This window comes from Prionailurus bengalensis, chromosome X (assembly GCF_016509475.1).
Source record: "Prionailurus bengalensis isolate Pbe53 chromosome X, Fcat_Pben_1.1_paternal_pri, whole genome shotgun sequence".
Lineage (NCBI taxonomy): Eukaryota > Metazoa > Chordata > Mammalia > Carnivora > Felidae > Prionailurus > Prionailurus bengalensis.
In genome coordinates, this window is record NC_057361.1 from 94899522 (window position 1) to 95043700 (window position 144179).

Below are 144179 nucleotides of genomic sequence, written 5' to 3' on the forward strand. Positions count from 1 at the left end.
TGTGCTGATGTTGATGGGTTTGCTATCCACCCTCCCCAAGAAATTAGCTTTTATTGTTCTTTTCCTCCTTTCTAGAATTGCCTCCTTTTTAGACTTTCCCTTTGCAGGCTTTGGATATTAAGATAGTGGCAGTACCCCTGTATTTGGTCACATTTTTTCTGTATCTTTTTACACATTTGAGCTTCTTGTTGGCAACCTTCTCTACCATCAGGGAGGAAGAAGTTCCTCTGTCCTTCAAGGTTCTTATTGCTGTACTAAGAATCAAAATGACATGAGACAGATTAACAAGAGAAAATCAAATTTAATTTCATACAGATAGAAATCCACACAGACATGGAAACTCCAAAGCCAGTCAGGCAAAATGAGGTAAATATGTCATTTTGAACTAAGGAGAAGGGGGTAGGGGCCTGGAGTCAGAGAGAAGGAATGTAGTTCACAGACAGATGAAAAAGAGTAGGGGCGTCTGGGTGGCTCAGTCGGTTAAGCGTCCGACTTCAGCTCAGGTCATGATCTCACACTTTGTGAGTTCGAGCCCCACATCGGGCTCTGTGCTGACAGCTCAGAGCCTGGATCCTGCTTCGGATTCTGTGTCTCCCTCTCTCTTTGCCCTTTGCCCATTCATGCTCTGTCTCGCTGTGTCTCTCAAAAATGGATAAAAGTTAAAAAAAAATTTTTTTAAGAAGAAAATTCACCACAAGACATTATGTATTTGATCATATTTTGTATTATTATAAGGCAAATAATTAGAGAAGTTACAAGAAATGTATTGATACCTTTTTAGATAAGCATAATAAATATAAACCACATTGAGTGTTGTAAAAATGAACTAAAAAAAGAGATGTGCACAGAATTATACAGTTGTTGGGGAGGAAGAATTTCTTCTGCCCTTAAAAGTCCTTCTAGCTGGACGAAGAACCAAATTGACAGGAGACAGATTAACGGGAGAAACTCAAATTTAGTTTTGTACATACTGGGAATCCACACACATGTGAACTTCCAAAGACAGGCAACATGAGGCTTATGAAAAACCTCCTGAGCTAAGGCGAGGGGTAGGGATCTAGGGAGCCAAAGGGGAGGGAGACCATCAGGAGGAAGATGAGGAGAGATGTTTGGAAAACCAAGGTTGCCCTGTTAACCAGATAAGTTTCTTAGCTTAGGAGGAATCCTGTTAATAGCTCTCTTCCTTGTACAGGCAGGCAGCTGGGGCGGGGGGGGGGGGGGGGGGGGGGGGATAAAGAGTTTTTCCTGAATCTGCTGGGTTTTGATTGGTTTTAACTCAAAACAACATTTATGCCAAAGTGGTCCATCTTGGGGTGGCCTGCCCTTGGCCCCTACACAGTCATAAATTTGTTGGCCGTCATGAATTAATCTTTTCTTAATCTCTTAGAGAAAGCTGGCAATTCAAAATAGGATCGCTGAAACACATGTGACGTGATTAACCGCGTACCTTTGCTATTCCTTTTATTGATTAAACAAACCATTGGAATTCCTGGAAGCGTTTGTCTGAATTCTCTTCAAACCACTTCGAGGCTTTCACTGGTAGGTAAGAGTCAACTACAATAACCTCTGGCATTGTTCAAACATCTTCCACGTGAGTTGTAGGAAAAATTAATAGTGTGAAAATTCATAAAGGGAAACCTCACTGAAATGCAGCACGGAGGGTTCTCATGCCCCGTCGCTCATCATCAAGTGTAAATCCAATAGGAGACAGCCCTTTGCATGTGGATACTATTTGACCACCCAAGCAGGTGGAAGAAAGTTTTTCTTCTTGCCCAGCAACAGCCCAGCCAATGAGAGACCATCACAACTCAGCCAACTAGAAGCTACCATGCTTCAAAATCTCAGTTTACTCCAATGGACTTTGTGTCTATAACAGCCCCTTCCTTGTCTACTTGTCTTTGGGTTTGCACGACTTTGCTCGTCCCAGATCACAATTCTTTGCTATTCTCAACTAAACTCATTGTTTGCTGGTAAAATAACTGACAATTTTTTTTTTTTTTTTGAGGTTAACATTACTTGGTGATCAGAAGTGGGATCCACAGAAGACTCCTAACAGCTCTGAGACTGGTGGGCAAACAGGGGACGGTACCCACAAAGCCAATTAGGCTCACTGCTTTCTTGCTGACCCTGGGGTTTGAGGGTGAGTTTTTGCCTCGGTTTTGAGCCGCATACTTCGTGTTTGAGGTCTCCGGGCTTGATTTGGGACTTGTTTTAAGGCCTTGTTTATGTCTTTTGTCCTTTTTTTTGTTCTGTTTTATCGCAGAAAGTACTCATTAAGCCTTCGATTTGACTCCTTTTCAGAAGCAGATGGTTCCTATTGGAAGTGTGCCGGTTGGAAATACATAGGCCTTTGCTCTGACTCCCTTTGGGGATCGGACCGTTCCAGTTGGAACTGGGCCTTTTGGAACTAGTCTAGCCTTTAGTTAGACTCCTGTTTGGGACCAGATTCTCCTTACTGGAATTGTGCTAGCCTGAGGACTGACTCCTTTCGGAACAGGACTGTTCTATTGAAATTCTGCTGGCCTTTGGTCTGATCCCTTGGGAACCAGACTATTTTAATAATACCTAAACTGGGATGTTTAGGAATTTTCTAGTTATTCTAAAGTAAAACCTCTAACAAATGGGATCCCAGTCATCAGAATGCATTCAGGGTGCCCCTCCCTACTGGGACTCTGCCAGGTATTAGGTTTAAAAATTATGGTCTCTCCATATGCACACTTATAACTAAATAGACTGCCTTAAGCAGAAGTTATTTAGAACTTCAGTGGCCATTGTGGGGAACTTTCCATCTCTTCAAAATTGTTTCACTCAAAATTAAATTTGAAGGCCATGCCTCCTTAAAAAAAAAAAAGGAAAAAAAAAAAAAAAACCCAAACAGGATGCTTATTTTAAATGGTACCTTGAGGATTCCAGATGTTTTCAGGATTCTAAATTTACTTCCTTGCAAAATACTATTTCTAAATTAAGTGAAGCAAGCAAACAATTGAAAAAAGTCAAAATGGCTTCAGAGGCCTCTTTTTCCTCTCCCCTGTCTTCTTTATCTGCTGATACGTGGCTGCCATCTTGTGCTCAGGGCCCACCTCTGGGACATCCTTTCTGAAGAACTTACTTTTTTCTCCAAATCTCTTCTCTGTTCCTCCTCTCCTGAACCTGTTAAAAACTGCTTCTTCATTAGATGTTTTAACTGCTGCACAAGGTGGAACTTGTGCTCTCATAAAAACAAAATGCTGTGTATACATTCCAGATTGCCACAGAAACATTTCTGGATTTCTAACTGACATTAATACTCAAATTGGCCCTTTAAACAATCCCTGTCTTTCCTTTAGTGATTGGTTAAACCCTTGGAGGATTTTTGTCAACTACCAAAAAACTTCGCTTTCTTGTTATTCTAATTATGTTTTGCTATCTTCTCCCATGTCTGCCTGGTACCAAGACTCCATCACTACAATAACTTCAAGCCAACAAATGATCCTTTCTACTCAAGGAGGTTCATATATGTCGTCCATGTTGGATTCAGGTCCCTCTGCCTTTTGTAACTCCCCTGTACCTTCCCCGACTGACCAATATTGACCCATAGGTAGGAGCATCTCTATACACCTACCCAGCCGCTACTGAAGATGAGAACTTCTTCCTTCAACAACTTTAAAGATTTAAGGGTCAAAATTATTCAGGGGGGATATGATGAGGGAGCCTAAGACAAGCTGAGGGCAAAAGCGCAAGCTGCCACACTGCCCCTCCCCCCAGGTGGGATCTGTGTGACATTCCTCAGGCACTCCTGGCTGCCCGAGAACAAAGGAAAGGAAACAAATGTTTAACTGCTAGAGATCAGTTCATGCAAGACATGAGCCCCCATCAGTTGACAAATACCTTAGTAAATTATAAGAAAAAGGCAATCTTATCAATAGCCTAATCTCCAGAAACCTATAGAGTCAGTTTCCTGGATCCCATAATATCACCCGCCCCTCCCCCCTCCATAGTGGTAGTGATGTGGAGAACAAAGGCAGAAGGAAATGGCAGATAAAATTAAATTTTCTTATAATCTGCAGCCCATTGACAAATACTTGAGGCAAATACAGAGTATAACATTTCTCCAGGAAGCCCCTACTGTCTTGATGTTAATGCTTCCTAGAGGGAAAAACAACCTTAGTTTAACAATAGCTTGGCCTCCGGTAATCTGTGAGTCTTTAGCATGGGAAGATCCCTTTAAGAAACTTCCTCTTAACTCCATCTCCCCCAACTCCAGAGTGTATAACAAGTTACCCTTCACAACCCCAGTGCAGCCCTTTCTGCCCACTGGTCCTGTCACTGTGTTTTAATAAAATCACTTTTTGGCACCAAAAAAAAAAAAAAAAAAAAGCCTCTTTAAAGTTAAACCTTTTGAGGATCTAAATTAACCTCAAGTCTCTTACGTTCCCTGGACTGAGGCCAAATTGTAAGCCAAAGTTACAAGGTTTTCTAAAGTGACTGAGGACCGCCACCCCCCCACACACATAGATTTGCAGAAGAAGGATAGAGGTTTGTCCAGAAACTTCAAGCAATAAATGACACTGTTGTCCCTCAGCCCCCTGTTGTTCCCAACCTCCATACACTCCTGACATCCATTTGCACTGAAAGCAAGTTGTTCACTGAAATCGATCTATGCAGTGCGTTTTTTAGTATTTCAGTTGAGAAGGGTAGCCAGTAGCTTTTTGCTTTCACTTGGGAAGAACAGAAATACACCTGGACAGTAATTCCCCAGGGTTTCACAGAGTCCTTCCTACTTTTCACAAAACTTAGAAGCTGATTTGCACAATATAAACATTGCTACAAGCTCTGGGTTGTTATAATACATAGATGATCTGCTTCTCTGCTCCCCTTCTCAAACCTCTTTAGAGGAAGACAGCCTCCAATGGGAATGAAATTAAACATGGCTCCTATGTCCAAAATTTATTAGATACCATACTCCTGTCAGCTGCTCTGGCTATTAAGATTCCTGGGCATGCCAGACCTGGCTCCCCAGAGGCCAAAGGAATCCACCTTGCTATTTCCACCAAAAGTGCTGCTATGAAGGCAACCAACAGGTAAACCTTTGTCATGGTCCAAAGGGATGGTCTCCCAAATGATACATTTTGGAAACATTGACAAAAAAATACCCAACAATGGTCCTAGAAAGGAGAAACACTACTAGAAATCTAACACTTGTTGGCTCAGCAAGAAGACAAATCCGGTGGGGCACCTGGGTGGTTCAGCTGGTTAAGCATCTGAGTCTTGATCTTGGCTCACGTCATGATCTCACAGTTGTGAGTTCAAGCCCAACGTCAGGCTCCTCGCTGACAGCGCTGAGCCTTCTTGGGATTCTGTCTCTCCCTCTCTCTGCTCCTCCCCTTCTCTGTCTCTCAAAATAAATAAGTAAACTTAAAAAAAGAGAGAGAGAGAGAAAAATCAGGTTTGGACCAAATAACAACCACCACCCCAATCAAGATGGCGTATATTGTGAAATAACAATCAAGATAAGTGCATTTTCAGAAGAGAAAAAAATAGGTATTTGGAGGAATAAATGAGGAAAATCATTCAGGAACACAATGGGGACAAAAGAGCAATAGGAGATTGTGGCCTTCCCAAATAGTAAAATGTATAGTCTCTATAATTAAGAGAGTGGTAAGGTGGTTCAGTTGGTTAGGTGACCGACTTCGGCTCAGGTCATGATCTCACAGTTTGTGAGTTCGAACCCCGCGTCAGGTTCTGTGCTTATAGCTCAGAGCCTGGAGCCTGCTTTGGATTCTGTGGCTCTCCCTCTCTCTGTCCCCTCCCCTACTCACATTCTGTGCCTCTCTCTCAATAATAAGTGAACATTAAAAAAAAATAAAAAAAAAAAAAAGAGAGTGGTAAACTGGCATAGAAAAAACCAAACAATGGAATTTAGAAAATTCAGAAATAGACTCAACGGCGCATCGAAATTCAGTATAAGATAAAGATGCCGTTCAAATCAGAGAGGAAAGATGAATTTCTTAATAAGTGGCAGGAGGAATAGCTCAATTTCCATAATGAAAACAAAATTGTTTCCATTGATCACAACATACATGCTAGTATACAAGAAAACACGGAGGCGTTTAACTATCACCTGGAATTAGGAAAAAATGTTCAATTCTGGCTCATAATCCAAACGCTATATGAGAGACAATAAGTAATTCCGATTATTTTTTGAATTTACATGAAAAGAAACACCCTAAGCAAAATTAAAAAGACTAATGTAAACTTGAAAATAATATTTTCAATCTGTATGATGAAGAAAGACGAGCTCTCCTATCTAAAGAGCTTCCCAATATTGAGGGAAAAAACACAATTCTGTAGAAAAACGGGCAAAAGATACATGAACAGAGAGTTCACAGAAAGAGAATACAAATGGTCCTTAACCATATGAAAAGAACTTCAAATTTGTTCATATAGAAATTCAAGTTTTCAGAGTCTGTATCTCCCTCTCTCTGCCCCTTCCCTGCTCATGGTCTGTCCCTCTCTCTCTCAAAGATAAATAAGCATTAATTTTTTTTTTTTAAATTGGGGTGCCTGGGTGGTTCAGTCAGTTAAGCATCCGACTTCGGCTCAGGCCATGATCTCTCGGTCTGTGAGTTCAAGCCCCGTATCGGGCTCTGGGCTGACAGCTCAGAGCCTGGAGCCTGCTTCAGATTCTGTGTCTCCCCCTCTCTCTCTGCCCTTCCCATGCTCACGCTCTGTCTCTTTCTCTCTCAAAAATAAATAAACTTTAAAAAAATTAGAAATTCAAATTATATTTTGAGTATGGAAAATTTCAAACACACTAAAATAGAATTATACAGTGAACCCCATGTACCTATCGCTCAGCCTCCTAAGTTATAGAAATGCAGCGGTGTATTCTGTAAATAAGCCATCCAGATCAAACCACATCTCCAATTCCAGGGGACTGAAACAAACATCTCTCCAGGAATGTTGATGATTGAAAACGGTGAGCTGAGTCCCTCTCCAGGAACAGTTCTCAGCTTAAGAAAGCAGCCGTGTTCAATATTATGTCCCCTTTCTGAGGGCAGCCTGCATCCGATCGTGGTCAGTGAGAAAATACAAAGGCCTGACCCTTTGCTTCAAATCGGGACATCTCTTCTAGTTAACCTCAGCTCTGGAATTCTCTCTGGGATCTGCTGAGGGCCCTTGTTCATGCACATCAAATTTTAACTTCTCCTTTTGCCCAACACCACTTCGATCAAATCAGAGTCTGTTTCCTGGACACCTGACCTGTAACAAATTTGAATCAAAATACATTGAGAAGTCATTTCTCACCTCTTGGATTGGCCAAAAATCTAAGAATTTGACAACATGCTCTGTTGGCAAGGCTGTAGGGGTAAGGCATTTCTATGTTGCTAGTGAGGAAGGAAAACGATGCAATTCATCTGGAGAAGAATTGGCAGTATTTAGGAAAATTCCACATACATTGACTGTTTAACACAGGAACGACTAGTCCCAACGAACTATCCCAAAGATGAACTGGTAAAACCAGTAGAGAACCCAAGAATCCATCAATAAAAGACCTTTTGAATAACGTATGGTACATTCGCATAATAGTCAGCCGGGAAACCATGGACTGGAGAAGAAGAGCTCTATATATTTCAATGGGGTCATCTCAAGGACACATTTTTAAGTAAAAACAACAAAGTGCCAAACAATGTACATAATATGTCACCTTTTATCTAAGAAAGGGGAAATACAAATGTATGTATGTTTTTGCTTGTATCAAAACAGTGCTGAAAGAATTAAAGAAGGCTTAAATAAGATGGAAAGATATATTACATGTTTTGTAATGTTTATTTTTTTATTTTGAGAGAGAGAGAAAGTGTGCACACGCACTCACGAGCCAGGGAGGGGCAGAGAGAGAAGCAGAGAGAGAATCCCAAGCAGGCTCCATGCTGATCTCATGATCGTGAAATCATGACCTGAGCTAAAATCAAGAGTCGGATGCTTAACAGACCAAGCCGCCCAGATGCCCCAAGAGATACTATCTTTACGGTTGAGGAAGACACAATATGGTAAGATGTAATTTCTCTCCAAATTGATCTATAAATTCAATACAATGCCAAATGAAACCCCAAAAGCCTTTCTGTGGAATGTCACAATCTGACCCTAGAATTTATACGGAAATGAAAAAGACCTAGAATTGCCAAAACAACTTTGAAAAAGAACAGATCTGGAAGACTAACACTGCCAGTTTTTAAGGTTTTATTATAAAGCTACAGTAATCAAGACAGTGGTCTTGGGGCGCCTGGGTGGCGCAGTCGGTTAAGCGTCCGACTTCAGCCAGGTCACGATCTCGCGGTCCGTGAGTTCGAGCCCCACGTCGGGCTCTGGGCTGATGGCTCGGAGCCTGGAGCCTGTTTCCGATTCTGCGTCTCCCTCTCTCTCTGCCCCTCCCCCGTTCATGCTCTGTCTCTCTCTGTCCCAAAAATAAATAAACGTTAAAAAAAAAAAATTAAAAAAAAAAAAAAAAAAAAGACAGTGGTCCTGTCAGGAAAATAAACAAATAGATCAATGAACAAAATTAAAAGTATAGAAGTACACACGCATCCATGGGGACAACTGATTTGTGGCACAGACTCAAACACAATTTAGTGAAGAAATTACAGTCTTTCCAAGAAATTGTGCTGGAACCATTGCATATTCACATAGAAAAAAATTAACCTCAATTCATAATGTACACCACCTAGAAACGTTAAATCATTAACCAAAGTGTAAAACCTAAAAATATAGGGGCTCCTGGGTGGCTCAGTCGGTTGAGCATTCAACTCTTTTTTTTTTTTAACATTTTATTTTATTGTTGAGTGACAGAGAGAGACGGAGCGTGAGTGGGGGAGGGGCAGAGAGAGAGGGAGACACAGAATCCGAAGCAGGCTCCAGGCTCTGAGCGGTCAGCAAAGAGACGGACGTGGGTGGGGTTTGAACCCATGGGCCATGAGATCACGACCTGAACCGAAGTTGGACCTTAACCAACTGAGCAACCCAGGCGATCCAAAAAACAACCCAATTTTTAAAAAGACAAAAGGTTTGAACAGATCCTTAACCAAAGAAGATACATACTGTTCACAGATGACATGACCGTGTATGTAGAAAACCTAAGAGTTGACAAAAATCTCCTGGAACTAATACAAGTATAGGAAAGGTACAGAACACAAGGTTAATATAGAGATATCAATTGCTTTTCTATATATCAGCTATGAACAAGTGGAATTTGAAATTAAAAAAGCAATACCATTTACGTTAGCATCCCCCAAAATGAAATACTTAGGGATAAATCTAAGAAAATATGTATAACATCTATATGAGGAGGGGTGCCTGGGTGGCTCAGTCAGTTAAGCGTCTGACTCTTGATTTCAGCTCAGGCCATGAGCTCACAGTTCACGAGTTCAAGCCCCATATTGGGGTCTGCGCTGGCAGCATGGAGCCTGCTTAAGATTCTCTCTCCCTTTCTTTCTGCCTCTTCCCCACTCATGCTGTCTCTGCTCTCTCAAAACAAATAAAGATCTCTTTAAAAAAAGACCTATATGAGGAAAACTACAAAACTCTGATGAAAGAATTCAAAGAAAAACCGAAGGAAAGGAGAGATAATCCATGTTGATGGATAAGAAGACTCAATATTGTCAAGATGTCTTTTCTTCCCAACTTTTTCTATAGAGTCAATGCAACCTTAAACAAAATTCCAGCAAGTTATTTTTTTGGTATCGACAAACTAATTCTCAAGTTTATATGGAAAGGCAAAAGGCCCAGAATCGCCAACACAATATTGAAGGAGAAGGACAAAGTTAGAGGACTCATGCTACCTGACGTTCAGATTTATTATGAAGCTACTGTAATCAAGATAATGTGGTATTGGCAAAAGAATAGACAAATAGATCAACGGAACAAAATAGAGAGCCCAGAAATAGTCCCACATAAATGCAAACAACTCATCTTTGACAAAGGAGCCAAGGCAATACAATGGAGCAAAGGTGGTCATTTCAACCAACGGTGCTAGAAGACCTGGACATCCACATGCAAAGAAATTAATCTAGACACAGACAGCCTTTGCAAAAATTAATTCAAAATGGATCACAGATCTAAAGGTAAAATGCGAAACTTTAAAATTTCTGGAAGATAATATAGGAGAAAACCTAGGGGACCTTGGGTGTGGCAATGACTTTTTGAAATATAGTTGGCACACCGTGTTACATTAGTTTCAGGTGTGTAACATAGTGATTTGACAATGTTATGCTATGCCCACCTCAAGTATAGCTACCATCTATCACCATATAATGCAATATAATGCCGTCGGCTACATTCCCTATGCTGTACCTTTTATCACCATTACTTATTCTGTAGATACAACACCATAGGCATGATCCACGAAAAAAAAATAATTGGTAAGCTTGACATCATTTCAATGAAAAACTTCTGCTCTGAGAAATACAATGTCAAGAGAATAAGAAGACAAGCCATTGACCCGAGAAAATATTTGCAAAAGGTACATCTAATAAAGAATGGTTAACCCAACATATACAAAAAACACTTAAAACTCAACACTAAGAAAACTAACAAGCTAATTTAAAAATGGACCAAAGAGGGGCGCCTGGGTGGCGCAATCGGTTAAGCGTCCGACTTCAGCCAGGTCACGATCTCGCGGTCCGTGAGTTCGAGCCCCGCATCGGGCTCTGGGCTGATGGCTCAGAGCCTGGAGCCTGTTTCCGATTCTGTGTCTCCCTCTCTCTCTGCCCCTCCCCTGTTCATGCTCTGTCTCTCTCTGTCCCAAAAATAAATAAACGTTGAAAAAAAAAATTAAAAAAAAAAATGGACCAAAGATTATAAGAGATGCCTCACCCAAAAGGTATGCAGATGGAAAATAAGCATATGAAAAAATGCTCCATATCATATGCTGTCAGGTAACTGCAAATGAAGACAACAACGGGAGGTGGCTCAGTCAGTTAAGCATCTGACTCTTGATGTGGGCTCAGGTCATGACTCATGGTTCCTGAGATTGAGCCCTGTATCAGGCTCCTCGCTGACAGCACGAAACCCGCTTGGGATTCTCTCTCTCCCTGTCTCTCTCTGCCCCTCCCCCCCCCCAAATAAATAAATAAAGTTTCCACACACACACAAAAAAAAGAATCCTAAAGAAAAAAAGACAACAATGTGATATCACTACATATGACGACAATGACGACACCAAATGCTGGAGGGGAGGTGAAGCAACAGGAACGATCATTCTTCGCTGGTGGGAATGCGAAACAGTATAGCCACTTTGGAAGACGGTTTCGTGGTTTCTTACAAAACTAAATATACTCTTACCATACAATCCATCAGTCACGCTTGCTGGTATTTACCCGAAGGAGATGAAAACTTATGTCTACACAAAAACCTGCCTCTGGATTTTTATAGCAGTTTTATTCATGATTGCCAAAACGTGTAAGCAACCAGATGTCCTCCAACAGGTGAATGGATCAACTGTGATACATTCAGATAATGGAATACTATTCAACACTAAAAGGAAATAACATGGAGGAAACTTATATGCATATTACTAACCAAAAGAAGTCAGTCTGAAAAGACTACATACTGTATGATTCCAACTATGTGACATTCTGGAAAAGGCAAAACTATGGAGATAGTCAAAAGATCAGTGGAGGTCAGGGGTTTTCGGTGGAGAGGCTAAGCATAGAGGATTTTTAGGCCAGTGAAAATATACCGTACAAAACCAAATAATGTATGCATGTCATTTACATTTGTCCAAACCTATAGAATGTACAACACCAAGATTGAACCCCAATATTAACTACGGACTTTGAGCGATAAGGATGTATCAATGTAAGTTCATCATTGTAACAAACGTACCACTCTGGTGAATGTGTGAGGGAAGCAGGTACCGATGGGAAATCTCTGTATCTTTCTCCTAGTTTTGCAGTGAATCTCGAACTGGTCTTAAAAAAATAAAGTTTTGGGGCACCTGGGTGGCTCAGTCGGTTAAGTGTCTGACTCTTGATTTCGGTTCAGGTCACGATGTCACAGTTCATGACATCAAACCCTGCATTGAGCTCCACTCTATCGGCTTGGGATTCTCTCTCTTCCTCTTGCTCTCTGCCCCTCCCCCACTCATGCAGGCTGTTGCTCTCTCTCTCTCTCTCTCTCTCTCTCAAACATTTTTTAATTCTAAAAAAATAATGTTAAAAAATTATTAATTAATTTAAAAGAAGATCTACAGATAACGCATAGGCATTAGTACAATGCAAATTAAAACCACAATGCGATATACCCCAGACACTTATTAGGGTAAAACTAATCATACCAAGTTTTTGTTGTTGTTTTTTGTTTGGTTTTTTTTTTTAGAAAGAGAGCATGCACATGAGCAGTGGGAGAGGGGCAGACAGAGAGAGTGTAATGGGAGAGGGGCAGACAGAGAGAGTGTAAAGTCTTAAACAGGCTCCCCACTCAGCACAGAGCCTGATGTGGGGTTTGATCCCACAACCCTGGAATCATGACCTGAACTGAAATCAAGAGTTGGACACTTAACCGGCTGAGCCATCCAGGCACCCCAATCATACCAAGTTTTGACAAAACTGTGGAACACTTGGCACTCTCATACAACCGTGTGGGAATGTAAAATGATACAACTACTGTGGAAGACAATTTGACAGTTTCTCAAGAAGTTAAAACCATATGATCCTACTCTAAAAGAAATGAAAGCATATGTCCGTACAAAGCCTTGTACCCAAATTCTTATAGCAGCTTCATTTGTAATAGCAAAAGCCTGAAAATAACCCTAAAGTGTATCCACAGGTGGGTGGATAAAAAAATTATGGTATAACTATACAGTGGAATGAAAGCTGGCAACAACAAAAATGAACTATTTATACATGCCATGATATGAATGAGTTTCAAAATAATTATGCTGTGTGAAAGTCTGGCAGAAAAATAATCATACATTCTGTATGATTCCATTTATATAAAATTCCAGAAAACAAAACCAAGATAAAGTGACAGAAAACAGATCAGTGATTGCCTGGCATATGGAGGAGGGGGGGGGGGAAACAAAGAAAATTTGGGGGTGATGGACATGTTCACCATCTCGATTGGGGTAGAGATTTCACTGGTGTGGACGTATGTCTAAATATATCAAATTGTACACTTTAATTATGTGTAGTTTATTGTTTGTCAACTATATTGAATAAAGGTATTTACAAAACAAAGACGGGGCACCTGGGTAGGTCAGTCGGTTAAGCATCCGACTCTTGATTTTGGCTCAGGTCACAATCTCTCTCTCTCTCTCTCTCTCTGCCTTTCCCCTGTTTGCATGCTCTGTCTCTCAAAATAAATAAGCATTAAACAACAGCAACAATTAAAAAAACCCAGAAAATAAAACAAAGACAGAGAAAACAAGTAGATAGCGTATCATACGTTCATTATGGAAACATTACTCTGACAGACACACCTTTAGGCACAATAAGGGTAATATTACTAATGGGAGTTAACCAACTTCATATTTCTTTAAAAATATTTCATGTATCATAGCTAAAAATGGAATTTAGTTATTCTACTCCTCTTTATTAAAGAGGAAGGGTAGAAGCTACTAGAAAACGTAGAAAGGATGATAAATAAACTTCTGACTGAAGTGGTCTAGTCCCCTCACTCTTAATCACTAAAGCATAAAACTTATTCTCAGGGCACCTGGGCGGCTCAGTAGGTTGATTTGGGCTCAGGTCGTGATCTCATGGTCCGGTGGTCCAGAGATCGAGCCTGGAGGCAGGCTCTGTGATGACAACGTGAAGCCTGCTTGGGATTCTCTCTCTTCCTCTCTCTGTTTCCCGCTCCCTTCCTCCCCCTCTTTCTCTCTCCCTCTCAAAATGAATAAATAAACATTTAAAGAAATGAATGAATGAAGAAATAAATTAATTAATTAATTAATGAAAATGATCGTTCTTAAGCCATCCCTACCCCACCTCCACTTTCTAAGGACAAGCGGAAAACAATATGGCAGGTCTTCTTTCAGGATGTTACGCGTGTGAATACAAAGCACGTCTAGGTATCCGTTCATACTGATCCATGACTATATTAAATACATAAGATATACATGGAAAAGCAAAAGAGCCCCTGCCTGCATAGACCTTTCATCCTAGTGCGGAAGGCAGAGGAACAAAACAAATGACTGTCCTGATATGTATTTTAGATGGAAGCGTCAGGAGTGTTTTCTCTGGCACGATAGTATTTTAGCAGAGACCAAAACAAAGTGAAGGCGTGCATCCTATTCACATTTCAGCCAGTGGGGACAAGAAGTACAGAAGCCCTGAGGCGGGAGCATGTGGGGTTTATTTGGGTGACCACCAAGAGGTCAGTGTGCTTAGATCAGATTGGATAAGGAGACATGTTAGAAGAAAAGTTTAGACGAGTAGCCATTCTTTAGACCACGGAGGGACTTGAATTTGAAGTCTTTGAACATGGAAATGACCAGAACGGTTTGTTTTTAAAGGATGATTCTGGTTTCGGTGTGAAGGGGCAAAGGTTTCTGGGCAAAGGGATGCCAGTTAACTGGTTTATAATAGTCCAATGATGGTGAGAAGTGGTTGGATTCCAGATATCTTTTAAAAGGCAAATCCAGGGGGCACCTGGGTGGCTCACTTGGTTGAGTGTCCAACCTCAACTCAGGTCATGATCTCATGGTTCATGGGTTCGAGCTTTACATTGGGCTCTGTGCTGACAGCTCAGTGCTTCCAGTTGTCTCTGGCTCTATCCCCCTAGCTCTCTGCCCCTCCCCCACTTGTAAATGCTCTCTCTCTCTCTTGCTATCTCTCCCTCAAAAATAAATGTACAATAAAAAAAGAAGAGACAACTCCAGGACACATGGGTGGATCAATCAGTTGAGTGTCCAACTCTTGATTTCAGCTCAGGTCATGAGATCAAGCCCCACATAGGTCTCTGCACTGAGCATGGAGCCTGTTTGGCATTCTCTCCCTCTCCCTCTGCCTCTCCCCTGCTTGCTCTCTCTCTCTCTCAAAATAAATAAATAAACATTTAAAAAGAGGATAACTTCTGACTCTTGATTTCAGCTCAGGTCACGATCTCACAGTTTGTGTCAGCACAGCAATAGGGGCCCCTCGGTGGCTCAGTCAGTTAAGCATCTGACTCCATTTCGGCTCAGGTCATGATCTCATGGTTTGTGAGTTCAAGCCCCGCATCAGGGTCTGTGCTGACAGCACGGAGCCTGCATGGGATCCTCTCTCTGCCCCTCCCCTGTTCTCTCTGGCTCTCAAAATAAGTAAACAGTTTTAAAAGGCTTTAAATAAAGGCACTTTCGACAGGGTTTTCCCCCAGATTGAATATCAGGTGCAAGAGAGAGAAGAGACGAGAATAAATCCAAGTTTGATTTGTTGACTGAATAGTGGTGCATTTTACCGAGGTGAGGAACACTAAGGGGAAGCAGGTTAGAGGTGAGGGAATCAAGCACTTTATTTGAATGTTTTTCATATACATATGGTTACACCTATATACACACATATGCATATATGAAATATACATATGCAAATACACATATATTTATATACAAACGCATACACCCGTTTTTAAAAATAGGTAGATTTCTGCTTTTGCTTTCGTTGTGCACAAAATTCTAGAGAGCTCTACACATCAGGACCTATAAATAAATCCCATACATTTTTTAAAATTTTTTTAAAAAAATTTATTTACTGATTTTGAGAGAGACAGAGACAGCACAAGTGGGGGAGAAGCAAAGAGAGAGGGAGAGAGAAACCCAAGCAGGCTCTATGCTGTCAGCTTAGAGCCTGCTGTGGGGCTTGAAGTCACAAAATGTGAGATCACGACCTGAGCTGAAACTGAGAGTCGGATGCTCAACCACCTGACCACCCTGGTGCCCCAATCGCATTTTTTTAAATGTCTTCATGGTATTCCAGAGTATGAACAAGCCATAATTTATTTAAGCACTTCCCAATTGATAAATGGTTAGGCTGTTTCCTAAAATTTTCTCATATTATTCTTCAGTGTACGTACTTCTGCATCTATCCTAACTTTTGTGCGTATTCCTGTACGACTTCTTCAACTATTGAGTCAAACTTTTCATTATTATTAATAATTGTCTGGAGAGAAATAATTTTTTAGTGTCTTTCTAGCATCATCCAGGACACAGGCTGACTATATCACGTACAGTTCAACCAGGAAAAAAGATTCTGGATCCTTCCAAAAGAGAGAATCTAATACTGGCCTTTGTTAGAAGACGGACACACCGAGAAACCAAACAGAAAAAGGCGAGAACACTCAGGGAGTAGAGACGACAGAAAGTCATGCCTCCCCATGGAGGGGTGACAAAGAATAGGAATTATTAACAGAGCCCAGAAGCTGGGTGAGTACTGTAGTACCTAGAAACAAGACTAGAGCTGGGATCGTAGACAAGGATCGAAGCCAGGCAGGAGAATCAGCCATTGTTAGAGATGCCAGGGGAAGTACCGAGAAGAGGGAAAATAACCTGGTCTTCCTGCCTCCTCACACCCTCCAATATCCCAGTGCCTCACGTTTGCCCAACCTGCTAAGAAAGGAAAGGGCAAAGATACCTAAGAAGGGCTGTTCTGATGCAGAAGAGAGGAAGGAAATGGATTCCAGGGCAAATAAGTAATAGATCAGCACACAGACCAAGGCAAACACTCCAATTAATGGGTACTTGTACTCCCACATGGGAAGTGGAGAAGTCATCGAACTTTTCCATAACCTGGCTAGTTCTCAGATCATGTTTACGGATCAGTGGTCTACTTTAAAGAAAAAAATGTTTTAATGTTTATTTATTTTTGAGAGGGAGAGGGAGACAGAGTGCAAACGGGGAGGGGCAGAGGAGAGAGGGAGACACAGAATCCGAAGCAGGCTCCAGGCTCCCAGCTGTCAGCACGGAGCCCGATGTGGGGCTTGAACCCGTGAACAGTGAGATCATGACCTGAGCCAGAGTCGGACGCTTCACCGACTGTGGCACCCAGGCACCCCTAAAGGTATTCTACTTATTGATTTGATTTCTAGGATGCTTGATACGGGGAAGACAGTGGCCTCGGGAGCATTCTCAGATTATTCCAACATTGACAAGTTCTCTTCACAATTGTGTATTAATAAATTGCCACTAGAATGTTTAATGTGAAAACCGAATGTGAGAGGAGAGAGAGAAAGAAAGAAAAGAAAGAATTGCAATATAATGTGTCAGAGAACTTATTTTCTTGGCTAGGTCCTTTGGGGGAATTACACTGGTGCTCAAATTACTATAATCCCAAATACAAACTCCCATGACTTCCCAAAAAGAAATGATTGTGACGGACCTGAGGATGAAGTTCCCTGAGGCCTGTGGTTTAGAAAGGCTTGTCTTATGTGTTTGTACTTGCCAAAGTCTATTTGACACACATCTCATTTTGTCTGGAGAGTAATTTGGATAGACAGCTCATCAGTGTTTATCGTCTGGCATTCAGTGGGTTAGGAACTTGCCTGAACATTATTTTATTTTCTTGGCTCTATGCTACAACATCTTGCTCACTACAGAAGACGTTTTTGTTTTTTTTTCCTGTAGCCTTATCTACTATTGTTGAATGAAAAAGCCTTTCTGTCTGATAACACTGGTCAAAATTCAGGATTTGAATCCCATGTGGTTTCTTTAAATTTTTTTTAATGTGTATTTTTTCTGGGAGAGAGAGAGAGAGAGAGAGAGAGAATGCAAACATGGGAGGGACAGAGAGAGAGGGAGACACAGAATCCGAAGCAGGCTTCAGGCTCTGAGCCATCAGCACAGAGCCTGACGCGGGGCTTGAACTCACAAACCGTGAGATCATGACCTGAGCCGAAGTCAGACGCTTAATGGACTGAGCCACCCAAGCGCCCCCATGTGTCTTTTTGATCTTATTTGGAAGACTGAATTATTTCTTTGTTATGTGGACGGATACCCCCTTATGTAAGCATTGATGGAGGTTTAGTTCATAGATGCTGAATGAATTACCTAGTTTCATCTTTTATCTAACAAGAGTCTTTTTTCAAAGTGTATTTATTTTAAGAGAGAGAAAGAATGAAGGGAGATGCCCAGAGAGAGGAGAGAGAGAATCCCAAGCTCACTCCACACTGTCAGCACAGAGGCCTATGCAGGGCTCAATCTCTTGAACCGCGAGATCACGACCTGAGCCGAAATCAAGAGTCGGAAGCTTAACCAACTGAGCCCCCCAGCCGCCCACCCAGCAAGAATCTTAATGTCAATAGAGGCAAACCACATGCTCGAACAGATCTCTCTGGGCCATTCAGGTATTAACAAAGAGAGAAACAAATGAAATGGTCCAGAGGAGTGACTATCAAATGTCTGTTTACAAACTTGCGCTGGATCAATGGTCTCATAATCCCTTAGGGAATTTGTGTAAGGAAGTGAGTAGATAATAAACCTGGCCTTCTGGGCCCCACCCAAATCACTCAGCACAGGAGATACTCACTTACTAGGGCTATTTGAGGTCCAGGGATTTATGATTCAGAAGCGTCTCCTCAGGTTTCTGACTTGAGAAATAAGGCTCCAGAGTATCTCAGACAGTCTGTAAAAGTCCTCAGAATATGCTGTTTTAGTTCCAAGATGTTAGTGTCAAAAGAAAGGTATATCTGCACATATGCCGAAAATTTCTTACCACCACATTAAAATGACCACAGCCGGGGTACCTGGATGGCTCAGTTGGTTAAGCGTCCGACTTGGTCTCAGGTCATGATCTCGCGGTCCATGAGTTCAAGCCCCGCATCGGGCTTTGTGCTGACAGTTCAGAGCCTGGAGCCTGTTTCAGATTCTGTGTCTCCCTCTTTCTCTCTGCCCCTCCCCCACTCACACTCTGTCTCTGTGTCTCTGAGAAATGAATAAACCTTAAAAACAATTATTTTTAAAAGACCACAGCCAAGAGGAGCTTAAGCAGACATGATAACAAAATGTAATGCGGCATTCTAGATGGGATCCTGGAACAGAAAAAGGGCTATTAGGTAAAAACCAAGGAGATCTAAATAAATTATGGATTTTAATAATAATAATCATATGCCAATATTGGTTCATTACTAGTAACAAAGTAACAAACTGATGTGAGATGTTAATAGTAGGGAAACTGGGTGTGGGTATACTGGAGCACTGTATTCTATTTGCAATTTTTCTGTAAATCTATAGCTGTTGTAAAATGAAACGTTCACTTAAAAAAATACATCTGCATGTATCATGATGCACACACTACAAAGCGTCTACACCTGCATTATCCGTTTTCAGTTCAACATAACTTATAATATAGACGGCACTGTTAGTATTCCCATTTTACAAACGAGAAAACTAAGGATTAGAAAAACTACAGCATTTCCCAAACTCCCACCCAGTTTCCGCTACAATTAATATCTTAAGTCAGGATGGTACTTTTGTTACAATTAATGAATCAGTACTGACACATCGTTATTAACTAAAGTGCATACTTTGTTCATATTTCCTTATTTTTTACCTAATGTTCTTCTTTTCCAGGATCCCATCTAAAATAGCACATGAGCTTTAGTTAATCCTGTCTGTTAGGGACCGAATCGGGTCCCTCCAAAATTCATATGTGGAAGCTCTGATCCCCCCGTTCCTCTGAATGTGAGCAGTATTTGAAAATAGGGCCTCTAAAGAGGTGATGAAGTTAAAAATGAGACCATTAGGGTGGCCCCTATTTCAATCTGACTGGTGTCCTTTTAAGTAGCGGAGATTTGGACACACGGAGAAACATCAGACCTGCTCACACACAGAGAGACCATGTGAGACCATGTGAGAACGTGGTTTGAAGATGCCCATCTGTAAGCCAAGAAGAAAGGCCTCGGAAGATACCAAACCTATCTATACTGGACCTATCTATTATTTCCTGTAGGGAAGGTGTCCAAGGGACTCTCTCAGTTTTTATGTAAGAATGCCTTAATTTCTCTTTCATTTTTGAAGCACAGTTTTGCCATATTTATGATTCTTAATCAACAATTTCTTCTTTCAGCACTCTGATTAAGTCATCTGACTTCCAGCTAAGCCTCCATGGTTTCTGAAGAGAAATCCACTGTTAATCTTATTGAAGATCCCTTGCATGTGATAAGTCAGTTTTCTCTTACCACTTTCAAGTTTCACCGTCTTTGATTTTCAGCAGTTTAATTATGATGTGTTGAGGTATGACTTTTTGACTTTATTCTCTTTGAGTTCATTGAGCCTCTTGGATGTGAGATAAGTGCATTTCAGTCAAATCTGGGGAGTTCTCAATGCTAAGATTCCTAGGAATAAGCCTAACCAAAGAGGCAAAAGATCTGTACTCTGAAAACTATAAAATACTGATGAAAGACATTAAAGACGACACAAAGAAATGGAAAGACATTCCATGTTCATGGATTGGAAGAATAAATATTGTTAACATGTCTATACTACTCAAAGCAATCTACACATTTAATGCAATCCCTAGCAAAACACCAACAGCCCTTTTCATAGAGCTACAAAAACAATCCTAAAATTTGTGTGGAACCACAAAAGATCCCAAATAACCAAAGAACCTTGAAAAATAAAACCAAAGCAGAAGGCATCACAATTCCAGACTTCAGGTTATATTACAAAGCTATAGTGATCAAAACAGTATGGTACTGGCACAGACATAGACACAGAGATCAATGGAACAGAATAGAAAACCCAGATATGAGCCCACAACTATATGATCAAGTAATCTTTGATAAAGCAGGAAAGACTATCCAATGGAAAAAAAGACAGTCTCTTCAACAAATGCGGTTGGGAAAACTAGACAGCAACAGGCAAAAGAAAGAAACTGGACCACTTTCTTGCACCATACACAGAAATAAATTCAAAATGGATGAAATAGCTAAATGGGAGACCCGAAGCGATCTAAATCCTAGACGAGAACACAGGCAGTAATGTCTTTGACATTGGTCATAGCAACATCTCTCTGAGGCAATGGAAACAAAAGTAAAAGTAAACTATTGGGACCTTATCAAAATGAAAAGCTTGATAATGAAATGAAAAGCAAAAGAAACAATTCACAAAATGAAAAGGCAACCAAAGGAATGGGAGAAGATGCTTACAAATGACATATCTGATAAAGGGTTAGTATCCTGCAGGAAGCCAAGCGATCCAACCAGCCTGAGGGCAGGGCCCGGGCGGTGGATGGATCAGGACTGCAGGGAGGCCCATCAACAGTGAAGCTTCTCGTACTCCCTCTTTTATGTAATTTGGCCTTAATAAAAGTAACTGGGGAATTGTCCGTTGGGGAATTGCCCGCGACAGGCCCCCTGGGAAAAGAACCATTGGGGAAGGAAATAAGGTTCCGCAAGGAAACTGTGCGGCCCTGCATCTAGCCCTTGCCACCCCCTATAAAGACTCCTCTACCTGAAGGAAGGATAGCCTCACACGTTTGCCAGCAAAGGAGGAATAAATGGATTTGAAAGCCCCACTCCGGCAACAAAGGAGTGTATCTATGAGCACAAGTTACTCCAACCCCTAGACCCACTTGGCCCCCAGGAGGCATTCCAGATGATGATTGAACCTAGTTGGTTAAGGTACAGAATGGTTCATCATTTCCTAGGTGCATTGTCTCTCTGAGAATGCATCAGGCGTGGGCTCCTAAGGCCCTCTTGGCCCCCTCCTGGCACCTCGGACCGAGGCGAACACTTTTGTTCCTCAAACCACAAATGGTTCAGGGAAACAGCTAAGAAGTCATGTCCCTGTAACTGCTCCACTTGAGGTGTTGAGAGATAGATGCCTTTTCATGAAAACAACAAAGCAAATGCTTTATAGATTATAGATAAATGTAGATACATAATGAAAATAATGTAAGAAATTAATCAATAAGCAAAGGGCAGGAGGGAACGTTATGAGAAAATAACCATGTTATTCCTTAAAGGGTGATTACACACAGGAACATTTTTAGAATTAGATAATGCTAGAAAACATAGATGTCGCATGCTACAAGGAAATTGCTAACAAATATAATGCCACGTTTGCCGCAATAAAGCGGCCAGTTCCACACACTGCTGTTGTCTGTGTCCGTTTTTATTTTTGTTTCTTTTTTTTTTTTTCACTTTTTTGCCGATGCCGTTCATCCTTCGGGAACCCCCGGACCTGCTGGAGCTGGACTCCGGCAGTATCCAAAATATAAAAAGAACTTATAAAACTAAACGCCAAAAACACTTAATAATCCAATTAAGTGATGGTAACGGCAGGAGGCATGAATAGGCATTTCTCCAAAGAAGACATCCAGATGGCCAACAGACACACGAGAGGATGCTCAACATCACTGATCGGCAGGGAAATGCAAATCACAACTACAATGACATATCACCCCACACCTGTCAGAATGGCTATAATCAACACAAGAAACAGCAGGTGTTGGTGACTATGTAGAGAAAGGGGAACTCTCACTGTTGGTGGGAAAGCTAACTGGTGAAGTAGGAATGCTGGAAAACAGTAGGGAAGTTCCTCAAAAAATTCAAAATAGAATTACCCTACAACCCAGCAATTGCACTACTAGGTATTTATCCAGAGGATACAGGAATACTGATACATAGGGACACGTGCACCCCCATGTTTATAGCAGCGCTATCAACAATAGCCAAAGTATGGAAAGGGCCCAAATGTCCATCGATGGATGAATGGATAAAGAAGAGGTGGTGTATATATACAATGGAGTATTACTCGGCAGTCAAAAAGAATGAAATCTTGCCATTTGCAAAGTGGATGGAACTGGAATATATTATGCTAAGCGAAATTAGCCAGAGAAAGACAAATATCACATGACTTCACTCATATGAGGACTTTAAGATACAAAACAGATGAACATAAGGGCAGGGAAGCAAAAATAATATAAAAACTGGGAGGGGGCAAAGCATAAGAGACTTTTAAATATAGAGAACAAACTGAGAGTTGCTGGAAGGGTGGTGGGTGGGGGGGTGGGCTAAATGGGCAAGGGGAATTAAGGAGGACACTGGGGATGAGTACCGGGTGTTATATGTAGGGGATGAATCACTGGAATCTACTCCTGAAATCATTATTGCACTCTATGCTAACTCACTCGGGTGCAAATTTTAAAAATAATAATAAAAAAAAATAAATTAACACAACTTCACATGAAAACAAATATGAAGTCAAATACTAAGACAAAAAGAAACCTCAATTCTACTTTATTTAGAGATCGTCAATTGAAAGTCATACATTGCTGACACCCAGTGGTAGTCAGATATAAAACAAGCTCGGTTTATAGGATTTTCATGTCCAACTACATTGAATGACTTTACTGTCTTTATTTTACATTTACATCTTATTTTTTATGTACATGATATTTATTTGAAGAAAATTTGACAAGTAAAGCAATTCCAAAGAACATTGTCTATGAGCGTATCAAAAAGCAACAATTCTATCCTTTGAATGCAATTTTAAACAAAATTGCAGGCTTAACACTAGTGTTTTACAAGGCACACCCCGGGTCTTTTCTCTATCACATGAAAACTCATATCCATGAAATATTAAAACTATGAGGGAGGCAAATAAAAAAGCAAGGGAAGTAGTTTCCAAGAGGGTGACATCTAATAATGATTGGCATTTCTCTAAGTGCTTTAGTCTTTGCAGAGCATTTGAAATGCCCTGTATAATATCTCAGTGCAAGATAAGAAGTTACCTCTGTTTTGAAAAAGCTAACGTGAAAGCATTAAATAGCAAAATTAATAGTCCCCTCTAATAGTCTCATGTCTTAATTGCTTCACTGATAAAAGCACACTGCCACCATCATCATGCATCTTGCCTCTTTTCCAAGGTTTGAACAAAATCTATTGCTGTGTTTAACGTCAAGATGGCAGCTGTTCTTGGAAATTGTCAACTGAAAAACAAAACCACATTCACAAACATCTGAAAGAGGGGTGCCTGGGTGGCTCAGTTGGTTAAATGTCCAGCTTCGGCTCAGGTCACGATCTCACGGTTCATGGGTTCGAGCCCTTCGTCGGGCTCGGTGTTGACAGCCTGGAGCCTGCTTCCAATTCCGTGTCTCCCTCTCTCTCTGCCCCTCCCCCACTCACACTCTGTCTGTCTGTCTCTCTCTCTCTCACATACACACGCAAATAAATAAACATTAAAAAATCTTTTTTTAATAAATGAAAAACATCTGGAAGAAATGGGTATTTGCACTAGTAGATGGCCAAAGGAAGGGAGAACTTACACTTTGATGTTTTAGCTTTAAGTTGATCTCATATGATCATAGGCCTTAGTATCATGCTTTGACATAAATTTGTTATTAAAATTTTTTTGAGTATGAGAATTAAAAAGAATACCATAAGGCATGGTATGTTATTCCCTCGAACAGGGTATTTTAATTTTTTTTAATGTTTATTATTTTTGAGAGAGACAGAGAGGGAGAGAGTAAGCAGGGGAGGGGCAGAGAGAGAGGGAGACAGAGAATCGGAAACAGACTCCAGGCTCCGAGCTGTCGGCGCAGAGCCCGACACGGGGCTTTGTACCAGTGCTGCTGCAACTGTGCAAACCAGCCCATCTGGCTCATGACTGTGACCATGTGGATGAACAGAAGTGCCATTCTTGTGGAGAATTTGAACACAGTCAGAAAGACTGCACCGAAGAAAAGTAGGAATGAAATAAATCTGTAATCTAAAGGGCAATCCTTCTTAAGAAATGACATTTGGTGGTTAAGAAATGATCAAGTGCCAGTAATTAGAAACCCACCCTCAAGAACACATTAAGTCTTGCTTTTTATCACTATTTGGAAAATGCAGCTTCCACGTAAGACGTTGTTTTATCCACAAAAGCGTATACTTTAGGGAAAAGGATTCGAATTCCATGGGGATTCTGATATATGTATGTACAAAATTTTTCACTAGTTACAAGGAGATACACAAATAAAGAAATATTTAGTACCTTTTATTTGTCAAGAATTGTTTAAGTGATTTACATTGATTATCTCATTAAATTCTCACAACAATCATACGGAATAGGTACTAATACTACCCCCATATTGTAGCTGAGGAAACCAAGGCACAGAAAGTTTAAGTAACATTCCTGAGGTCACACAGCTGGCACAGACTGAAAGAAATATTTGACAACAAACAGGTGAAAGATTAGGTTACTTGCTTGAGATTTTTCTTGCTTCTTGGGGTAAGCCTGTATTGCTATATGAAAATTGATTTCTTAAATGAAAAATGGAAGCCAGAAAACACTGGCATAATTTTAAGTTACTAAAAGAAAGAAAATGACCAGACTATAGCTCTCTACATAACAAAAATACCAATTGAGAAGGAAAGACATTTTTTTAAAAAAAAGGTTGATCTATTCATCTTGAGAGAGAAGAGAGAGAGTAAGTGCAAGCAGGAGGAGGGGCAGAGAAGAGAGAGAGAATCCCAAGCAGGCTCCCCACTGTCAGTGTGGAGTCCAACCTGGGGCTCAATGTCACAAACACTGAGATCATGACCTGAGCTAAAATTAAGAGTCAGACGCTTAACCTACTGAGCCACTCAGGTGCCCCAGGAAAAACAGTTTTAGACCAAAAAAAAAAAAAAAAAAAAAAACCTGAGAAAATTTGCCAACAGCAGTCACACAGTTGAAAAATTACTAAAGGATCACATTCAAGGAGAAAGAAAATGAGAACAGATTTGAAGATAGAGGAAAAAACAAAGAGCAACAAAACGGTAAATATGTGACTTCACAAAAACTAGTACTGATTGTTATTTTCTTAAGTTTATTTTTTGAGACAGAGAGCATGAGTGGGGTAGAAGCAGAGAGAGGGAGAGAGAATCCGATGCAGGCTCCACACTGTCAGAACAGAATCCGACGTGGGGCTTGAACTCACCAACCGGGAGATCATGACCTGAGCCAAAGTCAGATGCTTAACCGACTGAGCCACCCAGGCGCCCCAGTACTGCTTACTCTTAATAATAATGTATTGAGTGGTTTAAAAATGCAGAGACAAAGGTAATATATAAAATAAAAAGAAAGCAAATGAAGTTTAAAATTTCTATGGTCTTGGGGCACCTGGGTGGCTCAGCCGGTTGGGCGTCCAACTTTGGCTCAGGTCACGACCTCGCGGTCCGTGAGTTTGAGCCCCGCCTCGGGCTCTGTGCTGACAGCCCAGAGCCTGGAGCCTGCTTCGGATTCTGTGTCTCCCTCTCTCTCTGACCCTCCCCTGCTCATGCTCTGTCTCTCTCTGTCTCAAAAATAAATAAATGTTAAAAAAAAATTTTTTTTTTAATAAATAAATAAAGTTTCTATGGTCATTAAATTTTCCAGGAAGAGGGAAAAGTACTAATTTATAGTACTTTGATGTCCGGAATACACATGAAGATATTTATGGTAGCTACCATGAACATTACAAGAATATTTAAGTATAGGCGCAGACGCGCAAGGACCCTAAAAATAAACAGCCACTACCTTGTGAACCACTTTCCCTGGGCCTGCGTCCGAGTCGCTTCCAGCGAAGGCCCACTCAGATGGGCCAAAGATCTAACTGCAGCCTTGAGAAGCAATAACTACTCAAAGTGTGGAAGATCTGGCCATTGGGCCCGGGGGGCGGTGGGGGGGGGGGGGGCTAACTATTGGAAGCCATGGTTGTGGAATGAAAACCCATGGTAGAGGTGGTTTTACCTCAGTTAGAGGTTTCCCGTTTGGTTTCTCATCTCTTCCAGACATCTGTTATCACTGTGGTGAGTCTGGTCATCTTGCCAAGGACTGGGATCCTCAGGAGGTTGCCTGCTAACTGAAGCAGAGGTGGCCCCATGGCCAAGGACGGCAGAGAGCCCAAGAGAGAGTGAGAACAGTGCTGCTACAACTGTGGCAAACCAGCCCATCTGGCTCATGACTGTGACCATGCGGATGAGCAGAAGTGCCACTCTTGTGGAGAATTTGAACACAGTCAGAAAGACTGCACCGAAGTGAAATACTACACCTTTGGTGAAACCGGTCACGGTCACGTAACGGTCAATCGCCGCAAGGCAAGTGAAGTCAATTATTACTGCTGTGGTGAGTCAAGGCATCTTGTAGAGAAATGCGCAAGTGAAGCCCTGGCTTAATTCTTTTCTTTTGTTGCCCCTCCTTGTTCTGATTAATGGCTGTATTATTTTCTCTGAGCCCTCTTCCCTGGCCAAAGATTGGCAGATAGAGGATACTCCCAGGTCAGTGACCTTTCCTTGCTGTGTAAAGTTCATGTCTAGTTTGGTAGAGATGTCACGTATCATGCTTTGTTGAAGAACAAAGTGAACACTAGTGAATAGGGGTTGGTGAATAGGAGGAGCTGAATCCGACCAGTAAGTCTGCCCTGGGTCTCTTGGATATGTTCCCATGTAGGAAGTAAAACCAATTCTGGAAGTGTCTTTAAGTTTCCATAAACAACTTAAATTTTAGCATAATAATGGCCTTGGATTGTCTGACCTCAGTAACTATTAAATAACATCAAGCACTGTCTGTATCAAGCCCTACATAGAACATACAGTCGAAGGGAAATGAACAACAACGAAAAAGACAAATGTGCGTTAATGGCTGTGCGAGAAAAATTGAGGTGAACTCCTAAACAGTAATGATTTCATCACAGTGTTGATGCTGGATATACATAAGGTGATGGCAAAGGTTTAGATTCCTTTTTTTAATGTTTATTTTTGAGAGAGAAAGAGAGACAGAGTGTGAGCTGGGGAGGGGCAGAGAGAGAGACACAGGATCCAAAGCAGGCTCCAAGCTCTGAGCTGTCAGCACGGAGCCCGATGCGGGGCTCGAACCCACGAACCCTGAGATCATGACCTGCGTCGAAGTCAGATGCTTAACCGACTGAACCACCCAGGCACCCCATGATGGCCAAGGTTTAGAACACATCTACTCTCAGAGCTAGCATAATTTGGAGTCATTCAAGAATGGCAGAAAAATGCATTTTCACAGAAACCAAGATGTTATTTTTATGTACTATATCACTTAAACAACTGTTTCCTTTGCTGTAATCAGTTTTTAAAAGTCATATGGAAAAAGCAACTGATATCCTAGAAAATAGAAACGTAATTTTAAACTATCCAATAAAGCTGGAGGAGGAAAGGGAATTTGACTAAAGTTCTTTTTGTTTGTTACAAATTTTCTTTATTGTACATAGTGCAAAATATAAAATTAAAGATATTAAAGAGGAGAATGTGGAGGACTAAAAACATATTTTTAAGTAAAGTTAATATAAAGACGTACAATAAAAATAATTAATACAGGGGCGCCTGGGTGGCGCAGTCGGTTAAGCGTCCGACTGCAGCCAGGTCACGATCTCGCGGTCCGGGAGTTCGAGCCCCACGTCGGGCTCTGGGCTGACGGCTCGGAGCCTGGAGCCCGTTTCCGATTCTGTGTCTCCCTCTCTCTCTGCCCCTTGCCCGTTCATGCTCTGTCTCTCTCTGTCCCAAAAATAAATAAACGTTGAAAGAAAAAATTTAAAAAAAAATAATTAATACAGAAGACAGCAAAAGAGAAAGGAGGACGTAAAATAGTGGCACAAAGAGAGGGCAAACAGCAAGGTATTAAACTTAAGCTAAAATATATTGGTAAATACATCTCACAAAAATGGACCAAATGCTACAATTAAAATATAATTATTTCCAACAACTACATGTTGCTTTTTGAAAACCCACTTTAAATATAAAGGTAAGGGGCTCCCGGGTGGCTCCGTCGGTTAAGCGTCTGACTTCGGCTCAGGTCATGATCTCACAGTCTGTGAGTTCAAGCCCCGCGTCGGGCTCTGCGCTGACAGCTCGGAGCCTGGAGCCTGCTTCCGATTCTGTGTCTCCCTCTCTCTCTGCCCCTCCCCCAGTCACGTTCTGTCTGTCTCCCCCTCTCAAAAATAAGCATTAAAAAAAATTTAAAAATAATAAATAAATGTAAAGGTAAAAGTAAAAAGCTGGAATAAAAAATATAGCAGGCAAACATTAATCAAAAGAAAGCTGCCATTAAATAAATTAATATCACAAAAAGTAGGTTTTAAAGTAAAAGTCATCATTAGATATGATATAAAAAGTTGTATTTCATAATGAGAAAGTTTAACTCACTCATTGACACAGTAACAAAAATTCTAAATTAGAAAAATAAATAAATAACCAAGTTAAGTTTGATCCAGGAATACAAGATTGGTTGAACATGAGAAATCAATCAATGTAATCCACTATATTAAAAGAGCAAAGGAGAAAAAAAAAAAAAACATCTCAATAGATGCAGAAAAAGTACCTAAGAAGATTCACTTAACATTTATGGTGAAAACTCTTAGAAAACTAGAAATAGAAGAAAACATTCTTATTCTGATAAATGGTGTCTACAAAACAAAACAAAGCAAAGCAAAATAGCTACCATAAATGAAAAATGTAGGAATGAAATGTAGAAACTTTCCTTCTCACTTTGGGAAAGACCAAAAAAGTCCACAATCTCTACTTATACTCAACATTGTACTGGAAGTCCTAGCCAGTTCAATAAAGCAGGAAAAAATAAATAACAAGTACAAGAACTCAAAAGGGAGAAATAAAAACCGACGTTACTTTCAAACGTATGATTTTGTTTTCGGAAAATTCAAAGAATATTCAAGTAAAGTACAAGTGAGTTTAACAGAAATGCAGGTGTTTTAATCATCTCCTATTCACCGTGTTGATGAGGAGGGATTCCTGCTCTAGGCTTATGGGGCCGGCAACACATGAAGACAGTGCACAGAAGAGATCAGTAGAGTTTATTAGTCATATATACTCACATCCCAAGGGAGGAGGGACTACATACCACGCAGGAACAGAGTGAACGACCAAGATCTGTGGGAGGCTTTGTAGTATTAAGAGGATGGGATGACCTTGGTGTCCGGGGGAGAACGTATTTGGCTTGTTTGAATAATTCTGTGAGCTGTCAGAGGACTGAAGCTCATTCCTTCAGGATAAGCAGAAACTACGCCTGGTCCCCTTGATGAGGAGGATATTTTAGCTAGAGGAACTTACCTGCAGAGGCAGAATGGGGAGGAGAACTTGGCAGTTAGTCCGTCAGAGACCTTTCCAGTTTTACCAGAAGTCAAGGCAGCACATGATATTTGGGCTGAATTTGAGGTCTTATATCACAGATGTATACCAAAAAAATCAATGTTTTAAATATTTTTTAGTGTTTATTTATTTTTGAGAGAGAAAGAGAGAGAGAGAGAGAGAGAGACAGAGTGTGAGTGGGGAAGGAGCAGAGAGGGAGACACAGAATCCAAAGCGGGCTCCAGGCTCTGAGCTGTCAGCATGGAGCCTGACACGGGGCTCGAACCCACGAAGGGCGAGATCATGACCTGAACCGAAGTCGGATGTTATACAGAAAATTTTGTGGAAGAAGCAGTACCAAGCCAGAGGACTTAGACAACCAGATATCAAAACTCAAAAAACTACAGTATTTTTTAAAATTTTTTTTAACGTTTATTTATTTCTGAGACAGAGAGAGAGAGACAGCATGAGCAGGGGAGGGGCAGAGAGAGAGGGAGACACAGAATCCAAAACAGGCTCCAAGCTCTGAGCTGTCTGCACAGAGCCCGACGCGGGGCTCGAACTCACGGACCGCAAGATCATGACCTGAGCCGAAGTCGGACGCTTAACCGACTGAGCCACCCAGGTGCCCCAAAACTGCAGTAATTAAGATAATGTGTTATTGCACAAGGGTAGCAAATTAGACCAGCAGAACAGAGAGTCCAGAATAGATTCACGATAATTCAAACACTTGATTATAACAACGATACTACTGAAAAGTGAGGAAAATACTTTGTTTTTCAACAAATGACATTAGATCAATTGAATATCCACATGAGAAAGAGAGAAAATTGGCTTCATTAGATACTCAAATCAATTCTGGGTAGACTGCAGATGTAAATATAAACATTAAAAAAATAAAGTTTATAGAGGGGCTAACATTGAAAATATCTTGGTCACGTTTGGGTAAGACAAGCTTTCTTAAAAAGGACACTTAAAGGGGCGCTTGGGTGACTCAGTCGGTTAAGCGTCAGACTTCAGCTCAGGTCATGATTTCATGGTTTGTGGGTTCGAGCCCCATGTCGGGCTCTCTGCTGACAACTCAGAGCCTAGAACCAGCTTCAGATTCTGTTTCCCTCTCTCTTTGCCCCTCCCCCGCTCTCACTCTGTCTCTCTGTCTCTCAAAAACAAATAAACACCACAGTAAAGTTTTTTTTTAAACAAGGACACTTAAAGATTACCCAAAAAGGAAGTGATTGATAAACCACATTAAAATTAAGGACATCCATTCATTGATATCACAACTGACTAAAAAAGCAAGTCACAGTGCGGTAAAAGATAATTTGCAGCACATAACTTGGAAACAATTCATATCCATAAGGTATAAAGAATTCAAAAAAATCAAGAAGAAACGACAGACAACCCATTATAATATTAGGCAGAGACTTCAAGAAGCTTTTTACAAAACAATTATAGATGAAAAAAATATTAAAAACTCCTCAACCTCATTACTAATAATGGAAGTACAGAATAAAAAAAAAATGACTTACCATTACACAAACATCAGAATACGAAAAATAGGGGCGCCTGGGTGGCGCAGTCGGTTAAGCGTCCGACTTCAGCCAGGTCACGATCTCGCGGTCGGTGAGTTCGAGCCCCGCGTCGGGCTCTGGGCTGATGGCTCGGAGCCTGGAGCCTGTTTCCGATTCTGTGTCTCCCTCTCTCTCTGCCCCTCCCCCGTTCATGCTCTGTCTCTCTCTGTCCCAAAAATAAATAAAAAGTTGGAAAAAAAATTAAAAAAAAAAAAAGAATACGAAAAATAATAAAGACTAACAATTACAAGTGTGGGTGTTTATGCAGATTCACTGGAATTCATATATTGCTGGTGGGAATGTTAAATGTTACAAACACTTTGGAAAAAAGACTGCATGTTTTCATAAAGTTAAACATACATTTACCATGTGATCCAAAAATCTACTCCCAGATAATTATTTAGGAGAAAAGAAAACCTACCTTCACACAAATAATTGCGTATGAATTTACGTTCATTGCAACTTTATCCCTAATAGCCTGATGCAGGAAACAAATGTCTATTAATCAATGAATGGATACAGAAAATATTGTACATCCAGTATTATACATCCAATGGAAGAGTACTTAAAAATAAAAAGGGACAAACTACTTATGCATGCAACTACATGGATGAATCTCAAAACCATTCAGCTAAGTGAAAGTGATCAGACTTAGAAGACAACTTGTTCAACAACTTGTAAAACTAGAGGGACAGGAAAAAATGAGTGGATGCCGAGGGCGAGTGGTGGAGAAAGGAGTTTGAGTACAAATGGTCAGGAGGGAAATTCTTGGGATAATGAAAATATTCCATACTATAATTGTGATGGTATTTACATGGGTGGAAATATTTTCAAGCCTTATCTAAATGTACATTGTACATGGATGCATTTTATTTTATGTGAATTAAACTTCAATGAGGTTTATTTTTAAACAAACAAAAATTGCTAAAGAAGATAGAGCTGGTTTATTTTTATTTATTTTTGTTTTGTATTAAGTTTTTTCATTGTAATTCCAGTACAGTGAACATACGGTGTTATGTAAGTTTCAAGTGTACAATATAGTAATTCAGCAAGTCTAGATATTACTCAGTGCTCATCACGATAAGTGACTCTTCACCTATTTCGCCCATCCCCCTACCCACTTCCCCTCTGGTAACCATGGGTTTGTTGTCTATAGTTAAGAATCTTGGTTTCGCTCTCTCTCTCTCTTTCTCTTTCTTTGCTTGTTGTTTTGTTTCTCAGATTCCACATATGAATAAAATCATATGGTATTTGTCTTTCTCCAATTGACTTATTTTACTTATCATTATACTCTCTGGTTTCATCCACGTTGTCGCAGATGGCAAGATTTCATTCTTTTTTATGGCTGAATAATATTCCTATATATATATATATAAATATATATAATATACCATGTGTGTATATATATATGCATATATAAATACCATAATGTGCATGGTAATCTCTCTATATATTATAATATACATGGTATATACATATATTATGCCGATATATATCACAATATGCATGCTATAAATATTATACCATATCTTCTTTATCCATTCATCTATCGATAGACACAGGCTGCTTCCATAATTTGCCTATGGTAAACAATGCTGCAATCAGCATAGGGGTACATGTGTTCCTCCGAATTAGTGTTTTTGTAGTTTGGGGGTAAATACCCAGTGGTGTGATTACTGGTTCGTAGGGTAGTTCTATTTTTAACTTTTTGAGAAACTTCCATACTGTTTTCCACAGTGGCTGCACCAGTTTGCATCCCCACCAACAGCGAAAACCAGTTTATGTTTCAAGTTTATTTTTAAGCAAACAAAAAGTACTAAAGACCATAAAACTAAATAATAAAATTCTGATATCACATGCGATTTAATCGGCAATGAAGTATTCCCTTTGAGTGAATAAAAATGGGTCTTGAAAGAGAAAAAGGGTAATCATACCTGTTCATCAAAGACATAATTAAACATGAAAAAGACAGAGACACAATGTGGGAGGAAATAGTTGCCAAAAAAAAAAAAAAAAGCGGCGGGATGACCTAACAAAAAATTCTCTCCTCTGTGAAAGCGGTTAGAAAACTGGCAACAGATGGTCAGAGTCAATATTTTTAGAACTCTGCAAATTAACTAAAGGCTTGCAGCAATCCAGGGAGAATTTATTCAAGAAATCCTGATAAGAACGATGAGTTTTAGGGTGTGTTGACCGGCACTGTTCCAGTCCCCCCTCTCAACCTCTGTGAGACCCTTGGAAACTAACATCGGTGGAAATCTGCAGCTTTCCGGCCGAGACAGGGGCAGAACAGGTTTGGAGGTTCCTCATGACCTCATTCTCACAGATGTGTTATCGCTTTACACAACTGGTAGTTCCCCAGAACACCACAATATCAGGCAATTTTCATTTGACTTGACTCAGAGCTTACCTAATGCAAAAAAAAAAACCTTTTCCCCCGGGGGAATTTTGCTGAAATCATTTGGAGGTAGTTGTTTGAAGCTTCCTGAAGAGGTTGGTTAAGAGGTGGGGCAAATGATAGTCTAACCAAAAACCTGAATATGAAAAGCTGGGGAATGAGGTAACCATAGGGGATTTGAAAAGCGGACACAACCATGGGAATCCGGAATGTCACGAGCATGTGTAGGACTGACTATGCACATATCCAGAGACCTAAACTTCTGTCTGGTTGACCTGGAAGCTCTGCACAAGCAAGAAGTAAAGGCTCAGGCTGAGGTGTCAATTACCAGGCTGAGTGTTGGAGATATACCCCAACACACACACACACACACACACACACACACACACACACACGCACACACACGCACACACACACGCACAAACTCTCCAGCAAATATTAGGAGACTGCTTGGTTCTAGGTGTTTGAGGAAATTTCTATTGATTTATCAGCTTTCAAGTTAGCTAAGCACACCGACCTTCCGGGGGCTAAGCGCAACAAAAAAACAAAGGCTTGACAGAATTAATTCACTAAAATATCTGGGAAACCATCAGCAATAACATAAAGTAACGACAAAAACGAACACTAGGCAGCGGCAAGAATATGATTTCCAGAGTCGATGCATTATATTAATTAAAATGTCAAATTTTGAAAAAAATTATGAGACATATCAAGAAACAGGAAAGTATAGCACATACATAGGAAGAAAAGAAATCATAGACACTATCCCTGAGGAAGCTAAACATTGAACTTACCAGACAAAAACTTTGACTCAGCTATTTTAAGTGTGACCAAAGAAGTAAGGAAAACCATGTTTTAAAAACTAAAGAGGGGTGCCTGGGTGGCTCCGTCAGTTAAGCATCCGACTTCGGCTCAGATCATGATCTCGTGGTTCGTGGGTTCGAGCCCTGCTTCGGGCTCTGTGCTGATGGCTCAGAGCCTGGATCCTGCTTCGGATTCTGTGTCTCCCTCTCTCTCTGCCCCTCCCCTGCTTGCACTGTGTCTCTCTATCTCTCTCAAAGGTAAATAAACATTTTTAAAAAATGAAAAACTAAAGAAAAAAGTATGTGACTATTATCTCACCAAATAAAGACTATCGATAATGAGATAGGGATTATTTTTTTTTTTTTTAAATTTTTTTTTTCAACGTTTATTTATTTTTGGGACAGAGAGAGACAGAGCATGAACGGGGGAGGGGCAGAGAGAGAGGGAGACACAGAATCGGAAACAGGCTCCAGGCTCCGAGCCATCAGCCCAGAGCCTGACGCGGGGCTCGAACTCCCGGACCGCGAGATCGTGACCTGGCTGAAGTCGGACGCTTAACCGACTGCGCCACCCAGGCGCCCCGAGATAGGGATTATTTTTAAAAAAAGCATCGAAAGAAATTTAGGGGTTGAAAAGTACAATAACTTAAATGACAAATTATTTAAAGGGGCAACAGCAGATTTGAGCTGGCAAAAGCAAGAATTAGCAAACTTCAAAAAGAGAGTAGGAGGACTCACACTTCCTGATTTTGAAATTTGCTATAAACCTGCACAAATCCAAATAATGTGGTCCTGGCATAGGGATAGACATACAGATCCATGGAACAGAACTGGGAGTACAGAAATAAACCTTATATTTCCGGTCAACTGGATTTCAACATAGGAGTCAAAATAATTCAATGGGGGAAAGAATACTCTTGTCAACAAATGATGCCGGAACAAATGGATGTCAACATACAAAAGGATGAAGTTCAAGGGCGCCTGGGTGGCTCAATCGGTTAAGCATCTGACTTGGGCTCAGGTCATGATCTCATGGTTCGTGAGTTCAAGCCCCGTGTAGGGGCCCTGTGCCGGCAGCTCGGAGCCTGGAGCCTGCTTTGGATGCTAGGTGTCCCTCTCTCTCTGCCCCTCCCTCACTCACACTCTCTTTCTGTCTCTCAAAAAACAAATAAATGTTAAAAAAAAAATTTTAAAGGATGAAGTTCAACCAGCACGTATAAAAATTAACTCAGAATCAATCATGGATCTAAATGTAAGAGCTACAATTATAAAAATCGCAATAGAAAACACTGGAGTGAATCTTCATGACCTTAGATATGACACTGAAATTACAAGTGCTAAGTGATTGATGCTTTGACTTCATCAACATAAAAATTGCATTTCAAAAGACTATCAAGAAAGTGAAAGGACACCCCATATCATGGGCCAAAATTTACAAATCATGCACCTTGTAAGTTTTTGTTTGAACACCTATTTTTAATTCTCCTGTGTGTACACTGGAATATGTAAAGAGCACTCACAACTGCATCATAAAATGATTAATATCTCAGTTTTGAAATAAGCAAAAGACTCAAATAGACATTTCTCTAAAGAAGATAACGCAAATGGCCAGCAAGCGCTGGAAGAGATGTTCAAAATCATTAGCTGTTAGGGAAAAACAAATCAAAACTACAATGAAATAGCTCTCCACAACCACTAGGATGGCTCGAATCAAAAGGACGGAGGTGCCTGGGTGGCTCAGCGGGTTGAGCGTGTGACTTCAGCTCAGGTCATGATCTCCCGGTTGGTGGGTTCGAGACCCGCACGGGGCTCTGTGCTGACAGCTCAGAGCCTGGAGCCTGCTTCGGAGTCTGTGTCTCCCTCTCTCGCGGTTCCTCCCGTGCTTGCTCTGTCTCTCCCTCAAAAATAAATAAACATTAAAAAACTTTTAAATGAAAACGTTGATAAATGTTCATAGCGTCGTTATTCACACTAAAGACACAGCGGAAACAATGCAAATGTCCATTTACTGATGAATGAATAAACAAAATCTGGTATATTCATACAATGGAATCCTTGCCAACCTTGCCAATCCTTGCCAAACCTTGCCAACATGAAGGAGTGAAATACTGATTCATGCCGTGACACAAATGAACCTTGAAAACATTATACAAAGTGAAGGAAGCCAGATACAGAAGGCCACTTGTTAGATGATTCCATTTCTATGAAATGTCTGTGATAGGTACACCTATAGAGACAGAACATAGATTAATGGTTGCCTGGGGCTGAAAGAAAAGTTGAAGAGAGAATGGGGAGTGACTGCTAATAGGTACAAGGTTATTTTTGGAGTGATGAAAATGTTCTAAAATTAGATTATATGATGGTTACACACTGTGTAAATATACTAAGAAACATTGAATTGTACCCTTTGAATGGGTGTGCGTAAACCCTAAAAAAAATATGTATCTTAATACAACTTAAGGGTTTGAGATATTCTTTTTTTTTTAACTTTTTTTTAATGTTTATTTATTTTTGAGACAGAGAGAGACAGAGCATGAACGGGGGAGGGTCAGAGAGAGGGAGACACAGAATCCGAAACAGGCTCCAGGCTCCGAGCTGTCAGCACAGAGCCCGACGCGGGGCTTGAACTCACGGAACGCGAGATCATGACCTGAGCCGAAGTCGGCCGCTTAACCGACTGAGCCACCCAGGCACCCCAAGGGTTTGAGATATTTAAAAATTGTTTTAAAATAATTGAAGATGAAAAAAATAAAATAAAATAATAAAATAATCGAAGATGTGCATATCTATACAAACAGCAGTGACGTAAAACATAAAAGAGGAGTGTGAACAACTTTATGCCAAAATCTTGATATTGTAGATTGAATGGTCTATTACCTAGAAAAATATAGCCTACTAAAACTGACTAATGATGATACAGAAAGACTGAATAATTCATAATTTCTAAAGACTTACAATAGTAGTTTAAATTCTTCTCACAAGTAAACTCTAGTTAGATGATTTACAGGTGTGTTATACCACCTTTTCAAGGAACCAATTATTCAAATATTATCTAAAACCTTCCAGAGACCAGAAGGTAAACCACACAGTTTTCCTTTATTTTTTATTTGAAAATAACAGTATGAATAAGGGAATTTATAGACAAGTCTTACCCATAAACCATAGATGCAAAGATCCTTAAAAAAAGCAAACAGAAACCAGTAGCATGTAAAAATAATAATACTTTATTAATGTTAGGTTGATCCCAAGAAGAGAAGGCTTGTTTAACATTACCAAAGCCATAAGTGTAATTCAACTTTTAACACATTAAAAAGCAAATATACATAGCAATCTCAGTAGATAATTTTTTAATAAAACTCAAAATAAAAAAAATGAGATCTTACCAATAAGGAATAATATGGAATTTTGCTAACCTGTTAAAGGGTAGCAACTGAAAAAAATACAGTAAGTATAATTCTTAATAGTTCAAGGTTAGATGCACTTCCTTTAAAATCAAGAAGAAAACAATGATAGACATTTTTATTGTTTCCATTTAACTGTGTGCTGTAGTTAACTAGTTGGAGCATAAAGGCAAGAGAAAGAAACATAAAGGTTAAGAAAGGAAAAATAATAGTGCTGGTAACCACTATGTAAAGCATCAACAGGAAAGATGTTTGTGTCCTTGAGTCACCAAATGAAAGAGTAAGACCCCAAAATGCACGTTGAACTCTATGTAAACAACAAACTACTCTTGAGTTAAGACACTGAGATTTATGGCTGTCTTTGTCAGAAGATCAACTTTTACCTTAACGAGTACATTCATAGAAGATATGATTATTTATAGAGAAAATGCAAAGAATCTACACCTTAATAGAAATAACAATCATTTAGCAAAGTCCGTGAATGTAAAAATCAACACACAAAAATCAATTTTATATACCAGTAGCAAACAGAAAATTTACATTTTAAAACTCCTTTCAACAGCAAAATATTAAGGCGCATAGGAATAAAGCTAATAAAGTTGTGAAAGATCTATCTATCTATCTAGACAAGTTTTTGAAAAATAATCAAGAAGATCCAAGTAAATGAAGAAATACATCTGGGGATATAAGTCTTGACGTTATACCTATATTAGTTCTGCCAAAATTCCTATATAGATTCAATGATATTCTACTAAAAACCCCAAGAGAATTTTTCAAGGAACTTGGCACACTGATTCTAAAATGTATATGTAACAGAAAAGAGACAAGAATAGCTAAGATACTCCTAAAGAGCAGCAAAGAGGAAGTGAAGGAGAGGAGGAGGGGGAGGAGAAAAAAGGAGGAAGGAGAGGAGGAGGGGGCTGGGAGATAAGGTATGAAAATTTGCCCTAGCAGATCTCGAGACTGATTACAATACTATCGAAATAAAGACGGTGTGGTTTTGACCCGGAAAGAGACAGCAATCAATGGAACAAAATAGGGAGATCAGAGACACTTATTCACCTATGGAAATAATACTTGTCACGGCTCAATGTAAATCAGTGGGGAAGGGAAAGATGGCTCAATAAGATAAATTGGCTACCCAGTTAGAAAAAATGAAACGGAGGGCCTTTATTACATTTATACATTATACACGTTTAATTTGAGATGGATTAAAGCCTTAAATGTGAAAGAGAAAACATTAACCCTTCTAAAAGGGAATATTAAAGAATATTTATAGGACCTTAGAATAGGAAATAATTTCTTAAATTAAGAAATTAAGTAATTTCTTAATTTAAGAAATAAGAAGTAATTTCTTGGGGCGCCTGGGTGGTTCAGTCGGTTAAGCGTCCGGCTTCGGCTCAGGTCGTGATCTCACAGTCCGTGGGTTCGAGTCCCGCATCGGGCTCTGGGCTGACAGCTCGGAGCCTGGAGCCTGTTTCAGATTCTGTGTCTCCCTCTCTCCCTGTCCCTCCCCCACTCGTGCTCTGCCTCTCTCTGTCTCTCAAAGATAAATAAACATTAAAAAAAAAAAGAAAGAAAGAAAAGAAATTAAGTAATTTCTTAATTTCTTAAGGGAAGCATTCCCATAGCACCTATTCCTTATTTCCAAAATTCTATGGTCTAATTTTACATAGGATCATAACTGCTTATTTTATTGTCTACTCCGCCGAGCAGATAACTACTTGAGGACAGGGACTATATCCTATTAACTTTATCTTCCCCCTTACCTTGGTATGTGTTCCTTGTATCTCTAGGACACAAGAGAGGAGAGAGTTTCAGGAAAGATATTTTATTTTTCCCTCGATTTGGCACACCAGTAGTTTTCCTTCCCTAACCATTGCCCAGGGTTTTTTGTTTTTGTTTTTGTTTCTTGTCTCTGTCAGATCCATGAAGTGATACTCACACATCTATCTATAACACCACCCTCCTCATCCAAGTCATGTTTTCCACTGTCCAGTCTTGACCATCCATTCCTTCAGGCTCTGAATTTCTAGGCTTTCAAAGGGAACGATTAAGGGAAGAATAAAGCCCTATTAATAACTGAAAGAAAAAAATCCATGGGACACCTTTCCTGAATACTGTTTGTTCACTTCTAAATTGGATCTCTGGAGACTAACCATCAGAAAAGAGATTTTTAAGGGTGCAACCACAATTCTGACCAAGAGGACTGTGCCACTGCAGACCAGTCTTAGATCTGGAAGAGATCCTCCCAAGGGTAATCTGGTCTGATTCCGCCTCCAATGCTAGAAGTTCTTCTTTCACGCTGCTGGCATTTCATGAACTAACTCAGCTGTAATCCTTCAAACAGTATACTTCTGGTGACAAGAAGCTCCCTGTTTCAGAGGAAAGTCTGTTCCATTTTGTTCTGTCCTAGCTAGTCTAGAAAAAGGAACACACGGTGTTTCTTAGGCAATAAGAGCTTGTGTGCATTGTCAAAGTTTCCATATTTCGTAGGTGGTTTCCCAAGATATTTTCTCCAGAATGTTTCTCATCATGATCCCTGCGATTGCATAACTAAAGACAAACACAGAATGCCCCAAAGCCTCTTGTATATAGAAAAGCAACTAGTTGAAGCTAGTCACCCTCTTCTATATTTTGCATTCCAGAAATGTTGAGTCATTTGAAAAAGCAGAAGAAAATTGAACCATGAAAATTATACACCAGCTGCTCGATAGGATGTGTCAGTATTCATATTATCAATGAGTCAGACATGGATGTCAGTTTCATTAAAGGATCAAAATATGTCCAGAATAGGAAAGGCCACAAGAGATCATTTTTCCAGCTGCATTACACAGAATACGAGTTCTACAAAAGATTCTGAATCAGGAGGATTTCATGGGTAATGTATGTAAAAATCAAACACAAAATAAAAACTTCAGTCAAAAGTCCCTTCTAGAGGACTCTAGAAGGCATTAGCATGTTACAGGATCTTGACTGAAAAATACCTATTTAACGTTGCTTAACTATGTCTCACATATATCTAACAGCAACTAAACTTTTTAGTAACACCTAGCACAATAAGAGTGCATCTCAAATATACTACAAGAGACACTAACCTAGTTAACTCTTTCCATGTTGAAGACAAGGACAGAAAGACCCAGAAAACTTGGCAAAATGCTCGAGTCAACAAAACTACTTAGTTGCAGATTCAGGACTACAACTCAGGTATCACAGCGGCTCACAAGTCTGGACCATTCTTCTGTTCTGCATTCAGTGTCTCCAAATCCCTGGGGAAGGATAACGTTGCAAACATAACCGCAAATTGATTTCTTGACATTCTCCTTCACACCTTCTTTAAGGAAGATTTTACTACCTATAGAAGTGATTTTTAACCAGATTGGCAGGGTGTTGAAGGGGATCAGGAAGGCATATTTTTATACATTTATTTAATGTTTATTTATTTTTGAAAGAGAGACACACACAGAGCATGAGCGGGGAAGGGGCAGAGAGAGGGGGGGACACAGAATCCGAAGCGGGCTCCAGGCTCCGAGCTGTCAGCACAGAGCCCGACGCGGGGCTCGAACTCACGAACCGCGAGATCATGGCCTGAGCTCAAGTCGGACGCTTAACGGACCGAGCCACCCGGGCGCCCCTAAAGGCATATTTTTAAAGCGTATTAAATGTTAAAGTATACTTTTTTTATTTAGAAAGAAAGGATCCCTAACAATGTTTCATATTTTAAGTCACAAAGAGAATATGACATGATTGTTCACCTAAAGTACATTTGGATTTTAAAAGTTTGCAAAACACTGACAATAAGAATATACGTAAAGGGAACACAGCCTCTTTTTTACATAAGGCTTTCTGGGGGAAATCACATTTAGACCCGCAACGAACAAATAGCGGTCAGCCGGGCAAGCCAAAGCAGGAGTAATTGAAGTGTATTCCGGGCAGAGATGGTAATAGATTGTAAGGACTAGAGGTATGAGAGATGGGGCCGTGGCTAAGGGACTAGCCATGGTTGAGCATGGCTGAAAGAGAGAACAGGCACTTGGGGGAGGAGGAGGAACAAGGGAGAAGGGCGGTGAGGGAGAGTGTGCACTCAGAGATAAGCAACACACTGAAGAACGAATGAGGGGCAGCTCACTGACAGATTCAAGCAGGAGAACGGTAGAATCAGATTCGTATTGCAGGAAAATCATGCAGAGGAGAAGTCCACACTTTCTCCCAGAAGGAAGTTGATATTGTGCTCAAATTGTTCTGGTGTTGAATTTCCACTTTCTTCACCAGTGTGGCCTTTGTTCTGAGGGTTGAATGGTTAATCTCCAGGGTCTAAAGAGAGATTCTGACAACGAAATCATCCAGAGATTGAGGTGAAACAATTCACTCACCAAAAGGGTCCAGCTGACTCAGACGCAGTAACGTAACTTGTCAAAGTCAGTGAGTATTGCAGTTGAGGCCACCAAGAATAGAGCTGATGAGGAAATTCACACGTGCTATTTCCGTAAGAGAGCAGATTCGATGAGAACACTTTATTTTTAAGTTGTGTTTAAGTTCATAGTGTTCTAATTGACAAAATGAAAAGTTTGAGTTTTGCTTCGTAATTTATTCTAACTCATTGCTTTAGAATCAATTATCCACCAAGAAATTGGCTCAATTACCCTTACCTCGGGACTTATATTGAAGAAGCTCTTTGCGCGGCGCCTGGGTGGCTCAGTCGGTTGGGCGTCCGACTTCGGCTGGGGCCATGATCTCACGGTCCGTGGGTTCGAGCCCCGAGTTGGGCTCTGTGCTGACAGCTCAGAGCCTGGAGCCTGCATCGGATTCTGTGTCTCCCTCTCTCTCTGACCCTCCCCCGTTCATGCTCTGTCTCTCTCTGTCTCAAAAATAAATAAACGTTAAAAAAGAAAATTAAAAAAAAAAAAAAGAAGAAGAAGCTCTTTGCTATAACTTTGAAGATCCTGAAATGGCTGCAGTGCAGTGATTTTCATGACCAGTCTACCTGAACAGCGTTCATTTTACAAGGAATTATTTCAAGGACAGTGGCCCACTATATTAGAGCCCTTGTCCCATTTAACTGCCATCGGACCTACATAACTCCAGTGTCATACAACTATTCTCTGGTACCTTAAATTCCTTGTCATCTTGAAGTTCCTAAAGAAGCACAAATTATAGGGGTGCTTGGGTGGCTCAGTCAGTTAGGTGTCTGATTTTGGCTAGGTCATGATCTCACGGCTTGTGCATTCGAGCCCCGCATTGGGCTCTGTGCTAACAGCTCAGGGCCTGGAGCCTGCTTCAGATTCTGTGTCTCCTTCTTTCTCTGCCCCTCCCCCGCTTTCTCTCTCTCTCTCTCTCTCTCTCTCGTCTCTCTCTCTCAAAAATAAATAAACATTAAAAAATATTTTAAAAAATTATAATCATACTAGAAGCATAAATAGTCATAGAAACAAAAATGATACTAATAAGGTAGTACTTTCTATATCCCAGCACTGTGCTAGAAACCACATCCATTGGGGTGCCTGGGTGGCTCAGTTGGTTAAGCGTCTGACTTCGGTTCAGGTCATGATCTCACGGCTCGTGAGTTGGAGCCCCACTTTGGGCTGTGTGCTAACTGCTCAGAGCCCGGAGCCCGGTTTGGATTCCTTGTCTCCCTCTTTCTCTGCCTCTCCCTTGCTCTCTCTTTCCCTCTCTCTCTCAAAAATAAATAAAGATTAAAAAAAAATTTAAAAACTTCAAAAAAAATAAACTACATGCATTACCTCATACAATACAAAATCCCATAAGATACTGTTAATATCCCATTTTGACGGATGAGTAATCCTTACAGAGATGAAGTAAACTGCCCATGGTGAGGCAGTTTGTGATCAAAACCAGATTTCAAATCCAGGTCTGTATGAATGCAAAATCTCACTCTTTCCTATGTATTTTCTCATACTTTTAGTTACCTGTGAAATAGCACTTACTATAAATATACTTGGAACTGTGCCCAACAGTGTATATGATTACATCATTTAACCTTCAAACAAATCTACCAAAAGGTAACATTATCAGAGGATTCGGATCTAGATTCGATTCTAAATCTGTGTGTTTAACCACAATCTATGCCATTAGAACGTGATAACGTAAACCAGCGAGTAGTTCCCCATTCCCCATGGAGCTCCATGGGTCTGAGATTTCAAAAGGAGACAGTCGTTCATGATATCTATGAGGCTCATTGCTTCAAGTTTTTATGCACTAACACCTTCACAGAGATGGGTTGATGGTCATCTGGGAGCTGAGGCAATGGAATTTCAGAATGGCACTGGGGTCAGCCCCACGGTGAAGGAGGGAAATCTAGGGAATAGAGATCATATGGGAAGTACAGGGATCTTTTTTCCTCTGTCCTCCTGAGGTGGTTCCATTCTTTAATTGCAAGAACATAGAAAGAATGGGGAATTACCCTAAACAAAACAGCTGTAACATCAAGTTCCCTACCTCCTAACATCTCAGTTGACTTCAGACCAAGCCATGGAAGCCCATCCGGGACTAAGCTTGTGGATTACAAGGTCACATTTCCTCTGTTCTGCTCAGAAGCCGGGGGATGGGCCTCATGAAACTAAATACCCTTTACTCTGCTGCAAGATACTTAGTCATGAAGATCAAATAGACCCAAATACAATGTGTCCTAAATATATTCCACGGAGCGTGTAAGACACTCTTTGAGAAAAAAAAAAGTTCCATGGACAATTAAATGTTGGAAATGCTTCATAAGCTCTGTCTCTCAAAGATAGGGTGACCTGCAATTAATCACCCAAACCAGGCCACTTCTGAGTGCCAAAGGGGATGTTGTTAATAATTACACTAAGACAGCAAGTATGTCCCGGGTAAATTGAGACCCATGGTTAGTCTGCAGTTTAACCCAGAACTTTCCAAATTAGTTTGGCCACAGAACATCTTTCCCCCCTTGCGACACCTGCGAACCTCACAAGGAACCATTATTCCACAGCATGTACTTTGGGGAACACTAAACTTAGAGGTTTTAGGAAAGTCTGCAGGAAATGCAATAGACCAATAGACCAATAGAATAGACCATGATTCTTCCCAATCATTTCTGGTCCATGCTCACCTAGGAAGGAAGTGTTAATATATTTGCAGTATAAAAAAAAAAAAAGGTAAATGGGGACACCTGGGTGGCTCAGTCAGTTGAGCATCTGACTCTTGATCTTGGCTCAGGTCACGATCTCATGGTTTGTAGGTTCAAGCCCCGTGATGGGCTCTGTGCTCACGGCATAGAGCCCACTTGGGATTCTCTCTCTCTCCCCCTCTCTCTGCCCGTCCCCTGCTTGAGCACACACGCATGCTCTCTCTCATCCTCTCTCTCAAAATAAATAAATAACCTTAAGGAAAAAAAGGAAGGGAAATGAATGAGGTTCCTTGTAGCCAGAAAAGACTGGCCAGGGGAGTGGGATATTTGAATGGATTACTATCTCAGCATGCCTGTAATCCCCTGACACATATAGAAATCCGGCATATAGGTCATGAAGCTGTGAACGGACTCAAACATACCCGCAACCGACCTCCATGTGTTTCTCTTCCTTGAAGACCAGTTGCAGACGATTACATTACATGAAGGCAATGAAGGGCTTACAAAAAATTTTTTGCCCTTTTGGCCCCTTGGCCTATTTTGTTGCTTAGGATTTGGGTCCGTGTCAAAACTCTTGCAAATTATGGGAAATGCAACAAAGCTCCTGACTGACTCAATCTATCCATCAAACACTGGGAAGAAAAAAAAAAATACTTCCATAGAAAAATAGAAACTGCATTAGGTATTTCAACACTGAGTCTAATGCAAGGAATTGGGTAAACAGGAAGTAGAAGATTGGGAAAACAAAAATGGAGCACTAAGGCAACACGATGCCCAGTTGGGGCCTCAGACTTCTGAGGAGAGGCAGTGCCCAAATGATTCTGGCACGTCAAAGGGGCACAGTGATGCTGGTTCTGGAATTCTAAAAGAAGGTGGAGACTTGGTCTCTTCACAGTTTCCTGGCTAATTGACCAGCGACAGATGATTCCAGTCACTCAGTTGTGGAAGCTTGTGGAAGGCAGAAGACTCTGCAGTTTCAGGTACAGTATTTACTACCAGCTCCAGCAGATAATCCCTACCAGAGACCCTTGCCACCGAATTGAGGACTGGGCTCTCAGGTAGCTCTTGATAACCGTGCGTTTAAACTTAGCTCACTAACTCCGGCAGAAAACACCTCAGAAAGGCACCGGCTTTCAATGGGTCTTTGAAGCACCAAAGGCTCGTAACGTTGCTTTGAAAATTTCAGGGAAGAAGAGGGAGGCAAAGGTGGGAGCCACAAAGGCAAAGACGGGAGCTTGAGAGGAAAATGTAGGAAGTGTTTTCACATGTTCTATTCAGGAGGGAAAAGAAGCCATTTAAAAAGTGTTTTGAGCAAGGAAACGGCGTTTGAAGGTTAGTCTCCTGCCAGATGCTTTTAAATTGTGATATTCCATCCGCGGTGAGCATTTTACCCTGTTCGGCTCTTCAGTCGAAAGTCAGAAGCCATACATTTGACAGGCAGCTCTCCGAAGTTTATTCCAGAGAAGGTCACACTCTGTTTCCCTTCCGCAAAGCTGCTGTGAAAGGAGGAAGAACAAAGGAATCCCCTACACTCTGGCCGAGGAGGGCAGAGAGAAGAGGAGACAGAGGGTCTGAAGAGGGTAGGGTCTGAGGGGCGCCTCGGTGGCTCATCAGTTAAGCGTCTGACTTCCGCTCAGGTCATGATCTCACGGTTGGTGGGTCTGAGCCCCGCGTCGGGCTCTGTGCTGACAGCTCAGAGCCTGGAGCCCGCTTCGGATTCTGTGTCCCCCCCCCCCCCCGCCCCCTCCCCACTTGCACTCCGCCTCTCTTTCAAAAATAAATAACCATTAAAAAATTAAAACAAAAAGTAAAAATAAAGGTTAGGGTCTGAGATCATAAAGTGATAAAAGCACTTAAAACAAAAAGGGAGGGAGTCTATTTTAAAGGTTAAGATCATAGGTATTGGGACATTATAGAACAGAGGTCAAATCTTGGCTCCTTCACTTCCTAGCTATTGACCTTGAACAAGTTTCGTAACCGCTCTGAACCTCGGTATCGGTACCTTTATTCATGGAACAGTATAATCCACGTGCTGGCAGGATCCACACAGACCATCTATTTTTGGCCCTGTGCCAACTGTGAAACAGGGCTCAGAAATTCTTTGCCTTCTACATAAACAGTTTTCTTCAAAAATCCTCCCTTGTTCAATCTTTCCAAGTCTTACTTCTCACAGCCAGTGGGCCTCGTCTTCTACACCCTCTTCTGTTACGCTTAAGCTTCCCAGTTTTGGTTTCTCCCTCCACGCGTCCCTCTTCTCGTTCTATTGTATTCTTAGGAGGTTAGGTTATCTCTGTCGCTAGACAGAGCTATGTGTTCCCCTTTCTCTTTGAATATTCGTAAAGCAACAGTCCTCAAGCAGTAAATTGGCTCAGACACCATCTACAACCTGTGTTGGGGGCGGGGGGGGGGGTGGCGGGGAAGGATGTAATTTCACATCTTTTGAGACAAGTAAAAGATTCCCATTTGGAATTTGGGCATCCGAGATGTTAATTAATCCTAACTTCAGCCCTTGATTTGGATGGAATACCAGAAACCCACCTCTGGCACAATTCCCCCATCACAACCCAATCTCGTAATCTATGGGGGAAAAAAAACACCTTTTCTATAGTATGTGCTCAGTGTTTCAAAATACTCTGAACTCTAAAGACTTTATAAAGTGATTTTTTCCTTGGCCAATAACTTTGTCATAGTCACTTTGTCACATTCTTGTTTTTCTCTTTGCCTCCCATAATCCTTGTTTCTTTACATCCAGAGAGAATAGAAGGGCTGAGTGCCTGAGTTCCTTCCTACCAGGATTATATATCTATTACCAAAAACTATGCCTTTATCTTGGCCACATTTCTCACCCTTCACCCCTTTTTCTCTCCAACACGAAGTCACAGGATCTCTGATCCTGAGCTGTCCCTGCTCAGGGACTTCTAATTCTCCACTTCTTTTTACATTTTTTTTTAACATTTATTTATTTCTGAGAGCCAGAGAGAGACAGAGCACGAGTGGGGGGGGGGGGTGCGGGGCTAGGGGGAGCAAGAGGGAGACACAGAATCCCAAGCAGGCTCCGGGCTCTGAGCTGTCAGCACAGAGCTCGACGCGGAGCTCGAACCCACACACCGTGAGATCATGACCTGAGCCGAAGTCAGACGCTTAACAGACCGAGCCACCCAGGCGCCCCTGTGGTTTTAAACCAGAATGTAATCGCTTCTCGGCCTTTTGGCTGAGATCAAGTGTAAACCAGAATGTAGAAGGGGACTGGAGATGGTTGCTTTCACACTCCCCCTCAGATCATGTCCTTAGCACCGACCCACCCCATCTTCTGTCTGGGAACATCCCTTCACTCGGTCCACAGTCCCATCAGTTATTGGCCGGGCAGCGCTTGAAGCAGGTGTAAGAACTCCACTATCAGTATTGTCTTAAGTACTAGCTGTCATCTTACTTCTAAACATCTTTTTCCCATCTCTAAAGACTCTGAAGGACAACTTGTTACTTGTTCAGCATAAGACTGAGTCACAGATTTTGGTTCAGTAAGCAGTAAACAAATCTAAACCTCCGTGAGCCCAAGATACACAGATGCTCTCCTTTAATGCCTACCTCCTCCTGAGTGATATTCCAGTCCTCGGAGTTAGCATCACCTCCCCCTTCAGGCAGGCAGAAGATACCGCTGATATTTTCAACATGGCCCAAACTGTTTTGTCTCTGAAATACTCTCCTGGGAGATGTAAATGCTTGTCTACTTATACGCGGAATCTAAAAAAACACAACTCACGGATGCAGAGTAGAATGCTGGTTGCCAGGGGCTGGGGATGGGAAGCTGGGGGAAATGGGTAAATGCTGGCCAAGGGTGCAAACTTCGTTGTAAGATGAGTAGGTTCTGGGAACCTAATGCGCGATATGGTGGTTATAATTAATTACAAAAAAAGGGGGGGGCGACTATGTGACGTGGCGGGGGTGGTGATAAGCGAATGGTAACATTATGGTGGTAATCATTTTGCAATGCATAACTGTATCAAATCAACACGTTGTATGCCTCAAACTCACACATGCCAATGATATCTTAATAAAGCTAGAAAAAATAGCTGTGATATCAAAAAGAGTGGTTTCCCAACGAAACAAGTCTGAAAACTGCTGAATGCTATGATCTAAGAGTCACAACACATAGTAAAATAGAGGCTCTGCCAAGTCTTAACCCAGAATTTCCCCCACTGTTTGACCCCAGAATCCTTTTTCCATGGAACACTTACTAACATCCAGTGGGCCAAAGTTCCACAGAGCACATGGAGGTGTTTTATTAATCCAAATGATCCTTTTTTTTTTTTAATGCTTATTTATTTTTGAGACGGAGGAGGGGCAGAGAGAAGAGGGGACAGAGGGTCTGAAGCGGGCTCTGCGGGGCTCCAACTCGTGAACTGTGACGTCATGACCTGAGCCCAAGTCAGATGCTTAACCGACAGAGCCACCCAGGTGTCCCCCAAAGTATCCTTTTTAACACTAACCACAAAATACAATTTACAACTGGGGAAATCGATCTGCGCTTCAAAGGGTTCTCATTTTCGTGGGCATCACTACAGAGTATAACCTCCTTCGGTCATGCTGTTGCACACGTCTGTGATATCGTTGGATTGCTTAGTCAAATTCTGCATTCCATCCCTGATGTCTCAATGATTTTCTTTCAGTTGCGTACATCGATGTTCACTCTTGGCGCTGTGAAGTTCCGTGGGTTTTGACAAATGCATGGTGCCACGTATACACCACAACAACATCATACGGAACAGTTCACTGCCCTAAAATATCGTCTAGGCGGCAGCTATTCAACTCTTACCCCTTCCCTCGGGACCCCTAGCAACCACTGGTATTTTTGCTCCATAGTTTTACCTTTTCCAGAATGTCACATAACTGACATCAGGTATAGCTTTTTGCAGACGAGCTTATCTCACTTAGTGATATGCACTCAAGTTACATATCCATCTCTCCTCATGGTCTGATAGCTCATTTCTTTATCCTGCAGAATAATATTCCATTATGTTGATATACGACAGTCTTCTGTGGCTTTTTTTTTTAGATAAATTAACTCCAGTATGCTTTTTTAAAATTTGATTTTAGGGGTTCCTGGGTGGCTCAGTCGGTTAAGCGTCCAACTTCGGCTCAGGTCACGATCTCGCGGTTTGTGAGTTCGAGCCCTGCGTCGGACTCTGTGCTGACAGCTCGGAGCCTGGAGCCTGCTTCTGATTCTGTGTCTCCCTCTGTCTCTGACCCTCCCCTACTCACACTCTGCCTCTCTCTCAAAAATAAATAAACCCTAAATCTTTTTTTAATTTGATTTTAATTGTTTTCTAGTGAGCTATTGAAAAACTCCTCAGTTGCTTCCAGGTGTGTGTGTGTATGATTACGAATAAGGCTGCTATAAAATTATGTGCAGGTTTTTATGTAGGCATAAGCTTTTAAATCAGTTGATTAAATACGTAGGCGCATGATGGCCGGATCACATGGTAAGAAAGGGGTGGGGGAAAGTAGCACTGACCTAAGTAACTGTGGGACCAAGTAGAGTCTCTAAGACTAAAGGCAAAAGGAAAAAAGCACTCTACTCTCGTCGATGATGTTCTTTGCAACCCTGATGCCACTATACATGTATACTTAAATTCAACAATTAAATCGATGGCAGATGGCAGAAGACAGGTTTCTCACTGATGGAGTGGGAGGTTATAGATAAGCAAGGGGAGAAGGCTAGAATGATTCGTTTATGTGGCAATGGATTACTGCTGGATATGTTGGTATAAATTGGCATTTAACTTTTACGGATACAGATGGTTACATATAGAAATACTTATATATGTGTGTATATACGCTAATATAATACGGGTATATGATATGATGATAAGATATGAGTATACACACATATATTTCTTTGCTCTATTAGCTGAAAAGACCCAAAAGACATGACAACTCAGAAGTCGAAAAGAAACTACTTGGTTAGCAATAAGCACGTCTTGTGCCTGGATCTTGGTTTCTAATACCAATTTCCAATAATAAAAAAAAAAAACAGGTCCTTTGGAGAAATGACTCCTTCTAGGGCTCAGAGAAGAAAGAACAAGGGCGTAGAAGGTCTTACAATGCCAAAAGTAAGGAAGTGCTAAAAAATAAAACCCCGCAATGTGGGGGTATGTCAAAGGGAGGCAGGAAAGAGCTCCCAATCGCCAAAGCAGTAACAATACGAGCAACAAAATAAATATGACGATATTGGATTGAAATCCAAAGTATAAAAGAAGTACTGGTAAGTCCATACAGACATAAGTGATTAAATAAATCAATAAATACGAAAAAAATAGATCAATCTCCCATGCAGAAGAACTCTAAATAATTTATGTAGATGACTCTGCTCTTAAGGAGGTGGAGTATAACTCTCTATTCCTTAAGTGTGGGCTCTAAATAGTGCCTTCCTTCCAGAGAATAAAATATGGAAAGAGAGAAAAAGAGTAATTTTACAGTAGAAAAACTTGAGAAACGCTCCCTCAGCCGAGGGGGCAAGGTCAAGAACAACAGGGGCAAGTTATGTTGATAAGACACATCCTTAACATAATGTGATGAAAATGGCACTTCACTCCTGTGGTCTTCATCAAACATACATAGCCTCGATCTAATCATGAGAAAACGATCCCTAGTTGAGGGAAAGTCTATAAATACCTGACTAGTATTCCTCAAAACTGCCAAGGTCATCACAAATAAGTAAATTGTCATAGCCAAGAGGAGTCCGAGGAGACATGATTGTTAAATGCCATGTGGTATCCTGGTTGGGTTCCTGGAACAGAAACAGGGCACTGGGTAAAAACGAAGGAAATCTGAATGAAGTATGGACTTTAGTTAACAATAATGGGGACTCTCCGTAGTATCTTTGCATGTTTTGTGAATATCAAACTATTTCAGATATTCTAACAGTTTATTTTTTAAAAGTAGAGTGATGGAGGTACTATACGCATTATTTGTTGATGATATTGTCATGTATCTGGAGACTCACAGAGAAAATTCTACTTTACGAGATACGAGAAAGATGGCTAGAGAAAAACAATATATAAAGGAAACAGCGTTCCTATATACTAAAAACCGGTTACATTTGTAATGAAATAAAGACACCATTTACAATAGTTATAAAAATAACTACTTAGAAATAAATGAAACAGCGGGTGCCTAGGTGGCTCTCATGGTTCATGTGTTCGGGGCCCACACGGGGCTCTGTGCTGATGGTGTGGGGCCTGCTTGGTATTCTGTCTCTCCTTCTCTCTTCCCCTCCCCTGCTTGTGTTCTCTCTCTCTCTCTCTCTCTCTCTCTCAAAATTAATAAACACACTTAAGGGGCACCTGGGTGGCTCAATCAGTTGGGAGTCGGACTTCGGCTCCGTTCATGATCTCCCGGTCGGCAGGTTCGAGCCCCGCGTAGGGCTCTGTGCCGACAGCTCGGAGCCCGGAGCCTGCTTCGGATTCTGGGTCTCCCTCTTTCTCTGCCCCTCCCCGTCTCATGCTCTCACTCTCTCTCTCTCTCTCAAAAATAAACATAAAACATTAAAAGGTTAATAAATAAACTTCAAAAATTAAAAAAAAAGAAAGAAATTTACCAGGGTTGCTGCTGTGCATCACACCGCTGGTCATGGGCTGCAGTTTGGGCCTACATGTGGGTGGTGGGCAGCGAGTAGCAGACCCCACCGTGCTCCCCCGGCTCTGCTACGATGCCCTGGTGCATTTTGCACTGGACGGGTTAGAAGATGATGGTGGGTTGGGAACACCCTAGGCTTCCCTTGTTCCATGAATATAACTCGATAGCTATCAGATCATCCTAAGTACCCCAGAAATTGACCTGAAAACTGGCAGAACTCCACAGCAGAGGGTAGAGATGAAGACACATGGGAGAAGGCAAGAAGTGTGGAGATGAGGTTTGTGAGACAAATGATTGTGGTCACTGCAGTGGCGAGTCACCGTTGCAGAGAACGGCCAGAGACGGACAAGCACAGAGGGGACCACGCGGGAAAGCAAATCCCCATATCAATTGGCATGGAAAGTGAGATGGGCCCAATTTTGAGAGTTCTTGCAACCAGCAGGGCTTAGAGACTGGGATCTTAAAGGTCGGTGGGCTTGGTTACAATCGAGGCTGGGGGGGGGGGCACTGTGCTGCTCTTAGAGAGAAGGCAGGCAAACAACCCGGGGACATACAGCATGGAAACAATGAACTGAAGAGTGCCTGAGGTACGCAGTAGGGAGGTTATTTGCTCATCTCAGAGCGTGCCCCAGAGAGACAGCATTCACAGGGAGACCCTTCCAGGAAAAAAAGAACTGGCCAGCACCATTTCCTTCCCTGGCCCCTCAGGGTAAGCACAGGGCCACTGTGGGAAAGCAGCACAGCACCCAAACTTGCTACCTAATTTGCTTATACCAAACCCCACCTACTCACGCTCCAGGGCAACAGCCCCACTCAGCCATGCTTCCCTCAGTACCAGTGAAGCAGGCCCCCTCCCCTAGAAGACTACCCATACTGCTGCTCACACCGTGTCATACCGTGTGGGAGTTCTGCAGAGCCTTGGTTCTAGTGGCAGTGGTGACGGGTCTTATTTCACAGACCAGAGCACACCTAGTTAAAACCCACCACATTCAACCCAGGGACCAAACACTGCCCAAAATAAGCAAAGAGAACCTCTGCAGACAACTGGCCTGAAGGATAAACCAGCCAAAACAACAACGGAGCACATGCAACACACATTAGAGACACTTTCTAGAAGCACCAGGCCCTGGGGAATAAGGGATACTACACGACAGGGCACTACAAGACTTCTTTATAAGGCCATTGCCTTCAAGAACAGGATGTATAGCTGACTTTCCTAACACACAGACACAGGCACAGAGACACAAAAAAATGGGAAGACAGAGAAATTTATTCCAAATGAAAGAACAGGAAAAGGCCATGGCCAGAGATTTAAGTGAAACAGATAAATAACATGCCTGATAAAGAATTTAAAGCAATGATCATAAAGGTACTCACTGGACTTGAAAAAAAGAGTAGAACACAAGAATGAGACTCTTAACACAGAAATAAGGAATAACATAGCAGAGATAAAGGGTTCAACAAATGAAATGAGAAACATACTTGATGGAATGAACAGGAGGAATGAATTAATGACCTAGAAGACAGAGTAATGGAAAGTCACCAAGCTGAACAAAAGAGATGAAAAAGAATTATACAGGGGCACCTGGGTGGCTCAGTCAGTTAAGCATCTGACTTTGGCTTAGGTCATGATCTCACGGTTTGTGATTTCGAGCTCCACGTCTGGCTCTCTGCTGTCAGCCCAGAGCCTGGTCAGATCCTCTATCCTCCCCCCCCTCTACCCCTCCCCCACTTGAGCACATGCACTTTCTCTCTCTCTCTCTCTCTCTCTCTCTCTCAAATAAACATTAAAAAAATAATGATGCAAAAAACAAGAATTGGTTTAGGAAAACCAATGACTTCATCAAATGTAATAACTTCTGTATTATAGGAGTTCCAGAACAAGAGAAAAGGGGGCAGAAAGTTATTTTGAAGAAATCATAGCTGAAAATTTCCCTAATCTGAGGAAGGAAACAAATATCCAGATCCAGGTGGCACAGAGAACTCCCATCAAAATTAACAAGCGGATCCGCACAAAGATAATTGTAATCAAATTGGGAAAATACAGTGCGAAACAAAAACATTTAAAAGCAGCAAGACAAAAGAAGATGGTAACTTACAGGCGAAATTTCACAAGGCCAGCAAAGGATTTTCAGCAAAAACTTTCCAAGCCAGAAGGGAGTGGCATTATATACATTCCAGGTGATAAATGGGAAAAATCTGCAGCCAAGAATACTCTCTCAAGCAAGGCTATCCTTCAGAATAGAAGGAGAGATAAAGAGTTTCCAGACAAACAAAAACTAAAGGAGTTTGTGACCACTAAACAAACTTGGCGAAGAATATTAAAGGGGACCCTGAGTGAAAAGGAGACACTGAAAGGGACAGTATAAAGGCAGAAAACACAAAAGCAGTTAAAATGAATATTTCTGTAAAAAAATAAGTCAAGGAACTCCCAACATAAAAGGATATAAAATGTAAAAACACATACCGAAAATGTTGGGAGGACAGGAGCCAAGAATGGGTTCAAACATAAATGACCATCAACTTAATATAGACTGCTATATGCAGAAGAGGTTATATACAAACCTAATGGTAACCATATATCAAAACCCACTAATAAATATGCAAAGAATAAAGAGAAAGAAATCCAAATACATCACGAAAGAAAATCAGCAAACCATGAAAGACAAGAAAGGATCAGAATCTTCAGAAACAACTACAAAACAAATAATAAGATGACAATAAATATATATCAGTAATTACTCTGAATGTAAATGGACTAAACTCTCCAATCAAAAGACACAGGGTGTCAGAATGGATTAAAAAAAAAAAGACCCATTTATATGATGCCTACAAGAGACTCATTTAAGACCTAAAGACACCTGCAGATTGAAAGTGAGGGGATGGAGAAACATCCATCATGCAGTGGATGTCAAAAGAAAGCCAGGGTACCAATGCTTATATCAGAAAAAATAGACTTTTAAACAAAACCGTAACAAGAGACAAAGAACACTATATGATAACAAAGGACACAACGCAACAAGAAGATACAACCATTGTAAATATGTATGTACCTAACATCGAAGCACCCAAATACATAAAACAGTTAATAACAAACATAAAGGAAATAACTGATAATAACAAAATAATAGTAGGGGACTTTAACACCCCATTTGCATCAATGGATAGATCATCTAAATAGAAAATCAACAAGGAAACAATGGCTTTGAATGACACACTGGAACAGATGGATTTAATAGATATATTCAGAACATTCCATTCTAAAACAGCAGAACACACATTATTTTCAAGTACACACAGAACATTGTCCAGAATAGATCACATATTAGCCCACAAAACAAGTCTCAACAAATTCAAGAAGATGGATACCATTTATCTTTTCTGATGACAATGCAATGAAACTGAATCAACCACAAGAAAAACTTTGGAAAGATCACAAATACATGGAGGTTAAATAACATGCTACTAAAAAATAAATGGGCCAACCATGAAATCAAAGAAGAAATAAAAAATACATGGAAACAAATGAAAATGAAAACACAACAGTCCCAAAACGTTTGGGATGTGGCAAAAATGGTTCTAAGAGAGAAGTTTATAGTAACACAGGCCTACCTCATGAAGGGAGAATAATCTCAAATAAACAACCTAACCTAACACCTAAAGGAGCTAGAAAGAAGAACAAACAAAACCCCAAACCAGCAGAAGGAAGGAAATAATAAAGATTAGAGCAGAAATAAATTATGTAGAAACTAACAAACAAAACAAAACAAAAATCAATAGAACAGATCGATGAAACCAGAAGCTCATTCTTTGAAAAAAATAATAAAATTGATAATCCTCTAGTCAGACTTAGCAAAAAGAGAAATTTGACCCATATAAATAAAATCACAAATGAGAGAGGAGAAATAACAACCAGCACCACAGAAATATAAACAATTATAAGAGAATATTATGAAAAATTATATGGCAACAAATTGGAGAGCCTGGAAGAAATGGATACATTCCTAGAAACATATCAACTGACAAAACTGAAACAAGAAGAAATAGAAAATGTGAACAGACTGATAACCAGCAAAGAAATTGAATTAGCAATCAAAAAACTCACAAAAACAAAAGTCCAGGGCTGGATGGCTTTACAGGTGAATTCTACCAAGCATTTAAAGAAGAGTTAATACCCGTTATTCTCAAACTATTCCGAAAATATAGAAAAGGAAGGAAAACTTCCAAATTCATTCTAGGGGGCCAGCATGACCCAGGTACCAAAACCAGATAAAGATCTCACTAAAAAAGTGAACTACAGGCCAATATCCCTGATGAACGTAAATGCAAACATCCTCAGCAAAATACTAGCAAACCTAATCCAACAATACATTAAAAAAAATAATCCACCATGATCAACAAGGATTTATTCCTGCATTGCAAGGGTGGTTCAATATTCACAAATCAATCAACTGATCATCGCATCAATAAGAGAAACCATATGATCATTTCAATAGATGCATAAAAAGCATTTGACAGGGGGCGCCTGGGTGGCTCAGTCGGTTAAGTGTTCAACTCTTGATTTTGGCTCAGGTCATGATCTTGTGGTTCATGAGTTCAAGCCCCATATCAGGCTCCACACTGTCAGCGCGGAGTATGTTTGTGATTCTCTGTCTCCTTCTCTCTCTCCCTCCCCCACTTTCTCTCTTTCTCTCTCTTTCTCTCCCTGTCTCTCTCTCTCTCTCTCAAAATAAATAAAATACACTTAAAAAAAGCATTTGCCAAAGGGCAACATCCATTCATGATAAAAACCCTCAATAAAGCAGGTTTAGAGGGAACATACATTAACATAATAAAGGCCATATGTGAAAAACCCACAGCTACCATGATCCTTAATGGGGAACACTGGGAACATTTCTCCTAAGGTCCAGAAAAGGACAAGGCTATCCATTTTCACCACTTTTATTCAACATAGTACTGGAAGTCCCCTAGCCATAGTAATGAGACAACAAAAAGAAATAAAAGGCATCCAAATTAGCAAGGAAGGCAGAAGACTTGATACTCTATATAGAAAACCTGAAAGACTTCACCAAAATACTGCTATAACTGAGAAACAAATTCAGTAAAGTCACAGGATACAAAAACAATGTACAGAAATCTGTTGCATTTCTATGCACCAATAAGAAGCAGCAGAATGAGAAATTAAGGAAACAATCCCATTTGCAATGGCATTAAAAATAAGATAACTAGGAAAAACCTAACCAAAGAGGTGAAAGACCTGTACTCTTAAGACAATAAAACAAGATGAAAGAAGTTGAAGATGACACAAAGAAATCGAAAGACATTCCATGCTCATGGATTCGAAGAACAAATATTGCTAACATGTCTATACTACCCAAGGCAATCTACTCATTTAATGCAATCCCTTTCAAACTACCAACAGCATTCTTCACACAGCTGGAAGAAAAAATCCTAAAATTTGCATGGAACCACAAAGACCCCAAATAGCCAAAGCAATCTTGAAAAAGAATGGCAAAGCTGGAAGTATCACAAGTCTGGACTTCAAGTTAAATCACAAAGCTGTAGTAATTAAAACAGTATGGTACTGGCACAAAAATAGACACATGGATCAATGGGACAGAACAAGAAACCCAGAAATGACCCCAAAATTATATGGTCAATTAATCTTCAACAAAGTAAGAAGGAATATCCAATGGGAAAAGGACAGTCTCTTCAACAAATGGTGCTGGGAAAACTAGACAGCAAGATGCAAAAGAAAGAAACCAGGCCACTTTCTTACACCCTACATAAAAGTAAATTCAAAATGGATAAAAGACCTAAATAGACCTGAAACCATAAAAATCCTAGAAAGGAACACAAGCAGTAACCTCTTTGACATTGGCTGTAGCAACTTCTTTCTAGATATGTCTCCTATGGCAAGGGAAACAAAAGTCAAAATAAACTACTGGGACCTTAGCAAAATGAAAAGCATCTGCACAGCAAGGGAAACAATCAACAAAACTGAAGGCAACCTACGGAGTGGGAGAAGATATTTACAAATGACATATCTAATAAAAGGTTCATATCCAAAATACATAAAGAATTATACAACTGAACACCCGCAAAACAAATAATCCACTTAAAAATGGGCAGAAGACATGAACAGACATTTCTCCCAGGAAGACATCCAGATGGCCAACAGACACACGGAAAGATGTTTAACCTCACTTATCATCAGTGAAATACAAATCAAAACTACAATGGCATATTACCTCACACCTACCTTCATGGCTAAAATCAACAACACAAGAAACAATAGATGTTGGTGACGATGTGGACAAAGGAGAATCGTCTTGCACTGTTGGTGGGAATGAAAACTGGTGCAGCCACTCAGGAAAACACTATGGAGGTTCTTCAAAAAGTTAGAAAGAGAACTACCCTACAATCCAGCAATTGCACTACTAGGTATTTACCCAAATAATAAAACAACACTAATTCAAAGGGATACAAGCACCTCTATATTTGTAGCAACATTATTTACAAGAGCCAGGATATGGAAGCAGCCCATGTGTCCATCAATAGATGAATGGTAAAGAAAAGGTGGCATTTATATACAATGGAATATTATCCAGCCATAAAAAAGAAAGACATCTGCCACTTGCAATGATGTGGATGGAGCGAGAGAATAAGTGAAATAAGTAAGTCAGAGAAATACAAATACTATATGATTGCACTCATATGTGGAATATGAGAAACAAAACAAATGGACTATGAGAAAAAAGAGAGAGAGAGAGAGAGAGAGAGAGAGAGAGAGAGAAATGAAGAAATAGACTCTTAATTATAGAGAACAAATTGATGATTACCAGAAGGAAGATGGGAGGGGATGGGTTAAATAGGTGACAGGGTTAAGGAGTGCGCTTGTGATGCGCATAGAGTGATGTATGGAACTGTTGAAACACTATATTGTACACCTAAAACTAATATAAAACTGTATGTTAATGGAATTAAAATAATAACTTAAAAAGCCAAATAAATATAAAAAGAATAAAAGAAATAAATTTAACAGGAAACATGCAACATCTATTTGAAGACAATTTGGGGGGCACCTGGGCGACTCAGTCGGTTAAGCCTCTGACTCTATTTTGGCTCAGGTGATGATTTCATGGTTCGTGAGTTTGAGCCCCACGTCGGGCTCTGCACTGACAGTGTGAAGCCTACTGGGGATTCTCTCTCTTCCTCTCTCTCTGTTCCTCCCCTGCTCTTGGTCTCTCTCCTCTCTCTCTCAAAATAAATACATTTTAAAAAGAAAGAAGATGGGGCACCCGGGTGGCTCAGTAGGTTAAGCATCCAACTTTGGCTCAGGTCATGACGTCATGGTTCATGACTTCAAGTCCCACATCGGGCTCTTTGCTGTCAGCACAGAGCCTGCTTCGGATCTCTTAACCCCCCTCTCTGCCCCTCCCCCACTGGTTCTCTCCCTCTCTCTCTCTCTCTCAAAATAAATAAACTTAAAAAAAAAAGATAATTTTGTAATGCTACTGAAAAATACAATATATTAACTGACAAAACGGAAAGGTATCCATTTTCTTGGACAGGAAAATTCCATCTTGTAAAGTTAACAATTCTCCCCTAATTAGTTTGTAATTATGTGATCTCAATAAAAACACCAATATGATTGAGGACAATAAAGCAAGCTAATTCCAAAACATATAGTGAAACACAAAGACGTAAGGAGAGTCAGGAAGTTTCTGAAAAAGAAGACTGATGAGACAGGACGATTGTCCTTAGTGGATATTAACGCATAATCTTAGGCGACATAATTAAATAGAAGCACTGGGCATGATTAGTACCGGTGTACATGAGTAGACTTAGTTCACTGGGAAAGAAAAGAAAGTCCAAAAATAAACTCAACCACACATTCACACACATACACAGTAGTTTGTCGGAATATTTTTGTCCCCTCCCCCCAATTAATGTTGAAATCCTAATGCTCAGTGCGATGCTATGAGGTGGGACCTTTAGGAGATGCTTAGGTCGGAAGAGCGGAGCCCTCATGATTGGGATTAATGCCCTTGTAAAAGAGATCCAAAGGAACTCGCTAGTCCCTTTCACCATGTAAGCATGTAAGTGAAGTCTGCAACCTGGAAGAGAGCCCTCACTTGGCCCTAATCCTGGACCTCTAGCTTGCAGAACTATGTGTGGTATTTTGTTATGTGGGAGGGTCCCCTCCCTAAGAAGAGAAAACGAAATAAAACAAAACAAAACGCCAAGGCAACCTGGCTATATGTGCATGTGACAACATCCCTCGCGACCTCGTAAGATGAGACCACTGAATCAGACTGCATGTTTGCGTGTCACCGTATATGGGAGACAAAGAAATAGGAAATGTATTTAAGAAAACTATGCCACGTGGCGGTCGGGGCTCAGTTCTTCAGGTACCAACCCAACTGAGCGGTGCCGGCACGAATAAAGTTGCTTCCTGGAAAGAAAAGCCTCGGTGTCACGACTCTGTGTGAGAATCCTGCTACAGTTAGGGCAGCCTGAACAGACTAAGATACACACACACACACACACACACACACATTAAATATATGGCAAAGGTGGAAAGGGTCACTTCACATTGGGAGAAAATAGTTGGTTCAATAAATTGTGATGCAATTATTGGGTAACTTCCTGGGAAAAAAACTATCAACTTGTAAATTATTTCTCTATACCCCATAATTCACATATAAGTTCCCTACCTGAAATTCCCTTCATCTTTGGTTGGCAATATCCACCAATGAAGCTCAAGCACCTCCTTCCTTTTGTTTAGTTTTGGTGTATGTCATATCCTGGATAATGTTGCATAAGTTGTTCTTTAGAGATCTGTTAGGTCTAGCTCGCCTGTATGATGTTCAAGTTCTATGTGTCCTAGTTGATCTGCTGCCCACTTGTTCTATTACTGAAAGTGACTTATTGAAGTCTAACTATTATTATTGAGTTGTCTATTTCTCCAATTCTATCCATTTTTTTCTCCATGTAATTTTGGACAGTCTTCTTAGGTGCATATACAATTGATATGGATTCCTCATGGAGTCACTCTTTTATCATTATAAAAGGTCTTTGTCCGTTAGTCACATTTTAAAATTCAAATTCCTTCTGTTTGATATTAGTATAGCCAATTCTGTGGTATATCTTTTTCAGTCATTTCACTTAAAACCCTGTCCGTATCTTTAAATCTAAAATCTGTCTCCCGTTAATAGTATATCGTTGGATCTTTTTTAAAACATTTTTTAACGTTTGTTTATTTTTGAGAGACAGAGAGACGGAGCATGAGCAGGGGGAGGGCCAGAGAGAGAAGGAGACACGGAATCCGAAGCAGGCTCCAGGCTCTGAGCTGTCAGCCCAGAGCCCCGACGCGGGGCTGGAACTCACAGACCGCGAGGTCATGACCGGAGCTGAAGTCGGATGCTTAACCGACTGAGCCACCCAGGCGCCCCTTGTTGGATCTTTTTTTTAAAACCCAGTCTCAAAATGTCTGCTTTTTGATTAATTAATTCACAACGTTGTTGCTACAACAGTTGTTATCACTGCCATTTTACTTTTTTTTTTATTTTTTAAATAATTTTTTTTAATTTTTTTTCAACGTTTTTATTTATTTTTGGGACAGAGAGAGACAGAGCATGAACGGGGCAGGGGCAGAGAGAGAGGGAGACACAGAATCGGAAACAGGCTCCAGGCTCTGAGCCATCAGCCCAGAGCCTGACACGGGGCTCGAACTCACGGACCGCGAGATCGTGACCTGGCTGAAGTCGGACGCTTAACCGACTGCGCCACCCAGGCGCCCCATGCCATTTTACTTTTTGCTTTTCCTGTGACTCATGTTATTTTCTCATTTTTTCTTTTTTTAAAAAATTTTTTTTTAATGTTTATTTATTTTTGACAGAGAGAGACAGTGCATGAGCAGGGGAGGGACAGAGAGAGAGGGAGACACGGAATCGGAAACAGGCTCCAGGCTCCGAGCTGTCAGCATGGAGCCCGACGCGGGGCTCGAACTCACGGACCGCGAGCTCATGACCTGAGCCGAAGTCGGACGCTCAACCGACTGAGCCACCCAGGCGCCCCACTCATGTTTTCTTTATTGCCTTCATTTGTAAGTGAGTATTTTCAGTGTAGTATTTCAGTGACTTTAAGGATTGTTCACTATTTTTCAAATTTATTCTCCTGGTTACACTAGAGCTTTCAGTGTACATCAGATCTACTTCAAATTTATAGCAGCTTAATGACAGTGAGAGATAGAAATGTTACTCCTATGTAGCTCTATCCTTAAACAGACTTTTCCAGTCTCTGTTCCCAATAAAGTCGGCCCCTTTAGGGAGAGCTACTGAGCTCCCTGTTCTTATGGCCTGACCCTCCCCCTATGTGAACCTCTTTGCTACTGCTCCGGAGATGGGGGCAGGAACCTTTACTCTTGCAGTAGAACCCCTCGCATGCAAAACTCCAGACTTGGGGGCAGGAAGGGGAGGGGTATCCCTTGTCTTCTTGGTTTGTCCCTCCGAGCATAGGACCTCTGCCTTCCATGGAAGCTGGGGTGAAGATTACTGGAATCTTCAGTAATCTCAGCTTGCTGTGCCTGGGAGTGGGAGGTAGGTGGAGGGAGGGAGCCTCAAACGTGCCTTGCCAGGAACAGAGCTTCTGCAACACAGAACTGGGAAGGATAAGTAATGCTGGTGGCCAACCCCTCTTGGAGAGAAATCATAGTCATGAACTGGGATATGGATGTGTTTATGGTACAGCCCGAGCAGACTAATCAGAACTGATGCTGGCTATCAGGAGTGGATATATAATTAACAGGGCACAGGGAAACATAAAATATGGGACTCCTTCTTCAAAACTCATTGAGAATTTAATAATTTGCTAATCATATTACATCTGAATTCCTATTACCATGGGGGTTTTAATGTTTAGCAAGGATAGGTCTACTTAGGGAAGTGATGTATCCTATGACGAGATGACAAGAGGCAGTTAGAGAGAAATGGTCACTACCAATAAGAGTCAAAGCCTACCTCTCCATTACATTATTTTAATCTCTTTCATTCTAAAATGCTCCTATATATCAGTGCTTTTCAAATTGAATGTGCAAATGAACCACCTGGAGATGTTCTTAAAATGCAGATTGCCAGTTGAGCAGATTTGGGTTAAGGTCTGAGATTCTGCATTTCTAATAAGCTCCCGGGAGATGCCCACTCTATTGGTCTGTGGACCACAGAGAAGAAACGCTGAATGATACTAAAAGCTTGACTCTTGCTCGTCAACTATAGGTCATTATTCCCTAAGTGTTAAAGCCACTGTCTACACTTAGGTTGCCACATTCTCTCCCAGAAGTCAACTGTCAATTAGTCTGAAAGGTGGATGTACTTTTAAAACACCTCTGAGTGATTTCAAAGGCTTCTGCCTTTTAGTGCCTGAACTTAAAAAAAAAAAAAGAAAAAAGAATCACACCGTCAGCAACTAGGAAATGCTCTCTGCCAACTAGCACAGGAAACTCTGAAGCTTTTACTGCATATTTGTGACATCTGAACTTTTCAAATCTGATCTTTCTGTTTGTTTCATTATTTTCAGCCTTTTATGCATTGCATTCTTTCTACCTCTTTCGCGAAATGTAAAGCACACATTTAGACTATGAATGTGTTGAAAACTTCTTGCTTCTTATTCATCCACTCCACAGGTTACTCTTTTTTTTTTAACATTTATTTATTTTTGAGACAGAGACAGAGCATGAACAGGGGAGGGTCAGAGAGAGAGGGGGACACAGAATCCAAAACAGGCTCCAGGCTCTGAGCTGTCAGCGCAGAGCCCGACGCGGGGCTCGAACTCACGGACCGCGAGATCATGACCTGAGCCGAAGTCGGAGGCTTAATCGGCTGAGCCACCCAGGCACCCCTCCACAGGTTACTCTTAAAGCCAAACAATCTTACTTATGATGAATACATTCATCACAAGTACAATTAAAAAAAAAATTAGAAGAGTGCTGGTGGCTCAGTTGGTTAAGTGTCCGACTTCAGCTCAGGTCATAGTCTCACGCTTTGTGAGCTCGAGCCCCACGTCGGGCTCTGTGCTAACAGTTCGGAGCCTGGAACCTGCTTTAGATTCTTTGTCTCCCTCTCGCTGCCCCTCTCTTGCTTGCGCTCTCTCTCTATCTCTCAAAAATAAACATTAAAAAATTAAATTTTTTTAAAATTAGAATCTCATCTTCCAAGATTTAATAATATCTCTGGCTTAGTACAAGTGATAAAATCACATTGTTTTATTAATATATCAGTGAGTAGATCTGACCCAACCCTTGACTTATCTATGTGTATCGCTCTGACCAGGGATTAATAGGAAAAAACCTATTAATAGAATCCAGGAAATGTACTGCAGGATTTGAGTATTCTAAAGTTACTTAAATACAACAATGCTTTTAAGGTAGATTTATTAAATTTTTTGGAGAAAACATTCCATTTAATAAGACTCGTTGAACATTTGGCCATAAGACTGAAAGCTATTCAGTCAACAGAATGTGTCTTGATGAGAAAAGACTTCTTTTTTCCTCTGAAAGATCTGAAATTAAGGGAGAACTCCGTTACTAACAAATAGTCATTAATAACATAAACTATTTGAATTCAGACTAGTACCTCAGAGAAACAGATTTAAAAAAAGCATTCAGCAGAGAAATAAAGTGAAATATTTCATACACATTCAAATTTCCCTTTATCTTTAAAAGACTTGGCATTAAGAGATTTTTCTCCAAGTCACAATTTCTCCTTAAAGCCCACCAACCCGTAGTGACCTTCATCTTCTGAAATTCTATAATAGTCTCCGTACAACTCAAATAGGAATCATCTAAAAACAACTCACAGTGCAGGTTATATTTTTTATGGAGTCTATTCTCCCCCAACTAGAGTATGAACTCCTTGAGGGTGGGCAACTTTTTTTTCAATTTTTGTGAAATCGGCCTGCGACAGACTAGTAATCTATTTCAGTCTCCATCCAGTTTAAGAAACTCTTTTCTTCCTCCCAATCCTGCCTTTCTCCTGTAACTCTTTCCTCGTATTGTTCCCTAATCTAGAAGTAAACAGTGTTTCATGTTCTGAGCCATTGTTCCTATATTTCAACAAAAGTAAACCTACCGCCAAATTTAGCCTAGTAGTGTTGAGTTTTTAAATTATTGTATTTTCTGCAGACAATCATCATAATCCATACAACATCAATTGTACACCCACGGTGTACAGGAAACATTATAAAATATAGGTCCATCAGTTCTAAATGCAGACTAAATGTCCATGCGGTCTGTGGACCACAGAGAAGAAACGCTGAATGATATTAAATAGCAGTGGGTCCAAACTAAAAGCTTGACTCTTGCTTGTCAGCTACAGGTCACTATTCCCTGAGTTTTAAAGCCACTGTCTACACTTAGGTTGCCACATTCTCTCCCAGAAGTCAACTGTCAATCAGTCTGAAAGGCTATCTACTATCTCAGGCTAAACATTATGTTACACAACTTACCGTTTTCAGTACAGCTTTTTGCTTGTACAAAAGCAGACAAGTTACTAACAAAACAAACAATGAGACAAAAGCAAATGGTGTCAAGAAAAATACCAAGGTTTCCTTCCATATGTCATCTGGGATTAAAAATCACAAGAAAAGAGGCTCAGTTAGAGTTTACAGTTATTTTTCAAAGTTAATTATTTTATAAACCACTAACTAGTGAAGAAATGCCTTAAAGTTGGCAACTTCTGCCTTATTTCCTGGTGGATAGATACCACGGTTCTATCTGTGTATAGCATTCCTTTCATTTGTGCACTTTTTATAAAGAACAATCACTTCACTATACTGTAACATCCCTTCATTTCACTCAGCAAAACAACTCCCCAAAGCTCAATTCTTCTTTTCTGAGAGGATTTTGTTTAAAATTTGACCTGAGAAAATTTCATCAAAAAAGGATAACATATTAGCTAAGTGATTACAGAAACAGGTCTTGTGTATCCCTTAACTCTTTTTTTTTTATTTTTTTTTTAATGTTTATTCATTTTTGAGACAGAGAGCATGAATGGGGGCAGGTCAGAGAGGGAGGGAGACACAGCATCTGAAACAGGCTCCAGGCTCTGAGCTGTCAGCACAGAGCCGGACGCGGGGCTCGAACTCACGGACCGCGAGATCATGACCTGAGCCGAAGTCGGACGCGCAACCGACTGAGCCACCCAGGCGCCCCTATCCCTTAACTCTTAATACGTCAAAGGTTTATATTGTATCATATAATGCCGTAGCCAGCAAGAGCTGGTGACGGAAAGCGGACTACATCACCAGAAAATATGCCACTTTGGCATGGGGATTATTTTGAGCTGAAAGCAATCAAGACCCACCAGACTCAAGAAAAACATTTACCTCTCCCTTAACTACATAAACGAATTTAGATAGGGGGGGCTGGCTCTGAGAGAGAGCTATTACGAGAGCCAACCTCTATTTGAATAACCTATCACTGTGAAAGGGCAAAACATCTCATTACAGTAGTGCCTCAACCCCCTGTCCTTGTCCATGGTTTTGATTTTACCCGTGGTTAGCTGCAGTCCAGAAACAGATGATCCCTCCTTCTGAGGTATCATCGGGTCAACAGTAGCCTGATGCTATGCCATAACGCCTACATCATTTATCTCAGTTCATCTCATCACTTAGGCATTTTTGCATTCATTTCACACCATCCCAAGAAGAAGAGTGAGTACAGTATAAGGTATTTTGAAATACCCCATTATTATAGTCCGTGTATTGTTACAGCTGTCCTATTTTGTTATTGCTGTTAATCTCTTACTGTGGCTAATTCATAAACTTTATCATAGATTATATAGGAAAAAACAGTTCATATAGGGTTCAGTACGCTCCATGGTTTTAGGCATCCACAGGGGGTCTTAGAATGTATCTCTTTGGGGCGCCTGGGTGGCGCAGTCGGTTAAGCGTCCGACTTCAGCCAGGTCACGATCTCGCGGTCCGGGAGTTCGAGCCCCGCGTCGGGCTCTGGGCTGATGGCTCAGAGCCTGGAGCCTGTTTCCGATTCTGTGTCTCCCTCTCTCTCTGCCCCTCCCCCGTTCATGCTCTGTCTCTCTCTGTCCCAAAAATAAAAATAAAAAAACGTTGAAAAAAAAATTTAAAAAAATAAATAAATAAATAAAAATAAAAAAAGAATGTATCTCTTATGGGTAAGGGGGGTACTACTGTACCAAACATCTCTTCTTGTTATGCTGTGAATTACTCTCCTCCGCCTTTGAAGTCCCAGGCCCTGATCCCATTGCTTGGCTCATGATGGCATATAAGCCTCAACTGCCCTACTTGCCCTTGGGTCCCACATTTCTATGGGGCTCCTATACCTATGAAATTAAATTTGTCTTTTGGGGGCCACCTGGGTAGCTCAGTTGGTTCAGAGTCCAGCTCTTGATTTCGGCTCAGGTCATGATCTCACAGTTTGTGAGTTCGAGCCTCACGTCAGGCTCTGCATTGACAGCAAGGAGCCTGCTTGGGATTCTCTCTCTCCGTCTTTCTCTGCACCCCCCCCAACCCCCGCCGCTCAGAAAAAATTGATTTGTTTTATTGTTAATCTGTTTAATGTTGATTTAATTACTAGAGCAGCCAAAGAACCTAGAAGAGTAGAAGGAACATTTTTCCTCCACAACAGTTAGCTTATTCAGCAGGCTAATCTTTAAGTGGCCGGTAAGAATTCTTAGCATGTCAGTCTCCTGGATCTCTGCCTGCAGGATCTGATGAGAGCAAGAGCGGGGAGAGTCCTTTTCTTTTTCTAAATTTAGATTGGCAGGAGAAAATATTTATGGAACTAGCTCCTTGGGTATAGTACCTTTGGTAAAGATTTGGTATTAGTGCTTGTGTTTTTTGTTGATCCTTTTCCTGTTCCCCTTTGCCATTTTCCAGGCCTTGAGAGTTTGGCTTTATGACCAGTGAGAATGTTCTGCTAACCAAAGGGGGCATGTACCAGTGTGCATTTGGCAGATGGACAAGCAGGCTGTGGCTCTGAGCTGACCGTAGTCAGGACTGGGTCCAACTTACAAACCAAAACTTGGGCTCAACTAGGTCTACAGTGAGGTTTCTTTGTCTGACCCTGCCAGCTCTCAGGGGAATTTTGGCAGAAGGGGTCCCAGTCCATAAGGGGCCGTTTGTCACCTCAACCTTCATTGTCTCACTGTGATGATAAAGGTCTTTGGGGGCGCCTGGGTGGCGCAGTCGGTTAAGCGTCCGACTTCAGCCAGGTCACGATCTCGCGGTCCGGGAGTTCGAGCCCCGCGTCAGGCTCTGGGCTGATGGCTCGGAGCCTGGAGCCTGTTTCCGATTCTGTGTCTCCCTCTCTCTCTGCCCCTCCCCCGTTCATGTTCTGTCTCTCTCTGTCCCAAAAAAAAAAAAAAACGTTGATGATAAAGGTCTTTGTTTTCTTATGCTGGATCTTGTGAGGGCTGCATCTTTTGCACTCTCCTCTGGGATATCTCTTGTGTCTGTGGTTAAGCCTAGAGAAACGTACTGGTTTGAGTCACTATTCAGATTAATAGGTCCTACTTATCAATGGCCAGACAATGGATCTTTTGAATCGGACTCCTAGATTGACATTTTTTTTTTAGAGACCACTCGTCCTATTGATGTCTGTGGAAAAACTAAACTAAAAATGGGACACAAAGGAATATAATGGCTAGCCTTAGGGACTCCCTTAAGGAGATGAAGGAACATAAATCAAAACAAACATTAAAGTCAACATCCAGTGTAAATTCCCCTTTTCAAAATCCAGCTCCGTCTGCCTATCTTAGCTTCGCTTTTCCTATAACATTTACAGAGAGCACTCTGGCCTGATCTCCAGTCCCAGGGTATACAGGTGACCTGTATAAATGCTGAAAGCTAGGAAGTGATTTTAGCAGAAGCACCCAAGAAGGGTGGTGGGGCTCACTTGGCTATCCCTTATAACTCCTCCTACTTTCCAGGGCTTCAGGTATTCCTATACGAAGTCCTTTTCAGGTATATCCTGGACCCCCGCCACAAAGAATTCATGTCCCGTGAACAGAAGCACATCTTTGAAATTATAAAGCCTCTTCACCTCCACTTTATGAGGATCATACCATTTTAGAGAGGAGCTGGAAAGATTCGTGGCCATTCACCCTCCCACTCACGAGGACCTTATTAGATCCCAAGGGGTGTTCTTCCTACCCATAGGTATCTTGCAGTTAAAAGACAAATCCCATGGCTCCCTGAGAAAACCACACCCCTCACCCCAGAGGAAACAGATGGCCAGAATTTCCCTTAGGCCTTCCCACAAATGATCAGCTGAAGGCCAATGTTCAGGGGCTGACAGAAGCTACAGGAGAGGCTTCTCCCCCCGCCACCTGGCAACAAAGGTGAATCGGTCCAAGGTTAAACTGTACACTCAGAAAGAAGGCCTTTGCTTAAAAGTTTTATACAGACTTTACAAAGGCCCTATGCAACTTCTTCAACATCAACTCGAATGCCCTTACATCTATCCTTGAAGCAGGGTTCCCGTATGGACCCCTCCCGGAGTTGATGGGTCATCAATATTGCACTAAGATTGTATAGAATACACATTAAAGGATGTATTATTTTGAGGATGCGACTAAAAACTCACCATACCCACTTTAAACTATGCATTGACTAAGGATAAGATATAATTCAGGACATGATTTTCTCAATGTCAGTTCCACAGTCTCCAGATGTCTTATGCCAGTGACAAAAATGAGTAACGGAACCCGTACGTGTTCTTTCTGATTCCACACATCTCTCGGTTAATTGAGTTCTCCCTTTCTACCTGTTTTTTCTTCATAGCCCTTAGTAATTATATGATACAGTTGGCTTCTTCATTGCTTCTCTCTAGTCAATATGAGAACAAAATATCAATTCTGTAAGGACAGGGGTTTTTACTGCTATATGTCAAAAGCCTGAAAAAATCTGACACATATTAGGTGCTTTATAAAGATTTGATGAATGAAAGAGAACAATGATATCAATATGATAGGGGAGATAACAATCTAACAGGGACTCTATTATAATGGTACAATATAAAAATATGAATGATTGATAGATGCCAGTATCTGTCTGTATCTACATCTATACATGTATTTACACAGCTATATATCTAAAAGAGCGATGCTGAGTTAATTTCCTTCACCTTTCGACAATTGTTAGTAACTTCTGTTGATAAAGCTAGTATACTGTCAAACACGATAACATCTTGTGCCAGTCTCGAGGCTTTTTAGCTTATCTTGTTATTTAATTTGAATATGTCTTTTTTATCATAAGTCACTTTAAGTCAGAAGTGGAGGTGAATGACATATGCTTTTACCAATGATGACATATTAATCGGAAAAATCCTCATCAGGCACTAGACACTCAAAAACAAGCGTACTCTTGATTTCAACTCAGGTCACGATCTCACAGTTCGTGAGTTCGAGCCCCTCGTCGGGCTCTGCTCTGACAGCTCGGGGCCTGGAGCCTGCTTCGGATTCTGTGTCTCCCTCTCTCTCTGCTCCTCCCCTGCTCACACTTTGTCTCTCTCTCTCAAAAATAAATAAATATTATTTTTTTTTAAAAAAAATAGGCTTCCCCCAGAAGGAACTAGCATATTTTCTTTAGTGACGGTCAGAAACACAAGAATATTGCTGAGAGAGCTATGACAAGACTCTTAAACTAGTTTACTCCCAGTTAAAACTGAATATGAGATTTTTCCGTAAGCCGATGTTTGAGGTGCTTGCTCGTTTATCTTCTCTGTTTATAGACTATATGCAAGAGCATTTTGATTTCCACGATTACAAAATAGACCATAAGAAAATTAACTCGCTAGCAAAGAGCTGCAGTCACGTAGTCACTGCTCTTACTCTCCTACCTTTCCAGCACTGTTCATCACTCCACTCACTCCAGATTCCATCATCCGAACAATAGATGTTGACTTTGCTTCTTACCAAAAAGCACAATTGTTGGCTTTCATTTGATATTCTTGCGATGCGTATCTCATTTTCGACGGTGGTAGTCTGAAAGCCAAGTAAAAATAAGACGCCATCATCGGATCTGATTGCCGCTAGATAGATCCCATTTGATCTGTCTCTTTCATCGTGGATTTTGTTCCGTAAAACATACGCGTCAAATGACTGGAAGGGTACATACCAGAATCTTAACACTGATTATCTCTCCCTACGGTGGGTTTTTTTTTTCTTTTTTCATTTTCCCCCCTTCCTTACCTCTAATTTAAATTTTTTCTACAGGGATAATGAATCACCTGTAGTGAAGGGCATGTGCGACAGGGCAAAATGCCTAGATAGCATTGGTGTTTCTGAGAGCCAGTATTCAGATTCGTGTCAAGTTTCTCAGGTTCCATCAACTGGAAAATGCTACACACACTGAGTTAGCAAAAAGAGAGTCCATCATGTGAATGTTATCTCTATGGAAACTACAGAGTTCATACACATCAAGTTTTCTTTCCCCCTCCTGACTCTTATTTTGGTTAACTGCCATACAACGTGTGTGACAGAGCTCAGGGCTTCGCGTGAAATTACTTCTTCCGATATGAGAATACACATGGCTGGACGATCTCAAAGGAAGAAACAAATCGCTGAGGAAATTACTTCCGTTTCGGCAGTTCAAAGGGCTGAACAGTGTTCCTCATCCAACATAAGAGCTTGTCTTTTGTTGTAACTTTTCTTGGGAACCCGGCATCATGTAGTCGACCGGGAAGAGCTGCGTGATTTGATTGTAAGTCAGTCCGCTTCCTTGGGACACGTAAATCAATTCATCTGTATATGCAACGAACTGATTAGAACTAATGACTCCCTTTCGGTCTCCACCACTCTCTGAGTTGGAAACCAATGAATGAAATTAACATGACGACGTGGGGCTGAAGGCAGCATCACCTCGTTGGTGCCGGGGGTGATTGGTCTTGCAACCACTGCCTGTTTTCCCGGTTAGCCCCTCTTCTGCACAGCAAGCAATTCAGACAGCCCTGCCAGGGTCTACCTCTGACCTGATGCTTGTTCCTCAAGAAGTGGTTTTTATATGTGTGTTTTTTTGTTTTGTTTTCATTTCACCTAAGGCCTTCTCATAACCCACCCCACAACTGCCTTCGGCAATTTTGATTTATTGGCACGATATTGGAAACAAGTGACTCGATTATCTCTGAAACCCTAATAGAGCTTTCAAATTGGTATGACTTATAGAGAAAGACAGATACCATATGTTTTCACTCTTCGGTGGATCCTGAGAAACTTAACAGAAACCCATGGGGGAGGGGAAGGAAAAAAAAAAAAAGAGGTTAGAGTGGGAGAGAGCCAAAGCATCAGAGACTCTTAAGAACTGAGAACAAACTGAGGGTTGATGGGGGGTGGGAGGGAGGGGAGGGTGGGTGATGGGTATTGAGGAGGGCACCTGTTGGGAAGAGCCCTGGGTGTTGTATGCAAACCAATCTGACAATAAATTTCATATATTGAAAAAAAATAAATAAATAAAATAAAATTGGTATGACTGATCATGCTTTCAGACAGCAAGCAAACATCTTTCTTTTGTCCGCCAAATTATACGGTTTTCAGAAAATCAAGACACATGTCATATTCTATTCCTCGTGTGGCTAGCAACCTCCTCTGTGAACCTCCTATGGGTTCACATGTTTGCTGTTTTGTGCAAAGGGCTACGCTTATCAAAATAAAATCAAAAAAATAAAGGGCAGGGTGACCGGGTGGCGCAGTCAGTTAAGCGTCCGACTCTTGCTTTCAGCTCAGGTCATGATCTCACAGTTGTGAATGAGCCCTGAGATGGGCTCTGCACTGGGGGGGCGGAGCCTGCTTAGGATTCTCTCTCTCCTTCTCCTTCTGCCCCTCCCCAACTCGTGCTCTCGCTCCCTCTAAATAAATAAATAAGTAAATAAGTAAATAAAGGCTACGTTTCTGATTTTCACAAATAAACGCAATGTTCATACCACCCAAGTTGTATCATCTTCGGTGAATTCAATTTCATAAATAAAGCATTTTGCCGGAATGGGCCCTTGAGGCATGCTCCATTTCAGGTTAACTTCCTCTGAGTTCTTCACAGTAAGACTAAGGTAGTCTGGCGGCAAAGGTTTAACTGAAAAGCGAAAGGAAACCGTTTCAACATGGAGGTTACTAAGTTGAGCGGTCGCTCGTATCAAAAGCTAGGGACACCTAGTGACGGAAGCCTCTAAGATAAATCAAGTGGCTCAAGACCAATCTCTATAATGTGAATTCATATCAAACCTGCTTGCCAACCAAGACCAATGTATTGAGAAACGTGGCTCTTTTGGAAACTAATTTTTTGATAAGTCGCATATTGGCAAATATTAAAGTCCAAGAGAAAAGTTAGACGATCCAAAGCATTACAGTCATTTTTTCCATTTGGTAGCATTAGAAACAACTACCACAACCATTACTGCTACTGTTTTCATTAATAGCTAACTCTTATTTAGAGCGTATGATGTGTCAGGCGCTGAACCAGGGGTAAACTCACTCATGTCTCACAATAAACCTATGAAGTGTCCTCTATTATCCTGATTTTACCGATAAGGAGATTGAAACAGATGCTAAAAGTAACTTGCCCAAAGTCATACAGCTAGAAAGTGGTAAATCCAAGATTCATAGCCAGGCATGACTAACTCTAGAACCTGTCATTCTCGTAACTGTCAGAACTAGGAATTCAGACTCAGAATATACAACTATTTGCCTACTGACGTGTGAAATCCTCCATCATTAACACTAGACGAAAATACTGTACAGGAGACCGACTTTTGGAAGCCGGGAAATACACTAAATTTGAAATAAAAATTCTAAAAAAATTATTCTTCATTCAATTCCTTATCCCTGTACTTCTATATTTCATAAGAGGTTCTTCATAGGCTCGATTTGGCCCTCCTTTTTCTGGCTTTGCATTTCCATAAGTTTCCCTATATCTCTGTCTCCATCTTTTCTCTGCCATGTGGTTGTAAATGGACCAAGCTAGAAACATTTTAAAGTTGTTTAACTCACCTATATTTTGAAGCTGAAAAATAAAATAGCTGGGTCTGATAGGATGAGAGTCTGATGATCCATTAACACAGATGTAGAAATCTTTATAGTCTGATGCCTCCAAATGGGGAAACCTGCATCCAATATTTTGTCCATCAACCTTGATGTAATCAGGACACTGTGTGGCATGGTCCAAGCCGTCATACCTGTAAAAGAAGTATTGTTGAGAACTGTGTTTTCCAGTATCTTACAGTATTGTGGTATTCAATTTTCAATTATCTTAAGATACCAAGTGAATAATAAAGTCATGTAATGACATGCCATATTGATCGAGCACCAACTCTATGACAAATCCTATGTCATACGCTAGGGATACAATAGTAAGGAAAGCAGGCATAGTCCATAATTTCGCAGAGATTACAATCTGGTGGGGGTTTTAACAAAATCTCAAAGATAAGGCAAGGATTCTTACTCACGCACTTAGGTTATGTTGACTTGCCCACGGGATTTGTGAATCAAAGAGTAAGATTTCTATTTTAAAAACCTGGAGTTGACGTACATAATCCTGGACGATACTGCCTTTTTTCTATTGTACCGGAGAACTTATATTAGAAGAAAGCAGATTTAAAAGCAGACTTACAAAATACTGTTATATTTAATAAAATGAATGAAATTCCTTTGAGGAGACAATGCACATCAAGAGATAAACCTCAGCAAAGTCAACAGAGGGGTCAAAATGAAAAAGAAGAGGGGCGCCTGGGTGGCTCAGTCGGTTAAGCATCCGACTTCAGTTCAGGTCATGATCTCATGGTTCGTGAGTTTGAGCCCCGTGTCAGGCTCTGCCCTCAAAGTGCAGAGCCTGGAGCCTGCTTCACATTCTGTCTGTCTCTCTCTCTCTCTCTCTCTCTCTGCCCCTCCTCTACTTAAGCCTTCTCTCAAAAACAAATAAATAAATATGTTTACAAATGTTTTTAATCACCAAAAGAGAAAGAAGAGCTGTCTGGCAAGTAAATATCTAATTTCCCATCCTCTCAGCCAAGAAATGTTGCCATATCGTTGAAAGTTAACCTCTTTCCAGTAATAAGGCTAACAGGAATTAGGGGGGATTTCCCTACTGATTTTCAAAGCAACAAATGCCTGGTTTATTTTCCTACAGAACAGCTTGCAATGCAAAATGTGACATCTGTAAAAGCAGTCAAAATCCCTTTTGAGATTAAGTCAATCTAGCAGTTGGTAAGGTGCTGATTTCAAATATCCAGACTCTACTGAATTCACTTTATGCCAAGTATTTAGTTTGTTGCTGTTGTTTGTTTGTTACCCCAAGTTGTTACTTATTTTCATGGTGGGGGAGAACGTTTTATGATAGTGAAAATATACTTTATTTTTTCATACAATAGCTCATAGCGATATACTGGCTGTAGAGAAAGGAAAGAAAATATGAGCATTCTATAATAAGCTGAAACTTGCCTTTTCAACTAGCCAAGTATTTACTTTGGACGGAACTAACTACTTGATTAGTTCACCTGATTAGAGTTTGGGAGACTTGAGTTTTAGGCTTGACTTGACCCAGATTTATGTTGTGCCCGCGGGAAGCCTGCTGGTACCCTTATTTTCCAGTATTTCTCCCTCACTAGTAAAATGCGGATAATGCGGAAGAGGGCAGGGTCTTTGCTTACTCACACTTTCAGCCTTTTTATCTAGAACAGTGCTGGCATTTAACAACTTCTTTATATTTGTTGAATTAATGAAAAAACAAATTAGACCGTAGAAATTGACCCCTCTGATTCCAGATGAAAAAACTGAGACCCCCCCAAAAAGGGAAGACTGCTTGCCCAAGACCACTAAGTTAAATGATGCCAGAGCAGGGATTAGAACCCAGTTCTCAGGATGCTTAATAGCTTATACCTATCACTTAACATATTATCATTTTTCTAAAGAAAAAAGCCAATATAACTTGGGCCTGAAACTCACAAAGAGTTACACTTTGTCCTCTCTTGCTTTTTACTGTTATTTAATAAATGCATAAATTCCAATACATACTTATCAGTGTACGAATACTCTCATCATTTGTTTCATTCATTTAATGAATATTTTGTGATAATCTACTATGGGCCATAGCACAGCAGAGATAGTTAAGAGAAATGTAAGAAACAGTTCCTGCCCACCAATCTCTTAAAAATTTAAGGGAGCAGGGGCGCCTGGATGGCTCTGTCGGTAAAGCACCTGACTTCAGCTCAGGTCACGGTCTCATGGTTTGTGAGATCAAGCCCTGCATCAGGCTCTGTGCTGACAGCTCAGAGCCTGGAGCCTGCTTCCAATTCTGTGTCCCTCTCTCATTCACCCTTCCCCTCCTCGTGCTCTCTCTCTCTCTCTCAAAAATAAATAAAACATTAAAAAAGTATTTTTTAATTTAAGGGAGGAGACAAAGCGCACCATACGTGACAAAAATTGAAATGCCATCCAGACAAGTAATTGAGAGCTATAATATGTAATAGTTCAGAGAAAAACTGAACAGAAGTTGATATGATCAATAAAGGGTTAATGAAATGGAATGCCAGATGGGCTTTGAAAGACAGATAAGAGTTGGTGAGAAAGCCAGAGGACATTCCAGATAGCAATGCACACAGAGGCATAAAAGATCGTAACACGGGTGAGAAAAAAAATGTAGAGAGGGGTCTAAATGGGGTGGAACATTCACACTGGTGACAGGAAAAGGTCATGTTGGGAAAGCAGTGATACAGAGAGGCAGAAATTTGAACGCCACCTTAGATTTTTATCCGGGAGTTAATGAGTAGCCACTCGAAGTTTTGGAGCAAAAGAGTGGCATATGAAAATAGGAAGATAGGAAGATAAATCTGGCTACAGCGTGCAGAACGAATAGGACAGGAAGAGATGTGCGACCTTAAAAAGGAGTGTCAGAACGCAGGGTTCGATGTTACCGAAAATACTACTCATAGAGCAGATTCGTTTTTATAGATATTTTCTTAATATGGGATTCTTATTATAAAAATACTTACCAGTAAAACAATTGATAACTGGTATGAAAATGGACACCCAGACCAGGTTTCCAGGAACAGAGTAAATATTGCCAGTTGTAATACACACAATCCATTTCCTGAATCTTGGTTTCCTGACTTCCTAAGGAATGAATGAACTGTCAATGCTTGAAAGGCACGGTGATGACTCATTTGGGAAGTCACTATGCAATTTTAACTCATTTCTTTTGACCCCTCCTTTTCATTTAGCAGTCAACATAATCAGAACTATACCAAAAGGAAGTTGTTAGAAATCACTTCATCCTAAGTGGGGCATGCAAAATCAAAACCCTTTGAGGGCTCATTTAATGATACTAGCGTAAGCATAGGCAAAAGCACTAAATGAATAATTCTATGATGCTCTGAGCAGTTGAGTAAACACTCACATGCATATTTACTAATATGACTCCCAAACTGGGAACTATATTAACCTAACAAGATGGGTTTGCTGATGTAAAGGATTCAAAAAGGCCAGTCACCCACTCCTAAAAAGAATTCTATTTGTTGCCACACATTCACTTCTACATACAGTCTGATATATAAGAGTTAAGGGGCCTTATTTCCCATATGGATTGTTCTGGCAGTATTCAATATGAAAGGAGAGCTTTGTTTTAACCTTGTGGTGATTTCCAGTAAGTAGCTTCTGACCATAAACTTTGAACTTCTGATCCATTTGTGCAGTGCGGGGGCAGAAGCGTGTGTATCTTTGCTTCAACGCCTTTGTTAAGATCAAACCCGTCGTTGTAATGTAGATTCTTGGTAATGATGGTCTGTTTGATAAGAAGATGAGACAAAGTCAAGCTTATAAGCAGAGACAGCATCGTGAGCCACATTATTACGGCTAAGAAGTCACGGGGGGGGGGGGGGGGGGGGGCGGTTCTGAGTGTCTAAGAAATTCCTCATGATTATCTGATACAAAGCCCTAGATACAATCCTGGCAGAGCTCATCTGTGCATATTATATCATGCGGTGAGATCATTTGAATCTTAATATATTATTCAAAATAACCCCCAAAAATTCTGAAAAAGAGACTCTACAGCAGGAACCTGACCTATAATGAAGTTGAAATCAAGAGAATTTTCAGATACCATATGCATATTACATGACAGATGACTTATCACATTTCAAATATCACATGAACACTTCAGGAATCATATACAGTGAAATCTGAGAGGCAACTGGACTACAATCATGTCATTTATCCTTGTGCTCCCGATACGTAGCCAAGTGCGTGGTACAAAAGGATCCTCCATAAATGTTTGATTTGAATGGTCTCTTGAAACTGCCTAGCTGAATTGGGAAGGTAACAGTATGCTTCGCAAAACAAAAATCTTTGAGCATGCTTGACTATGTAGTTAATAAGCCAATAAATGTTCACTGAACACTTACTATAATATATGCAAAGGACTGTGCCGTGTTCTATGGGGCCAGTACAAAGATAAATGAGGCTTAATTTTTACAAAGAGAAAGCTCACAGTCCAGTAGCATACATAAGACCCATATAGAAGCATATAAGTAACTGGAAAATACAATAAAATGTGTATTATTCAAGTCCATATTCCATGGGTGGGATCACGTATTTTGTTTCCCCTGGACTTCTAATGGTAGTCTTAATACTGGGGAGGATGCAAATAGATGTGGCAGGACGCAGGAGATAGCAGCGGGCATGGCACCTTCTTATTTCTTAATAGTAGTTACGGAGAGACAGGAATTAGAATGGACAGGGACATTAAAAATCACAAGAAAGCTCCTAATAATCGCACTGCTATTGCAAGATATCGCAAGTGTGTGCTTTACTTACCTTCCAGTCTTCACTATCAATGTTTCGGTATTTTAATTCATATTCTACTGTGCATTCCTCAAACTTATCCAGAAACAGTGGAGGTTGCCATTGCAAACAGAGATAACCTAAGTATCCTGGGTCTACTATCTCAAAATCCTGAGGAGGATTAACTGAAAGAAAATCCATAAAACATTTTTACTTTTTTGTCCTGTCTCTTACGACAAAAATTGCTAAGTCTAGATTACTTCCCTATGTCCATCGGCTGGTGAATGGAGAACTAAACTGTAGTACATCGATACAATGGAATATCATCAGCCGTAAGGAAGAGTGAGGTCGTGATACAAGCTACAGCATGCAAGAACCTCAAAAACATTAAGCTAAATGAAAGACGCCAGTCACAAAAGATCACATGAGACCAATTTACATGAAATACCCAGAAGAGGCAAATCCATTGAGACAAAAGTCAATTCGTGGTTGCCGGGGGCTGGAGGAAGGGAAGAATAACAGATGACTGCTGATTAAAGATTTGATTTTTTTTTTTTTTTTTTTTTTTTTTGGAGAAACAAATATTCTGGAACTGAGGAGTTGGGGCTGTTACACAACTCTGTGGATATGCTACAGACCACTGAACGGTACGCTTTAAAATTTTTTTTAATGTTTATCTTTATGTTTGAGACAGAGAGAGACAGAGCATGAGCGGGGGAGAGACAGAGAGAGAGGGAGACACAGAATCAGAAGCAGGCTCCAGGCTCTGAGCGGTCAGCGCAGAGCCCGACGCGGGGCTCGAACTCATGAAGCAGCGAGTTCACGACCCGAGCGGAAGTCGGATGCTCAACCGACTGAGTCACCCAGGCGCCCCTGAACAGTATTCTTTAAAAGGCTGGGTTTTATGTTATGTAAATCATATCAATAAAGCTGTTAAAAAGTCTAGATTACTGCTATATGCAAACATGACTTTGCCTAGCGCGGTACTAAGTTTTCATAGATACAAGAAATTCAACATGGAGTTATCTCTGTGGTTATGTAGACCAGAATTTGCCCTAGGATGGGAGCACTTGATTATGTAAACCTAATAGCAAGAGCCAATCAGTATTAATTCAGTGTTTATTATATACATATAACATCCTGGCAAAAGGGATAGAAAACGTAAAATATGACTACTATGGCTAAATGCCTGAAGAATTATTAACAAGCAGATCTTGTTGTTCAATTCTGGTTAACTGAACCCTCTAGCTAACTAAAGTTCAGAGCTATTCCTAGAGTATGGCCAACCAGGACCATTCTCTGGACGGACTTAAGAAAAACTGTCAGGCAGCTGAGCAGAGTGGCATTAGGAAAAAGCCTGTTTTATTTGGGGGTGGGGGAGGTAAGGAACAGTGCAAGGCAATAGCTCCTCCATCTAGTGATTTAAAAAAAAAAAGCTTTTTAATGTTTATTCATTTTTGAGAGACAGAGAGAGACAGAGCGCCGGTGGGGAAGGGGCAGAGAGAGAGGGAGACACAGAATCCGAAGCAGGCTCCAGGTTCCAAGTTGCAAGCTGTCAGCACAGAGCCAGACACGGGGCTCGAACTCACGAACCGTCAGATCATGACCTGAGCCGAAGTCTGACGCTTAACTGACTGAGCCACCCAGGCGCCCCCATCTGGTGACTTAAAAAGCAAACAAACAGGGGCGCGTGGGTGGCTCAGTCGGTTAAGCGTCCGACTTCAGCCAGGTCACGATCTCGCGGTCCGTGAGTTCGAGCCCCATGTCAGGCTCTGGGCTGATGGCTCAGAGCCTGGAGCCTGCTTCCGATTCTGTGTCTCCCTCTCTGCCCCTCTCCCGTTCATGCTCTGTCTCTCTCTGTCTCAAAAATAAATAAATGTTAAAAAAAAATTAAAAAAAAAAAAAAAAGCAAACAAACAGGGGCGCCTGGATTCTGTGTTTCCCTCTCTCTGTCGCCCCCTCCCCCGCTCATGCTCTCTCTCTCTCTCTCTCTCTCTGTCTCTCTCTCAAAAATAAATAAACATTAAAAAAAATTTTAAGGGGCGCCTGGGTGGCTCAGTCCGTTGAGCGTCAGACTTAGGCTCAGGTCATGATCTCACGGTCAGTGAGTTCGGGTCCCACATCGGGCTCTGTGCTGACAGCTCGGAGCCTGGAGACTTTTTCGGATTAGGTGTCTCCCTCTCTCTCTGCTCCTCCCCCACTCACGCTCTGTCTCTCTCTGTCTCTCAAAGGTGAATAAATGTAAAAAAAAAATTTTTTAATTTAAAAGATAAGAAGCAAACAAACAATTCTATAAACTTTTCTATTACTAGCAAATCTAATAGCACTATAGTGCCACCCTCATGTTGCCTTTCTGCTAATAAATTCATTTCGGCCCATTTATTTTAATGCTGGATTTCTTAATACTTATTGAGGTGAAGAACCCACAAAAAAAAACTGTGGCACAAATTATACTTTGATATTGGGACGCCCGTGTACCAAAAAAGAAGGTCTTCTACTGAGGTTGAAATGACAATCCCACTGCTTCAACTCTTACGGGTAGAAATCTTTGTGAAATACATTGCTCTGATTACCTTCTGCAATAAGAAAAATTCAGTAGACATGATTTAGCAGTTCTGTGGTCATTTTTAACTTTTACTTGAGTCTCTGTATATTTTTTGTATTTATCTAATTGCCTTAAAAGTTAAGGATAGCAAATAAAGAAAGTTTTCCAGTTAGCTGAGTAACAGGCAATGAGGCATCTTATTTCTTAGAAGACTATACAAAAAGGTATGGAAAGTGTCTTTTAGCTTGGCTTTCACTCTGCAAAGTGTTCGTTATCATTAGTTACCTCATATGTGAGGCTGGCTAGTGGGAACATCTTTTGTGTATGGACTTCCTGAAATATTTCCAGTAACAACCCATCTACTTATTACGCATTTTAACAGGGTAGGATGAAAAGACAGTTAAGGGGCGCCTGGGTGGCTCAGTCGGTTAAGCGTCCGACGTCCGCTCAGGTCACGATCTCGCGGTCCGTGAGTTCGAGCCCCGCGTCTGGCTCTGGGCTGACGGCCTGGAGCCTGCTTCCGATTCTGTGTCTCCCTCTCTCTCTGCCCCTCCCCCGTTCGTGCTCTGTCTCTCTGTGTCTTAAAAATAAATAAACATTAAAAAAAATTTTTTTTTAAAAAGAAAAAAAAAAAGAAAAGAAAAGACAGTTAATACCCCAAATTTTAAAACTACTCCGTTGTTGCTTTACCTTTTATCTCAGCATTTGAAGACACAGAACTAAATGCTGTGCAAATGAGTAGGCTATAGAAGCATAGGATGTCCAAATGAACGAAAGCCATTTCTCCAAGATTCAATACCTTGAAATAGCCACTCTGAGAAGGAAAAATACAACATTTTAACTTTGTCTTACTTCAAACAACCAAATGACTCAATGTAATTAAAAATGCATTCGGAAACTCCTGTGCGCTTTCTCCCAGGATTGGGAAAAACTGCCCCTTTGAACATGGAAACCAAAAAAAAATCAAGTTTGGAACCGAAAAACTGGAAAGGAGGGATTCTAGTCTCGTTTTTCTACAAGAGTATGAAAAAGGCAAAACAAATGTACCCCAAACCCCCCATATCCCTTCATACCCACCCCACCTAAGGAGACCTTCCCGTACGTGGCATGCTAGAGCCAGGATAAGATGACTTCAAATAGCCTTCAGCCTGAAGACTGACTGAGCCAGACCCACCAGAGTGTCACTGGCTCACAGTGGGAATTATGAGATCATCGATCTCTATAGCAATCCTCTCTCCTAGCAACAAAGAAAATACACTGATACATATACTCTTTTTTGAGATTTAAAAAGTGTTTGAAAGTTATCTGACAGCTAAGAAAGCATAGAGACTACACCAAAGCCTCGGATACCTCTTTGCTCCATTTCTTCATAAATATTAAATCACTGTCCTCTACTCTTTCCTGGAAACATCTTCACAGTTGCCCCGACCAGAAACCTGGGCATTTTTCTCAACTCCTCCCTCTCCCATATAGCCTCTCCATTATCACTGCCCCTTCCACGATGAGGATCTTATCGTCAGGATCTCATCATCCAGTCTTTCCTGCCTCCAAACCATTCTCCATACCACGCACAGCAAGAATGACCTCTCTAAAAGGCAAATCTCACTTTTCACCCTTCTTAAAACAACACTTCACTGTCATAGAATACAACCTAACAATCTTTACTTTCTTGAAGGATATCGATTGATCAGAATTTAACGGATTCGTGTCTCCACATACCTACTTGATCAAAAACCACTCTCCTTTCAAAGAAAAATCGCTACTCCCAGCTCTGTACCTCTCCTTGCGTCTATATTCCTGGAACCAACAATTTCACAGGAAGTTAAGGAGTAAAGATCACTATTCCAACATTCAGGGATTATCTTTTTTTTCCTCCGGTATAAATTCACCAAGTAGGAGAGACCCTCTCTCCTGTACCACCCTCTTCAACCTACCTGGCCGATCTGTAATGTTCTAATGTTGGTAAGTTTCCATTATTACATCATAGAATCTTGGGACCAAACTATTAAAGCCAGCATGTATATTGGAGACATTAGCCCAGTCACGTTTACATATTGGGAAGTAAAACTCAGACTTGCTCAAGATTACAGAGCAAGTTAGTAGCAGGGCTGAGGTAGGACAGAACTATGATTCCTAATCCAGTGTGTTTCCACCCTCTTATGCTGGATCCCACAAGTTTGACGATCATGAACGCTTTTCCTCGGGGACTCCGGTATTTAAGTCTTCCTTCAATTAGCTAGCGGGGCTGAATCACAATACCATGCTATTTTTGCTAGGTCTCATAAAAGCATAACAGAACAGTATTTCTCTTCCTGGGGTCCGATAAACCTCTCTCTTCAACTCCCCCTTCCCCACGTGCAAACCCTCCGCTGTCCTCTGAAGCACCTATACGTAGTAGGTAGGTCTGGTCAACAGACCTTCCACAGAGCTGCTCTCATGGATTGAGGTGAACACACTGGTTACTTTTGCATCCAAGGCAGCAATCGGTCTGACGAAGGGAAATCCTTTCCTATTACCAATAAGGACTACGACGATCAGACCCCCCCTTAAACTGCTCCCAGAGACGTCTTAAAGTTCTCTCCCCCGAATCAGTCTGTCCTTACGTATTTCATAGCCCGGGGTCATGTGAAGTACAAACGGCAAGGGTTAAAAATCCCTCGTTTGGGGGAGCCTGGGTGGCTCAGTCAGTGAAGTGTCCGACTCTTGATTTGGGCTCAGGTCATGATCTCATGGTTCGTGAGCTCAAGCCTCGCATCAGGCTCTCTGCTGTCAGTGCAGAGCTGGCTTCAGATCCTCTGTCCCTTCTCTCTTTGCCCCTACCCTTTTTATAGGCTGCTGAAATTTGACTCAGGCTATTAAATAGCACTTCCTAGATCAGCCCAATGCATTTACAGTTACGGTCCCACTCAGACTTTCTCACACAAATGAACATGAAGACAACTCTTTGCTTGGCTTCCGGGTTACAAGATTGCCGCTTGTGTAGTGAGGTACTTTATATACTATGTGGTTACCAGGAAAGACAGAATTTTTCACAAGCGAGGAAGGGACCTGAGGACAAAGGGAAGATGGGGGATGAAGATGCAGACACACAAAGTTTAAAAATCGTTTCTGATATACTCTCCACTCCCAGCCCACAGTTAGCAGCCACGCATCTCGTCTCAACTCGTTTTTTAAAAAGGAGGAAATAGGGGCGCCTGGGTGGCGCAGTCGGTTAGGCGTCCGACTTCAGCCAGGTCACGATCTCGCGGTCCGGGAGTTCGAGCCCCGCGTCCGGCTCCGGGCTGATGGCTCGGAGCCTGGAGCCTGTTTCCGATTCTGCGTCTCCTTCTCTCTCTGCCCCTCCCCCGTTTATGCTCTGTCTCTCTCTGTCCCCAAAATAAATAAACGTTGAAAAAAAAAATTAAAAAAAAAAGAAAGCTATTAAAAAATAATAATAATAAAAAAATAAAAAGGAGGAAATACCACGGGAGAAAGGTGAATTGTCCAAACTCACACACCTTGTCGGTGGCAGAGCTAGGCCTGAAAACCAGCTCTCATGAGCCCTTCTCACTGACTCGAAAATAAATTTTCTTTTTTATAAGGAGGCTGTCCTACACCTACCCATCTTACCAGAAGCCTCCCCTGAACCTTGGTCAAACCATCAACCCCCCACACAGTTTTACCATTACAACATTTTTGGCAGAGTAATACTCCAACCACCTTTCACTGAGCACCTTTGCTCTGCCGCATACTATTCCAGGTAAACCTTGTCGAAGATACAAGGCGCAAGTGACATGTCGCAGTATTTATGAGAGCAACAATCCTTCTATTTATTCAGCATTCACAGCATCCCGGGCACCGCCTTGTGCTAAGCATTCTACATACATGATATCATAGAATACTCATAGTCAGCATTGGATGGATGTACTCTTTTCTTTCCCATTTTAAAGACTAGACGCTGGGACACAGAGAAATTAAACAATTCCCTGCGAGCCACAGAGACCGAAAATGGTGAAGCTTGGATCTGAATCCAGTCTAGTACCAAAAGCCCCTGATGATAACCGGTATGCTAGGCATTTTCCGTTCCTAAGATCAGCGTGGATGGCAGCTTCCTGTTTCTACCCACTCAGTTTCACACAACGTTACTGCCTAAACTATTTCCCACTGCGAATCTCCTTTGGAATGGCACGCCTAAACTATTTCCTGTTTTCGGCCTCACTTCCCATCTCTTCAAAGCCGTGCTTCATAATCCCCTTGTTCTAGGAGCTGGCTGGGATAATCTTGGAATAACTGGAGAAACTCCAGGTACTTACCAATTATCTGGTTTCTCAAGAAATGAGTTATCATAGGCAATTATCACAGGTCTTCTTTTTTTTCTCTTCTCCACTTTGGAGACATTAATTAGAATCTCTAATACTTCCCTTCCTGTCTTATAATCAAGCACACTGGAAAAAAAAAAAAATAGATAGGTGCTCCTGAAATTGCCAGCAGGCCAGAATACAGATTCTACAAGTCACAAGATGGGGGAGGTTATGGGCGGGGCAAAAAGCAACTAAAACAAATTCAGAATCACAGCATTGTATGTAAAAGCTGACAGGACTAATTGATCTTTGGATAAACAAATAGATACGTAGCTGAGGAACCTGTTATATTAAAAGGCACAATGGTGTATCAAACTGCATTTCGGCCCTGCCTCGACCACTAATGCTCTTGGAGGGAAATTCTAATTCAATTTCCGTCTATAAAGTGGAGGTGAGGATGCAGCCTGGAAGACTTGGGCTGAAGATTAAATGAGACAATGTATGTGAATGTATGCTCTGAGCATGCTCTGTATGCTTCTGAGCACCTGGCTACTAGTCAAAAATTTGAAAATAACTTGTTGCAACCCTACACATTTGCCCCTACTAATTCAGCAAAATTGACCCGTCCACCTGTTGGTAAGTAGACACTTATTATTAACCACCAACTTCCCCCACCCCTGTTCATACGTCAGTTGCGTTTACTGATACGTGTCTTCATAATAATTAATTTCAGGCATTCGCCTCTCTTTTCACAGCTTACAAAGAATGTACGGAATTATTTCAACACCCCTGCAGGTGTATAAGGTTGGTATTAAATATTTACAATCAGTAAAACTGGGGCTTAGAGAGGTCCCACCGGCTGGTACGAATCTGTGTTGAAAGGCAAGGGAAAAGAAGTAAGGGACAGAAAAATGTGGCAAGGCTGAGAAGGCAGTCACTCGCATAATATGGCTTTGTAGAAAAGTTCCTTTCCTACCTTGACAAAGAAATACAGAAAGATTATTCCAAAGCATATGAAATGGACTGCAGGTCGTCGTTTCGTTTGTCAAGGCAGCAACCACGTTACAGAGACAAATACCTATTGATTAGAAAATAATGCATGGAGTTTGACAATGCCCCTCAGATGACTTCTTAAAAAAAAAAAAAAACACGTACAAAAAAGTATGGCCATGTTATTTATGTTGCCGTCAGACTGAAAAAAATCAGCGTTATAAAACTTGAAACCTTCCATTCACATTATTTCAAGTGTCTAGAGAAACGTGGAGGGACCAATTTCCTCTCATATCAGTTAATCCGCTGCGTATCCATCCATGGTTTCAGGATGTGACTCAAAAGCACTAGCTTCCTGAATAACGAATCTTCTTTCAAGGAGACTATCCAACATGGACAAAGGTCTATTCATAGCTTCTGGCATATGGCCATGACTCAGCATCATAATCAGCACCTCTGGAACCGGCCAGACCCCGAGGCCTGACAACACGCTGAGATCAATACAAATACACGGCTCGGTAACAGTACAGTCACATAGGAATGAGTGGTGAGTCAAATCTGATTTAGATAATAACTGGCAAATAATCTGCTCTTCAGACAGATTCATCGTTCTTGCCACTCGTCAAGTGTGATTCATTTCCCGCAGAAACACACAGAAACGTTAGACACATGCTGAATGACAACAATCACTGTAGACCAAGGAAGGAGAGGTAGGATCTCTCTTCAACAAATATCACTTTAACAACTGTTTCTGTATAACATGACACTGCATATTGATATTTATGCAATATGTTCAATGAATCTTGTAAAACATAGGTCAGTCATCTTACTCCCTCATTTTTCTGTTACATTTTTTTCAATGTTTATTTATTTTTGAGAGAGAGAGAGAGAGAAAGAGACCGAGCGTGAGTTGGGGGAGGGGCAGAGACAGAGGGAGACGCAGAATCGGAAGCAGGCTCCGGGCTCTGAGCTGTCAGCACAGAGCCCGACGCGGGGCTCGAACCCACGGACCGTGAGATCATGACCTGAGCCAAAGTCAGACACTTAATCAACGGAGCCACCCAGGGATCCCCCCCCAACCCCGTTCTTTTTTTAGATGGTTTCCTATAAGACATCCTGAGTTCATCCAGCTAACAAGTTTCCTAAAGCACCCTCAAAACCAGTGAATTCGGTTTTGAGCTACAACGGCACCTGCCAGGTTCACAGTGTTAATTCATGAAGCAGTTTACACATTTCAGAATTAGTCCCTCATCTGAGCTGATCAGAGCTTTATTAGTTCATAATCCCACCCACCAAACCACCAACAGGCTTTTGCAACCCTTTAAAAAACTCCCCCACTTCATCCACTTTTTAGAACTGGTCAAATTGCTATTATGAAATATACCTTACATGCTATTCAAGTGAAGTCATACTGTAGAGCAAAGCAGTTATCTTGAAAGGCACCACTTCTCAGGAACTAGGAAAACAATCTCTTTTGTTCAACACCCTTCTCATTCCCAGATGCTCCCAAATACGTGTCAGCAAGCAAACACTGTGTACTCAAAACATTCACTTCGCGTAACAATTTCAAAAGTAAATAATAGAGTGTGCCCCACCCCCTCGAATTAAGTAGAAACAGAATACAAAATGTACAATTGTACAATAATAGCAGGTTTTATGCGACTTCAAGATTATTCTACCAGTATGTTCCTTCGTGTTCATGAGGCTTCGATTGTAAATACATGAAAATACAATATCATACCGTGTATAGTACCATTAATTATAGAGAAGAATGTTAACGAAAACATATAAATATTTCTATTGTGTGTTCATTATTTACCAATTCGTTTTGGAAGCCTACCACATGCCAGGCAATCTCCCAGGCACGAGGGATACAACAGGGAATGAGACAAAAACACCTGCCCTTTTGGAACTAACTTTCTGGTGTGGGAGACAGACGATAAACATAGCAGATCGTTACAATTTCTATCAAGAAAAATAAAGCAGGATAATTTGAAAGAGAGTAATGAGGAATGCCTCCCTGAAAAAGTGGCATGAAGGACTTCCATGAAGTGAGGAAATGAATCAGGTAAAGACACAGGAGAAGAATCTTCCAGGCAGAAGGAATAGCACAATCGAAAGCCCTGAGGTGGGAATCAGCTTCGCAGTTCTAGAAATAGCAAGCCCAGTAGGACAGAAAAGAGAAAAGGTTAAATGATCTCATAAAGATAGGCAGACCATGGTACCGAATTTCCCATTTATTTCAGTAGAGGGGGAGGCAGTTGCACGGTCGTGAGTATGGTCACATGATGTAACTTACATTTTCACAGGCTGCTCTGTACGGAAGGAAGAGGTAGGAGCAATAATGCAGGTTAGAGCTGATGGTGACATGGATCAAGCTGAAGGCAGTGGAGACCCTGATGGGATCTACCGATGGACTGAGTGTAGAGTATCAGCGGACGATGCCTCTATTTTTGTCATGGGCAACGGGATCATTGTTGATGGGGCCTGGGGATGACGGACAAGAGTTCAGCTTTGGATGGTTCAGTTTAAGCTGCCTAACTCAACACCCAAGGGGAGAAGATGAATAGGCGGTTGGACATCTGACTCTGGAAATTCAGGGAAGGACCAGAGCTACAGATATATATTTGACAGTCACCAGTATATAGATAGTATTAAAGCCACGTGAACAATTGAAGTCCTCTAGGGTATACTATAAAGTGGATGAAATAAAGAAAAGAGAACCAAGGCCTGAGATCTGGGACACTCTAATATACAGAGGTCAAACAATGAGGATATACCAACAAGGGAGACTAAGGCGAGGCCAGGGAGGTAAGCGGAAAACCTCTAGAGTTTTTGGTGCCCCAGAAACCATGTAAAGAAAATGGTTCAAGGATAGAGTGATAGACAATGTCAAAAGCTGCTGACAGGACAAATAAGATGAGGCCTGAGAATGGTCTAATCGATTGGGAAAATGGGAAATAACTGGGGACCCTGATAAGGGAAAAAGTGGAGTATCTGGAGCAACTCTCAGATTAAAGTGGGTTCACAAAAGGATAGATGGGCAAATGGAAACCATGAGTATAGATATATATATAGATATATATATATATAGATATAGATATATATAGATATATAGATCTATATATATCTATATAGATATAGATATAGCAAACTCTGCTGAGGAGTTTGCTATAAAGGGACACAGGTGCTCCATTTTTTTTTTTCCAGATTTTTACTTAAATTCAAGGTAGTTAACATATGATGTACTATTGGGTTTCAGGAGACTGTACTGATTCGTCACTTACCTAGGACACCCAGTGCTCATCCCAACAAGTGTCCTCCTTAATGCCCATCCCCCATCTCGCCCATCCCCCACCCCCCTCCCCTCCGTCAACCCTCAGTTTGTTCTCTATAGTTAAGAGTCTCTTATGGTTTGCCTCCCTCTCTGTTTTTATCTTCTTTTATTTTTCCTGCCTTTCATTTTTAAAACACCGGAACATTCTCTCTTCTCCATACACTTTCATTAGCTCTTCAGCTTCAGAATAATACTTCCCATGGTCACTTGAAGATTAAACCGGTTTTGGAACCTTGTAAGCTTACTTTTTAAAAGTGCTTATGACAGGGGCGCCTGGGTGGCTCAGTCGGTTAAGTGTCCGACTTTGGCTCAGGTCATGATCTCTTGGTCTGTGAGTTTGAGCCCCGGGTCAGACTCTGTGCTGACAGCTCAGAGCCTCGAGCCCGCTTCCGATTCTGTTTTTTCCCTCTCTCTCTGCCCCTCTCCCACTCATGCTCCATGTCTCTCTCCCTCTCTCTCTCTCTCTCTCAAAAATGAAAAAACGTTAAAAAAATTTTTCAACTGCATATGACAAAAAAAGAGTTATTTTTGTACTTGTATGCAGGCAGAGATTGCTTTCCAGTGGACTTATTACCCTTCCTAAAAATGAATTTCCTATTTTAAGACAACTGGTTCTTTATAATCATCTGCTTAAAAGCTCTAACTAAATCCACTTCATAATCCTAAGTGATAGATCTACCTACCTACCCACTTTCTCACTGTTTTTTTTTGTTTTGTTTTGCTTTGCTTTTCATTTTGAGACAGAGAGAGCGTGAGTGGAGGAGGGGCAGAGAGAGAGAATCTCAAGCAGGCTCCACGCTGTCAGTGCCGAGCCGGACACAGGGCTCAAACTCACAAATCACGAGATCATGACTTGAGCCGAAATCAAGAGTCAGGCGCTTACCTGACGGACCCACTCAGGCGCCCCTCTCACTGTTTTCGATAGCTGCTTTTGAACCTGGGTTAGACCACGTTTCCTAAGTGACTTTAGAGTCTTCTCATCAAAACGGAATCTCCGAGTCTCTATTTTTCTAATCTGTCTGATGGCTGTATGGATGCGGACACGGTCATAGGCATCCATCCAGATCTTCACTTCCCAGACATTTCCTGAGCATCCATTTTGCACTCAAGGCTACAGATACGAAAACAAGCAAAACGCACTGTTCCCTACGCTCGAGCCTACTCAAGGAGCAGTCAGAAACACAGTTACTCACTACACTCCGAGTAGAGTGGCCAAAATCTGGAACACCAACAACAACAAATGATAAAGGGGATGTGAAGCGACAGGAACGATCATTCATCGCTGGTGGGAATGCGAAACAGTACAGCCACTTTGGAAGACAGTGTGGTGAATTCTTCAAAGCTAAATATATTCTTTTTTTTTTTTTTTAATTTTTTTTTTCAACGTTTATTTATTTTTGGGACAGAGAGAGACAGAGCATGAACGGGGGAGGGGCAGAGAGAGAGGGAGACACAGAATCGGAAACAGGCTCCAGGCTCTGAGCCATCAGCCCAGAGCCTGACACGGGGCTCGAACTCACAGACCGCGAGATCGTGACCTGGCTGAAGTCGGACGCTTAACCGACTGCGCCACCCAGGCGCCCCATAAGCTAAATATATTCTTACGATACCACCTAGCAATCGTGCTTGTTGGTATTTACCCAAAGAAGTCAAAAGCTACGTCTACACAAAAATCTGAGCGTGGATGTGTTTAGCAGTTTCATTCACGATTGCCAACACTTGGAAGCAACTCAAGATGTCTTTCAGGAAGTGAATAGATCCATAAATTATAGTACATCCAGACAGACAATGGAATATTATTCAGTGCTAAAAAGAAATGAGTTATCAAGCCATGAAAAGACATGGGGGGGGGCTCTTGGGTGGCTCAGTTGGTTAAGTATCCAACTCTTGAGTTCAGTTCGGGTCATGATCTCATGGTTCGTGGGTTCGAGTCCCGCATCGTGCTCTGTGCTGACAGATAGGAACCTGGAGCCTGCCTCCTCTTTCTGCCCCTTCCCCACTCACTCTCTCTCTCTCTCTCTCTCTCTCAAAAATGAATAAACATTAAAAAAATTTTTTTAAAAGACATGGAGGAGCTTTAAACACCTATTACCTAGTGAAAGAAGCCAATCTGAAAAGGCTACATACTATATGCTTCCAGCTATATGACATTCTGGAAAAGGCAAAAGCATGAAGATAATAAAATGACCAAAGGTTGCCAGGGGTTGGAGTGAGGGAGAGGGATGAACAGGCAGAGCACAGAGAATTTTTCACGCAGTTTGTGTCTACACAAAATGAAGACCAACATTTCTGAACATCTTTTCAGCTACATGACGTGCTTAAGTTCTGACCCAAAAGATATAAACGGAAGTGTTATCTCCAATCTCTGGGTCATGCCTTTAGAAAGGATGGTCCTTGGAGCGCCTGGGTGGTTCAGTCTGCTAAGTGTTTTAGCTAAGTGTCTTGATTTTGGCTTAGGTCATGATCTGAGGTCATAGATGGGAGATGAAGCCCTGTGTCGGGCTCTGCGTGGAGTGTGGAGCCTGCTTAAGATTCTCTCTCTTTCCCTTTGCCCCTTCTCTCTCTCTCTCTCTCTCTCTCTCTCTCATTCTCTGTCTCAAACAAACAAACAAATAAATAGCAAACAAATAAAAAAATAAAATAAAATAAAAAGAATGGACCTTTTCATTACTTTTTTTTTAACGTTTATTCATTTTTTGAGAGACAGAGCGTGAGTGAGGGAGGGACAGAGAGAGGGAGACACAGAATCCGAAGCAGGCTCCAGGCTCTGAGCTGACAGCACAGAGCCCCATACGGGGCTCGAACTCACAAACAGTGAGATCATGACCCGAGCCGAAGTCGGACGCTCAACCGACTGAGCCACCCCGGCGACCCCCGAGAATGGCCCTTTTCTCCTTTCCCCATTCTGCTGCTTAGAATATGGTCTTGGCAGTGAGCCACCTTTGAACAAGTAGATGAGGGAAACACCCTAGGTGTGGCAGAACAACAAGTTCAGAGTAGCCCAGGGCTCTTGACCTCATGCAATAAAGCTGCATATTCTTTCTGCAGCCTTGGATTAGCTACCTCAAGACAGTCATGTGAGAGCAAAATAAACCACTTTCTTATTTAAGCAAAACCCATAACCTAACTAGAGAAGTATTTAGCATTGTGTATTAAAATACTTTAAAAGTTCATAACCCTTCAAGCACAAATTTCCAAGAAATAAAAGAACTTTGCATTATTACAGTCCAACCCCTCATTTTCTACGTAGCCTGAGTCAGAAGCTCGTTCCTGTAAAGGGCCACAATTAAGCTTATGCCGCACTTCCTTTGACTGAAGCCTCCAAACAGATACTTTGGGCAGGGGAGGGGAGAACATGCTGAACCACCCCACTTGCAAATATTACAGCCACAAAACGCCACAGCAGAAACTTTTCACCAAACACACACACACACACACACACACACACAGTCATCCACAAGAGGATCTAAGTCGTCGAGGACTCTCCAAGGCCCTCTGGAGATTCTGCTGAAGCACTCACATAGTTTTAATCACATGTAACTTCCCCTTTTCCAGATATTGACAGTTCATCCCACATGCTTTGGTTGTTATCAAGATGCCCTGGAGTTCAAGCGGCCTCTCGATAAATCAGTACCAGCTCTATCAACAGCGTGCGCTGTTCTTCCTGCAAAAGTGCTAGACGAAGCACAAGGCTGATTCCACAATCCGAGATTAATCGCTGCTGGGTGAGCAAAGCCAAACGTGCCTAGGGAAAAGAAAAAGTACCTGTAATAGAATCGCGCCTTTTAAAACATGGCTTTGTCTTCCTTTGCCTGAGCATCCAAGGGAAAGTTAGAATGACTAATACCTCCGACCCCCCCAATTCCACTTCATTCCTTAGAAGTGGGTGGGATGCTCTTTGGGAGCAACGAGGCCGACCTGATTCTATCGATACTTACTACCAAAAGGCAATGAGATATGTGTACAAATTTACACACACGCATACACACACACACACACACACACACACACACTTGGCTTCTACCATGGCTTGTATATAAATGAGAAAATAGAGGCCAGAGAAATACAATGATTTTCCCATAATTCCATTTCTTTTGAGCTTATGTTTTTAAGTACTGCCACTCTGATCATTTTTCTGCTTTGCGAAGACTTGACTGCTTTTTTCCAAATTCATCCGTCAGATTTTGCCTCTTCTCCTTTCTTTTTTTTTTTAATTTTTTTAATGTTTATTTCTCTATCTTTGAGAGAGAGAGAGAGACAGACAGACAGAGTGCGAGCGGGGGAGGGGCAGAGAGAGAGAGGGAGACACAGAATCCGAAGCAGGCTCCGGGCTCTGAGCTGTCAGCACAGAGCCCGACACGGGGCTCGAACTCATGGACCGTGAGATCATGACCTGAGCACTCAACGGACCGAGCCACCCAGGCACCCCCTTTTCTCCCTTTCTTTATGCGATCTAGATTAGCTTCCACACCCAAAACTGAACTTGCCTCTCTGCTTTTTTATCGTAACTTCCTAACAAAATCCCAAATCTGAATGAATTCAACTCTCAGGTTTCCTCTGTGCCTGTCACTGCGCAGGTGGGTGCTGATGGAAGAAGTCCCACAGTAGATTAGTTTCATGATAAATTCCTAACATTCCATTTTAAATAAATCCACAGTACCGCTCAAAAACACCATTACGGGTCTCTGTTCAACTTTATTCCAGTACTGACGACAACCTCAGCATATGACCTGGTCTCTTTAAAAACAAAATTAAGCTGTCAGACGCAAACTCGGTCATCTTCATGATTCCACACATTTCCCGCATCCTTTCTTCCTTCCCTCCTGCTATAATAAACGAAGTATAGGTCCTACCCATCTAAGCTAAAACACATACCCTGCCCACGTTATCAGAACCTTACAATTCAATGCTTTCCTTCTCTCTTTAATATCTTCAACGTAGGTGCAGATAGACCTCTCAGTCAGATACATCCCATTCGCATTCAAACATGCTCTTTACTCCCTAAGCTTAAAAAACATAAACTACCTTGCCCACATATTTGCCTCCAGCTACTACTGCTCCAATCCTTCCTCACAGCCAAATTTCTAGAAAGAGTTGTCTATACTTGGTACTTTCTCCACACCCCCACTCACTCTTTATCATTCCGTTTCCTTCTAGTTTCTTCCTTCGTCCCGCCACCAATCCATGACTCTCTTAAAACAGGTCCCGCTAGAATAACTAATGACTTCCTGGTTACTGAATCCAATCAATACTTTTTATTCCAATCTTCTTTCTCTCTTGGTGGCATTCACCTGTTTATCACCATCCCTGAAACACTACTCCCTTGGCTTTTCTGACCAGAGCGTTCTAGTGTCCTAATATTTCACGTCAGAGTTCTTTGAGGCCCTCATTTCTTCGGACAATGTGTTCTCTCTGGGTGATTTTATCTACTATCTATTTCCACATCTTCCATTACCATCAATACGACAATGGCTTTCAGACATTTATCTCTCATCCGAACTAGCTAGTTGGCAGTGATGTCCATTCAACAGTACAAGCCAGAAACCAAAGAAACTGTCACCCTAAACACCTGATACTGTATCTCCTATGTCCAGTCTGCAATCGGATTCAATCCATTTTTCAAACCTCCCTTGAAACTCCTCATACCCATCCATATCCCTCCCAGGCTAGTCCAAATCACCACCATAATTTGCCTGGACTGTTACAATAGCTTCTTTAAAAAAAAAATCTATATTCAACTTTTAACTATCACCTATGGACACTAACAAGCATTTCTTAAAGTAATTTCTAGGCCCAACATGGGGCTTGAACTCATGACCCCAAGATCAAGAGTCTCACGCTTTTACAGACTAAGCCAGCCAGGAGCCCCTACGATGGCTTCTTAATACATCTCCTCGAATTTACTCTGGCCCTGCTCTATTTCCACACTGCCTTTCTTCTGTTTTCTAAGTGCAAATCTGACTATGCAATTGTCCTGCTAAAGATTCTTCAGGGCTTCCTTGTTATCTTGGGATAAAGATAAAAATTGTTTACTTGGTCCTCAGGGTCCTAAATACTGTGGCATCTGACTACTTCTCACCACTCTCACCATATCTGCCTGGAATATTCATCTCTCTATCACTCATGGTCAACTGTGAGGCCCGTGACAGGAGGGACTGCTTCTGCTTTTATATTAACACAAGGCCTATCACAGAGCAGGCAACAAGTGTTTGGTGAATCAGTGAATGAATGAACCGCTATGGCTTTAAGACTTTTGTTTGGGAAAGCTGACAGACTCCTGATCCAAAATACACTTACCAGTGCTCTATCATGGGACCTTGATACTTTAGCATCTTTGGTCACCAAAGGATTCTTCTCAATAATATTCTTGAGGGGCAGTTGGTTAAGTGTCCAACTCTTGATTTCGGCTCAGGTCATGATCTCACGGTTGTGAGTTCGGGCCCCATGTCGGGCTCCACCCCGAGCGTGAAGCCTACTTAACATTCTCTACCACCCTCTGCCCCTCCCCAACTTGCACATGCGCGCTTCTCTCTAAAAAAAAAAAAAATAAAGGGGCGCCTGGGTGGCGCAGTCGGTTGAGCGTCCGACTTCAGCCAGGTCACGATCTCGCGGTCCGTGAGTTCGAGCCCCGCGTCAGGCTCTGGGCTGATGGCTCGGAGCCTGGAGCCTGTTTCCGATTCTGTGTCTCCCTCTCTCTCTGCCCCTCCCCCGTTCATGCTCTGTCTCTCTCTGTCCCAAAAATAAATAAATGTTGAAAAAAAAATTTTTTTTAATAAAATAAAATAAAGAAATAATGTTTTTGAGCTATGTACGTAACAAACTAGCACTTATCAAAGAACAGCAGAAGAAAGTATATCTTCCCTGGAACAGTGATGAATCCCACTTATGCAGATTATCTTAAAATATCCAGAGAATCCTTCCACAGATGATTTCAAAACACTGATGGACAACGTAATTCACTTTTCTCTGTTTCAAAGAACATGAATACACACGGGGACTAGGAATACTCAAAGCATTAATGTAACTTATCATCTCTTTCCTTTCCTCTATTTCTAGTACCAAATGGTAGCATGACTTTCCGAGCAGTGTCCTAAATGGAAACATAAGAGTCATTCCAGATTCCTTTTTCTCATTTATCGTCAACCACCATTTCATACACGCACACACACAATATCTTAAAGATTCCATTCCCTAAATACCTTGGGGATCCATCCATTATCACTCCATCTTCATTCCCACAACTCATCCTAGCCCTTAACATCTCCTGATGTATTTCCATCTTCTAACAAGACAGATTCGTGTCATTTTCCATGCAGTAGTCAGTGTGACCTTTTCAGAACACAAATATGTCCATTTAAACTCCTTCACTAGCTTCCCGTTGTCCTAGAGAATAATTTGTAATAATAGCTCACAATTCAACGGACTCACAGTGTGCCGGTGCTTTTGAAAGCTTTTCACTGTATTAATTCACGTAGTCCTCACCACAGCAATATGAAATAGGTCCTGATGTCATCCCATTTTACCAATAAACAATAAGGCAACCGAGGTCTAGAGAAGGTAAATGATTATCACAGGATCTCGTAGCTGATAAGTGATGGAGCCAGATCCAAAGCCAGGCAAGAGTCATTCCAGAATTTGTGCCCCAACCTCTATGTTGTACTGCCTGTCATAAAATAAAGTACCAATTCTTTAGCATGGCAATCAACACTTTCCATTATGTGGACCTTACCAGCCTTTAAGTGTCATTTCCTGCATGTAGATCTTAAAAAGTAGGGTCTTGTCTTATCTCTCTAAACTTTCGTCCATGCAGGTCCCCTGATACCAATACTGTTTTATGCAGCCTACTCACGGATTCCTCTTCGTCACTGAGATTTAGCTCAGATAGCAGCACTTCCCTCCGTATGCTTTCTGAGTACTCCTTCTCCTAGACTAGACTGTGAGTTACATCTATACTCTTTCCTGAAATATTAGGAAATGAAATTCTGCAAAGGCACTTGCAATTTAATGACGGGAAGAGACTCATAAACAGACGAGAAGAAGGACGCCTGGGTGGCTCAGCCGCCTAAGCGTCTGACTTGGTCTCAGGTCAGGATCTCACGGTTCATGAGTTCGAGCCCCGCGTCCGGCTCTGTGCTGACAGCTCAGAGCCTGGAGCCTGCTTGGGATTCTGTGTCTCCCTGTCTCTCTGCTCTTCCCCTGCTTGTGCATGCTCTCTTGCTCTCTTGCACTCTCTCTGTCTCCAATATAAATAAGTAAACATCAAAAGAATTAAAAAATAAAAATAGGGGTGCCTGGGTGGCTCAGTCGGTTGAGTGTCTGACTTCAGCTCAGGTCACAACCTCGTGGTCTGTGAGTTCGAGCCCTGCATCAGGCTCTGTGCTGACAGCTCTGAGCCTGGGGCCTGCTTCAAATCCTGTGTCTCCCTCTCTCTCTGCCTCTCCCTGCTCGTGCTCTGTCTTTCTCTCTCAAAAATAAATAAATATTTAAAAATATTTTTTAAAAAAAGGAAAGATGGGGCGCCTGGGTGGCGCAGTCGGTTAAGCGTCCGACTTCAGCCAGGTCACGATCTCGCGGTCCGTGAGTTCGAGCCCCGCGTCGGGCTCTGGGCTGATGGCTCGGAGCCTGGAGCCTGTTTCCGATTCTGTGTCTCCCTCTCTCTCTGCCCCTCCCCCGTTCATGCTCTGTCTCTCTCTGTCCCAAAAATAAAAACATTGAAAAAAAAAAAAAAAATTTAAAAAAAAAAAAGGAAAGACAGAAAAGCAAAAGAAAACGAAACAGACAAGTGTAACTGTGTTTTGCTCAAAGTTTTTTTTTTTTTTTGCTTCTCCCTCCCATTTCAAGGAGATAACCAGGTTTTTTTCCTCTTCTTTCCCTTGCTTAAGGGGATCCCTCCCCCCCTATTGCCAAGACTAAAAACAGAAGTTGTGCACAGACTTACCTTCCTAGCTTTTGTATTGCCAAAACCCAAGCTCAAGGGAGAGGTTATGCTTAGGAGCACGGATGCAGGTCTCAAGAAGACAGATGAACTTCCTTTTAGGGCACTCAGGAGGGAAAGGGACATATAGTTTAGACAAAAGTAAGTCAGGCGTGTGGCAGGGGTTAGAAGTAGCAGGGGGAACAGCTCAACATTGGATGGTAGCAGCCTAGGAAGGGGCAAAAGTTCAGAGATATTTTAATGAGTGGGCTGGGCCCTAGACCCAGGGGACCTAATCTCAGCAATGACCCAGTCTCCCAAGCTTTGTCTAGAAGCAGTAGCAGCAGCAAACGTAAAAGGGCCGTCCCCGGTGGAGACAAAATGGTATATCAGAGAGTTGACAGAGAAGTAAAGATCAACGACCAAAAGGGCCTCCCTACTCTTCGGTGTGACCTAAGACCTCAGAATATTTGTGTCACCCAGTAGGATGCTCAAATGTTAACTGAAATTGCATATCTTACTTTCCCGGCAGAATGCTGAATACAAGGCAGCCTAAAGAACACTTTGAAATAGCAGCACTCTCAACAATAACCACCTTATGCCGGTCAGAGTGGCTAAAATGAACAAATCAGGAGACTTTAGATGCTGGCGAGGATGTGGAGAAACGGGAACCCTCTTGCACTGTTGCTGGGAATGCAAACTGGTGCAGCCGCTCTGGAAGACAGTGTGGAGGTTCCTCAGAAAATTAAAAATAGACCTACCCTATGACCCAGCAATAGCACTGCTAGGAATTTACTCAAGGGATACAGGAGTGCTGATGCATAGGGGCACGTGTACCCCAATGTTTATAGCAGCACTCTCAACAATAGCCAAATGATGGAAAGAACCTAAATGTCCATCAACTGATGAATGGATCAAGACATTGTGGTTTATATACACAATGGAGTACTACGTGGCAATGAGAAAGAATGAAATATGGCCCTTTGTAGCAATGTGGATGGAACTGGAGAATGTTAGGCTAAGTGAAATAAGCCATACAGAGAAAGACAGATACCATATGGTTTCACTCTTATGTGGATCCTGAGAAACTTAACAGAAACCCATGGAGGACGGGAAGGAAAAAAAAAAAAAAAAGAGGTTAGAGTGGAAGAGAGCCAAAGCATAAGAGACTCTTAAACTGAGAACAAACTGAGGGTTGATGGGGGGTGGGAGGGAGGGGAGGGTGGGTGATGGGTATTGAGGAGGGCACCTGTTGGGATGAGCACTGGGTGTTGTATGGAAACCAAATTGACAATAAATTTCATATATTGAAAAAAAAAAGAAATGTGAAATTCCTTCCATACTGAAATTGCAGACGAATTTCGCAGTAACTTCGATTATAATAAGGCGTGGTACGTTCTGAGAGGCAAGCACCTAGAAGCACCGAGGACAGGTGCCTAATCTGCTCCGTAGCGGTCCAGTAAGAGTCCTTACAGCAAGTAGTACCTCAACTATCTCATAGATAAGGAGTAGGTGTTTGCCGGCGCAGGGAATATGAAGGAGGGACTCCTCCTCAACGGAAATTGATTAAGCCAAAGGAGGGAAGTGAGAAATCGTAACGAATCCAGACCTGTACGAGAGGTTTGTTTGGGCTGCAGGGTAAGAGGTACACAGGCATGTTTTCTGAGCCATGTTAAAAGAGTCTGGAGTTAATACTGGTGGTAATAAAGGGGACTGACAGCAAGTGGCATCGAGGAAGACTAGTGGAGTAGGAGATCTCAAGGAAAAAAGTATTCAAAAGCCAAGTGCTCCGAAGCCAAAAGGGATGGGGGGGGGGGCGGTTAGTAAGACAAGAATGGCAATGTGCCTCTTGTACTTGGACATAAGAAGCAGTTAGTGACTTTGGTAAAGGCAGTCCTATGTATAAATCGCTTTTTATTGGAGCCTAGTTGTATAGGTTCTATAGGTCTTGGTTATACAGGGAAGGGTTAAGAAAAGATAGCTTGCTTTCTTCACTGAATAAAGAACCCATACAGAGGAAGAGACTAAAAGACAGAAGAGAAACGGAATACTTATATAAAGAAATCCCCGAATAAAGCAAGAGGCCAGCATGTAATCTAAAACAAAAGCGGAGGGGCCCGAAGTCGGTTGAGCGTTCGACTTCGGCTCAGGTCACGATCTCGCGGTCCGGGAGTTCGAGCCCCGCGTCGGGCTGTGTGGTGACAGCTCGGAGCCTGGAGCCTGTTTCGGCTTCTGTGGCTCCCTCTCTCTCTCTCTCTGACCCTCCCCCGTTCATGCTCTCTCTCTCTCTCTCTCTCTCTGTCAAAAATAAATAAGCATTAAAAAGTAAAGAAATAAAACAAAAGTGGAAAGACGGAATTTGGACCGACGGAGGGCTCTGAGACAGGACAAAAGCAGGGATGAAGACAAAAATCGATTGTGTTTATAAAAGGCAGTGGGGTGGGTGCATCAGAGGTTCAGGCACACTTGATGGCGTTTATTTTCTGCGTGAAATGGGAGCCAAGCCTACCTGCTGAGGATAAATATGTTGTAGCTGAGTAGGAGGCTCAATGACAGAGGATAAAGTTTGCAATAGCCACCAAAGAGGGTGTAAGAGAACTGAGGGAAATCCCGAAGGCTCTCAGTAAAACCACGCAGAAGGATGACCTGCTTAGTACCTCTTCCTTCTTCGCGTTTCAGCTCAGATGTCACTTGCTCAGAGGCGTTGAAATGAAGCCCCTGTGACGGGCTTTACAGGCACTGCATTTCCTTTAAAGACTTATAATGGTTTTAATCTTGGACTAATTTGTGGGATAAGTGGATTCACTTCTACTCGGTTAGACCGTAAACTCAGTGAGAGGTCAGGGCTCACATGGATTTTGCGCTACGTGACCGGGATGCGGGTATAGTTGGGTGAGCAACGAACTAGAACTTAAGCTCTAAGGAGGCAGGGACTTCAAACGGTTTATGCTGTATCCTCAGTGCCTAGCACAGTGCATGGCACATAGTAGATGCTCAGTAAATATCTACCTGAATAAACGAAACGGATATGGCAGAACACCAAGGCTCCTGACTTCCTTTCCAGTGCTCTTCCCACTCTATTACGGCAGCCCATACCCGATGTTCCCTATGTTACGGTTACCGGAATAAGGGCCTATGCATACGCATTATTATCTCTGTTTTCCTCAAGAAGAAAGGGAGGCTCTGAAAGATGCAATATCACGTGCCAGTTAAACAGCGAGGATGTGCCAGAAACGGAATTCAGTTGCAGGTCTTCCTGGCTCCAAAATCTGAGTTCTTTCTCCTACTCCATGCTGCCTGCTGAGGTATTAAGTGATAAAAGATTCAATCTGTGAACCTGCCTAGGGATATGTGCATTTGAAAGTCTCCCCAGCGTCCCCACTGGCAAAGAAAAACAAAACAAGTAAACAAAACGCTTCCACATCCAAAGTAATGACTTTGGCGGTAAAATCTCCGGCGAAGGGACGGAGACAGGCCAACGAGGAAAATATTTGTGAGCTGGCACCTGTTGACAGTCTCCTAAATCACACCCCATAGGCACTTGCTGACCTATTCTACAGCCCTGTACACTATCCATCTCACCAGCATAAGGCTTGATTACACGGCGAGAATGGAAGACATAATCCCAAAGAGCGTATCTTCTCGGCGTTGCTTCAGCAGTGACGCTAGAAACAGCATGGGATAATGGGAACGGCAGGGACTGCAGCCACACAGATCTGGGCAAGACACTTCAGAGCTCTCTATGCCCCAATTTTCTTATCTTATCAAATGAAGGCAATGATACTTGCCACCATAAGGTTTAGGAAATGATTAAATGAGATAGTACATGTAAATGTCTGCAGCATAGTGGGCATAATGACTCAATTGTTACTAGTTGCCTTCCCCTTCTTCCACATCCAGGAGCCACCTCCCAGCAATTCCTTGAAGACACCCTGAAAAACACATGAAAAAGGAACAAGCAAACCCACCCCACCCCCCGCTCCTTTTGTTGAACCCTATTGTTTAAATGATCATTTTTAACATTTCTATTCCCTTTCATTACATTAGCCATAGTCAGGGCACATGGCTCATTTCACAGATAAAGAAACTAAGATGAAAAGCTCTTAGTCCTTAGTTTATTATTCTCTGTTCATAATAATAATAATAATAATAACAATAATAATTCTATGCAGCTTGCTTAAGTCTTAAACTCTCTAAAACATTTCATATTTTAATAAAATCTGTATCAAAAACAACTGGTAAATTTCCTGTATTCATGTCCTGGTTTGATATACCCTCTTACATATTAAACAAAGAACACGAATCTGGAGCTATCCAAAGAGAGTGCAGTGTGCAAAAGTGATGGTCAGATTTACTTGTTAACTATTTTTTCAGAAGAAAACAAGCATCAAATGTATAGGATGTTAGTTCATTTCAGACCAAAAGCAGTGAAAATTGGAATTTATATTTTCATAACTGTATGTATGTAACCATAATATCCAAATAAATGAAAACATCACATACAGAGGATACACATGTTCCATAAATTAAATCAAAACATCATATAAAAATATACTAAGTCGTTCCTTTTAGAGGAGCTCTGTGGTTATTTCTGAGCTCAAGAGAGAAAAGTTGCTGCAAAGTAGTGAATTCTCATCTATAGGGAAAAAAAAACCCACATAAATAATAATTTCAGAAAACCTCTTAACTCTACAATGCAATTATCCTTACCATTTCCAAAGGACCAGGTTTGCTTACAGGCAATATGATTTTTGTAGGAGATAAAGGCCAATAAGAAAATAACTACAAATTAACTAAAAGCAAAAATGTTATTCATACTGATTATGCAGCACCTATTTGCTTCATGCGAAAAAATGCAGCACTTCCTCAAATCAATATATATCAAGTCAAATTATGTTTGCCGTGAAAAGATTTATGAGCCCAGTTTTTTTATTTAAAAACTATTTATTTATTTAAAAAGAACTAATTAGTTAAAGTAAGTTACCTCTCATCCCCACACACCCTCTCCCAAACTTAAGTTCCAGACTTACTGTGAATGAATAATGTGTCCAGTTATAATCACATTCTTCTGAAATACCACTGAAATCTGTCTCAATGAATAGCTTCTTAGCTTCATGGATTTTAAATGACCTTAGAACTGAAGTCTTTATGTAGGAGGAGCTCTGGTTTATCTACCAAATGTACTGTCATGAGAAAATTTGCATTCAAAGCAGATCAGCATTCAAGGTTACATGTGTCAAAAGATTCAGAGGAAATCACGAAATTCATCAGAGTGATTTTTTTTCCCCTTTTTAATTAGTTCCTGCTATGGCATTTCAGGATGCCAATGTTATTTTACTATGTGACTCACCACATTGGGAATTAAAAGATAATCCAAAGGTAATTATGTGACTGCCAGGTCTATGCTGTTTCCTCAGCGTATACTATCCAAAGTACTTCACCGTTTTGAGTTTCAAATACCTCAAGCATGAAAAGAGTCATAAACGGACAAAGAGTCTGGAAACCTGTTTCCTACTCTAGGCTCTCTCCCTCCCACAATCAGCTAGGTGACCCTGGGCAATTTCCTTAAATTCCTTAGGTCTCAGTTTCAAACAATTTATTAAATGGAACCTCAGAGGTCATCTAGTCTAACCTTCAAATGCAAGCAAAAACTGCCTTAAATGTAAAATTAGCAGTTAGAGCAAATGAGGTCTGACATCCTTGGGGTTGGCATTAAAATTCAGTCATCCTCATGTATATGGGTGTTTCCCATTGAAAGCTTATCAAACATTTCCTTACATAACCAAACAGGATTTTCTTTCAGCCCAGATAAAATTAAGTAAAAAAACTCAGATCGCCACCAAATTGCCCCTCAACCTTCAAGTCTCCGCGGAGTAATTTCCATGTCCGGGAACCATGCAAAGCCATAAGAAGCTGGAACAGTTTTGATGCTTTTCTAAACCATATGACAGGATGTCAGGCATTTATTCCAAAATACAAGTAAATTGAGACTGAATCCAGTCCATATATCACCTGATATTACACTGGTTAAAAAAAAAAAAAAAAGTGTCTTCTTTGGTTTGGAACACAGGTTCAGACCTGATACAGTCTCTCTGTTACCAAAGATATATTTTACCCTAAATATGCGAACAAACAAATAAAAGTCAAGGGGTCTGAATTAAGACCATGGATACAGCCTTCCTTCCATTACTAACTTTATGTTTTACTCGAAGATTTTTTTTTTTATTATTATTCTTCACTGCATAGTTAATGCTTCACCCTAAACTGAAATTGGAAGGTGGGAAGAAATTGAGCCTTGTTTCAGAATACAGCTAGTTTGCCTCTTTCACAATCATATTTTTAGAAATTATTTATTAGGCCTACATGAGGAATCTTATAATCAGAATTTGCTGACACGATGGTAGGAAAAACACCATGATTCAAAATCTTCTTTCCTGTTCCTGTGATTGCAATTCCAATTAACTTAGTTATCATCTTCTATTCAAAAAACTCTCCATGAAGTTTTCCTCAAGCTTCCTGTTTTCCCCAAATCTTCTGGTCCTTGCAGACATTTCATTATACTATATAGTTTTAATGGAGAGGTACGATTCCAAGAAATACAAGTATAATCATACCTTGGAATGATACAGTGTATTTATTTATAGACATGCAAACCATAAGCTAAATATAGTTAACAAAAGACAGTTGGAAAAATTTTTTTTTAGGTTTATTTACTCTGAAAGACACAGAGACAGCACCAGTTGGGGAGGGCAGAGAGAGAGAGGCAGAGAGAGAATGCCAAACAGGTTTTGCATTGTCAGCATAGAGCTGGGGGGCTCGAACCCACGGAGCCGCAAGATTATGACCTGGGCTGAACCCCAGAGTCGGACGCTCAACCGATTGAGCCACCCAGGTGCCCCGGTTGGACATTTAAAAAATAAATAAATAAAATAAACTACGGTTGGAAACAATCATGCACCATGCCTCAGCTGTTACATTTCATTAGACAGGAACTTCTACTCTGATTTTATAGCTTAATCAGTGAAAGCCTAGGCTAAACTTTGCTTCTTGGTGGGAAGAGAAAGACATTACAAAGACAATTTATTTTAATATACTGAAAGTCCTATTTGATGGCTCTCTAGGGACATCAATAGAAGTTGCCAATGATGATTGTGTGCTTGTCTCTTCACACTCATTCCTCTACCCCAGATACAAGGCCTGTTGCAACTGCTAAACAAGAGAACTGGGGAGTAAACCTCATCGGTGCAGAGAAAGGAGGCTGGATAAGTCTAACTGGAGCAGTCCCTCCCTAGCTGGAAGTTAGCCCAAAATCAAGAGAGAGTATAAACCAACATGTGATGCAGGCCAGTCAGTTCTGGAAGGGGGCCAACAGAAACCAGGCAAAAAGATTTAGGCCTGGGCTCGAATTTCAGCAGAGACACAGAGCATTAAGCTTCCAGATGGGAGCCAAAGTCCAATTAAACAGCCCACAGCAGATGGTGGGGTAAGAAACAAAAGCTAAAGCCTGATACTTACCGTTTCCCAGGGGCCCAAATCAATTCCAGAGGCAGAGCACCCACTAGGCCATTTTCCGACTTCTACCTGCTAAAAAAAATGGTTTTTACTGGGCCAAGGCTAGTGTCCGAACTGAGGCTTCCTAGGCTGATACCACGAAGTGAAGCTAGGACAGGCCTAGGGTACGAAAGTGCTCTCCCCGGCCTTCCCAGCAGGAACATGAGTATTACTTTATTTTCTCCATTGTCCCTCTGAGATGGCCAAGTAGATACTATTTCAGTTTTACAACCAAACACCACCCAAGTTTCAAAGGGTTGCTACTTTCTAGAAGTCAAAAATTCAAGAGAAATACACACAGTCATATGGCTGCTAGGATTCTCTCTGGTTCCTCAGTAGCCAAACTAGTTGGCTGGCCGGGATCATCATATCTCTTTCACCGTGCAAAGCTATAATAACTCCTATTCTGTTGGCCATCAAAACAGGAAAACGGGTATTCTTGACCTGCTGTTCAAACGAAGCAATCAGCAGAGTCAGTATTTAATGCCCCAAAGTGTTATTTCCTTTGGAAGTCTAGAATACATTAAATAAGCAAAAACAAATAAAATAAATATCACACAATAAAAATAAAGTAACCACTGACTATTGTGTGTGTATGGACACGTACACACACACACACACACACACAGGGTTCTTAACAAAATTACTGGATTTGAGAATAGTTTTTAAACGTTCAGGCAAATGTCAAACTCACAATGTTCTGAGAGCTTTCTTTTTCCTCGTAACACCCCCAGAAGACTAACCTGAAAAGTTACTTGTTAGACTTGGCTTGTTGTACAGAAGAGCGGTGTCTTATAAAGAACACCTTCTGTGAGACAGAAGGAATCTAGACGGCCTGCTTTCCCTGAATTCCAGGCTTTTTATTCTGAAACCAACTAATTGATGAATTCTGAATTCCCCTCCAGACTACAATAGATTGAACGGCAGAATACCAGAGCCAAGATTCTCAGGAAATCCACGTGAGCTGAGAAATACAGTTAACAATATCATGGCCCAGTCCCCGGATTAACTCCAAACAGGCTTCAACACAGAGGTCAGCAGTGTTAGACTGCCTTCCCTTCGCTCACATTCATGCAACAGTTTACAGCATAGCAATGTGCCAAGCACTGTGTTAGATGCTCGGGGTACAAAGGTGAGTCAGACACTGTCACAGGTAGCTCAACACCAGTTGGAGCTAGAGAAGCTAGAAACTACTGGATAATTACAGTACAGTGTGATCAGAACAGTATACTATGACAGGATCGACAGAATCACTGGCATCTAACGGAGCTCAGAGAACAACTCATTCTACCCGCTTTGTGATGAAAAGGGTATCGTCAGGTGGAAATGGTTTGGGAGGGGGGGTCACTCTTGCTCCTGATGTCAAATTGTGGTATAATAAAAAAATATATATATTTGGTCTTTGTCTCCAGTTCCTGGCACTGAGCTCCTAAAACCCTTAGAAATTCCTGAGTGACAGAAGTGTCTTTTGGATTCATAATGAGCCCCTTTCCACTCTACCTGAGTTTATGCTGAGTCCCCAGATTAGCTTCAGCTTGAGGGTCAGTTGCCAGAGGCATCAACCATGTGACTACAGGGTTGGAACTCTCAGTCCCACCCCCCTCCCAACGTTCTGGAAGGGGAGAGGAACTGGAAGTTGAGTTCAATCACCAATGGCAAATGAACGTAATCAGCCAGGATGGACCTAAGGTAGGCAAGCGCTATCCCTTGCCTCTCTAGCAGCAACATACGGATTATTTAATTTTATCCATTTATCCCCCTGAGGTAGCTAAGAAGATACCATTTCAGCTTTGCAAATGGCTATCATTCAAGTTTCAACTGGTTACGTTACTTTCCAGAAGTCAAAACTTCGAGAGAAATAAAATCTAGGTAGACCGGGCACCCAAGTCCATGCCTTAGTTACGAAGCTTCCGTAAAAATCCCTAAACGACCAGGTGCACGGGCCTTCCAGGTTGGACAACACAGGGAGGTCCTAGGAAGGGGACATGCCTGGAGAGAGAATGGAAGCTACTCAAGAGGCATCACCCCTACACACACACACACACACACACACACACCACTTGCCCTAAGCATCTTTTCCATTTGGTTGCACCTGAGTTGTATTCCTTGTAATAAACCTGTAATAGTAAGTAGAGTATTTTCCTGAGTTCTGTGAATTGCTCTCGTGAATTATCAAACGGGAGAGGGGTCACGAGAACCCCTGAACTTATAACTGGTTAGTCAGAAGCACTAAGACTTTCCATTGGCATCTGAGGTGGGGACAGTCTTGTGGGACTGGGCCCTTATCCTATGGGGTCTTTGCTAACTCCGTGTATAATGTAGTACAGTTGTGTAATCTAATTACACAACTGTACACTATACACTTCTATACTATACACGTCTGGTATAATGCCAGAAGTGAATTGAATGGTAGGATACCAGCTGGTGTCAGAGAATCTGAGACTGGATAATTGCTTGATATCAGAAAACACCCCCGACAAGTCAACCTTCCTTGTAACTGTTTCTTTATGCACCAAATAGCCCACCTATTTGGAAAGGCCTAGGCATGTCAGGAAACTTTATCAAGATAAAATCGTGTCCTACACTGTGGCCGAGAGTGCAAATTTTTCTCACTATCCATTCTCCTACCCTTCCTTTTCGTAACTGACACTCCTGAGTTTTAGCTGTGGACACAGCCTCCCCATCAAAGACTGTACGTCCCAGACTCCTTTGCGGTTTTGTAGGAAGATCTGACAGAAATGTGGACGATGATACGCAGGCAGCCGTCATATGTGCAACCTGTGGCTCATGGTTTGACAAGAAAACCTCTTGCCCTCTTCCTTCTCTCCCTTCATTCAACCGTATGTCACCACACAAAGTCAACATACTAGGAGACGGCGAAGCAACAAGGCGGAAGGATCCTGGGCCTTCGATTACCCGCAGCGGTGCTGCCTGACCTCCTTTGGTCTGTTGCTTGAGCCACAGTATTTTGAGGTCTCTTGCCTGTAGCAACTTACCTTGTATCTGAAATAATATAGAAATAAATCTTCATTAAAGTGCAAGTGAGGGGCGCCTGGGTGGCTCGGTCGGGGGAGCCTCCCCCTCTTGGTTTCCGCTCAGGTCATGATCTCAAGGTTCGTGAGTCCAAGGCCGGCATCGGGTTCCGCACTGACTGTGTGCCCCTCCCCTGCTCATTATCTCTAGCTCTCTCGAAATAAATAAATAAACTTAAAAATTTTAAAAGCAAAAGTGCAAGTGATAACAATGTGTTATTCTTCCCAAAGCCATTTGCACATGGAATCCAAAAACCCAAAGTCCAAAGGGAAAATATCCTAATGGTGTTTCAGACCCCGTGACAGGCCAGAGGTTTTGGGTTTGGGTTTTGGTTTATTTTTACTTCCCTTTGAATCTTAGCACAGCATATTTGTCCACTCTGTCACGCCTTTAAGTTTGGCCCTGACTCTAAGCTCTCACATGTCTGCTTCTCTCCTTAGGATGTAATTTCCTTCAGAGTAAGAAGTGTGCCTTACTTGCCTCTATGAAACTAGTTCCTGGAATACAGCATATATTCAATAAACATGTATTGAATGTTACTAGCAAAGGTAACCAAAACAGCCATATTTCCTCCCTTGTTTTTTTTAATTCCTCCACATATAACTTTTATTCTAACAATGCATAGAACTAAATGACCAAACTAATAATGACAGAACAAGCTGACTACCGTTGGTTTAAATTTGTCAGGCTGTATGTTTCATGATGACCCATGTTTTTTAGTCAGCACGATGACCCCATTATGTATACGCTACCACTGATATTCTCATTTTATAGAAATGATAACTGAGGTTCAAAAAAGTAAAAACAAACAAACAAACAAAACCTTTCGTAAGATCTCCCATTTAGGAAACAGCTGAAATAGGGATTTTAACCCAGGATTGCTTAACATTAAAAGACACTTTCTGGGGCGCCTGGGTGGCTCAGTCGGTTGAGCGACCGACTTCAGCTCAGGTCACGATCTCGCGGTATGTGAGTTCGAGCCCCGCGTCGGGCTCTGTGCTGACTGCTCAGAGCCTGGAGCCTGTTTCAGATTCTGTGTCTCCCTCTCTCTCTGACCCTCCCCCGTTCATGCTCTGTCTCTCTCTGTCTCAAAAATTAATAAACGTTAAAAATAAAAAATTAAAAATAAATAAATAAATAAATAAAGAATGAGTTACAGATAATTAAGCTAATCTAAATTACATGTTATGAGAGCCAAATCAATATAAATGATATCATGCTTGTAAAAAAAACGCTTACCTTGAAAATATGTTCCTGGGGAAATTTTTTGATCTGGTCTGAACCTTGGCACAGTTATCTAAAAACTGAAAAAGCTGCCTTGGAATGATCACAGGAGGGTCTGCTATTTTGTGTAAATATTTCAGAGAACGATGGAAGAAAACAGCATTGCCAGAAAATAGACTTCACAAGGCCCGTTTGAATGTAGTATCTGTTATCAAGCATTTTGTTAATCAATCATATCTCTGAGTTTACTATTGTGTAAGAATATGCAAAACCACATAGGGACGCCTGGGCGGCTCAGTCGGTTAAGCTCCCGACGCTTGGTTTAGGCTCAGGTCATGATCCCACAGTTTGTGGTTTTGAGCCTCACATGGGGCTCTGTGCTGACAGAGCAGAGCCTGCTTAGGATTCTCTCTGTCTCCTCAATCCTCTCTCTCTGCCCCTCCCCTGCGCTCCCTTTCTCTCAAAATAAGTAAACATTAAAAAAAAACCCTATATAAAAGTAGAAATAGTTAAATGAAATAAAAATGTACCCATTATGCAGATTCAACAACTATCAAACTAACATATTTATTGATCATATCATGACAGTGGATATTCCTGTTCTCTGAGATCCATATGTTCACAGAAACTGAAACTAGTAATGCTGAAATAAATCTAAACACTCTAGTCTAGAGGCAGCTGGGTGACTCAGTTGGTTAAACGACCAACTTTAGTCAGGTCATGATCTCATGGTTCGTGGGTTCGAGCTCCACATCAGGCTCTGTGTTCAGAGCTTGGAGCCCGCTTTGGATTCTGTATGTCTCTCTCTCTCTCTCTCTCTGCCCCTCACCTGCTTGTGCTCTGTGTCTCTCAAAATAAATAAATGTTAATAAATAAATAATCATTTAAAATTAAAAAAAAAAAACCTCTAGTCTAACACCCTCTTGTTATAGCCAAGAAAACCAAGGACCTGAATGAAGAGATGATCTAATCAAGGTCATTTATAAGCCTATATAAGAGTCAGTTTTCTCATCTACATTGCTCTTTAGTGTTAAACACTCTTCAATTTACTTGAATCCTTTGAAAACAATTAATGAAATATGATAAAAGCCTTTCTTCTATAAATCCCTTAGAACAGACTAGGCTATTCTCCAAATAGGAGTCTTTTCTACCTAAATTTTTTCCCAAGAATACAAGTTACAAAACAACTCTCCCCATTTATCCCCTTTAACATGTAAATGTATAATAAAGTAAACAGTTCTTCAATCAAAAGAATCCAGAGAAACAATCATATAGAATTTTACCGTAACATCATGATCTTTCCCGACTTGTCTGCTGACAATGCTGAGACGGGAACAAACACATAATAAACTTGTTAATGAACTTTTAGCAGGAAACCAGGGTGTACACATGTGTGTCCTCAGATTGAGGCTTAATAAAATTAGGAAGTTAAGTCCCAGCTGGAGACCGGACAACCAGAAGAAAATTCCTAACAGCCAGGGCACATCATACTTTCAGGAAAAATAAAGGTCAACAACGCGTATTAATTTTCTCAAGTTGTCACTCTGTTAGTGGCAGGCAGATGGGTTTTAAAACGCTTAAGCAGAGTAGTAAATAAGGTTTCCAAGCCATCTCGTCTATTATTCTTTACATTTAATGAAGGAGAAAACCACAGATTTTATGGGTCGTATTCACCACATATTAACATGTGACTTTAAAGGGGCTATATTGCCTAAAAACAGAACAGCTGGATCTTTTACACTAATACTGAGATGATTTGGTGAGTGATTTTATAGATTGGGAGGATATCTTTGAAGAAACGTTTTCTTTCTTTCCTCAGACGACGACCTACTTTTTCCCTAGGTTACTCATGGAATCAGTCAGCCAGTTATTTATCCAACAAATGGTTATTGAGTTTGTGCTAAGTAATGGGGACACAGCAATGAGTGAACAAATCCCTGCCCTCATTGAACTGCCATCCCGGTAATGGAGAGAGATCACAGACAAATAAACAAGCCAAAATATGTTAGATAATGATAGAAGCCGTTTAAACAAGCAGGGTAGGATGCTAGATAGTGATGGGTAAAGTGAGGGAAAGACGCCCTTGTAGACAGGAAGATTAGGACGACCTCTACAGGAAGAACCTGAAGAAAAGGATAGGGGGGTCATGAACACAACTGAGAGCGTTTCAGGCAGACAGAACAGCTCGTGCAATGGCCCTGAAGACGGGCCGTAACTGGTGGGTCGTTGCTAGGAGCCCTGTGTTGCGGGAGCACAGTGTGCAAGGAAGAAAGTTGGAGGAGAGGTCAGAGAGGTAAAGGGGACAGTTTGTGTGCCTCGAAGGCTACTTGAGACTATGGCTTTTGATCTGAGTGGGACAGGGAGCCCCTGGAGGGTTTTGACCAGGGAAATGTATACAATTCGTTATGTTTTAAAGATAACTCTGGCTGGGTAAATAATCAAATGCATGAGTACAAAAAGGTAGCAGGGAGATGACTTGGGAAGCTCTTGCAATTAATTAGCCAAGAGATGGTGGCAGCATGTGCTATGACGGTGAGAAGTGCCATATTCTAAATATATTGTGAAAGGAGGAATGGTATGGGAATAAAGAATTCAGTTTTGGACATGACAAGCTTGAGCTGCTCATTCAACTTCCAAATCGAGACACAGAATAGACAGTTGGATACCTGAGTCTGGAACTTAGGGGAGAGTTTAGTACTGAAGATAAAATTGGAGAGTTAATGGTATACACATGGTATTTAAATCCCTGAGACTGAATGAGATTGCCCGGTGATCATTTGTTTGAGTTGTGTAACGGGTTAAGGCATAGGTAGTTCTAACACTCAAAAATGAGGAATTCTAGAGAATTACCACGCCACTAAAGAAAAATGAACGTGTACTGATGGAGACAATTAGCAAATATCACTAAATCACATGTTTGTTGGTTTTCGCCTTTTTGTCCTTCATCCTCCATTGCAAAAGTGCATTATCTTACATGGTAACCTGTCAGCACTCATTGAGGCTCATTCTTCTAACCAATTCTAGGCCGTTTTAAATAGTCAAAGTTTCAGCAAGGCTAACGCTACATTCTGAAAGCCACATGGTCTTTTATTCACTTTGTAAAATTCATCCTTACATTTTCTAGAACATCTACATTTTCTAGAACATCCTTACATCTACTTTTCTAGAACCTTTCATTGCCTGGCTCTACATTAAAATATGAAACTTTCTTACTTCTAGACAACACACTTCATTCCTTTTCAAAGGCATTTGAAGACCAATTTAAAAATGTGCTCACGTGACAACTAGAAGACAACAGCTGAATACTTCTCTGAAGACGAAGCTGTTTAAAGACGCATAATTTCAGTACTCAAATGACACCTTTAAAAAAATCCCCCAAACTCAGCAAAGTGCACACATTAAATGTGCACAGTTCTTTGTATATCAACGATACCTCACTGAGCTATTGAAAATATTTTTTTGGTGTTCAGTAGGCTCTTTGTTTTGTCGATGGTTTCCTTTGCTGTGCAAAAGGTCTTTATTTTGCTATAGTCCCAACCGTTTATATCTGAAAAGGGGTTAATATCCAAAATACACAAAGAACTTATACAATTCAACACCCATCCCCAAACAAATAATTCAATTAAAATGGGCAGAATACCTGAATAGACACTTTTCCAAAGAGGACATACAGAGGTCTGACAGACACATGAAAAAATGCTCAACACCACTCATCATCAAGGAAACACAAGTCAAAACCACAAATGAGATATCACCTCATACTTGAAAGAATGCTCAAAACCAAAAAGACAGGAAATATCAAGAATTGGCAAGGATGTGGAGGAAAAAGAATGCTCATGCACTGTTGGTTGGAATGTGAATTCGTGCCACTGTGGAAAACAGTACGGAGGTTCTTCACAAAATTAGAAATAGAAATACCTTATCATCCGATAATTCTGTTACTCGGTATTTACCCAAAGAAAACAAAAACATTAATTCAAAAAGGTATGTGCACTCCTATGTTCATTGCAACATTATTTACAACAGTCAAGATATGGAAGCAACCTAAGCGTCTTTCGATAGATGAATGGATAAAGAAGACGCGAGATCTTGCCATTTGCGGCAACATGGACGGATCTTAAGGGTAGTCCGCTGGTAAACTAAGTCAGACTAGGAAAGACAAATACCATATGATGCCACTCATATGTGGAATCTAAAAAACAAAACAAATGAATAAACAAACAAAAGGTAGATTCAGACTTCTAAATACAGAGAAGAAACTGATGGTTGCCAGAGGGAAGGGGAATAGAGAATGGTCAAAGTGGCTGAAGGAGAGGGGGGATACTGTCTTCCAGTTATGGAATGAATAAGTCATGGGAATAAAAGGTACAGCATAGGGAATATAGTCAATGATATTGCAATAGCGTTGTACGGGGACAGATGATAGCTACACTTGTGGTGAGCGTAGCATAAAGTATGAAGTTGTTGAGTCACTATGTTGTACACCCGAAACTAACGTGACATTGTGTGTCGACTATATTGAAATAAAAAAGAAATTTGGAACACCTGGCTGGTTCAGTTGGTAGAGCATGCCCTTCTTGCTCTCAGAGTTGTGAGTTCGAGCCCCGAGTCGGACAGAGAGATTACTTAAAAAAAAAAAGAAAAGAAAAAAGAAATTTGAATAACTAAATATTTTTTTAAATCCTTCCTCTTTCTTGTATCACCAAATTGTTGCACTGATTTCCTGTTACTGCTAGTTTTGGCTGATCTTTTTGGTACATTCCCCATTACTTGTTGTGTGTGGTGTTTAAATGTGGAGAGCCAAGTTACATACCATTTTCCTTGGTTCTGAGCTGCTTTCTAGCATACACATATGACACATATTTAGAAGATAAAGAGGAGCTATGAGAAATGCACATATACATACTAAATTGATCATACTAGTTCCATATCTCGATATCGTGTCTAAGAGCATTAAATCTGGAGTCAGATTGCCTGGGTTTGAATCTCCACATCATTTACTAGCTGTGTGACCCTGGAAAATGTACTAAACATCTTTATGCCTTAGTTTCCTCATCTTCAAAATGGGGATAGTAATAGGGCTTATTACATCATAGGATTGTAGTGAGAGAATTAAACGAATTTATAGGTATAAAGCACTTACTATGTGCCTGGCACACAGTAGGCCTATGTGTGAATTAGGTGACGGCAAGTGTTGATCAGAAGACTAAAGCTCCGCCTGTCCATTTACTTGCCAATATTTCCCCTTGCCACCTACTGGGTTTATTAAGTCCCAATATTAGCATCGCTCCTTTGTGACAAGCTCCCAAAGCAGGAATTGTTTTCTCTAAAAAACCCATTGGTATTTACATAAAGTATTCAACAGGTCTGTGTGGGAAATAAGCAGTGTTAGTCTTTCACAATTGTACTGCATGACTAATTCTTATCTTGAGTATTTTGCAAAGTACAAAGAGTAGGACTGATAAACTTTAATGATGTATAAGGAATAAGTACGTGAATATGTGGATGCATGCACAAATGAAGCAAAAAATCCTAGGAGAGGGAGGGTAAACATAATGAAAGAGTTTCAAACAGGAAGGAAATGGGAAAGAAAAATTGCTAAACCACCAAAGATCTCATTCACTACCTGGCAACTGTTCCTGAGTCTCCTGCGTTTTTTTTTTTTTTAAAGGAACTATTATCTGTATAGCTTAACAGAAATCCCTTAGGTTCTACTGTTGATACAAAAGAACACCCCCCCCCTTGGAAAACATGAAGCACAGAGCATCTCAAGACACAATATCCACAAATAATTGCAAACCCCAACCATGAAATAACAATGACCAGATCCCTTCCCTGTTTTTTATCAATTCCGTATGCCAGAATGGGTTATAAAATCTCAGGGACTCAGATGATAGAATAAAGGGTTGTAAGGAAGCCAACGTAGAAAAGCTGTTCTTTTCTCTTCTTCCTAAGGGTTGGAAAACTTAAATTAGGGGAAAGGGGCCATGGAAATATCTTACAAATCTTTCAAGTAAAATTGGTCACATATGTAAATTTCATTTGTGATATCTGTAGGTATTTATAAAGACTTAAATAGCCATTGCACCTTTTAATAATTACTAAAGTGTCATTTTTTTTTCCTGAATAACTTCAGTGGTGAGGTAGCCACGCAAATCTTCAGAAGCCTTTGCACAGTCCTCACTCAAGCCCAAAAGGCAGGTAAGCACTGCAAAGGGTACAGGTGGGTCTATAACACCTGCCTCTGGGAAGTACAAGAAAACGAGAGAAAATAAAGGACAGCTCCGGGACAGTATGGAATCAAGGGCTAAATTACTAAGGCAGAAAAAGGCTGAGTACAAACTACTCTCCTGAGCTCCATACCATTATATCAAATTCATATTAGAAATGTTCACCTGGATATTTCACAGGTGAGTCAAGCTCAACATGTCCAAGTCTGAATTCATCATCTTCCTCGCCCACCCAGAACTGGTCTTCTTCCTCTGTTCCAGATTTCAGAGAACGGCACTGCCATCCAGTTGCTCAAGCCAGATAAGATAATCCTAGTCCTCTCCCTTCATTTCATCCACCACAATCAAGCCAACGCCAAATTGTGCCAACAGGAATTCCCAACGACTTCTCAGGTCTGTCCATAGCCATTTATTCCCTCCACCACTGCCCTAGCTGAACATGTCATTGTCTTCTTCATGATGCCTCTAAACTGGGCTTCCTGCCTCCATGCTGAGCCTCCCCCCAACCCATTCTTCACTTAGCAGTCACAAGATCAAAATACAAATTGGCCTGGGTTAGTCTTCCACTTGCAGCATATTCTACTGTCTCTCCAATGTCAATGCTACAGGGCCATGGTATACAAGGCACCTCATGGTTTAACCTCTGCTTATCTTCTCAACTTGGATCCTTTCACCTCTCGGGAAAACCATACCACGCATTTGGCATTTCCACAATGACACCATTAATTTCTTATGCTTCGTTGCCTTTGAACTGGGAGCTCCCTCGAAATGTAGTAAGGCAAGCGTGTTGGCAAGAAATTCAGCTAGGGAATACTTTCAATAATCCAAAGAGAAGATAACGAGATCTTCCCATGTATCATTCCAAACTGCATTCAGACATCCTCCCGTGACTGAAACACATAGCCTGAGTTTCCACAGACGCATATGGAAAAATTCTTGCTGCTGTCATAGAATTAAGTAGAACGCATCACGATTGTCTCTTTATCTCTCTACTTCCCTGAGCTAGAGAGTTAGCTCTAGCTAACAGGAGTTGGCCGGTGCCATTTCCCTCCTCCACCCCTAAACATAAACACAGAACCACCTGTGGGAAGGAGCACAGCACAGACACTCGCTGCCTAACTTGCTTACACTAAGCCCCACCCCCTTGCACTCTGGGGGAACTGCCTTTTTCAGTCACACTTGCCTCAGTCCCAGCAGGGCAAGACCCCTCACTGAGAAGACCAGCACAAACCCCAGCCCACGCTGCATTTCCCCACCAGAGAGATTTGCAGGGCCTCAGTTCCAGTGGAGGTGGTGACGGGTCTCTTCCAAAGCAGACCAGATCATATCTAGGTTAAACTCATCACATGCAGGCCAGGGAGCAAACACCGCCCACCCAGGCAAGGAGAGTCTCTTCAGACAACTGACCTAAAGGGTATAGCAGCCGGAACACAACAGCAGAGTTCACACAGACGCATTGGAGACAATCCCTGAAGCACCAGGCCCTGGGCACTACGTGACCTCTTCTCCATAAGGCCATTGCTTTCAGGAAGAGGAGACATAAAGGGCTTTTCTAACACCGAGAAACAGGCAGAGACTTAGACAAAAAGAGAAGACCAAGAAATTTATCCCAAATGAAAGAACAAAATAAGGTCACAGCCACAGACCTAAGTGAAATAGACATAAGTAACATGACTGATGGAGAATTTAAAGCAACGGTCATAAGGATACTCACTGGACTTGAGGACAGAAGACATCAGTGAGACCCTTACCACAACAGATAAAAGAGTTTTAAAAAATGTATCAGGGGTGCCTGGGTGGTTCATTCAGTTAAGCATATTACTTCAGCTCAGGTCATGAACTCATGGTTTGTGAGTTTGAACCCTGCATTGGGTAAGTTCGAGCCCCACTTCAGGGGCTCTGCTTCGGTCTCTGTACTGATCGTGCAGAGCCTGTGTGGGATTCTGTCTCTCTGTCTCTATACCCCTCGTGGGATTCTCTCTCTCTCCTTCTCTCTCTGCCCTCACTCACTTACATTTGCTCTCTCTCTCTCTCTCTCTCTGTCTCTCTCTCAAATAAAGAAAGAAAGAAAGAATCAGAGACGAAGAGTGCAATAAATGAGAACAATAAATGAGAACAGACTTGATGCAATGAAGAGCAGGCTGGAAGAAGAAAAGGAATGAATTGATGACCTAGATGACAAAGTAATGGAAAGCAATGAAGATGAACAAAAGAGAAAAATAAAAGAATTGGGCAAAATGAGAATAGACTTAGGGAATTCAGTGACTCCATCAAACATAAAAACATTCATATATAGGAGTCCCAGAAGAAGAAAAGAGAGAAAAGGCAGGAGGACAAAACCCATAAGGCTAGCAGCACATTTCTTACCAGAAACTTTCCAAGCAAGAAGGGAGTGGCAGGATATATTCAAAGCGCTGAATGGAAAAACCTACAGCCAAGAATACTCTATCCAGCAAAGCTATCATTCAGAAGGAGAGATAGTTTCCTGGACAAACAAAAACTAAAGGAGTTCTCCACCACTAAACCAGCCCTGAAAGAAATATTCAAGGGGACTCGCTGAGTGGAAAACAGAGAACAAAAGTAAAAGTATAAAGGCAGGAAACAAAAAAGCAGTAAAAATTAATGTTTCTGTAAAAACTTCAGTCAAGGAACTCACAGAAAAGGATACAAAATATAAGAACATTGATCTAAAATGTGGGGAGGAGAGGAGTAAAGAATGGTTCAAATGTAAAGACCATCAACTTAATATAGACTGCTATATGCAGAACAGGTTACATACAAACCTAATGGTAACCATGTATCAAGAACCACTAATAAACATGCAAAGAATAAAGAGAAAGAAATCCAAATATATCACTAAAGAATATCAGCAAAACATGAAAGAAAGACAAGAAAAGATTAAAGTTCCAGAAACAACCAAAAGACCAGTAAGAGAATGGCAATAAGTCCATGCATATCAATAATTACTATGAATGTAAATGGACTAAATGCTCCAATCAAAAGACAGAGAGCATCAGAATGGATTAAAAAAAAAAAAACAAGACCCATCTATATGCTGCCTAAAAAGAATCATTTTAGAACTACAGATATCTGCAGATTGAAAGTGAGGGGATGGAAAAACATTTATCATGCAAATGGATATCAAAAGAAAGCAGGAGTAGCAATACCTACATCAGACAAACTAGATGTTAAAACAAACACTGTAACAAGACACAAAGAAGGGCACTATATAATAAAAAAAGGGGACAATCCACCAAGAAGATATAACAATTGTAAATATTTATGCACCCAACATGAAGGCACTCAAATACTAAAGCAATACCAAACATAAAGGAATTAATTAATAATAATGCAATAATAGTATTGGACTTTAACATCCCCACTTACATCAAAGGACAGATCATCTAAACAGAAAATCAACAAGGAAGCAATGGCTTGAAATGACACACTGGACCAGATGGACTTAACAGATACATTCAGAACATTCCATCCAAAAACAGGAGAATATACATTCTTTTCAAGTGCACATGGAACATTCTTCAGAACAGATCACACATTAGGCCACAAAGCAGGCCTCAACAAATACAAGAAGGAGACCTTAATTGACTCAATCAGTAGAGCATGTGACTTGTCACCTTGATATCATGACTTCAAGCCCCAGGTAGGGTGCAGAGCTTACTTTTAAAAAAAAAATACAAGAATATTGAAGTCATATCATGCAACTTTTCTAACCACAAAGCTATGGAACTAGAAATCAACTACAAGAAAAAAATCTGGAAAGACCACAGATGCATGCAGGTTAAATAACATGCTACTACACAATGAAGGGTCAACCAGGAAATCAAAGAAGAAATTTATAAAATACATGGAAACAAATGAAGACGAAAACACAACCATCCAAAACCTTTGGGATGCAGCCAAAACAGTCACAAGAGGGAAGTATGTAGGTCACAATTAGGCAATACAGGCCTACCTCAAGAAGCAAGAGAAATCACAAATAAACACCCTAACCTTACACCTACAGGAGCTAGAAAAAAGAACAACCAACAGAGCCTAAAGCCAGCAAAAAGAAGGAAATAATAAACATTAGAGCAGAAACAAATGGTATAGAAACTAAAACAAAACAAACAAACAAAAACAATAAGAATAAACAATAGAATAGATCAATGAAACCAGGAGCTGGTCCTTTGAAAGAATTAATAAAATTGAGAAACCTCTAGCCAGACTTATCAAAAAGGGAAAATACCCAAATAAATAAAATCACAAATGAGAGAGGAGAAATAACAACCAACACCACAGAAATACAAACTGCTATAAGAGAATATTATGAAAAAAATACATGCCAACAAACTGGACAACCTGGAAGAAATGGATAAATTCCTAAACACCTATAAATTACCAAACTGAAACAGGGAAAAATAGAAAACATGAACAGACTGATAACCAGCAAAGAAATTGAATCAGTAATCAAAAAACTCTCAACAAACAGAAGACCAGAGGAGATGACTTCATGGGTAAATTCTACCAAACTTTTAAAGAAGAGTTAATACTTCCCAAACTATTCCAAAAAATAGAAATGGAAGGAAAACCTCCAAGTCCATTCTATGAGGTCAGCATGACCCTAATACCAAAACAAGATAAAAACAACACAAAAAAAGGGTACAGGCCAATATCTCTGATGAATCTAGATGCAAACATCTTCAACAAAATACTATCAAACTAAATCTAATAATACATTAAAAAATCATTCACCAAGCTCAAGTACGATTAATTCCTGGTTTACAAGGATGGTTTGATACTCATAAATCAATCAGTGTCATGCATCACATTAATAAAAAGAGGATAAGAACCATATGATCATCTCAGTAGATGCAGACAAAGCATTTGACAAAGTATAACATCCATTCATGATAAAAACCCTTGACAAAGTAGAACATCCATTCATGATAACAACCCTCAACAAAGTTTAGAGGGAACATACTTTAACATGATAAAGGCCATCTAGGAAAAACTCACAGGTAATATCATTCTCAATGGGGGAAAACTAAGAGCTTTTCCTCTACAGTCAGGAACAAGACAGGGGTGTCCACTTTCACCACATTTATTGAACATAGTACTGGAAGGTCTGGCCACAGCAATCAGACAACAAAAAGAAATAAAAGGCATCCAAATTGGGAAGGAAGAAATAAAACTTTATTTGCAGATGCCACGATACTCTATATAGAAAACACAAAAACTATTAGAACAGAGGTGCCTGGGTGGCTCAGTCAGTTGAGCGTCTGACTTTGGCCCAGGTCACAATCTTGCAGTCTGTGAGTTCGAGCCCTGCATCGGACTCTGTGCTGACAGCTCAGAGCCGGGAGTCTGCTTTGGATTCCGTGTCTCCCTCCTTCTCTGTCCCTCTCCCACTCCCACTCTCTCCTCTCTCTCTCTCAAAAATAAATAAACGTTAAAAAAACCAAAAAGGAACTACTAGAACTGATACCCAAATTCAGTAAAGTCACAGGATACAAAATCAACATACAGAAATCAGTTGCATTTCTATATACCAATAATGAAGCAGCAGAAGGAGAAATTAAGGAATCAATCCTGTTTACAACTGCGCCAAAAATAATAAGGTACCTAGGAATAAGCCTAATCAAAGAGGTGAAAAACCTATACACAGAAAACTATGAAAACAAAGATGACACAAAGAAATGGAAAGATATTCCATGCTCATGGATTCGAAGAACAAATATTGTTAACATGTCTATACTACCCAAAGCAAAGTACACATTTAATGCAATACCCACCAAAATACCACTGACATTCTTCAGAGGTGGAACAATTCTAAAATTTGTATGGAACCACTAAAGACCGCAAATAGCCAAAGCAATCTTGAAAAAGAAAAGCAATGCTGGAGGCATCCCAATTTTGGACTTCAAGTTATATTACAAAGCTGTAGTAATTAAAACAGTATGGTACTGGTACAAAAATAGACACATTGATCAAGGGAACAGAACAGAAAACCCAGAAATGACCCCAAAATTATGTGGCCTATTGATCTTTAACCAAGCAGGAAGGAATACCCAGTGGGAAAAAGACTGTATCTTCGACAAATGGTGTTGGAAAAATGGGTCAGCCACAGTGAACAAAACAATAAACAAAACTCAAAGGCAACCTACAGAATGGGAGAAGATATTCGCAAATGACATATCTGATAAAGGGTTAGGATCCCAAATACATAAAGAATTTATCAAACTCAACGCTCAAAAAATAAATAATCCAAGTTAAAAAGGGCAGAAGACACAAATAGACATTTTTCCAAAGAAGACAGGCAGATGGCCAACAGACATGGAAAGATGCTCAACATCACTGATCAGCAGGGAAATGCAAATCAAAACTACAATGAGATATCACCTCACACTTGTCAGAATGGCTAAAATGAACAAGAAACAACAGGTGTTGGTAAGGATGTAGAGAAAGGGGAACTCTCTTGCATTGTTGGTGTGAATGCAAACTGGAGACGCCATTCTGGAAAACGGTACAAAGGTTCCTCAAAAAGTTAAAAATAGAACTACCCCAGGATCCAGCAATTGCACTACTAGGTATCTACCCCGAGAATACAAAAATAATAATTCAAAGGGATACATGCATCCCAATGTTTATAGCAGTATCATCAACAGTAGACAAATTATGGAAACAGCCCAAGTGTCATCAACTGATGAATGGATAAAGAATGTATATATATATATATATATATGTATATATATATATATATGTATATATGTATATATACACACACAAAAATATATATTATATATATCCATTATATATATGTATGTGTGTGTGTATGTATATATATATATATATATACATATATATATATGTATATATATCAGAATATTACTCAGACATCAAAAAGAATGAAATCTTTGGGGCACCTGGGTGGCTCAGTCGGTTGGGTGTCCGACCTCAGCTCAGGTCATGATCTCGCCATTCATGGGTTGGAGCCCCGCGTCAGGCTCTGTGCTGACAGCTCAGAGCCTGGAGCCTGCTTTGGATTCCGTGTCTCCCTCTCTCTCTGCCCCTCTCCCACTTGTACTCTGTCTCTCTCTCTCAAAAAATAAATAAACATTAAAAAAAAGAATGAAATTTTGCCATTTGCAATGACATGGATGGAGCTGGAGGGTATTATGCTAGGTAAAGTAAGTCAATCAAAGAAAGACAAATACCATATGATGTCTGTCACTTATTATGTGGAATTTAAAACAAAACGAATGAGCAACAGGAAGAAAAAAGTGGAGAGAGAAGCAAACCAGGAAACAGACTCTTAACTGTAGAGAACCAAGTGATGGTTACCAGAAGGGAGGGGTTGGGGGAATGGTTTAAAATTTTTTTTAATGTTTATTTTATTTTTGAAATAGGCTTCTTTGGTATAAGGATTTATTTTAGGTTGATTTTTTTTTAAACAGCAGATTTAGGAAAAGCCTTTTTTACCTCCCCATCAGATGCCTAAATTTACACTTGAAAGGGAGCCTGAACCAGGAAGAGAATTATTAACAGAGTTATCTTTTTACCTAAGAGACTTATCTGCATAACATGGCAACCTTTGTTTTCCAAAACTCTCTCACTTTCTTGTGAATGGCCTTCCTTATTTAGTATTCTGGGACCCCTATTTCTTTCCTTAGCTCAGGATGTCTTACAAGCCTCAATTACCAGGCTGCCCATTAGGTCTTATATTTTTATGGGCTCCCGTACATAGGACATTTGTTTTTCTCCTGTTAATCTACCTTTTGTCAATTTGATTATTAGACCAGTCAAAGAACCTAGAGGGGATGAAAGGAAAATTATTCCACCCCTATAGTTGGTGACCACAAAGGAATCCTTAGTGGCTGGACACTTATCTTTCCAGGGCTGCTGTAGTTGTGAGATCCTGGGACCTATGACAAAAGCCAGCAGAAGGTAAGAACTCTTACCATGTCAGGGGCGCCTAGGTGGCTCCAGCAGTTAAGCCACCCACTCTTGATTTCGGGTCAGGTCATGATCTCACAGTTTGTGAGTTCGAGCCCCAAGTCGGGCTCTGCACTGAATGTGTGGAGCCTGTTTGGGATTCTCTCTCTCCCTCTCTCTCCCCTCCTCTGCTCTCTCTCTCTCTCTCTCTCTCTCTCATAACAGACTTTTACACAATGTCTGATGGAGTATAGCAACTTTTGTAAAAGTCTGTTATGAGAACATTTGTTTTCTATTAATGCCTTTCTTCCCAGAGATAGTCACCATTTTCTTTTTTCTCTGTTGTAGAATTTGGCCTGACGAAAATGTGGGTTACATCCCACTTGCAATTAGATATGGCTGGATAGGGGCGCCTGGGTGGCTCCGTTGGTTTAAGCATCCAGTTGCAGCCTAGGTCATGATCTCACTGGTCCTGAGTTCGAGCCCTGCGTCGGGCTCTGTGCTGACAGCTCAGAGCCTAGAGCCTGTTTCAGATTCTGTGTCTCCCTCTTTCTCTCTGCTTCTGCCCCACTCACACTCTGTCTCTCAAAAGTAAATAAACATTTAAAAAAATGTTTTAAAAGATATGGCTGGACAGAAATGTGGGTTGCACCCTGTTTATGGCTAAATGTGTGTCTTTGTCTCTTCTTTCTTTCTTTCTTTCTTTCTTTCTTTTTTTGGAACTAAAATTTTTGAATTGTGAGGACTGCATCTTTTTCACTCTCCTTTGGAAATGTCTCTTCCATCCACGGTTCAACCATAAAAAGACTTATTGTTTTGACCTACTACTGAGATGAATAGATCATACTTGTCAGATGATGGATGCTTTGAAGTGGCCAGATTGCAAAGAAAAGAAAAAATGGAGAGTTCTCATCCTAAACGATTGTCATATTGGGACCTGTGGAGAGACCTAGTTGAAAAGCAGATTCAAAGGAGTAGCTAGCCTTAGGGACTCCTTTAATAGGATGAAAGAATAGAAATTGGACTTAGAACAAAACTTAAAGTCCACATCTAATGTAAATTCCTTCTCTGCCCTCTTAGCTACACTTTTAAAATCCCCGACTCCCTGTCCCTGACGCTTTGGGATCTCTGGGCCCCTGGTCTAAAATCCCCCCTCTCAAAATCCAGCTCCATTGCCTCAGCAAATTCCCTGAAATCCCAAAATTCCTCCAGCTTCCCCCCGAAAATCCCTTAAACTCCCAGCTGCCTGTTTGACTTCCCTCTCTCTGTAAGATTTACAGAGGGCACTCCAGCCTGATCTCCAGGCCCAGAGTATACAGATTACTCACGTACAGACTAAAAGCTGCTCCTTACAATTCCTCCTCCTTGCCGGGGCTCTGTAATCAGGTGCTGCCAGCTTGGGGTCTTCCGGTGCAACGTCCTTTATGAGTGCATCCTAGACACTCACCACAAAGAATTCACATCCCCTGGACATCAGCAGATCCCGTAAATTATAAAGCCCTTTTACCTCCACCTTCAGAAGATCATACCAAATTTAGAGAGAAATTGGAAAGGCCAGTGGCCATTCACAACCCCACGGACGTAGATTCACACCTAGATTGCCTGTAAAGGGCTATTCTTCTTACCTAGGATTATAGTATAGTTATGAGACAAGCAAGGTGGCCCCCTAGGGAAACCCCTCCCCCAAGAGAAAACAGATGGCCAGGATTTCTCCCAGACCCTCCTTCAAATGTCCAGGAACTGGTTCAGCTGAAGGCGGATATTCAGGGGGCTGATAGGAACAATGGTAGAAGCTTCCCCAACTAAGGTGAGTTGACCTAAGGTTCAGATGTGCACTTGGAAAGAAGAACATACAAAGGCCTTTGCTGAATGCTTTACACAGATTTTTTTAAAAGGCATACTACATCAAATCCTGAAAGTCTAGAACATAGAAATCTTTTGATTTATATAGTAGCTCGAAATATCCCTGATATAAAGAAGCAAATTAAGGAAACTGTAGTTGGAAGGGTAAATCAGTGTTTGGGGTACCATTCAGGACACAACTCAATTCTCTACGGAATTGGAAACAACTGTCCTTGTCTTGTAAATCTCGACAAACCAGAAATGCAGCTCTAGGAAAAATTTAAAGTCCATCCATCCTTACCAGTCCCAAAATCTCACCTATTCCTCTCAAAATATTTACAGGTATCGTAAAGGATCAGGACACTAGAAACAGAAGTATCCTGCACTTAAGGAAAGAAAGAAAAACTTTAATAATAATTACCCTATACCCCTGATAATAGGCAAATATGCCCCCAAAACTCTTGGAGAAAACTTGGATACCTTCCCTGTACCTTTGTGATGTAGATTTTCTCCCCCATCCCCCCATAATCTCTAGGATCTAAAAGCCATCCTTTAAAATACAAATGGGAGGGAGAAGTTTCTCAAGAGAAGGAGAAAAAAGGAACTATTTGGAAATTGGGCTAATAAAAAATCGTAAATGTCTTCTTCACAAATATTAGTAAAAAACTTCAGCCGTCTGAGCAGGTGAACTTAACTTATTCCAATTGCAAAAACAAAATTTGGACCCAACTTCTCTTTTACAAACTAGTGAGCTTTGCATTATCATACTTGTCCCAAGGCTAGAATTTTAAAACAAATGCTATAAGCTTTCATTAGCATATATCTGTATGTTTGTGTCTATATATGTACATTGTAGATGTGTGATTTTTTTCTACTTCTGGATAGTATTACTAAAATTACTTTGTAAAAGAGCTCTATTCAACTGACTTAAAAACAAACAAGTACTGGGGAGCCTGGGTGGCTCAGTCAGTTAAGCGTCCAACTTTAACACAGATCATGATATCAAGGTTAGTGAGTTCGAGCCCCGGGTCGTGCTCTGTGTTGACAGCTCAGAACCTGGAGCCTGTTTCGGAATCTGTGTCTCCTTCTCTCTCTGCCCCTCCTCCATTCTCTCTCTCTCAAAAATAAATAAACATTAAAAAAAAAAACCCAAGTACCTATATGAATTAAGGATTCCCAAAACTCTCAGAAATATAACAGAAACTAACTCAAATGTTTTTCAAGTTCATGTGATCTAGGGTGATTTTTGGTAATTAAAAGTGAGTTTATGCTTTTTGGTTTGATTAAAACAGGCATGTCTTTAGAGTTATCAGTGTTAAATATAATACTGCATTCTACCTAGGTTTACTAAAAGTCAAATAAGTTCATGTTATCTCTGCTGCAAAATTTGTCAGCAAGAAAACTAGCTTGGGATGATGGCTGACTATCTAATGTCTCATGAAGTTTTCATGAGTAGTCTAAACATAATTATTAAGAACAAGTGATTTGGGGTGCCTGGGTGGCTCAGTCGGTTATGTGTCTTGACTCCTGATCTTGGCTCAGGTCATGATGTCACAATTTGTAAGTTCAAGCCCCGCATCGGACTCTGTATTGATGGCGTGGAGCCTGCTTGGGATTCTGTCTCTCCTTCTCTCTGCCCCTCTTCTGTTTGTGCTCTCTTCTCTCTCAGAATAAATAAATAAACTTAAAAAAAAAAAGAACAAGTGATTTAGGGGCACCTGGGTGACTCAGTTGGTTAAGCCTCCCACTCTTGATCTCAGCTCACTCTTTGTGAGATTGAGCCCCTTATCAGGATCTGCGCTGACAGCACAGAGCATGCTTGGGATTCTCTCTCCCCTCTCTCTCTACCCCTCCCTCACTTGTGTGCTCACACTCACTCTCTCCCGCTCTCAAAATAAATAAGTAAACTTAAAAAAAAGAACAAGAGGTTTAGGGGCACCGGGGTGGCTCAGTCAGTTGAGTGACTCTTGATTTCAGCTCAGGTGGTGATTTCAGGGTCCAGAGATCAAGCCCTTCGTCAGGCTCCCTGCTGAATGTGGAGCCTGCTTAAGATTCTCTTTCTCTCTCTCTCTCCCTCTCTGACACTCTCTCTCTCTCCCCCTCTACCCCTCTCCCCTGCTCACACACTCTCTCTCTCTCTTCTTAAAAATAAAAGAACAAGGGCTGCCTGGGTAGCTCAGTCGGTTAAGCATCCGACTTCGGCTCAGGTCATGATCTCACAGTTCCCGAGTTCAAGCCCCACATCGGGCTCTGTGCTGACATTCAGAGCCTGCAGCCTGTTTCAGATTCTGTGTCTCCCTCTCTGTCTCTGCCCCTCCCCAGCTCGTGCTCTGTCTCTCTCTTTCTCAAAAAACAAAAATAAATAAATAAATAAAATAAACATTAAAAAAATTAATTAATTAAAAGAAAAGAAAAGAAAAGAAATAAAAGAACAAGTAATTTAAATAGATGTAAATGGGATAAGAGATTTTAGGTGAATTTTTTTATTAATAATTATGTTTTATGGAATATGTGCGTAAGAAACCTTCCAAAATCTTTTTTGGTAACTTGGAACTTTAGAGTTTTGCAAAGTTAAATGATGGAAATTGATTGAATATCGAGATCATTTCCAAAGAACATAAAAAAGTGAAACATTGGAGTGTCTGGCTGGCTAAATTGGTGGAGCATGTGACTCTTGAATCTCAGGGTCATGAGTTCAAGCCCCATGTTGGGTCTAGAGCTTACTAAAGAATAAATAAATAAATAAATAAATAAATAAACAAACAAACAAACAAACTAGTTAATTTTAAACATTAAAAAAAAGTGAAACACTAATTACTGAACACTTTACCTAATTTGGCTTCCTATTGCAGGGAAACTAAAGATAAATTTGAGTTTCTTGGTAAACATAAATTGCACCACAATGAAAGCCTGTACTACAAGGAAGTACATGTTTCTAGAAATCATGAAATGCATTCATAAATTTCCCAATCTAAGGAATGCTGGTATAACAGACAGTTCATAACTGTTTACTTCTTTGCTTCACTTGAAATTAAGGTTTCCAGGTGTTAAGAATTCTAATTAATATGTGTAATTAAAGCTACTAGAAACCATAAGGGAAACAACTCTTGTGTGGTCACATTGTCTAAATTTGAATGAATTTCTTATAAATGCTATAAAATTACGCTTTAACATCAGTAGTGTACTTACGTAAAAGGAAAACTTAATTTTCTTTGATCTGTTATAAGGACAAAGTTTTCTTGGACTATTGGTCTGCTCCTGATAAGCGATTGCAAAAGGTTTTCTTTACCTTTCAAGTAATCTGTCTAGAAAGCAAAATTCTGTGTTTTATCAAAATCATTTCTTGTGCTTCATGTTATCTGTATCATCGGGTCTTTGAATACGTAGGGAAACAAAATCTTCTTTATATGAAAAGAACTAGGCTTTGCTCACAACTATGTGACCTTCTATATTTGCCTATGAAATCTTTTATTGTCACTTTGGTTAAATAGATAACTAAGTATTGTTTCATGATAATCTGTGATCTTATTCAGCCAAGTGTCTAAAACCCTTTGATATTTTTGATACCTTTCCAAAATCAAATCCTAAATGAAGTCCTTTGGACCTGGAAGTAATTTTGGAGTTTTCCAGACAGTCTCTGGAATATCTCTAAAGATATATTCTCTCTCCTTATTGAAAAAAAAATCAAAAACAAACATGGAAAGTGTTAAACTCATTAGGCTTATTTGATATGCTAAGTTACATGGGAAGCACTGTCAATTAAAAAGTAACGTTAAACCTTTATTTGTATGGATAGATGTTACTAATATAAATATTCCAGAAATTGTATGCAATTTCTAAAATTCTGATATGTCCCTGTATAATGTTAGTCAGTCATAATTCTAGTTATTATCTTAAAATGTGTGTCACAGAAATAACAAAATTACCTTGTCAATTGCATTATAATGAACTCCCATTGGATGTTTAGCCATGGTCATTTTTTTTTAATTTTTTTTTCAACATTTATTTATTTTTGGGACAGAGAGAGACAGAGCATGAATGGGGGAGGGGCAGAGAGAGGGAGACACAGAATCGGAAACAGGCTCCAGGCTCTGAGCCATCAGCCCAGAGCCTGACTCGGGGCTCGAACTCACGGGCCGCGAGATCGTGACCTGGCTGAAGTCCTACGCTTAACCGACTGCGCCACCCAGGCGCCCCGCCATGGTCATTTTTAAGTCTTTTGTCATTTACAGTTATTGTTTTACTCTGATGGTTTTGCAAAAGTCTTCCTGCAAAAGTGCTTCATCTTCAAGGAAACTAATGGAAAGGTCTTTGGCAAGCACGTATTTCTGATCATTTTTAGATCATAACACTGAACTGGGTAAGCATTTTCCAAAACTAATGGAAAACACTGGATTCAAGCAGAACAAGAATTAATTACATGTACTGAATGAACTGATGATAATTATAATTTTTATGACTTTTTATATGAAACATTGCTGGCTCTTTAGAGTTTTGTTTTTCTAGACTTAAGGATGTTTTTTCTCCTAAGGTACCTAAGCCTTAGAGCAACTTGGTAAGGTGTACCTTTATAAACAAAAATAAAACAGATTTTCTCCCTACTTGATCCCTCCAGAATTCTCAAACTCTCAGTGAGTAGCCTTACTTTCATGGTAATATATTTATTTGCAAAAGTTCAATAAGAATCTGTTCTCTTTGTAACAGGACACAACTGGAAACATTGGTTATATTACCAATACCATGAATGGAATGTCAGATTTTTTTTTAAGTTTGTTTATTTATTTTGAGAGGCGGGGGCAGAGAGAGAGAGAGAGAGAGATAAAGAGAGAGAGAGAGAGAGAGAGAGAGAGAGTGCTCTCCCTAGCATTCCTGGGAGCTAGCTCTCCCTAGCTCCCAGAGCTAGGTGCTGGGCTCAAATCCAAGACTTGTGTGATCACGACCTAAACCAAGAGTCGGTAGCTCAACTGACTAAGCCACCTTGGTGCCCCAGAATGCCAGATTTGAGAATATACATAGAATCAGATATTCCAGACAGTTCGAAGGAACCAAGGTTGACTTTACGGAGCCAATAAAGCCCCTTTGAAAAACAGCCTGGTACTTGACTACAGGGTTCCCCACAGCCTGGCCAGGTAAGTAAAGAAAGTCAACTTCCTGGCAGCTGCAGGAACCTCGGGGTATTTTGGGGACCTCAGAAGAGAGGAATTCACCCAAGTCTATAGGCTTTGCAGGTGGAGTATGATGGCAAGTTCTCGGCTTGGCTTTCTAGCCTCAAGAGGCTCTTAAAAGTTCAATCTGAGATTCCTTATGGAAAGTTCCAGCAAAGCAGATTTAAAAGAGCCTATAGTGATAAATCACTATTCTTGCTGTACTTCTACAAATAATCAGGCCAAATTTAATAAGACTAGACTTATTTTAACAAATTAGTTACACTATAATTACATTGGGGTAGAAATGGAGGTGATTGTAGACAGAAAAGTTTTCTTTCAGTAGAAACTATAGTACACACATGTGAATAAGATTCTAGTTCTGTTCATTTTCTTTGAAGTTTTATTATTTGCCTTTAAACCGGACTGGGTCCTGAATTCTAGTTTCTTTAAGTATCTGGCTAGAAATCTCCAAACTAACATTTCCAATTTTTTTTCATCCTTTTGACTTGGAATCATTGAGAACTAAAACCGCCCCTTTTCCTGAAGCCCTCAGACAGAAGCTAGATGACTGGACCTAAACTTCAGAGAAATCACCACAAAAGCTCATGTTTACCCCGTCTTCCTTGCGCCTGTGGCTGTGTGCGCCATTCAGAAAGCTCACCTGATGACATCATCAAAGACATTCAAACTGCAAACCAAGAAAATCTGTCAGATTGCCACTGCCTGCCCTCACTCATTCGGAAGATGCTTTGAGCCTAACATCTAGAAATCTTAACTGGCAGCTTTCAGGACTCAAACACTGGGTTTATAATTTGCTCCAGCCATTTACCTTTGTTTATCTTTTCTTTCCATAGAAATTCCTCTTGTTAATTACCTGACACAATATAAGCCTAACTTTGAGAGCCCAGGTGCAAGACTGCCTCTCGAAATGAGACAAAACTGTTGAGCTGAACTGACTTATTCTCAACACTGAGATTTGTATAATGAGATAAAATAACAATCCATCAGCTTAACTTCTGGACAATGAAATTTCCTCCTTGAAGTTTCAAAGACTGGACTGAAGGGGAGCAGAATTTACCATCCCAAAATATGTCACTTTGGCATGAGGATTATTTTGAGCTAAAGGCAGGGGTGCCTGGGTGGCTTAGTCGGTTAAACATCGGACTCTTGATTTCGGCTCAGGTCTTGATCTCAGGGTTTGTAGGACTGAACCCCGCATCGGGCTCTTCGCGGACAGTGCGGAGCCTGTTTGGGATTCTCTCTCTCTCTCTCTCTCTCTCTCTGCCCCTCCCCTGCTCATGCTCTCTCTTTCTCTCTCAAAATAAATACATAAACTTAAAAAAAAAGGCAATCAAAACCCAGGAGATTCAGGTGAAGCTCTTTACCTCCTCACTCAACTGTCATATATATATATATATATATATAATTTCATATATACACACACACACACACACACACACACACATATATATATATAATTTATTGCCAAATTGGCTTCCATACAACACCCAGTGCTCATCCCAACAAGTGCCCTCCTCAATGCCCATCACCCACTTTCCCCTCTCCCCCACCCCCATCAACCCTCAGTTTGTTCTCAGTCCTTAAGAGTCTCTTATGGTTTGCCTCCCTCCCTCTCTGTTACTTTTTTTTTTTCCTCTTCCTCTCCCCCATGGTCTTCTGTTAAGTTTCTCAGGATCCACCTATAAGTGAAAACATATGGCATCTGTCTTTCTCTGCCTGACTGACTTCACGTATCAACTGTCTTAATTTACACTGGAAAGGGGGCCTACACCAAGAAGAAAGCTATTAAGAGAGAGAACTTTCTACCAGGAAACTTAATCTGCATAACAGGGCAACCTTTTTTTTTGCAAATATCTCATCTGCCTTCCTGTGAATAGCGTGCCTTTCCTTTGGATCTGCGGACCCCAGGCCCTTTCCTGAGCTCAGCGTGTTATAGAAGCCTCAAGAACCTCACTACCTTCTGGGCTTCATATTTTTATGGGGCTGCCGTACACATGAAATGTATTATTCTCCTGTTAACCTGCCTTATGTCAATTTGATTATTAGACCAGCCAATGAACCTTAGAAGGGAAGAAGAGAAAATTCTTCTGCTCCTACACTTTCATATGGCTGTCACGCGTCCAGGGACCGACAGATTGTTAGCCCTAACAGACATGCACATACACATTCCACCAAATAACCAGCAGACAAATAACTACCCAGAGAAAGATTTAGGGAGGTGTACTGTAAAAAGCACTAAGCTTTGAGTTAGGGGGCCTGAGTTTGGGTCCTGAGACTATCACTGTTACCACTGGCTACAAACTTCCTTTTCTCCGGATCTGTTTCCTCCACAGAATAAGCTGGATGACCTTCAAAGTTCTATCCAACTCTAACTTGTCTGAAAGAGAGTTTAGAATAAATGTTGTTTTATTACAAAGGCATTTGTCCTACACACTCTTTGAAAGCAAGCTTTAAGAAAATGAAAACTTACCCTTCCGAATGTGCGGGAGATCCGGCCACTTCTTGTGAATTGTCTCTACAAGGCCTATGTAAGGAGAGTAATATGGGTTAAAAGCAAATGAAGTTATAGGAAAAGAACATTCAATGTGGTAACCTCCTGATGATATCTGTGGAAAGGAAACTATTCAAATACACCCTGTATTCTTTTACAAAATGCTTAAGGTAACAGAACGTATGGGGACTGGCATCGTTCCCATTATTTCCCCTCTTTTCAAGAAAATGGGTAATGTTAATACCAACCATCACCCATGAAATAATTATCACTGACAGAGGAAAGAAACGTACTGAGATAGTGCTCCGACTGTCATGACATAACGTTTGGAAACGAGAGGCAACTACTAAAGGTTATAATTTGTTTACAGAAGATCCGTATTTTTTTTTTAATATTACTTAACCAATCGTTTAAATGCAAATCGTGCCAGTACTCCCACATTATATAAAGACAGCATGATTCCAACAAAGCTGATGTACCAAATGCAATATTACAGAAGAAACCTCAGGATGGCTAGGTCTGCTGCTACAGTCAAAACCATCACAGACAGATGAGACTTTTTCCTATTTATAAACTTCTCTAGAGCGATGATTCCACCACTTTCTTTAGGAACCGTTTCCAGTGTTTCACAATCAAGATTCCTCCTTAAATCTACCCCAAATCTCCAATGGCCTTACTTCAGTCTATTTAGTCATCTAAGAATAAAGAGAATATTTATTGACTTTCCTCTGTGTCTGAGTCACTGACATTTTAAAACGATTATTAAATTATCTACAAGGCTCCTCTTCTGCTGGGTTAATGAATACTATTACTTCAACAATCCCCGCAGAGCACATGTCTTATATCATGTGACCTAGTTGTTTCTTCAGGATTCTGGTAAGGTCTGCCTGGGTTTGAGTTTCTCTTTTTATGTTTTGTACTCTGAAACTCTTTAGAATGGATTCTGCTCCTTCCCTGAAATTTTTATCTCCCAGAATAACATTAAGCAATATTGCCCAGATTATCCAAATTATAGCTGTATTACCACAGTGCAAGCAAAGACACATTTTTGAAAATTTAAAAGTTCTGACTCTAGCTCACAAAACGAAATAAGGGCAATGCAGTTCTAGCTTTGTTGGTATTCCTGTCCAGAAGCCAAGAAATTATTCAAGTGGTATTTCTCAGGAAACAAATGTTTAGACTCCTGGGAGGAAGCCAGAAATCTGGAGTGGGTGATGCGGTTCTTGGCTCCCCAGTGCTTATGTCACTGGAAAAATATTTTGGCTGACACTACAGACTCATCTTCATTTCCAGACCACTTCATTTTGTGAAGTTAGATTCTTTGGAGAATTGCACAGTGCATCCCAAGGTGCATTTTTATGATCTGATTGCCATATGATTTATATGTGAAAACTCCTAGACTGTAGGAAGGTATTGCCAACATAAGAAGTTGTCTTCCCATATATTACACAAGAGCATGAGAACTAATGCCTCTCTAAGGTTTCTGTCCTCTCTTACTGAGTCAGACTCTCGACAAGAGAAAGAAATGGTGCCCTCTGAATTTAACCCTGAGGTGGCTGATGATTGGGACCAACCCTGCACAGAGGCAGAATACGTATCCCCTTTGTAATAAGATTTGAGGGGCCCTAAAAAATCAGTCTGGTTCAGTACCTGACTTGCTCCTTTGGGTTCTTAAATGTCTCCTCAATAAGACCTACACTGTAGCCACTCTATATAGAGTTTGAACCTGTACCAATCCACAGCCCCCCTTAGTACAGCTATTATTTCTGCATTTTACAAAGCACGAATTTCCTTCTTGTTAAAAAAAAATTTTTTTTTTAATGTTTATTTATTTTTGAGAGAGAGAGAGACAGAGCATGAGCGGGGGAGGGGCAGAGAGAGAGGGAGACACAGAACCTGAAGCAGGCTTCAGGCTCCGAGCTGTCAGCACAGAGCCTGACGCGGGGCTCGAACTCATGAGCCGTGAGATCATGACCTGAGCCAAAGCTGGACGCTCGACCGACTGAGCCACCCAGGCGCCCCGTGAATTTCCTTCTAATAGACAATACTACGTACTTGTTTAGTTACATCGTTGGTCATTTTGTCATTTATTGCTTGTCTCTCTCCTCTAGACTGTAAGCTCTATGCAGCAGATATTTTTTTCCCTATTCTGTTCCCTGATGACTCCCAAGCAACTGCAGCAGTACCTGATGTAGATTAAGCGTTTAATAAATACATTATTGTAAATGAATGAATGTGTTGAACAAGCCATAGGAGGGATAGCTAGTATACAGACTGGGAGTCTGACATGCTATTTTGATATAATAATGAAGGCATCAATCATCAGCTAAATCACGGAGTTGAAAACAGCCAGTATAATTCATCCAACTGCAAATTATTATTAGATGTTGTTTTGGTTTACTTATCTCAAAACATTTACTCAGCACTTAGAAGGTATACTTTTTCCTCATTTATATTGATATATATATATATATATTCATATACACAATCACGTGTGTTGTTTATAAACACTTAGACAAGGGCACACACGCAAGAAACAAAAGGAGTGAGGAGAACAGCGGAATGAACGTGAAAATACAAGAGACCCCCATGGACTGATTTGTGAGCTGGTAGGACAAGCAGTCTGTGCGGAACTGAAGACAGTATAAGAACGTTCACGAAAAAAACCGAAAGGTGGTATCAGAGCACAATCAGGAAATATCTCAGCTGGATCTCTCATGAACCTTAACTTTGATCAGATAGGGTAAGTCAGCCTCACTCCACATAAATAAGCCTCACTCCTTTTATTCCTGTTTCTGGGATCCCCACCTATTAAACACCTGAGATTTTAACAGCAAACTCCTTTCTCCCAAGGTGCTACATCTACCCTGGTTTCATGAACCTGCTTTAGCCTAGCCTTTTCTCACACATGCACAAAAAGGTATTTGGTTACCTTAACTAACAAAACGGAAGTGAAGTATTAGACTTGCCTTCTCATGCGGCTGTAAACCTTCACCTTCTCAGAAAATGACTTCTCAAACAGAACAGGGAGGCTGCCCCACTGATGTCTCTTTTGGGCTCTCCACTTCCATTTCTTCGCTCTCTCTCTCTCTCTCTCTCTCTCTTTCTTTCTGAGTTTATTTATTTATTTTGAGAGAGAAAGCACAAGTTAGGGAGGGGCAGAGAGAGAGAGAGAGAGCAGGAGAGAGAGAGAATTCCAAGCAGGCTCCACACTGTCAGTGCAGAACTCGACCCGGGGCTCAAACCTATGAACCACAAACACGTTAAAAGGCATTTGCTTTCATTTTCCACACATAGTTAACATTTTTCTCCTCTGCCATTTTCTTTTCTTAGTTTTTCATAATACTAAGCTTCCCAAGTAATTGATATTTGAAAACTAATGTGAACACATCAGAGCTGTACATGTTTTGTGGTTTCTAAGTTCACTTTACTTATTTTTGAGAGAGAGGGAATGCAGAGGAGGGGCAGAGAGAGAGAGGGAGAGAGAGAGAGAACCCCGAGCAGGCTCTGCACCATCAGTGCTGAGTCCAAGGGCTCAAACTCACAAACCGTGAGACCATGACCTGAGCTGAACCTAGAGTTGGATGCTTAACCGACTGAGCCACCCAGGCACCCCGAAGCTGTATGTGGTTTTAACATTTATCTTCATTTTTGCATGCAGTTTCATAAAAAACCACTGAAATAGGTAGAAGAAGAAGTATCAGTGGTAGAATAGGAAATATTCAGCCCATTTTCTAGGCGAGAAACACAAAAGTGCATATTTCAACATCAGATGGCCAAAACCTATCTATATGTGGTAAAAGAATTCAGGCTATTTTAGTTCTTGCTGTCATTTAATGTTGGCGACAAATTTCGATTTCCATTTAGCAGATACTAATTGAGTACCTACCGCTCTAAAACCAAGAGCTACATATTCTAGATACAAACATAATACACAGCCCTTCTCCCCTCAAGGAAATTAAGATTTAGTATAGAAAACAGATATGTAAATAAATATTGCCAATACAGTAAGATAAGATATTGTGTGAAGATGTTGGTTTCCCAACTTTCTACACTTGATCTTAGCCAAAAGGCCGAGAAGCGATTCCAACTTTGTAGATAACAAACTCTATGGTATTTTCTTATTTTGAACATAGCCTCTCAGTAGAAGTGTTTGTTTATAAATTATACACGTGTAGTGTCATAATTAGCTAATGTCGTAAGGCATGGAACATATTTAGGGTGACGCTTACTGCTACTATACAGGATATAAATTGATATATCAAAGTCTTCCTGTTAACTTTGAACTGTGTAGGCCAACATTTTAGGGTTTTTTTAATGTTTACTTTTGAGAGAGACAGAGACAGAGCACGAGTGGGAGAGGGGCAGAGAGAGAGAGGGAGACACAGAATCCGAAGCAGGCTCCAGGCTTTGAGCCATCAGCACAGGGCCCGACGTGGGGCTCAAACTCATGAACCGTGAGATCATGACCTGAGCCGGAGTTGGATGCTTAACCTACTGAGCCACCCAGACGCCCCTGTAAGCCAGATCTAATTAGCAGATCTAATTAGATCATCATGGTTTTTGAATTTGTTTTGTATGTATTTGTTTTTGTGTCTCATATATTAACTAATAGCGTGGCTGACTAAGAATACTGTCAATTTCTTGTTCATCTATGCATACGTTATTAGTAATATCATCCGTGTTCTTTGCAGGAGTCTCACAAAATGATGGTTAGTTTATTAAAAATAAACTTGGTAATGTGACTGAGAAATTTAATTGGGAACGTGCAAACTGCGACATCTTGCAAGGTGGTGAAGTTAAACTAATAAATGAAGTTTCTGTCCACTCCTCCATACTTTTGCTGCAGACAACTCATAAATATGACATCACATATGACCCTCTGTTGTCAAACATACCAAGTGATAACATTGTTTTTATATGTGTGTGTTTGCGTGTAATTATATACATTTCACATTGTATAAATTATTTTACAGTTATTTTGTATAACAAACCAGACTCATCATTCTTGATTAATAAAGCGTAGACATTCTTTTTTTTTAAATTTTTTTTTTTACCGTTTATTTATTTTTGAGACAGAGAGAGACAGAGCATGAATGGGGCAGGGTCAGAGAGAGGGAGACACAGAATCGGAAGCGGGCTCCAGGCTCCGAGCCGTCAACCCAGAGCCTGACGCAGGGTTCGAACTCCCGGACCGCGAGATCGCGACCTGAGCTGAAGTCAGACGTTTAACCCACTGCGCCACCCAGGCGCCCCTAACGCGTAAACATTCTTATATGTATACTCAACTCTGATATCCATCTGAAACAATCCCTAGAGCACATCTCTAGTTTGGGATACCACTCCACCAGTCTGTTGAACAGACTCAATTTCTGAATTTTAAAAGATTTTTTTCAAAAAAGACTACAAAGAAAAATGTGTTCCGTTGCTTTCTGATCCCTAACCAGAAAAAAATTTAGCCATACTGTCTCAGATTCAATCTCTTCCAGCTCTTCATTTCTTCTAGCTGAGCTTTTACTATATTTACTCTGTAATTTTAAAGATCACTGAGGGAGAAAGAGTGTAAAAGGTGGTCATAAGCTGATTACCGGACTAATTAAGTGGTTCTGTTAATTGGCTAAGATTATATAGCTCATGTGTCATTATTTTATTGAGAGACTTACTAAATTCCAAGTGATACTTGGCTCTGAATCATATTATGTTCTCAAGATTATAAATCTAAACAACCGACATGGTATATTAAACCTAACACATATTTAAGGAAGCATGGTATAATGGAAAAGGTTTTGAAGTCCGAGAGGCTTGAATTTGAATCCCAGTTCAGCCACTTAGAAGCTGAATGGTCTTGGGAAAGTGGCTTAATTCTCTGAACTTGTTTCCTCATATGTTAAATGGAAGTAATATCATCTCCTCACCAGGACGTTTTGTGAGTTAAAACACGGCATTCGGTACGTGCTTAATACCCGAATATCAATTATCACTTAAAATAAATGAAATTATCGGGGCGCCTGGGTGGCTCAGTTGGTCGAGCATCCAACTCTTGATTTCGGCTTAGGTCATGACCCCAGGGTCGTGGGATCGAGCCCCGCGTCCAGCTCCTTCACTGAGCATGGGGCCCGCTTAAGATTCTCTCTCCCTCTGCCCCTCTCCCCCACTTGTACTCTCTCTCTTTCTGTCTAAAATAAAATTTTAAAAAGGTAATGAAATTATGTACGGATGTGGGAATTTTGCAAGGTAGCGTTCTATGGTAATTATACCCTCAGGGAGCTCTCTCATGAATGGGCTAGTGTAGGGGCTCTTGCAGTCAACCATTATTCTTTGAGTACCTATGCAGCATTGTGCCAGATTTTGTGGGAGATACAGTGTGCTCCTCCTACAATGTTATGGGGTTGATTAAACTGTAAACACATACATGTAATGGTTCAAATGCAACGAAGGCTTAATTCGTATTCATGTAACAATCCAGAGCGGGTATTCAGGTCATCAGATGGCTTCTCTGTTTTCAACGCATAGACACACGGATTCCAATGTTGCTTTGGTCACCATCATTCCTTCTTACGGGGAGGCAAATAAAGCTCGCCAGTACGTGTGTGGAGGTTCTGTGGAAACGTCCTGGAATTGACATCTGTAATTTCTGCTCCCATTGCATTGAAGAGAACTTAGAAGGCCTAACCTAACTGCAAGAAAAGCTAGGAAATGGAGTCTAGCTGTGTGCACAGGAAGGAAGGGAGAACACAGATGGGTAAACAGCCATCAGTCCGCCGTTGATTTTTAAAGAGACCTAAGAAAGACGACAATATCCAAATGCACAGGGAATCAAGACTAAGGAAGGCCGGGGGAACATCTTCACACGTGTGCTCTTGGAGAAACAGTTCACAACCAGATCACTGTGTTTACACATCTTCCAACTTATTATAGTCCCATCTGTATCTTTTTCTCATAGAAACTGTTCTTTTCCCAAAGGATCGTAGAGTATCATACTAAAAGAGATGATTTCCTCATGAACTGGCAAGGTTTATATTTTATTTTTCTCTTTTATTTCCAGTCCATATCTAAGCTCAGGGTGGTCTTGAAAACAAGCAGGCGACCCCTGTGAGAGAAGTTCTTATGTTGTTGCTTGGATTGACAGTCTTCCTTCCTCACAGCCTGGAATTGTAGCTCTCAGTCAAGTTTGCAACCCTGTCCCCACATACATTTGTACGTGTGTGTACATTTAGGTGTTGTCCACTCTCCTCCTCATACATACATGCATCACGCTATCCTGGTGAAAGTACTAATGTTTTCTGGGAACTGAACATGTAGAAAGCCTGGTGGAGACTGGGGTGGCTGGAAGAATGAGGTCAGAGAGGGAAGCAGATGCAAAAGGGAGAAGTATGGAAGTAGGGCACGAAGCACACACTTCTACAAATGGTGAAGGCAATTCCATCAAACCATTAGGAATTCATTCTTAGGCCTAGAATTAATTCTCGTTTGTAGCAGCCTGTTCGTAAAAGGCAAATGCCTGTGAGAATAATACTTTTAGGTATGTCCGTTAATCTTCAAGGAAGTAGCTAACAAGGTAGCAAAGGGCAAAGCCTGATAGAAAGGAAAATCAGGCTAGGCAGGGAGACGATGAAGAACAAAAAGAAGGATGATGGAGGTGGGGAGAAAGGCTGAACAAGGATAATAGAAGGGGAAGTGGTGTTGTTGTTTTGTTTTGTTTTGTTTTGTTTTGTTTTGTTTTTTGCTTCATAAACTGTATGACGTCCCTTTCCAGATCTGGTTCCCTCTATTTTTTCCTTTCCTGCAGATTCCTCATTCTGTTTTATACTTCATTTAATTCCTAATCCAGACAGAGTTGATCTAGCAGATTGGAAGAGAAAGAATCAGTGTGAAATTTTTGAATTTCACACAAAATAGAGGAAGTACTCAAGAGTAGAAAGCCAAGTAAAAAGCAAGAAAACATGACGTACAGGCAAACAGGTATATGGTTTTCTCTTTTTCCCATCGCAGTGCCTCAGTCTCTGTTTTCTCACCCCAAGTTGACGTTCAGAATCAAAATTCTATCAGACACTCTTTACCCTAGAAAAAAATGAGACAGTTCAGGAAGAGAACACTGCAACAAAATACATCTGGAAAGACTGAGTTCTAAACCCTGACCATTACACAATATAACCTAAATTACACAGAGAGGAAATTGGCAGTGGTATTTCCAAAAGAAAGAACTTGCTTTGGATCAGAGGGGACAACACCACCCACGCCTTGCAGCCCCTATGCACCCTAGAAATCTTGGAGTTTTATTTGAAGTGTCATAAATGGATTATTCTTGTTTAAAAATATTTTCAAAATTATCAACCTTTTGATAAAGGACTTAAAGGTTTCTTCCACGTTCCCAGGAATGTATAAGGCAGACATCTTTGTTTACGTGTCATGACCTGAAAACGCTGATGAAAATAGAGATCTTGTTACCCACGCCTTCTCTACCCTTATTAAAATACTGCACGTATTATTCTTGGAAGGCACAGATCATGACCATCATTTGGGAAAAATTCTTAAGAACCCAGTCTTCTTGGATGTTGTTTATTAGTACACAGCCAGCTGTGCATGCAGCTCCGTGTCATAGCGTTGGCCTATTTTCTCTCTTTGTTCAGTATTGTCCCTCCTCTAGGGGGTTTATTTTTAGCATCGATTGAAATTAAAGAGTTCAGTGGAATCGGTTATCATAAATAAAAACAGCTTTGTCGGAAAAACAAAGGAATTCAAGAAAAAGAAAATACTTGATGTATCTTACTTAAGATCAGTACAACAAATGCCTGGCTTCTACGGAAACAGAAATATTTTAATTAAACCTTGCAAATCTTCAAAAGTTGAGCATCATTCTGTGGGTTGATTTTTCTCACATGACTGGAAAATTAAATGGCTCAAGTTACTTCATAAAGCATATCAATGAGCAGG

At 40.9% G+C, this 144179-nt stretch overlaps 1 protein-coding gene and 1 pseudogene across 4 annotated transcripts; one reads left to right on the top strand and one right to left on the bottom strand.

Annotated features, from left to right (window-relative positions):
* The first annotated feature begins 26359 nt into the window (after window positions 1-26359).
* Window positions 26360-27066, top strand: LOC122477128 (annotated as a pseudogene).
* A 38260-nt stretch (window positions 27067-65326) lies between these two features.
* Window positions 65327-105040, bottom strand: IL13RA2 (interleukin 13 receptor subunit alpha 2). Of its 4 annotated transcripts, none has more exons than XM_043569883.1 (10): window positions 104805-105040; window positions 82944-83067; window positions 79742-79893; window positions 78557-78710; window positions 77923-78043; window positions 74927-75111; window positions 73867-74012; window positions 71788-71932; window positions 66417-66532; window positions 65327-65471 (listed from the first exon to the last, which is right to left on the bottom strand). In XM_043569883.1, the coding sequence occupies exons 2-10, from the start codon at window positions 83032-83034 to the stop codon at window positions 65421-65423; spliced, it is 1161 nt and encodes a 386-aa protein (XP_043425818.1). In that variant the 5' UTR covers window positions 83035-83067; window positions 104805-105040; the 3' UTR covers window positions 65327-65420. The 4 variants fall into 4 exon arrangements, with proteins under 4 accessions (XP_043425818.1, XP_043425817.1, XP_043425820.1 ...); XM_043569882.1 differs by lacking the exon at window positions 104805-105040 and adding an exon at window positions 86546-86693; XM_043569885.1 differs by lacking the exon at window positions 66417-66532 and having other exon boundaries at window positions 104805-104919.
* Window positions 105041-144179: the final 39139 nt, after the last annotated feature.

What these genes read in the sequence shown, in the direction of transcription:
- IL13RA2 (XM_043569883.1), bottom strand. Translation starts at nt 83,034, where the DNA reads ATGGCTTTCGTTCATTTGGACATCCTATGCTTCTATAGCCTACTCATT. An exon ending in AGTTATCAATTGTTTTACTG is followed by an intron (nt 75,112 to 77,922) that starts GTAAGTATTTTT and finishes CTTCTTTTACAG; the next exon opens with GTATGACGGCTTGGACCATG. An exon ending in AAGATGATACAACTTGGGTG is followed by an intron (nt 71,933 to 73,866) that starts GTATGAACATTG and finishes CTTGGCTTTCAG; the next exon opens with ACTACCACCGTCGAAAATGA.